The 107,670-nt window shown below is 43.1% G+C and overlaps 3 protein-coding genes and 1 long non-coding RNA gene across 8 annotated transcripts; 3 read left to right on the forward strand and 1 right to left on the reverse strand.

Moving 5' to 3' along the window:
• Window positions 1–24,225: 24,225 nt before the first annotated feature.
• PTPDC1 (protein tyrosine phosphatase domain containing 1) lies at window positions 24,226–57,674 on the forward strand. 4 transcript variants are annotated; one of them, XM_081176359.1, is made up of 10 exons: window positions 24,226–24,439; window positions 43,258–43,350; window positions 46,212–46,383; window positions 47,177–47,257; window positions 47,446–47,564; window positions 48,245–48,382; window positions 49,421–50,565; window positions 52,686–52,871; window positions 54,443–54,553; window positions 56,899–57,674. In XM_081176359.1, exons 2-10 carry the CDS (start codon window positions 43,266–43,268, stop codon window positions 57,013–57,015), a joined length of 2,154 nt encoding a protein of 717 aa, XP_081032485.1. In that variant the 5' UTR covers window positions 24,226–24,439; window positions 43,258–43,265; the 3' UTR covers window positions 57,016–57,674. The 4 variants fall into 4 exon arrangements, with proteins under 4 accessions (XP_081032485.1, XP_081032484.1, XP_081032483.1 ...); XM_081176358.1 differs by lacking the exon at window positions 24,226–24,439 and adding an exon at window positions 29,655–29,712; XM_081176357.1 differs by lacking the exon at window positions 24,226–24,439 and adding an exon at window positions 35,429–35,639.
• Window positions 57,675–61,112: 3,438 nt separating this feature from the next.
• On the forward strand, window positions 61,113–66,756 carry LOC308580296 (tripartite motif-containing protein 54-like). Of its 2 annotated transcripts, XM_081181615.1 has the most exons (4): window positions 61,115–61,339; window positions 62,712–62,870; window positions 63,446–63,616; window positions 65,980–66,756. In XM_081181615.1, exons 1-4 carry the CDS (start codon window positions 61,166–61,168, stop codon window positions 66,589–66,591), a joined length of 1,116 nt encoding a protein of 371 aa, XP_081037741.1. In that variant the 5' UTR covers window positions 61,115–61,165; the 3' UTR covers window positions 66,592–66,756. The 2 variants fall into 2 exon arrangements, with proteins under 2 accessions (XP_081037742.1, XP_081037741.1); XM_081181616.1 differs by lacking the exon at window positions 62,712–62,870 and having other exon boundaries at window positions 61,113–61,339.
• A 9,097-nt stretch (window positions 66,757–75,853) lies between these two features.
• Window positions 75,854–85,030, forward strand: LOC308577212. The gene is made up of 4 exons (XR_014003522.1): window positions 75,854–78,932; window positions 80,440–80,707; window positions 82,268–82,361; window positions 83,082–85,030. It is a non-coding gene; the product is annotated as an uncharacterized lncRNA (long non-coding RNA).
• Window positions 85,031–85,839: 809 nt separating this feature from the next.
• On the reverse strand, window positions 85,840–94,748 carry FBXW12 (F-box and WD repeat domain containing 12). The gene is made up of 10 exons (XM_081176886.1): window positions 94,518–94,748; window positions 93,348–93,385; window positions 92,300–92,460; window positions 91,246–91,367; window positions 89,748–89,957; window positions 89,337–89,498; window positions 88,308–88,515; window positions 87,081–87,262; window positions 86,843–86,970; window positions 85,840–86,144 (listed from the first exon to the last, which is right to left on the reverse strand). The coding sequence occupies exons 1-10, from the start codon at window positions 94,608–94,610 to the stop codon at window positions 86,051–86,053; spliced, it is 1,398 nt and encodes a 465-aa protein (XP_081033012.1). The 5' UTR covers window positions 94,611–94,748; the 3' UTR covers window positions 85,840–86,050.
• Between the last annotated feature and the right edge of the window lie 12,922 nt (window positions 94,749–107,670).

The raw sequence follows: 107,670 nt of genomic DNA on the forward strand, positions 1-107,670 counted from the left end.
GTGGCGAGCTGATGCTGGGAGGCGCCGCGTCCAGCCTCCGCCTCTTCCCCTGCGCCCTCCAGAACTTGGCGCCCCGGCGCCCCACACCACTAGCCTCTATGGGTAAGACACCCCTACAAACTGTATAGAAATTTATCCATGTATGCAACTACAGAGGGAAGAATGTTATTTGCCCAAAAGTTCTGCTGAAAGAAGAATGGATACAAAAACTTATGGACTACTGTATGCAGAAAGGGCAAAACTTACTGGAAAAATAAGAAATCAATGAACTTTTTATAAAAGAATGGAAATGATTTATTGAATATTTACAAACAAACTGCAAACAGATAAGAACCTTATTGTAATAGCCTGCAGTTTTATAAGAGTATACATTTAAAGTAGATGAGTAGATGATTAACTTGGAATATGTAGAATATATATATACATATGTATATATGTGTGTGTGTATATATATATATATATATATATATATATATATATATATATATATGAAGCGCAGAAAGAGGGGAAAGGAAGTCGAGTTCTGAAATGTTAAAATGATTGTAAAATTATTGAAATTTATAAAATTGAATATCATTAAAAAATTTAAAGAGCCCTGAATCCAAGGACAAATCCATTGAATCCAGTGAGTCTGTGAGGGGCCCCTCGGGGAAGGGACCTACCTAGCTCCGTAGGCAAAGTGGCTGATCTGCATGTACCAGGTTCAATCTCTGGCATCTACAGCTAGGGAGATTCCTGCCTGAAATTCTGGAGAGCAGCTGCCTGTCAGAGTAGGCAGTAGTGAGCTAGGTGCACCCATGGACAGCTTCCTATGGTCCTAAACACACTTCCTAGGGAGTGGATCTCTGTGGAACTTGCCAGTCGGGAAGAGCAGCATTCAAAAATTAGGTCCCGTCCCCCCCACACTGAGACTTTTATACATAGCATCAACTACGCCGAGGCTGGGATATTACAGCTAAAAGAAGATCTGTATAATTGGGCAAACAGTGGAAGTAAATTGCGAACACTCGATTGCATGCCTATCCTCTTCATCAGTCAGGAATAATCACCAGCCTGCTGGTTTCGTACCAGCAGCAATTTTAACCTTCCCTTTGCCCTGTCTAAGCTCATGCACACACCATCTCCTATGCTCTGCTGCTAATGGAGGCGGACGGCCAGCCAAGAGTTCCAGATATTCCACCCAAACTGGCTCCAACCACCAACCTCAGTCATTCAAAACTGTGGTTTTAACCACACTTTAGCCACTCTTGTCAGTACACACACACACACACACACACACACACACACACACACTCTTCACATTCCAGTAAGCCTATGTAAGAGAGGGGGCTTCCCTTTTTTCCTCTCAGTGTTGATTGGACTGGGAGATTCCTCAGGCATATCATCTTAACTGTAGAATTCCAGATGTGTTCATCATTAGTCATCCTCAACCAGGAAGCTTGCCTGTCTTAATATCTCACCAAACCCAGGGATTTCCAACTGAAATGATTCCACAGCTACATAGTCTTCTTTTAAAGCCATTCAGAGTATATGAGCATGATGCCAACTAGGACAAGATAGGCCAGTGTGTACATGTAGAGAGATCATGGGGCCTCTCCCTGTTCCTCAGCCCCAAGCATCGTTTATTTGATCACCCCGTTCAATAGGAAAGAGCTGGTTTGTGAACTGCAGTGCCACCTTCTCTCTCTCTTCCTAGACAACCTGCCCCATATGCTGGCAACCTAGCAGTTTGAAAGCACGCCAGTGCAAGTAGATAAATAGGTATCGGTGCAGCGGGACAGTAAACGGCTTTTCCATGTGCTCTGGATTCCGTCACAGTGTTCTGTTGCACCAGAAGCGGTTTAGTCATGACAGCCACATGACCCGGAAAGCTGTCTGTGGACAAACGCTAGCTCCATCGGCCTGAAAGCGAGATGAGTGCCGCACCTCATAGTCACCTTTGACTGGACTTAACCATCTGGAGTTCTTTACCTATATGCTGACAACCACCTGGGTGAAACTGTTTCTGCGCAAATTCCTTCTTTTTTGCCATGATAGTTCATTAGACTTTTGCTATCCCCAGAAAGACTCGATAATAATATTTCTGGCAATCAGGACTTCCTCTGAGTTTGAGTTTAAATGCATAACCCAGGGGTCCCTTACACAGTGCTTGTGAGTGCCCCTAGGGCTCCCTTCCCTTGCTGAAATTAGGCTTGAAAGGAGCATTTGAGTGCCCCCAATAGATCAGATAGCCAACATAACTTCCCACGACAGTTTGAAAATGCATCTATGAGCCCCATAGCTTGGCAACCTCCAGTGTCACTTTTTTGTGGTTCCTAGGCTGAGTCAGCTTTGCAGCATGTGAACTGAGTAGGAGGAGACTGAGCATGTGCAGAAAGCCTTTTCTTCCCCAGGAGAAACCACAGCCACCCTTCCCATTATGAGGATAGGGGAAAGGGCAAGACCCTCTAGGATCAGATAGCCTGACTTCCAGGGATGGCACCTCTCTTTTTGGAGAAGCAGGGCATAGCTCCAAACTCTCCTGTCATCCACGAATCTTCTGCTTGCTAGTGGCAGAGCTGAATGTGCCACATTTAAGATCGTGACCAGCTGCACTACTAGGAAGCCATCCAAGAAGATTTCTTAAGAGAAGATAGTTTTGCTGCAGTAACTGCAGCAGCTGAAATGGATTTTTCCATCTCGGCACTGTGTGTGGCTTTTCTTCTTCTGATTATCAGGAATAGGAAGTATGAGAAAGAGAAGACCCTGTCAGCAAAGTGGCAGGCGTGGGTGGAGGAACTTGGAGCCTAAAGCTCCTGGAGACCCAGACAGCCAGAGCTTCTAGCATGGAATGGCTAGAAGGTGCAGGCAACAAGTAAAGGACATTTTGCTGTCTGAGGGGGAAGGACAAGATGGTGCTCTCCCCATTCCACATACAGATGAGGACTGGAACATAGGAAGCTGCCTTACACTGAGTTGGCCCATTGGCCCATGGAACACAGCCCTGTCCTTATCTTAGATTCATAGAATTGTAGAGTTTGTTCAATGTCTTTATAAATGACTCGGAAGAAGGAATTGAGGAGTTGTTCATCAAATCTGCAGATGACACCAAACTGGGAGGGGTAGCAAATGCCACAGAAGAAAGAATCAGAATTCAAAATGACCTTAACAGATTGGAGAACTGGGCGCAAGATAACAGAATGAATTTCTATAGGGACAAATGTAAGGTTCTGCACTTAGGCAGGAAGAACCAGATGCACAAACATAGAATGGGGACACCTGGCTTTTTCCAGTACATGTGAAAAGGATCTAGGGGTCTTGGTAGGCCACAAGCTTAACGTGAGTCAACAGTGTGATGCAGCAGTAAAAAGAAGAAGAAGTTAATGCTACTCTAGGCTGTATCAACAGAATTATAGTGTCCAGATCAAGGGAAGTAATAGTACCACTCTATTCTGCCTTAGGTCACACTTGGAATACTGTGTCCAATTCTGGGCACCACAATTTAAGAAGGATGTTGACAAGCTGGAACGTGTGCAGGCGAGGGTGACCAAGATTATCAAGGGTCTGGAAAGTAAGCCTTATGAGGAGCACTTGAAGGAGCTGGGTATGTTTAGCCTGAAAAAGGGGAAACTGAGAGGAGATATGATAGCCATCTTCAAATATCTCAAGCGCTGTCACATGGAGGAGGGAGCATGCTTGTTTTCTCCTGCTCTGGAGCGTAGGACTCGAACCAATGGCTTCAAGTTACAAGAAAGGAGATTCTGACTAAACATTTGGAAAAACTTTCTGACAGTAAGAGCTGTTCAGCAGTGAAACAGACTCCCACGAGGCGTGGTGGACTCTCCTTCCTTGGAGGTTTTTAAGCAGAGGTTGGATGGCCACTTGTCATGGATGCTTTAGCTGAGATTCCTGCATTGCAGGGGCTTGGACTAGATGACCATTGAGGTCCTGTCCAACTCTATGATTCTATGAAAGGACCCTGAGGATCATCTAGTCCAACTTCCTGCAATGCAGGAATGTGCAGCTGTCCCATATAAGGATCGAACCTGCAACCTTGGCATTATCAGCACCGTGCTGCAACCAACTAGGCTATTGCAGCTACTACACTACACTAAATATGAAAATATATGTAACTGGCTTGTAGCCAATGTTAGTCTTACCCAGAGCAGTTGAAAATGATGGAGGTGACTAACATAGTCCCATTACTTTCAATGGGTCTACTCCGAGTATAACTGAGTGGGAGACAACTCACTGTAATTAATTACGGAATCAACCGAAAACACACCCTGAAATGATTTGATTGAGGCCCTTTTATCTGGGTAACAGCTTCAAAAATATTACACGGGGGTAAACTGTACTAGCAACCTTACTATATGCTTGTGAAACATGGACTACTTATAAACGCCATCTCCAACTCCTCGAAAGATTCCATCAATGGTGTCTCCATTTTACACATCACTTGGGAAGACAGGCGAACTAATATCAGTGTACCAGAAGAAGCAAAGATCACCAGGGTTGAAGCAATGATTCTTCAACATCAGCTTTGTTGGACTGGTCATGTTGTGCAGATGCCTGATTATCGTCTTCCAAAGCAACTACTCTATTCCGAACTTAAAAATGGAAAGTGTAATGCTTTTTAAACAAAAGAGGTTTAAAGACTGTCTCAAGGCAAATCTTTAAAAATGTAGTATAAACACTGACAGCTGGGAAACACTGGCCTGCGAGCGCTCCAGTTGGAGAACAGCCTTTACCAAAGGTGTCATGGGCTTTGAAGACGCTCGAACTCAGGATGCAGAGGGGAGAAACGTGCTAAGAGTGGATTTGCTTGGCAAATCCACACCGTGATCAACCCCTGCCCGGAAACCAATGTCCCCACTGTGGAAGGATGTGTGGATCCAGAATTGGCCTCCACAGTCACTTACAGACTCGTTGTTAAAACCGTGTTTATGGAAGACAATCTTACTCGGCTACGAGTGATCACCAAAGAAGTAGTACCATACTATAAAGTATGCAATCTGATGGCTGAATGAACTTCTAATCCTATACATGCCTGCTCAGAAGTTCAACAGGACGGACTAGGGCATTGTTGTACCTTAGTTTGTTGAGTACAAGGAATACAAAGGAAGCCTCATTGGGGATTGGCAGCAGAAGCCTATGTGGGATAGTTAGGAAGCGAAAACAAACACGGAAGCTTCAAGGTCAGGTGCAGGGGGGGGCACAGTTGTGATATGTCACTCAAAGCGTACCCTTTGCTTCAGGCTGATGCTTGCAGCAATCACATTAGCCCTCCACTTCCTCAGCATTTGTTGTGGTTTCATCATGCCAGTTTCAATATAGGGGGAGTGTACATGTGGCTTTAGAGGTGATTGCAGGATCTCTGCATGGCAATTTGTTCTTGAAAAAGATTAAGTTGCATACACACGTTGCATCCAAGTTGAACAATTGAAACAGGTTATTTTTCTTGGTGCAGAATCTGGCTGACCTTGGGGTTTTGTGTTTTCAGGAGTCTACCCAGCACTGTCTAGAACAGGGATTCTCAAATTTGTTGCAGTGATGCAGCCCTTTCCTTTAATATTTTGCAGCAAAATATTTTTAAGTGCTTTTAAAAAAAATGCTTACTGCTTATGATACTAAATAACATAAAGCTGATCTTTTAAAAGCTTGCCTTTACAGATCAGTTTTGTTCTGAATTTAACAATGTTACACACCATTTATTTAATGAGAATTATTAATGAAATGTTAGAGTGGGGGACGGAGTCAATTATTGAGCAAGGGAGAACCAGTCAGAACAACTTTTAAAAGCAGCAACCTTGAGACTTTGAAAAACCTAGCTGTCAAGCTCCTGATCTTCTCCTTTGTTTTGCTTTGTTTGTCATCCTTAAGGGGCTGGCCCTGATCAGAGAGAGTTCTTCTCTCTGTGTTGTTAAAGGAACAGCAGATTTCATCCTTCTGCTCAATGGAAGGTGCAAAGAGAGGATGAGGGACCTCCATGACCAGTTCTTGAGCTGCACATTTAACCCAGTGGTTAAATGCAGACAGGACAGCATTGCTTTCCTAAAAAAAAGTCCCACAAGCCAGAACAGCCATGCTGACTGGCACTGATGGGAGCTGCTGTCAAAGAAAGGCTCAAGGTCAAGAAAGGTTCTCTTAGACCATCAGACCCATCTGCTGATCTCTCCCCATATGCTTGAGTTGCAGCAACACATAGGACTGTTTGACTTAGGTTAAATTCCTGCCTTGACAGCAACCAGCTGGATCTGCCAGTGGTCTGACCCTGAACACCTCACCTGCCATTATTTCTGTGGGATGTGCATTCAGAACTTGTAGCCCTGGGTTGCATGGCTTGAGTTCCGCTTGCCCCCTTTAAGGGTAAGGCCCAGTATGTTGCTTCTTATGTCATATAATGGGTTCCCTGGGTGGGACAGGACCAGGACTAGCTTCTTCCTGTTAACCTCCAGATGCTTGTATTTGGTGAAGACCTTCATGCCTTGCAAGGGACACAGCCTCTTGCCTCTCCCTCTGCAGCAGAGTAACTGCAAGGGGGAGATCAGCTGCTCTGATTTCTACCTTCCTTGCTGGTTACTGCACTCAAACTTTTGGGAAAGGCACGGAGCATGTGAAATCATGCTCTCATTCGTACAAAGCACCAGAGCTGTTGACGGCATAATTTGGGCCTGAGTAATACGCAGCATTTCATGGCTGAGTGAAATTTCGTCAGCTCCGAAACATGTGGCCCTCTTCCCCAAATGATTTTTCTGCAAGCACCTGGCCATCTCAGGCAGTTGCAACATGAGGCTATCTTTGAAAACGTGCAGTGAGATCACGTAATTGGCATGCCATGTGAGCTACATCCGACTGCACTCTGATCCTGTGATTTCCTCTCCAATTAAAATGGATCACCTTTTCACCACCATCTTCCTTTCCAGACACTCCAAATAAAGACGGCTCAGTTCCTTCTACAGATTTCCATAGCTGTAAAAAGTCCAGAACCACCCACGTCTAAAAGCCTTTGCTGCATCAACATTTGATTCTACTTTTGCTTTTCTGCCTCGTTCTCAGGGCACTTTAGAATTTCTATAAAATTTTGTGTGTGTGTACGTGTTGTTTAATTTATCATTGCAAGGCATTCATGGGTAGTGTAAATATCTTTCTTTCATGTTAACTGTTATCTGGCACCCTGCAGCCTCCCCAGCTGCTTGTGCTTTCTGGTCTGAACAAGTCCTATAAGAAGGAGCAACTTTGTGATACCTCCTCCTGGGCTTTGATGGATGTGAGGTCACCCAGGAAGGCTGCAGCCTGCAGACCACCAGTAAAACAATTTGCAAAATGAAAGAAATTCACACACACCATTTCTGCCAAAAATAGAACAAGTGCAACAAAGCTATACTAATGATGTAAACCAATTAACCCTCTTGTGGTGGAGGGACAATCATGCAAGGTAATAAGCTCTTGTCCTTGAACACTGCAGTCACTCACCTCATGTGCGTGGATATTTCCTGACATACATATTTCTCATGGAACCAAAGTCAACGCCCATTACTGGATTTATGCACAGGTCACTGAAGGCACATAAAAGTTCCATAGAACATACTAAAATACACAATAACCTGAGATTATTTCAGATTCAAGGAAAGCTATTGATATGATGGGAGAATATTGTTTGTGTCATAGGAAATATAAACAGTAGCTTCACTAATTGTTTATTTTGCCTCGTGCAAGAAATTATAGCCATTATAAGCTAGCATGGTGGAGGTGGAATGCCCTCTGTCTACATAAATCATAATACAAATTTGATGTTAGTATAATGTGCTGCCTTTGTTCAGATAAAATATTTAGAAAAAACCCTGAAATTTTGAATGAATGGGACTGCTGTTTGGCTATTACATTATGAACCTCATTTGCAGGTAATTCAAAAGATTGGCTGGAACAAGTAGTCACAGCAGTGTTGCTATTAAATTGATCAGTACAGTCATATTCATATCAGATTCCATGTTGCAGGAGCATTTAGGGATTACTCTCAATCTCTGATCACAGAACAGGTTCACAATCTGAGGGTGGAGATGTTCACCTACTCCCCATGAGCTGCATTTTCTCATGAGCAATTACTTATTGCTCGCTCACATGCAGTTTGTATCCTTTTCTGCAAAATAAATAAATAAATAAGTTTTTAAAATTTATTTTTTGCACATCTACAGTGCTGGCTAGCAACAGGTTTCTTACGCAGCCACTTGGAGGTGGAAGTAAAATGATGGTGGGCCAATTCCTCATCCCCTGAAACAGCCCATGAGCAAATTCTGTTGGGAAGAAACCACAACACAGTGGTAGAATATATATTTTACAGCTAAAAGTTCCCCCCTTTACTCCCCATAATCTCCAGTTAAAAAGATTAGGTCACTAGTGATGGGACAAATGTCTGTCAAAGACAGTCTAGCTGGTCTAGACCAGTGTTGTTCAACCCTGGATCCCTAGATGTTCTTGGACTGCAAGTCCCTTCATCTCCAGCCATCTTAGCTAATGGTCAGGGACAATGGGAATTGTAGTGTACCAACATCTGGGCACCCAAGGCTGAAGAACACTGAGACAAGTAGTCTGATCTGGTATAATGCTTCCCGTATTGTGTTGTTGCAGATTTTTCACCTATAGATAGGCAACTGGGGAAGGGGTGGGAGAAAGTTCCTTTTTGGTGTTAGGCTCTGGCCCAGGGGAAAATCCGTTCCTGACCTTTAGTCTCTAACCATCTCCCAGCCTGTCCCTCAAAGCTGCTCTCCAACCCACTGGACAAAGCATTACCACTGGAGGAAGAAGAGGAGTGTGGGGGGAGTGCACCGTCCCCGGCAGCAAAATCCCGATGGGGTGCCATCGTGGCTGCCCCCCCCCCATGCTGGGTGCCACGTCCCCAGGAAGCGCACCAGCCCCACCCCCGCTTGCTCTCCGCCCCCCGGTGCCAGAGCATGAAGCTCCACCACTGGGCATTACCTGCCTAAGAGGTCATTAAAACACTACTTAAAGCAGAATTCAAGAATGATCTAACCTAATTATAAAGCGACTGGAGCTGTAGCGGCCGAAGGGGCAGTTCCATGGGAGTAAGCCCTACTGAACACGGTGGAGCTTTCTTCCCAGGAAGCATGCATAAGATTGTGTGTCCCAACAGAGTGAACAAGTCCAATTGCTTTCAGTCACAACTAACTTCAGCTGAATAGGAAGAAATGTATTGCAAATCAGCGTACTCACTTGCCTGGGATTAAGTTCAATTAAGTTCATTGAGTTCAATAGAGATGTACTTCTCCTGAATAGCATGCATATAATCTCACTGTCACTGTTAGATATAATGAATGAACAAAAGAATATCAAATCCTAGGTTGCTGGGAAGACACATATCTCTTACATGGCTCACCTCCTCTACCCAGATGTAGGGAGCCTTAATGTGGTTAGGAAAGAAAGAAAGAAAGAAAGAAAGAAAGAAAGAAAGAAAGAAAGAAAGAAAGAAAGAAAGAAAGAAAGAACAGATGCTTAGAAGCACATTTCCCCAGGCTACTTGCAGAAAGATCTTTATTTGGAATAGCAGCCACCAAGCTGCAACTGGGAAGCTTATAAGTGTGACGTGATGGAGATAAACTCTTACCCCAATAGTTTCGGACCAGGCTGTGTGGATGACCAGCTGCCTCATCTTCTGGGTGCCACACATTCTGAGGTCAAGTGGGTGGTGACAAGAGGCAGGATTTCTTACTGGTGGTGTCCTCATTATAGACTGCTCCCCCAGAACACGCCTGCCTGGTGCTGACCTTATTAAGTGCAAGGTGCAGTATGAGAGTGGTGTGGCAAAATAACAAAACAGCTTTCTGTTTCTGTTATTAGTATGTGCACGCCTAGGACCAATGAACCAAAGCACTCAGGGTTAGCGGAAATAGCATCAGGCTTTTTCCATAGGCAATACTGTCCTCTGCTGGCTTTGATACGCTTTAGCACTCAAAGAATTACAAAGACTTTTGCTTAGTTATGGAAGTGCTTGCAAGTGATACCGATACTGCCTTCCACACATTTCTTTATGTATAGTTTTCCAGTCTCTTTACGTCAGGAATATTTAAAATGTATTGCTATGCTTATTTATTTGTTGACATATTTATATAGAGAATTCTCAGACTGCGCCCCTGAAATGCCTTAAACTGGGCCCAATTCAGCCAAACTTTACACTTGGATATCAGTGATTTCCTTATTGTGAGGAATGGATGAAGGCAATGGTATTTTTGTATTTTTTTACAGCGGGAATTTGGAACAAATAACTATTCTAAATTGTGTGAAACTGTGATTTGCCACGAGACTTTGGGTTAGAACAATCCTATTCACATCTACTCAGAAGTAAGTACCATTGAATTCAAAGGTCAGGAAAGATCATCTGACCTTTCTGTAGATGCTCTCTCCAGCATCCAGTTTGAAGCAAGGAAATCTGCGTGTGAATGTGTGCTAAGTGATTTAGATTATGTGAATAGAGCTGCCACCGGCTGCCGCAATGTGGATGTGCAACGTCGCACAAACATGCCTGCATGTAGTGCATGTGACAACACACACACTACGTGCAGGCGTGTGCATGGGACGTCACATGCCCATGTTGTGGCGGTGGCAGTGGCGGAGGAACCCTCTCTGGCACCCGGGGCGGGATGCCAAGGGGCAGGGAGAACCGCCCGGTGGTGCACACTCAACATCCGTACGGAGTGTGCATGTGTGGCAGCCCACACACTCCGTACGGGATGCCGCTCGCGCAGTGTCCGTATGGGCTGCTGCGTGTGCATGCTGCTCATACGGGCATCCATATGGGCTGCCGCTTGCCCGGGGCAGGACGCCAAGGGGTGGGGCGAACCGCCCGGTGGCGCACATGTGGCATCCATATGGACTGCGCATGTGCGGCATCCCACACAGAGTGTGCACTTGCAGCATCCCATACGGAGTGTGCATGCGCGGCAGTCCGTACGGACACCCCTATGGACAGCGCGTGAGAGCGGCAGCCCTTACGGACTGCACATGTGTGCCATCCCGTACAGAGTGTGCACGTGTGGCAGTCCATACGGACACCCATATGGACGGCCCGTGAGAGCAGCAGCCCGTACTGAGTGCACATGTGCGGCATCCCATACAGAGTGCGCACGCGCAGCAGCCCTTACGGACGCCTGTATGGATGGTGTATGAGAGCGGCAGCCCGTATGGAGACTGTGCGAATGGCGCCCATACTGACTGTGCGTGCCCTCGGCTGCTCTACAGCTGGGGGGAGGCAGGGGCCATCTTGTCACCTCCCCAAGAGTGGCACCCGGGGCAGACCGCCCCCTCCACCCCCACTTCGTATGCCCCTGGGCGGTGGGCACCCACAATCCTGAGGGACTGTGATCATCTGCAAGGGATTCCCGTGCAGTGGGTTTAATGTTGCCAGTCTTTATATCACATTTGCAGACATCTTTGTAATGCAGAGTTGGTCCGCCTGAAGCCAGCTTCCCATCCCTGGGGATCCTGACATCTTCCATTTCGTGTATATGACCAAGCCAGCATAAATGTCACGGAGACAGAAGTGTGAACATGCTGGAAATGTGGGCTTGGGATGAGACTCTGTCAGCAATGGCAACCACACACTTGAGGTGGTAGACAATTTTGTCAGCCTGGACTCCACCATAACCAGCAACCTCTCTGTCGATGCTGAGCTGGACAAGCATTTTGGCAAGGCAGCTAAGGCAATGGCTTGCCTCTCCAAAAGGGTATGGGAGACTGTGATGCTAACTTCCAAAACCAACAGGCTTGCATGTTGAGTGTACTACTTTATGGAAGTGGCGGGATTTCCTTTCCCAAAAGAACATACCCCAATTACCTTGCTTCTTCTATTTATTTTGTTCATACATAGATGTAAGGAAGGCATATATGGTATCTAACATTTTATCTCCCTTAGCTGCCTGGGATAAATCATGTGCAATCAGACACAGAAATGCCAAGGTGCATCTGTGAAGCCTTTCAGGTTGCACTAGAGAAATAACAACTGTGGCCAGAAGAGGGCTACAGAACACAGTGGAATGGCAAAGGGAACACCTCGGGTGTACCTCAGGTTAAGAACTTAATTTGTTCCGGAGGTCCGTTCTTAACCTGAAACTGTACTTAACCTGAACCACTTTAGCTAATGGGACCTCCTGCTACCACCACACCACCACCGCATGATTTCTGTTCTCATCCTGAAGCAAAGTTCTTAACCCAAGGTACTATTTATGGGTTAGAGGAGTCTGTAACCTGAAGCGTCTGTAACCTGAAGCATCTGTAACCCGAGGTACCACTGTAGACTGTTCCCACACACCTCCTCCTGTTCCATTAAAAGCATCCAGGATTCAACATTACTGTATTCACAAAGTGCCCCAGTATGGACCAAACCTAACTAATCCACAGACTTAGACAGGCTGCTCTTCTTTATTTCTTTATTTTGAACAAAAATATAAATTGCTTCCATTTAAGAATCTCTACAAGAATAATATATAATAATTATCATGGATTAAGTCAGTTAAAATATAAAAGTAAAAATACATAACTAACCTATGAATAGGCTCGCTAGAAATAATAATAATAATAATAATAATAATAATAATAATAATAATAATAATAATAATAATAATACCCCGCCCATCTGGCTGGGCAGCTCCCAACAGAATATTAAAAACATGATAAAACATCAAACATTAAAAACTTCCCTCAGATACCTTCTAAATGTCAGCTAGTTGCTTATTTTCTTGACATCTGATGGGAAGGTGTTCCACAGGGTGGATGCCACTACCGAGAAGGCCCTCTGCCTGGTTCCCTGTAACCTCACTTCTCACAGGGAGGGAATCACCAGAAGGCCTTCGGCGCTAGACTTCAGTGTCCGGACTGAACAATGGGGACGGAGATGCTCCTTCAGGTATGCAGGACTGAGGCCGTTTAGGGCTTTAAAGTAAGGTTACCAGATTTTTTTTCAATGAATCCAGCTTCAATGGATTTTGTCAGGGGACTGATTTGTAAATCCAGGGACTGTCCCTGGGAAATGGGGACACCTGGTAACCTTACTTTAAAAGTCAGCACCAACACTTTGAATTTCAGTAGACATCTAAAACAATATATTGGGGGCACCTGCCTAAAATATCCAGAATAATATTTTTAAAACAGCTTTTTGATTGTTGCAATGGTTTGTCCACCTTCTCCTCCATGCACTGCATTGCTCCATCAGACAAAAACAGTATTTATATCATTCCATTTTTCCCTCTCCCAGGGCATGCTATTCCAACACACATTCATACTTGTGCAAGAGAGAATGAATGACACCGACTCCAGGGGAGCTTTGGTGCTGAGCAGGAGATTTGAACCTGGGTTTCCCCAGTCTGGGACGTGGGTGGCGCTGTGGGTTAAACCACAGAGCCTAGGATTTGCTGATCGGAAGGTCGGCAGTTCGAATCCCTGCAACAGGGTGAGCTGTTGTTCGGTTCCTGCTCCTGCCCACCTAGCAGTTCGAAAGCACAAAGTGCAAGTAGATAAATAGGTACCGCTCCAGCAGGAAGGTAAACGGTGTTTCCGTGTGCTGCTCTGGTTTGCCATGCTGGCCTCAGGACCCGGAAACTGTCTGTGGACAAACGCCAGCTCCCTCGGCCAATAAAGCGAGATGAGCGCTGCAACCCCAGAGTCAGTCACGACTGGACCTAGTGGTCCCTTTACCTTTACCTTCCCCCAGTCTAGATCAAGTAGCATGATCTAGCACCACAGCACCACAGTGGTATAAGTCCACACCCACACCATACATTGATACCATATTAAAGGTTGCTTGTAGGAAATCATGGGAACTGTCATTTCTTATGGATGCTGGGAATTGTAGCTCTGTGAGGTCAATACCCTATACCTGATTACCTGAGAGTGAGCCCTATTGAACCCAGTAGGGATTACTTCTGAGTTGGCATACAGAGGTTTGTGCTGTGAAGATCCCTCCGGATGAGAGCCAGAAATCCCAGTTGGGACAGCCAGGTGAATGAGTGCCTGAATCTCTGTGGAGAAGAGGATATTTCTGTAGCTTTTCACGTGTGGCAGATAATGTATGTATTTTCATGTTTTGTGGTGTTTAATGTGCCTGTTTTGGTTTTAAGATATTCCATGAGACTAGTTGCCTTGGGGAAAACAGGAGTTAAGTGAAAATGTAACTACTTGGGAGTGAGACAGTTCTGGGCAGTCTTGGCAAGCGTTGCCAGGGGAGTCAGAAGTTTGGGCTGTGGGGGAGAGAAAATGGAAAACTAACACAAAAGCCTCAAGGCCAGGTGCAGGAGAAATGATAGTCTTGCAATGGTATTATATGCTGGGGGAAAGTCATTCCCCCCCTCATTTATAGTAAAAGCTGCTTTAACAAAGGCTTTGAAATGCTCTTTCTAGAGTGCAAATGTGGAGTGTGGCTCTTCTATCTTTCCCACATCATTTGGCATCATGCACCACATATGCAATCTGCACCAGCTGACATGCCCACTTTCTACACAAACTGTTAAGAGGTGCAGGGGCCCTGTCCTTTTTCACCTTGGCCCCCTTCCTCAGGGAAACTGCACACTCATGCAGAGCTGTATGGCACTCAGGTAAACACAGTTTAGTGTTGACTTTGGTTAAAAATAATTTGGGATGACATTTAAGCAAATGTGCAAGTGGCCTTTGTAGACACAATGGCTTCACGCAGCTACCCACCTCCGGAAAGCATGCTGAGTGATAACATAATTAACTGTTGACAGTGTTGCCTTGCAACATGAAATCAAGTGCAGCAACTGAAGCTTCAAAGTGATAGACTGGTTTGGCATCTCCCTTTGGAAGTACAACATCGGTGGAACAAGATGTTTTCAAATCACAGTGCCTGGCTCTTTGTCGTTCTCTGTATCTGTAGTTCTGCATCTCTTCCAGCTGTTTTTCACAGGAAATCTCCTAGAACCTACCATAACGAGTTGGCAGTCTCATTCTGAATGTTGTCCCTGAGATGAGAACAAACTACACATGGCATTAAATGTGCTCCCCAGCACTTTCCCTACATTTGGGGAACTCAGATGAATTTTGTGTCTCAGTTTTAATGACAGATTCTAACCCAATGATCACAGGGACTAAATCCAAGTTCCACAGTGCAGCCATCAGAAATAGGCCATAAATATTAAAGAAAAGATAAGCTGTCAGTTAAAATTGTCTGTAACTTTAACTATTTTTTTATAGATTTTGTACTACTCTCATTTATTCTCACGTGTGCATGTATGTACATCATGTTTCTTTTCTTGTTTGATATGGTTGTCTTGTTAACCCTACACTGTTTTTGGTGTTCATGGCCTGAAAACCAAAGAAACCAAACTTGAATTAAACATAAGGGACCCCTGACCATTAGGTCCAATCGTGACCGACTCTGGGGTTGCGGCGCTCACCTCGCTTTACTGGCCAAGGGAGCCAGCGTACAGCTTCCGGGTCATGTGGCCAGCATGACTAAGCTGCTTCTGGCTAACCAGAGCAGCGCACAGAAACACCGTTTACCTTCCTGCTGGAGCGGTACCTATTTATCTACTTGCACTTTTATGTGCTTTCGAACTGCTAGGTGGGCAGGAGTAGGGACCGAGCAACAGGAGCTCACCCCGTCATGGGGATTCGAACCGCCGACCTTCTGATCGGCAAGTCCTAGGCTCTGTGGTTTAACCCACAGCGCCACCCGCATCCCATTGAATTAAACATCATGCCACTCAAACATTTGATCTTCCTCTCTGCCTCCAAAACATATAGGCAGTGGTGGAGGAAGAGAGGTGAGGGGCAGTCTGCCCCGGGTGACATCTCTAGGGGGGTGCCAACCCCGGGAGTGGCGGCACGAGCCACCGCCATTGCACCACCACAGCCATGTGCGGAGGATCCCTCCACAGTCCATACTTTACCTCCTGAGCTAGAGCAGCCAATGGTGCTCTCCCCGGCCTGGCCCAATCAAGGTGCATAGTACAGTAGTTCATGGCTAGCCAAGTTATTTTTGCTCCTGAGACAGAAAATTCCATCAGGGTCTCCATGGGAGTTAAAATGCAACAATGTTAAATTCATTCTCCTGCCCTTTTATGAGACTCAAAATCAGCTGCTTGAGGTGGCTACCTCATTCTGCCTAATGGTAGGACCAGCCCTGTGTGGTAGGAGAGAGGGGTTACTGAACACATGCTGGTTTGGGTGGCAACCACACACCTAATGTAACACCATTTTGACATGATTTAGGCTCTACATCCAGGTTTCGTGCATATGAAGTTATTGCCTAGTCTAAGGAGATCCAAGGGGTTGCATCACAAGGCTGAGCTAGCTTCTGTTCTTTCTTTCTTTTTAAAAAAACACAGCTCAGGTGTATGGAGAAAGATGCCATTGCAGCCGTACAAATGGTGGCAGTGCCTATACCTTTGTGCAGCCCAGCTCATGCTGATACTTCTTTATGTGCTGCTGTACCCAAGAGAAAATAAATGCTCAGCTTGCCTATGTGAACCAACCTAAAGTCTCCATAGCTGGACAGGAGGCACAATAGCTGGCCCATATAAGAGGAAGGAAAGTTTCTGTTGTGAGAAGAAAATAGGAAACATCAAGAGTTATGGGACTGGGCAATGCAGGCAGGAGAAAACGCCCGGAATGGATTGACAGCTTTTGCCTGCACCTGTCTCTGGAAGTGGCAGGGGGATGATTGGCAGGACTGGTGCTTCCAGAAACAGGTGCAGACAGAAGCTCCATCCTTTTTCTTCTGCTTGCATCTCTTTCTTCAGTTTCTCTCTGTGGCGATCACACAGGGTCCCCGGACGTTTCACCGTCTTTTGATCCCTGTGCCACCACTTGATTTCTCGCTGCCACCACCCAGGCCCTACCTGGTACAATACTGAGTCCAGTCAGGGTAAATTGGAACATAAACTTCTGTTTATTTATTGCAGTTTAACAAGCATGTGGTTTCATAAACGGTATCGGTCAATTACAATCATAGGGTGTCTATCCAGACCTATAACTTCCGCTACCTGCTCTCACTCACTAAACCACCTCTCAGATATTTACTTGTCTTCCTAGCTCCTAACTGTTCCTGACTCAGCTTATTTTGCTACACTAACTCAACCTACCCACAGACTCTATCCCAATTCACGACCACTCCAACCAACCACCCAACTCCCAACGAACTCCCCTTTCGCCCCTCCCAGAGCTGGTTTTATAGTCCCCCTGACTCCACCCCCCCAGGTTCTGATTGGGTAACTTGTTTAACTATTTCACCTCCAGCACTCTCCTATGTTTACGTCACACTCTCCTCTTGCCTTTCGCCTTTGTCTCTTCCCCATTGCTGATTCCCTATGGGTCATGGCAGCTGAGAAAGTCAGGTACTCTGTACTCTTTCCTGTCTCCACAATCCGTTTTTGATTTTTAAACATTAGGGTGTGCCTTGACACACACCAAATACCCTGTGTACACTCCCATAATGATAAAGAAGATAGCATGATATTATTAAAACATTGTGACGCTATAGATGGTTTGGTTCTCATGAAAGCATTTTTTTTTTTACTTGCAACAATGGTTGATTTGGCCTCAGGGGGTTAAAATATCAAGTGCTGTGAGTTTACATAATGTTCACTCATAAGCAGATTTATCCAAACCTTTGGATTGCAGTTCATAAATGGTAATATAGCACCAGTTTGTTTCTTTGCATTCAGCTTTAAAAATAAATAAATCAGCAATTGCTGAAAAGGTAAAAATGAATCTGATGTGACCAAACAAAGGAAGGGGGAGTGGTTGGGGATTATTCATTCACAGAACAGAGTATATGATTATTTTAAGTAAGAAGAGTGTGGTACTTTGTGGTAGAATCCTACAATATTACAGAAATATTTATTACACAGTTTCTGTAGGAATGGCAGATCATAATCAGCCAGTGTTGCTGCCCATCATAGGCTGTGCCTTGCTGTAACGGCTGACTAGCCTTCTTTTGTTCCGTTCTCAGTTCTGTCACAAACAAGACAGTTATTGTATAATGTGTGATGCATCTATGTAAACAGGGTAAGCGAGAGGCCTCTAGTGAGAAGCAATGTTGTCTCTGGAAAGGCTCTATTCACTTAGGTAAAGAGCAGAGATACATAACTATTGCTAGTGATAAACAGAATTAAAGGAGAAACAGCCAGAGAAGGATGTAAATAATGTTCATAACAGAGCCAGAATGAATTGTGTGTTGACATCTGGAATTAAAATGCTGGCAGGAACTTAACTAAATACTGAATCCCTGCTGGAGGAGCACAATTTACCCTGGATATAGTCACACCAAGACTCTGGTGCGTGCTTTGGGAAAATAAGAAAGCCACATTTATTGTAGGAAATACATGCTTGATAGGAAAGACCCATCTAACTAAGGTGGAAATGCAATGAGCCATGCTTACTCAGCAGGAAAGACAGAAGGAAGATGTCTCCTCTCCCAATATGAGGATGAAGATGTAGGAAGTGAGATCAGTAACCCTAAGGATATAAGGTGGAATCTACACACTTATAAAAAACGCTGTGAAAATGCTTTTTGTTAAAAAAAAAAGTTTTGAAAAAATACATTGAATTTGGCATAGCTCACCGTCTCCATCTAGTGTCACATTTGTATATAGAACTTTACAACACATTTATTTATTTTTTTATAAAAATTTTTATTGGTTTTTCAAATTTTATGAGGACATAACACACACATAAAAGACAAAGACAAGAACACGTAAAATTTCAAAAATCTTACTTTCTTAACCTTGGTCGTTGACTTCCCCCCACCCCCCTTCATGCATCCCAATTCCCATAATTCTGTCAGCAAGTTATTATTTTCTCTCCTTACCATGTTAATATTACATCTTTTCTAAAAAATTAAGTTCTTTCCTAAGTTGGACTCAAAATCTCTTCCATCGATTTCCCATTTTTTATAAAACATGAATCATATTGACTAAACCCAAAAGTCATAAGTGTTTTTGAAATTCTGTTTCCCCCCCCTCCCATCCCCGGTTTCCGTCCCTTCCCAAATATATGTCCAAAATAACAGTTCTTAGCCTGGATTCCTCACGTCCGAGGCCTTCAAATCTCTTTCAGTCCCTCTCCGCCGGTTTTGTTGGTGATCCTTCATGTTGGTCTTCGGATCTCGAAGGAGTTCTATCCCAATCAAGCCAGGTTTTCTTCCCACAAAAGCACTTAGAACCAACTGCTGCAAAATTTCCACCAATCCTTCATATTCAGAATCAGAATAAGAATAAAAATGAGAGTAAGAATGAAAATGGAGGCCCCAGTCATATTTCTTCTTTCTTTTAAAATCTTGAATTCCAGGGGCCTCCTCCTTCATCTTTCGGATCTTTTGCAGATTTGTAATCCACATAATCCAAGGGTCTTCTTGTTTATAAACCATTTGTGTAGGCTTCTGATTTGTGCTTTCCATCTGTACTTTCTCCTTTGCTTGTTTAGTCTCGTTTCCTTCTTGCGTTATCTCTTTCCGTTCAGCTGCAGATTTTTTCTCACTCAAATCCTCCATACTTTCAGCAGAGCTGCTTATTCCAGAAGTCAAGGTCATGAGCTGTTTATTCATAGCAAGACTCTGCTCTTGTAAAATTCCCACAAGGTAAAACGTTTTTTCTATTTCAGCTAGTAAGTTTCCATCCACAGCCATTGTAATGTCTCAGAATTCCCCCTAGGGGGAATCTAGTTACTTAGTGATCTTTTCCCAACAATCCTTTACCTCGTTGTTTATATCTTTGTTTCCAAACACTTTAGTTAAATTATATCACATTTAGTCCAGAGAGATCTTAAGTAACAAACTTTTTCACTTTATATCGCCCGTTTGACAGCTTTTGACAGCTGTCAAACTCCTTTCCTCTTCAGCAGGCTCAAAGACAGGACGCTCCCGGGCCCGGGAGAGGGGGTTGCATACGGCAAAAGAAAAGCTTCTAAAAAAACACTCTTACACTCCAGCTCCACACTTCTTTTATCCAATCGTGAAAGTTAATGTCTTTTTAACTCACCCCAAAAGGGTAGGCTCTCCAACTTAGTTTTTCCTGCTATTGCTTTAAATCGTCTGCAGGAGGGGGGGTGCGGACTTCCCTTTGACACATCCCCCGGTCGTACCAAATTCGCGGATAAGTATTTTAAAGTCCGGATTCTGATCTACTCACGGGTTGCTTCTTTTTTGGGTCCGAATTTAAGGAAAAAAGTCAGCGCTCTTCAGCCATGGCACACGGCTTCGCTCCGCTGGGATAGCGGTCTACTCCCAGCACCACGCCACTCTCCGTACCCTCTCCGCAGCCTTTAAAAAGGCTCTTCATGGGTCGGGGGGGCGCTTAAGGTGCCCACCGAGTCACCAGGTCCGCAGGCATTCGCGCCTGCGGTTTTTAAGGGTCTCCGCGTCGCCGTCGCGGCAAGACCCGTCCCCAGCGGAGCCGATTCCCTCCGGAGCTCGGAGGGAATCCGCCATTAGCTGTTCGCGCCAACCCGGAAGTCTAGAACTTTACAACACATTTAAACCGTTTTATTTGCAGCTGTATAGCTGAGTCTAGCATCTGATAGGAGGCCAGCACTGGTTAGCTCAGAAATGACAGGTTGGCAGGCTTTACTTATAGGAGCATCTTAAAAAGTGATGCCTGCAATCTTAAGTGGCCCATCCCATTTAATCTCCTCAAATCTTGCCAGCCTCATCCTGCTACATTTGTAGACCCAGCACAAACTTCACAGAACTAGGTAGAACTTAATGGGATATCTGGGGATAGTTGCTGGAGAAACTTCCCACTCTTTGTCATGAGATTCACCAAGTGTTAAACACAAAAGTGAGGAAATAATGTGCTGTCTTCAGCTCTGCAGTCCCCCTGGGCAACACATCTATGGAAATCTAGGGAGTGAAAAGCATTTGGGGGGAGTCATTTGGATTGTAGAAGTGGCTGGGAGGGGAAAAGATTCCCCCTCTGCTTCTGAGCTCCAAATTGTTCCTTCTGATGCATCTCTGTCTGTCTGTCTGTCTGTCTGTCTGTCTCTGTCGGGCTTAAGATAACATAAGAAAATGAGCAGCACTCCCCCAGTTGTGTTTCCCAGCAACTGGCATTCAGAGGCATAATGGACACCCTCACTTAAGTAGGGTGCTGGGTAACATGGTTGCCATAGGAACCATCTCCTAGGGGCCATGGGGACTTTGGGTCCCACAATAAACTATTTTAGGGGGCCAGGCCCCCACAAAGTTGATGGGCATTTCCATTCAAATAGTGTGTGTGCACTGCATCATGTGATCGATCATGTGGGGCAGGGCTCACCTGGGCGCCCACAATATTTTATTCAAGTGGGCAGCCCTGATAATTGCTTTTTTAGGTGTATTATTAGATAAATCTCACCCTCCATTCCCACAGCAGAGGTTCCCAATTAACTCTTTGCAGTAGCCTTTATGTTTATCCAGCAGCAAAGTATTAGTTAGGTGGAGGGGAACCTGTGACTGCTTAATCGTCACCCAGAGTAAGGATGAGACGCTTTTAGAACAAAACAAGAATTTTGTTTATGTTCAAAGAGATTATTGTTTAGTGAGAAGTTTTTTTAACTTTGTTTCTTTTTTTAAAAAAAAACACTCTTTACAGAGATATTTAGGATATTCCTTAACTTCATGCTTTAAAAGATTATTTCTAGGATGACTACTGCCTTGCACTACCTGTAAAACACTCCCAGTACCTTCTAGAGCCCTAAACTTCCCCAGGTAGTTAGAACTTTGCCCACAGACAATCCCTATCTTTAACAGAGAGCCAATTTGCTGTCCCCACTGAGAAATAATCCTTATTTGAGTCTGCTCAGATAGCAATGCAAGCCTTCTGTCCACCCAGACAGAATGTTCCTATCTCTAATCCCAGATCCCTGTCTAACTCACAATCTCTGCCTGTGCTCTCTCAGGTAGCCCCTATCTGAGGAAACTTAAATTCTGTTTCCTGATTGCCCAATGGACTGGCCAGCTCCCACTGGTTGGTGGGTCACCAGGAAGCAGTCAGGTCCTCTCCATCCACAAATGCCTCTGACATTGAGGTGGAACACAGGTATCAGTATCCTTGCTGATAGCCATTGATAGCCTTATCCTCCATAAATTTGTCTAACCCTCTTTGAAATCCACTCAATTTAGTGCCCATTACTGCATCTGGTGAGAGTGAATTCACACAGCCCACCATTAAATGAAGCAAAAGAACCCTCTGATCCTATCTACTGACCACATATGCCACCAACGGCTGTTATCAGCAGGGGAAGATCAGGTGGGCCTGAACTGGGTATAAATAACCAACACTTCTTTTTGCTTAGATCTGGCCTTCAACTGCTCTCCTTCTTTTGCCTTTCCCCTTCCTTTCTGTGTCTTTGTAAGCCTGATGACAGTGCTTTGTATCTCTCTCTCCCTGTTAATCTTGGGATATGATAATAGTCTGAAAAGTGGGGTTCAGAATAAATAGCTGCAAAAACACAGTTGGAACCCGGCAGGAAGAGGCAGCTTAGAGGTCAATTTGGAGTGAAGTGTTAGGGGAGGATTGGAATGAATTTAATACCCCAGCTGATTCTCCATTCCTGAAGCGGTAAGGAAAAGAAAATACATTTGGGTTTGTTACACATATTGGCAGATACTGTTTAGGCCATAAATTGACCCAAGAGACAGAGTACCGGCTCGCAAACCCTAACTTTAACTGATGGAATAAAGAAAGCAGTGTTCTTTCTTCATCTCTTGTGTTGACTTGCACTGTAGAAGAACAATGGAGCAATTCAGTATTCCAGCAACATTTTGTATCCCTAGATGACCTTAAAGCTTGGCATAGTACAATGGGACCCTATTCTCTCCCTTCCCTTTTGACCTGCTTGCTACTGGGCTGAGGACAACAATAAAGTCTCCCAGAAGGAAAAAAACTTGTAATTCTTTGGCATATTTATTGGGGCTATTGGGTTTCTTTCTCTTTTCTTGACTCAGGGAATTTCAACATCAGATTTATTATTAGAGTTGATAATAAAGAATAAATAAATAAAAATTATATACCACTTATTGTACTAAAACCTCCAAGCAAAAAATTCCAAACACACCACACATTAAATATATCAGTAATAGACAGTTAAATCAGATACTTAAAACATTCAAAAACAATTAAACTCAACCATAAGCAAAATAAGAATTTATATAAAATATTTGTATACTGCTATATCATAAAATATATCTAAGCTGTTTACAGCAGTAAAAACATAAAATCAATAGTCTGCAAACACCCAGTGTTCTTTAATGTTCCTGCAAATGGCAAATGAACTAGGATGAAAACTGATTTGCATACACAAATTTTCAGGGAGATTAAACACATTAGTTCCTTACTGAGCTTTCTGATTTGCCACATAATTATATGACATTGCATCAAGCAAATTTGTACCCCACACTCCCCAGTCCATTTTCTCATCACTTTCATTATTGCAAAAAGGTCCGATTTTTGCGTGTGGTGAAGGAAGCACGTTTTCACACAATGATAAATCAACTTTTAATAGCACAACCTGAGTTTATATACACACAAACACATATAATTTTTTTTTTTTTTTAAAGGTTATACAAGATTCTGCAAAATGTTATGAAACAGGATCTGGTGACAATATATGTAGTTTGTATACAAATACTGACAGAAAGGGAAACTAAATGAACCATAGGTATGTGAATGCATGGAAGGTAGCGACTAGAACTGCATTTTGATGGCAGAAAGTGGATCTGTTGCACAGGAATGCCAAGCCTCATGGAGCCTCGATGCTGTGGGATATCCAGCCTATAATGATGGTGATGATGTTGATAATGGTGAGAGCTGTTTTGACAGTGGAACGGACTCCATCGGAAAATGGTGGACTCTCCATCCTTGGAGGTTTTTAAGCAGAGGTTGGATGGCCACCTGTCATAATGCTTCAGTTGAGATGCCTATATTGCAGGGGGTTGGACTAGATGACCCTCGGAGGTCCCTTCCAAATTCTTTGATTCTAAGGGCAACGGGGCCCAGTTTAAACTTACGAGCGCTCTTACTTTTTGCCGTGAAGCTACAAAGCCCCACTGGACGAAGCGGGAGACGGTCAACCAAACCCCAACAGCCCGCCCCCGTGCCTTTTCCCCTCCAACAAAGCACGGGCGGCCAGCACCTGGCGCTGAAGGAAAGGCCTCCCTCCGCCCCTCCCTCCCCGGTTTCGTTTTTCCCGCCGGCCTGTCACCATGGCAACAAGCCCAAGCTAGGCCTGGCCTGGCGGGCCGCGCAGGCGCACCCGCGGCGCTTTTTTTGTTCGGAGGCCACTCCTCTTGGCTTCGCCTCGCCTTTTCAAGAAGCCGCCGCCTGGAAGGCGGGACGGGCCCTCCCAGCCCTCGGGCCTTCCCCAATGCCGGCCGGGCCCGGCGCGGAGAGGAGGTCCGGGAGCGCCGGATGGGGGCTTTCTCCGCCCCGCCGCCGCCTCAGAAGCCGACCGTGACGAGGTGGGTTCGCTTCCGCCGCTTCGCAGGATATGCTCCCGCGGCGTCTGCCCTCCCCCCCCACCGGAGGGGGGCGGCTCCCCGAGGGCTACGAGGCGAGGCTCTCCCTAGCCAGCCTCGCAGCTCCCCCGGTGCTGCTTCCTCGGTTTTCGGAGCCCTGAGTTGCACCCCCCCACACACACACCTATAAGCTTTTCTCCCGCCCCACAGACGGCTTCCTCCGCTGCCCCTATGCGCTTCTCAGGTGGCCGTCAGGGATGCTGCTGTGTGGGTCACTCACACGCTGGCTGGCCACCTGCCATGGATGCTCGAGTTGAGATTCCTGCATTGCAGGGGGTTGGACTAGATGACCCTGGGGGTTCCCTTTCAAACTCTACGATGCTTATGATTCCATGACCCACCCGCTCATCTTCCAGGCTGCTTCCCCACATAGGTAGGGTTTACCTTTAGTTCCTAGGCAGCGTCTCACTCCAAACAGGGGAGCCCTCGCCCCTTCAGTGATATGGTCAAAAAAGCTTGGGGTGTGTGTGGGGGGAACAAACCCAAACTAAATCGGGAAATCTGGAGACAAGAGGATGAGGGTTCCTCTCCTTCTGAAGAGGCACGTGGCTGCTTGGACTCATGCACTTTGGCAATCGGGTGCTTCAGACTTTTTGTGTTGTTTCAGAGAATTGGCCACCAGATGACAGTGGAAAGATAGAAGCTGTGGAAAGCAAAAACCTTTTCAGACAACTTGGCACTACTAAAATACTGTCTCCTGTCTGATCTGAAGGTACTTTGTCACCTGCCTTTGTCAAGATGCAAAGGATGCAACTTGCATTAAATCCATTTAGTGTGGATAACCTAGGTATTTAGGGGATGTTTTCTACAGACAAATAAAAATGCTGTGATGAAATGATAGGAGGGGGTACCTTTTTGTATTACTTGCAAAAATATCCAAGCACTGAATATGCAGTGCACTCTAAGGCAGGGGTGGGGAACCTTTTTGAGCATGAGGGTTCCCTACCCTCATGGGTGAGGCTCTTGTGCTGGTAATGGGCAGAGTAACAAATATAAATTTACCTTTCTGCAGTAGACTAGTTTATTCACATAAAAACATGCAGTTCTAAGAATTTTGTTGGAGTAGAAAACCTATAACTGCCTTGAAAAAAAAACCTGATAATTACTGTTTCTTTAAACTTTAACACCTATGCATTTCTAGAGAATCCAAGATAAATGTTATGGGTGATATCCAACTAAGTCATACTCAAAATAGACCTATTGAAATTAATGGACTTGATTAATTTCAGTCTACTCGGAGGCCATGTACAATGTAGCCTTTGCGAATCACAGGGCTCATTTTCTCACAGTGTTCCTTTATACATAGTGGTTTGCAATTGTACACACCTTCCTGTGATAGTGTCATCTAAAATGACAGCTCCTATCTGTGTTGTCTGTACATGCTTTCAAACTAGTGTGCAAACTATTCCCTTCCCCTCATTTGGTATTTCCACAGACTTTAGAAAGAGAGGGTCTGGAAACTGGTATATTGATGTACAGATGATATATATTGGTACTATACAGAGGCGGCTAATAGTGGCCACTAATGAAAAACAATGGGTTGGATTCAATGAAGTAGCCCTGCTCAGAGTAGCCCTAATGAAATTAATCGACCTAACTTAGTCAATATTCATTAATTTCAGTGGTTCTCATCTGCACTTAAGTTATTTGTCAGCAGGACAGAGAGAAGGACCTCTCTAGAAGATCTCAGTGCCTAGACAGGCTTGCAAGGAACAAGATGGTCCTCCAGGTGGCTGTTGAGAAGCCCCTGGTCATACTTGGGAGTTATTTCTTACATGCTAGCAATTGAAAGTCATCTAAAAGCTATAGACAACTCTTTGTGTTTGTGGTTTTTCATCAGCTCTGATAATTTAACTATTTTTTTCCAGTTTATGAAGGAAATGGGCTTAGGTAAGGGAATTGATTCAAACAAGATCAGTTTTTACTTTTGCGTATTTGACAGCTCACAGCTTTACTGGCAGTGTCAAAAGCCTGATTTTATTTGTATCTCACTAATGGCTATGGGAAGTGTGTTCTGCTTAAGTTAAAGCTTTTCCTTTACATGTTCACTGATTATACTTGTGCTTTTAAAAACAACTTGCATCTGCCCAATTCTGCCAGTAATTTTTCCTGTAGTCTAGCAGAAGCTTTTTAACTTCAGAACCAATCGCACTAACATTAGACATATTAAAAGTCCCATGATTTCAGTGGGAGATAAGCATACATTTTGTTCTCATGTTGAGATAAATTAGATTTAGAAATGCTTAATCTGGTTAGAATTGTACCACTGTTTGACAATTTTAACGATGAGTTACCATGGCCTCCCAATTGGGTTAGTGACTGCACTGGTGGGATTTAGCAGCACTGAAGTATTGTGCTTACTCAAATAAGTAGCTATGACCTAAGACACAGGGAGTACACATCTTGGGTAAGCATATGCGGTGTTATTACATAATAACTTTTCTTCTTGAATCCTTTGCTCTGGAAAAAAACATGTTTTCCATTCGTTGATATTTGTGTTTGTGCTTGTGGTATTAGAGCTCTTGAGGCTAAATGTTGTGCTTACTTAACCTAGTTTTGTTTGACAGAGCTATTAGAAAATAAATAAAAAGTGAGTGTTTTCACATATACATTGTTTTTACTAATTAATAACAAAAATTAGTTATCTGGTTTTGGTTTCTGCCTTGATTTTTTTTTTTTACTGTTATTCACATAATAACAGCAATAAAACTGATTAGCTTCCTAGCTGATTATGTGGAGCTAATTATTTTTTTCTTCTGCACTGTTCCCTTGACTCTTGGTGCTTAGAAAGAACTTATTGTTTCTAGCAAGCTTTCATCCCAGTTAGTAAAAGTTGGGCCCCATGCCTGTGGGATAATTAATCCCAGGGTGATATATACAAGCAATATATATAAGGTGATACATACAATTGCTTTTGAAGCAATTTTCTTTCCCTTCTTTCTCTTATCAACAGTTTCTGTAAAGTCCTTTATGGTAGCAAGGGAATATCTAAACAAGTGACGCAATGCTTCAAATTTCAGAATTGGCTGGATGCAGCCAAAGTTCTGAAGTGCATTGTTAGCTCTCTCTTTTTAATCCATTTTTTAAAAAGTTGCAAAATGCAGAACTGAAGAATAAAAGAAAAAATTGAAAGAAAAAGAAAGAAAAAAAGAGAGACTGATATTTGATCACTATCCTGTTTAGGTATAAGTGTAATATATGCAATGACCCAATAATTTCAGTTGTTTATAATCCCAGTGTCTTTGCTGGCCGGTCAAATATAAGCATTTAGCTGACACACTATTTTCCAGGCTTATTTGCTGTTCAGGCTTAGGTCTTGGGCAGGAGTTTTCTTGCTTGCATAAAACGAATAGATACCTCCTCCTAAAGTTCTGTGAATATACGTTACTGTATTCCAAAGAGAGTAGGCTAGGGTGAATACAGTGGCAACTATGTGCTGTATCAGCTGTAGAAAAGGAGCAGCCGGAAGGTCAAATAAAACAGTGCAGTAAAGTTCACTTCTGTAGTGTGTAGAAGAGTCACAATTTCAGCCAGTGTGTTGTAGGAGTTCAGACTAGGACTGGGGAGACGCAAGTTAAAATCCCCACTGTGCCATTAAGCTCTTTCTGAGTTGCTTTGAGCCAACCACTAGCTTATTTTACTGCCTAGTGCAGCAGACACTAATAAAAAGACAATTAACAACAAAATAAAAACATATTTAAAACATGCATCGTCTTGGACCATCTTGGTCTAAAACTTGGACCATCTTGGCTGTGAGTCCGGGAAAACCCGCTCCATGCCTTGCAGGCCCTTTTTCACCTGGCCTGGGAGAGCAGGGCCCTGACTGATTCCAGCTACAAAACCTGAGGCTATCGGGCTGGGGGGTTTAGGGAGTTTTGTTGGTTTTTTCAGCTATTGCTGTTAATTATTTGTATCTTTATTTTAGATCTTATGATTTACGTGGAAATTGTTTGATTTTGTTGTGTATTTTTTTATTTAGTGTTTATGACTACTTTATTATGTTGTAATTATTTATTTTTTCCACTTTGTAAGCTGTCTTGAGCATGGGTTGAACTATGGAAAGACGGCATGCAAATAAAATTATGTATGTATGTGTGCAGACATTTCTGTTTTCTGAGGCTAATTTGGCTAATACCTGCTCTGTGTTTTATCTGCTGCCTTATATTACTGGTGACGTTTTGGTTTTATTGTATATTTTACTGCTTTATTTCTTATACCACCCAGGAATGTATTGAATAAAGGGCGGTATACAAATGTTTTTAAAATAGAAGAGAATGAATGAATGAATTTACCAAAGGGATGCCTTACAAACTTGCCTTATCAGATGCTGGCAGCTGCAGTTTTTAAAAACAAAACAAAACAAAATACCAGCCTGTTATTTAAGCAGCTGCCTAGTAGCCATGAGGTGAGTGAGTGGGTTAGTGAAAAAGGAAGGACCCTTTTTTATGCCCAACAGACTGCTAGAAGAGGGTCTGAGCTCTCCATCGCTCCTGTGCCAGCCCCCAACAGGCAAGTAACATTTATAGGGATATATACAAGGTTGCTTTTACCATGCTCAGCCTAGTTAACTTAGCTTTATCTTCCAAATTCTGTGTTTAAAAGTCACAGGAAGAAGCAAAACAGTCTAGAGAGGTAGTACGAAAACATAATCTGTTTTAACATAAATATTATATTGTCAATATTAGAGTGTGAAACTATAATCACTGTTCCAAAGTGGTAAACTTCATTTACCTCTTAAGAATAAAGGGGTGCTTTCTAGATAAGAAAGGCATTCTTATTTCAAAATGGTTAACTTCATTTTCCTTTTCATTATTAACTTTTAATATAAGTGTTCATCAAGAAATGCTTGTTGGATACCTAAAATTACTGAATTAAGGTGTGTATCTTAACTGGCAGTTTTGAATTAATTAACTTCAAAAATAACAAGGAAGAATACTGCATTGCAATGGCTTTGTAATATAGGCCAGGCCCAAGAAAGCAGTATTTGGGATAATTATCTACATAGCACATTTAGTGTTCCGCATGTAGGTTGAAGAGAAAGTAGGCTGCTACTGGCTCCTCCCAGATTACCATTTACAAATCCAATTAACAACAGCAGAAACTGCAGCACCCAGCAGAACCCTTCTGTATTTCTACACTGTGCTGTTCTTGTGATTGGTCAAAACTGGTAGTAATGAAAGGATCAACTATTACCAATTCTTTTTACTGGGTTACAGGTAAGGCTACCAAGCTGCAATTACGGTGAATGATCTGCTTGTAAAATAGGAGGTTAACATTAATTCTGGGCATTTGACATGTTCAGATACAAGAGAACTGTAAGCATAGAGGACAGTTCTAAAACAAGTTTTATGATAAAGCTATTTAATACATTTAATCATAGAACATAATGATTCTAATTTCCATGTAAAACTGGAAAAGGTGGGAAATGTCAGCTTTTTTTGTTTGTTTTTGAAGCAGTTAATGTATTCAGTTTTCCACACTCTTTTGTTACAGTTTTCTGTGTTAATTACTGGCTGGAAGCTTGTTCAAGATACTGTAAAATATTTGAAAATTGTTACGTTGCGTCCTACCATAATGATACTGACAGTGGATTACTTACTGCTAATTAATTTCTGTCATTTAGCATTCAAGTTCTTGCCGTTAATACATGGCAGTTTGAAACACTGAACTATCATAGAACACCACGTATCACCAATTAAATTGCATGTCTTTATTCCTTTTGTCTGCATTTGGTGCATATAAGCAGCCCTGGCTCTACCTAAACATGGTGCTTACTGATTAAGTGAAAATCAGTTGTGACTAAAACAGATGGTGAATGGTTTTTCAGCAAATCAAAGACAATTTTCAACTTTTCTTCTGGTCCTTGTCTTACACATAGTGATTATTTTTCTGCCACCATCTCACATGATTAACCTAGATATTTAGTCTTGTACCTTGTCTTTCATCTTAGGACAGGGATTGTACTGTGGCTGGAATGTTCCTTTTTTTAAAAAAAGTTGGGTACATAAGCTTCAAGAATTGTAGTTTATGTACTTCCAGTTTTGTAATTGTGAGACTGAGGGGCTATAGCTGTGTATATAGAGCTTGGGCACAATGGTTCTTTTGCTGACCCTCACCTCAATACACCAATATTTCTGCTCTAGAAATGGATTTCTCTGACAGATGTGGCACAACAACTATTAGCAAGCCAAGAAAAGGACTCAGGAAGTTCACGTTCCATTTACGTGTGTCCTAGTGACCTTTTGGCCAGTATTGAGCCAGCTATGATTCTTAAGCTCACTTTAACAGCTGGCAGGCAGCGTTGCAAGCGTGCACCTTTGGCACTTGCCTTATTTAAATTGCTGTTGCTATAGATGTATCACCATCTGTTCTTTCCATCAGTTGCAGCTGTATTAGCTAATATCTTTTCAGCGAATCTCTCTGGCAGCAGAGTACTGTGTCCCCCTAAAACTCTTTCCTTTGGAAGGCCCTCCAGAGCAACTTGAGAGACTTCTGCCAGAGGGAAAAAATAAGTTGCTGGGGTGAGAAAAGGCACCCATGGACTCTGGCACTGGCTTCCCATTGCCTGCAGCAATGGTTTGAGGCAGTCCTGGCAAGATGCCTTATGGTGACTTCCTCCTTCTGCTGCCATGGCTTTGCTTCTCCCCATTTGCCATTGTTTCAGTGTAACTGCCCTTTCCTGCTCTGCTTGTCTACCCAACTGCTTGCTTGGTGAATGGAGCAGCTGACCACACTTTTCTCTAGGAAAGCGGTAGTAGCCGTCTGGGTGCTCCGCTACCTAATGGAAAATGGCGCTGGCAGGAAGTCAGAAAACAACTCTTTTATGTGATCACATAATGCATAAGTTCCTTTCCCACTTCCTGTTGGTACCATTTGTGAAACAGATGACAAGTAGTCAGTTGCTCAGGATGCAATATCAGTAAAACCACTATCTGAAGCTGTGCAGCTGGATTTTAAATTGCATTCCTTGGAACTTCATCTCTTCCAAGCAGTGGTTCTCCTGAGATATTTAACAAAAGCATAGCAAGACCAAAGGTCCATCTGGTCTAGCATCCTGTTGCTACAGTGATGGACCAGATGCCTATGGAAACCTGCAAGCAGGTTAAGAGCCCCATAGCACTCTTCCCATTTGTGTCTTCCTTTATTTTACTCAATACAGTATGCACACACACAAAATAAACAAATATCGCATTATTCTCTGAACTGTCCTGAGACCTCCGGGTATAGGGAGGTATATAAATTCAATAAATAATAAATAACATCATTTTACATAAACTTAGAGCATTAATGGTCAGTATAGGCTCTCTACAGACATGTTTGTGAAATTAGTGGGAGAGATTTGCTATCAACTTCCCTTACGTAAGAAAAGAAGGGACCAGGTTTCATCATTATAACACCTTTTGCTACCCTTCTAAGCCCAGTTAATCGCTCTGAAATAGCCACATTCCAGATATTTTTGAATCAAACTTCAAGGGGTAGCTCAGCCTGGAATTTCCAAAAATACGCTATCACCAAATGTGCAGCCGTCAGGAAAAAGAAAATTAGATCTTTATGTTGAATAGTGAGATCAGAATCTAGATTTAATGAGAGCAGAGCTAAAGCTAGATTTGGCGAGAGAGGTGTAGCAATTTTAGAAATGATACCGAAGACCTTTGTCCAAAATGTGTGGACAAATTTACATTCCCACCAAGCATGAAAATATGTTTTCCTATTCCCACATCCCCTCCCACAAAGAGGGGATAAGGATTTGTTGATTTTTGCTACGCGAACCAGAGTCCAATGCCACCTGAGGACGACCTTCAAAGAAGCTTCTTGAAGGTGAGATGAAATGGTTCTTAAAGCTGGGGTCCTCCATATGCCTTCCGACTCATTATCATTGATTTCTTTGCCTATTTCAGTCTCTCATACTACGTGCAAACCTTTTTCATTCCCAATGTAATATTCCATGAGCACACCATAAATCAATGAAACCACACCTTTCATATCACAGTGGGATTCAATACACCTTGTTTCAAATGTCCTAAGAGAACAAATTCCTTCCAGTAGCACCTTAAAGACCAACTAAGTTAGTTCTTGGTATGAGCTTTCGTGTGCATGCACACTTCTTCAGATACACTGAAACAGAAGTTGCCAGTTTTCTGAAATTCCTTTGTAGTAAAACAGCTACTTTGAGATCTTGTATAGAATGTCCTGGGAGATTGAAGTGTTCTCCTACTGGTTTCTCTGTTCTGTGATTCTTGATGTCAGATTTATGTCCGTTTATTCTTTGGCGTAAGGTTTGGCCTGTTTGTCCAATATAGAGAGCTGAAGGACACTGTTGGCATTTGATGGCATACACAATGTTAGACGATGAGCAATTAAATAGTCCCGAGATGGTATGTGTGATGTTGTTGGGGCCAGTAATGGTGTTGTCCGGGTGTATGTGGCAGCAAAGTTGGCATCTGGGTTTATTGCAGGCTCTGGTGCCAGTGTCTGTGTTAAGTCTGGTTGTAGTATTATTGTGGGTTAGGAGTTGTTTAAGATTGGGTGGCTGTCTGTAGGCAATGAAAGGTCTTCCTCCCAGAGCTTGAGAAAGAGAACTGTCATTGTCCAGGAGAGGTTGTAGATCTCTGATGATGCGTTGTACTGTTTTAACTTGGGAGCTGTATGTGATGACTAGAGGTGTTCTGTTATTTTCTTTTTTGGGTCTGTCTTGCAGCAAGTTCTCTCTGGGTATCAGTCTGGCTCTGTTGATCTGTTGTCTAACTTCATCTGCTGGGTATTTTAGTTCTGAGAAGGTTTGCTGTAGATCTCTTAGGTGAGAGTCTCTGTCTGTAGAATTGGAACAGATGCGGCTGTAACGTAGTGCCTGGCTATATACAATGGACTGTTTGGTATGTTTGGGATGGTAGCTAGAGGCATGTAGATATGTTTGTCGGTCAGTTGGTTTGCGGTATAAGGTGGTGTCTATGCGCCCATCCTGTATTTTTATAGTAGTGTCCAAAAAATGTATTTCTTACATAGATTGATACATTGTAAGGTTGATTGTGGGGTGAAAATCATTAAATTTCTGGTGAAAGGTGTCCAGGGTCTGTTGACCATGTGTCCAGATGATAAAAATATCGTCAATGTATCGCAGGTACAAGAGAGGTTTGAGTGGGTAGGAGTTCAGGAAACGTTGTTCTAAATCTGCCATGAAGATGTTGGCATACTGTGGGGCCATGCGGGTGCCCATTGCTGTGCCGCTGATCTGAAGGAACAGGTCATCACCGAATTTGAAGTTGTTGTGGGTAAGGACAAATTGGCAGAGTTTGGTGGCAAGGTCCGCTGTGGTTTTATCTGATATGGTGTTCCTTATAGCTTGTAAACCATCGTTGTGTGGGATGTTGGTATACAGAGATTCCACATCCATAGTAGCAAGTATAGTATTGTTGGGAAGATTATTTAAAGATTGTATTTTCCTCAGAAAATCTGTGGTGTCACGTACATAGCTGGGAGCATTGATGGCATATGGTTTCAGAACAGAGTCCATATAACCGGAGACACCCACTGTAACAGTGCCGATACCTGAAATGATGGGGCGTCCTGGATTTCCTGGTTTGTGTATTTTGGGTAGAAGATAGAAAGTTCCTGGTCGAGGTTCTGTTGGTGTGTTGGTGAGGATCTGTTCTTGGATGTGTGGGGGTAGCTCCTTAACAATCTTGTTTAGTTCTTTCTTGTATTCTTGTGTGGGGTCTGAGTCCAATTTTGTGTAAAAGGCGGTATTGGAAAGTTGTTTGTGAGCCTCCTGAATGTAGTCAGTACATTCTGAAGAAGTGTGTAGTCACTGTAGTCAGTGTATCTGAAGAAGTGTGCATGCACACGAAAGCTCATACCAAGAACTAACTTAGTTGGTCTTTAAGGTGCTACTGGAAGGAATTTTTTTATTTTGACTATGGCAGACCAACACGGCTACCTATCTACAATAAGAGAACAAACAACTGCAAATGAACAATATTGGAGAATCTGGAGCCAGTTGGGGTGCAGATCATTTAGATTTTCCTTTAACCTTTCTTTACCTATTGCTTTGCCTTTATAGAGTGAGTATAAGCCTCTGTTTTTCCATTCTTTGTGTGCCAATATTTATCTTATTGATAAATGGCAGATAAATTTATCTGCCTTGATAAAAGGCAGGATGGTCTAGAAAGGGAGTTACCGTAATGGCGACGTTCCAGAGGCCAACATTTTCCTTTGATTTTTCCATGTCAATATTGTAGTTTTTTAAAAGGGATTCAATTCCCTTTATCACCGAATCTAATAATTTTAAGAAGGGAAGTGCTCAGAATGCTGGCATGGCTGGAGCAAGTTCAATATGGACCCAGGGATCTTCTGTTTGGTCCCAATCAGTGGGATTAATGATTTCATTTGAAATGCCACTTTATCTACAACATGCTGTTACATGTGTAGAGTTTGTGTGTTCTTCACACATGACCCTAAAACATGCTTTGAGAGATGGGGACTTTTATAATAATTTAAGAATAATTTATTATTTATACTCTGCCAATCTGGCTGAGTTTCCCCAGCCACTCTGGGCGGCTCCCAATCGAGTGTTAAAAACAATACAGCATTAAATATTAAAAACTTCCCTAAACAGGGTTGCCTTCAGATGTCTTTTAAAAATAGGATAGCTGCTTATTTCCTTGACATCTGATGGGAGGGCATTCCACAGGGCGGGCGCCACTACCGAGAAGGCCCTCTGTCTGGTTCTCTGTAACCTTTTGCAGGAGTCACAACTGAGTGCCGTTCAAAAGATCTGTTTGAACAGTTCATTCATACCACACTTTGGATGCTAAAGAGAAGCATCCATTTATTATATAAAAAAACAAAAGAAATAACGGTGCAGCATAAATATAAAATCACAGGTGTTTTTGAACGAGTGTCTTAACACATCCATACTCTAAAGAAATGAGCGGCCCTAATCTACAATAGAAGTAAAGCAGTGGACCAAGTGCCCGACTCAGTAAATGGCAGCTCCCTGTGTTACTTGTTCTTCTATATGCTTGGGTTATTATCTGTTTGATAATGCTTTCTGCTATTTTACCAGGAACAGCCTGTCATTTCCTGGATCTTCCCTGGATCCCTTTTAAAAAAAATGGTTCTATATTGGCCACTTTCCAATCCCCAGGTATGGAAGCTGATCTTAGGGACGTGTTACTTTAAGAACTCTGAGGATTTGTTCATTTTTAATTTATTGGTAAGGTGAGAACTGCTTACCACTGTTTGCTTCAGTTCAGGCACAAGAATCTGGCCTACGTTTTCTGCAGTGAAAACAGATGCAAAGAATTCAACCAGTTTCTGATTTTAGAAGTCTGGAACTGAAAGTGAAAGTAAATAGCTGTGACTATGGACTGGCCAGTACAGTTAAGCACACTTTAAGCCCATTGAAATCAGTCAGCTTAAGCAGGCTTAACTCTGTGCTGGACTGTAGCCGGTGAGACTTGCATCCTATGATATGACTTGTATGATAAGGCTGCACAGTTTCGTTGCCTAGCTATATTAACAGCAAGGATACTCCTGCTTAGTGCTAACAAATAAAATGTATAAAATAGATATTTGGAGAGTTAACTAAATTATATGGGTATTAATGGTAAGACAACAAAAATGGATTTTGTGAGTTCTTGCAGTAATAAAGGAGAGCCTTGGAGGGTAAATACCCACCATTTATTACGCAGTGGTGGGAAGACCTTCATACCCTTGCTACCTATTTGGATGGCTTATATTGAGCTATATGTGTAAACTAAGATGGGTGTATTGAAAGTTATTGTATTGTTTTCCTTTTATTTCCTTTTAATAATTTTTCAATAAAAAAGCAAAAGGAATTACTTTCTTGTGTTTTAAATAGTATCCCATGTGACCTATTTTGATTTCTAAGATTGTGTGTAAGCATTTTTTTATACTGTCTATATGAATCACTGAGAGTAAGTCGAGGTGTGTAGACTTGACCCAACCATGGATGAGTAAAAAAAGAAAGAGGTAATGTGATTTATTTATTGTTTTATTTTCTTACATTTATTTCCGACCTTCCTTCCATCATGCAACCCAAAATAAAGTGTGTGTGGTTTTGAGGTAGTCTCTTAACCAGGCACTGCCTAAACTCAGTCCTGTGTGGCTTCAGCAAGGTGCCATACCATACCCTGAGAACATCATGATTCTTGTCTGTTATATAACATCTCTATTATCATTACCCAAAATGTTAGATAGATGGATACGGATTGATACATTGTGGATTTATAATTTGTTGAGATAATCAGTAGGTAACTGAAAATAAATTCAGTAATTTTTCACCAGTTCCATTTTTGGAGGGTAAATTCTGACTCAGATGCCTTTTGCCTGCTAACTAGCACTCTCCTTGTGCGCCAATCCAGCCAGGTGCTCCATGCTTGTGGAAGCAGACTTCTGTGTTGTGCATCCCTCGTAAGATAGAGTTGTCAGCAGCTGGACTGAGGAGGAATGGTGGGGATCGCCCCCTCCCCGAACCTTCCCAAGAACAGGAGGACAGTATAGATTTATAACAGTGTTTTGCAGAAGGTCATAGTTCAGAGACTGCAGAGGGGAGAAGCTGAGAAATAATGGGAGAGGAACAGCAGGAAGAGGAGCACCAGGGGAGAGACAGCTGACAGACTCAGTGTCTTTAGAAATATTCCTGCCCCCCTCCCCCGGGACCAGGCAGGCATTGAGAGTAGTAGAACAGAAAGCTCAGAGGCAGAAAACTCAGATCAGCCGACGCAGGGATGATGCAGAATAGAAGAGATTGAGGGGATGTGACTTTACTTGGAGTAACGCCATTATCTAAGAGAAACTGCTTTTCTTCGTCTCTCTGTGAATATTGAATAAAATATTTGGTAAGAACTCTTCTTATTTATCTGCTTCTTGGCTGCCACCGTGGGAGGGATTTGATTTCCTGAAGCCTGACAAGAATTGTGCTTGTGGCAGAGGAATTCAAACCCCAGCCAGGCAGGGGTGGGAGATGATGCAGTGGCATAACCACCACAGCATCCACAGCTGCACTGCTCATGTTGACCCAGGTGGAAGGCAGGGTAGGCAAAAGCCTGCTCTGGACAACACCAATCTGGAGTTGGCATAGTCACTGGGCCTGGTGCTGTTGGGTGAGGGCGGTGGGGCTGGTTGGGGATCCAGGAAAGCCCATACCAGTTCAGCCCCATCCCTGGAGCTTTCCATGGGCTACTGCCAGTGGGAAGTCTGCCAGACATCAGAGCAGCGGCTGGAATGTGGAGCAGGGAGCAGTGCAATAATCCTGGGCTAGGTGGAGGGAGACCTCCACTCCATCCACATGCATTCTAACCCAGCAGATCATGGTTTTGGATTGCATTTGCAACCTGCCCAGTCTAACAGCAGAGCAATGTATGTAGCCCTTTCAAATAACCACAATTCTACTGATCAGGTCAATGGGTTGTTGAAAGTTCCCTCTTTCCGTGCTTAACAGCACATCAGTGGAACTTCGTCTATAAAGGCACAATTTGGCTGCTCCTTGCAGATTCTGTTGGATCAGAGAACTGGGACACGTGTGGACCTGCTTTGATTGAAATAAATAGAGCAAGGTTACAGCCTTGGTAAAATACGGCAATCTCTCAATTTATAAAGACTGAAGCGGAGTTTCCATTAAGCAATTGAGTCTTGAATTTTGATTTCTGACTCTTTGCTCTTTCAAAAAATACTCTCAAAATTGTTCATTATATGGATGAGGGATAAAGAAGGAAGTGCTATCAGTAAAGAAGTAGGATTAGAACAGTTGGCCACTTGTGCCCCTGCTCAGAGACTCTTGCCTTAATATATAGGAACCTCTCAGCATCATTTGCCACAGAAGCAGGGGTAATCTAGGATTTAACACATAACCTCTTTAATTATAGAAGTGAATCATTAGTTTAGCCCAACAGCCTATGCAAAACCAGGAAATTATCTGGCTAGGCATTAAAGTTTAAGACCAATTGTTAAAAACAAAACAAGGAGTAGTGAGTTCATTATGTTGTGATGAAGTAATAAGAGCAATACCAGTGCTGTAATCTTTATCTTGTTTGGATAACTTCAAGAATGATGAAAGTAATCTGAAGACTGTAGATTGTCCAAGAGGGAGAACAGCCACCCGATACAAATTCTGTCAATTAATATGTCCCATTAATTAGTTCCAAGGAAGAGAGCAGCATGTTAGTGAAATGTTTGCTGAATGGTAGCTAGACACAAGCAGTGGAATAATGTTCTATTACAAACCATTTGATAGTGTGCTGTTTCTTAAGAATAGCACAATAGGTGCCCTGACCATAAGTGATGTGTTTGTTCATGAGGTAAATAGGTAATGCATATATGTATTTGTATGCTTTATTTCCATTACATGTGTTAAATCAACAATGTGGGGAGGGTGTGGTTCAAAGTGAGGTGACACGTTTCTATTTAACCATGCTCCCGAGATTAATGTTTCTTAACTGTCATGGCAATGGAGGTGCATGTTGCATGGATAAATGTAGTTGATCTGATTAGTCCAATAACCTGACTATCTAGAGCCATGTGGCTTTATTAGCTCTGCAGGAGAATTAGGAACATGGCCTGAAATAACATGGAACATTGTTGTCTAATTATTCAATACCTTCCAAAATTATTTACATAAATACGTAATGAAACATTTGTTGATGCAAGCCTTTCGTTGGTAAATATAAATAATAGCTGTTTATACACTTTCTGTTCAAGAAAAAAAAGACTTTTTGTAACATAAAAATATATATATACTTCATTTTATAATAATAAATAAATGGCAACTTTCATTGATACCTTCCTGGCCGCCCCAAGAAAACCATCACTCCTCCATTTCTGAGACTGGGCTGGCACAGTCCATTTTCCAGCCACTGTATGACGTTCATAGAATTGTAGTGTTGGAAGACACCCCAAGGGCCACCTAGTCCAACCCCATGTAATCCCCAAATCTCAACTAAAGCATCTATGACAGATGGCCATCCACCCTCTTCTTAAAAACCTCCACTGAAGGAGAGTCCACCACCTCTTGTGGGAATCTGTTCAACTGTCAAACAGCTCTTACTGTCAGAAAGTTCTTCCCGATGTTTAGTCAGAATCTCCTTCCTTGTAACTTAAATCCATTTGTTCAGGTGGGAGAAATCAAGCCTGCTCCATCTTCCATGTGGCAGCCCCTTACATATCTCCTCTCAGTCTCTCCTTTTCCAGACTAATACCCAGCTCCTTCAATGGCTCCTCATAAGTCTTGGTTTACATTGTCTTATGCAGAGTCAGGCTATTGGTTTTTCTAGCTGTATTCTGACTAGCAGTGGCTTCCCAGGATCTCCTGCACAAGCCTTTCCCATCATCGTGTACCTGGCCATTTAGGTATTCAAAACAAGAGCTACCTGGACACTAAGCTGTATGTCCCCCACTTCGGTCTTCCCTTGTCTTGCCCTGTAGTAGAGGCTGTTAAGTTAGTGTTATTGTGTTATCCCAGGATATTTTGCTGCATGAAGCTGAGTCCAAATGGTGCCTCTCCTATTAGGGCTAACACTTTGCAAAGTCTTTCTACACCATTCAGGCACTGGTTCCTGCCTGGATCTTTGACTTGCCACAGTGCTGTCTGAGATAGGTTACTTCACCTTTCTGCATAACACGGCCTGCCCCTGAGCCTTCATGTTCTCCATCTAAATAAATAAAAAATACCCCTCTCAGACTTTACTACCCATCAGGGTTTTTTGATAACACATGTATTATATTTCAGCTATGCGTGTTTGAAGGAATGTAGCATCTTTGACAACTGTTAGTGAGGATGAAACACCTTTATATATAGATAATAACTGAGCAATGCTACAAGAGGGGGGGAGTTGTGTTTCCTGACAATTTTTGATGTGGATATGCAAGTGAAGTTCTAAAGAGCTCTTGTTTTCCATTGTGATTAGTCATCGCACTTTCCTTTCTCATATAAATGCAGAGGTTGAGCATTACTCATAGTACAGAAATTGGAACTGGCTTGACAGTAAATACACCGTGCTCTCTCTCTCTATATATATTTTAACCAAAACTTTGTAGGTTTCTGGAAGCCGTTAAATAGCATTGTCGGTATAAAAGAAAATGCATATTTAGGAGTGAGAGTAGAAGAAAATAAATCCAAATTTCTGTAAATCTTATTTATTTATCCCCTGCATTTCCAAATTGGCAAACGATACATAGGCCTAGTTTGCATGGCCCGGTATGTCTCCTTTTACATAATGGGGCCACACAGATGTGCAGGCTGCTGGAAGGGAGCTCATAGAAACTTTGCTCCCCCCCATCCTTTTTCTTTGCATAATTTTTTTATTATTTCACAAACAAAAAAGAATTATAGAAATAAACAAATATCCATCACCTCCTAGCAACTAAAAAAGAAAGGAAAAACAACAACAACAACCCATTAAACAGTGCTCACAATGCGTTTAACATAAAAGTGACTTTTTTTCTATAAAACTGACTTCCCTTCTACTCCTTGCTTCTATTTCTCATCAATTATTCACTGCCATATTATAACATGTTTTGGTTTTGATATTATTTATTCTATCCTCGGTTTTCCATCAAACTTAAAACTCCTGCTGAAGTTATTCAAATGCTGCTACAGACTTCAAACTGTCGTTACTATTTTTCAGATAAATTTTAAAAACTTCCCATTTTGAGATAAATACTTCCTTTGATTTATTTTTTATTCTATCTGATAAGTTATCTATTTCTGCATATTCAATCATTTTTTCTGAATTCACTCTGATCTAGAAGGGACTTTGTTGCTTTTCTAATTTGTCGCAATGAGTATTCTTGCTGCAACGGTAGCATAAGGAAAATGTTCCTTTGCTTTTTTTAGGGATATCCAAATCTGTGATTCCCAGTAGGTAAGCCTCTGGTTTTTTGCTGAAAGATATTTTAAACATTTTCCCCCAGTCCTTTTTCCACCTAGCCATGCTGAGACTGTAGCGAGTTGTCTGAACCAGGGTTTTTGGTTTATCTCTCTCCTAACCATGAGTTGCCGTCAAGAAGAAACCATAGTTTGGCTTAATGTGTTGTGCAAATCAGGCCAATGTAAAATGTGTAATTATCATTCCAACCCATTAAAGAACAAACATACTAAAACTCTTTAATCATATGTGTATTTTTTTCATGGAACTAGTTGTCAGCACTAAGAAATGCACATTAAATACTATTCTGGGTACTTCTACTGATTTTATGCTTTTTTAATCACATGTTCATCCTTCCTTTCCTCCAGAGGAGCTTTCAAGTGCCTCTTGTTTGTTCTCACATGTATGTAAACGTGACAGAGCAGCTCTTAAAGAGAGCCTGCAAACTTGTGGCAATATAATGTGACTCTTTCAGTAGAGAGCAATTGACTGTGTTCTCTGCTGTGGGAAAAGCTTCCGTGTGCAAATCCTCTGGGGATGTGATGTTTCAGGTGACAGGACCTTTTTTAGATGCATCCAGATCAGATCTAAAATTGGCATAAAATTTGCCTTCTTAAGAGACTTTATTATGCCTTACCATATTTAATTTGGAATCACAGCTCAGACCTCACACTTTCTGAACTAGCACAGAAGTGCTTCTTAAGAGTTTAAGAAGGGACAGAGTGGTCATCTACTGCATTAAATTCATTGGCAGTAGATTCAGGACTGAGAAAGTACTTCTTCCCTTAACGCAATTCATTTACGTGGTTTCACACAGCAGTTTCCACACATTGCACCATCTTCTGCTTATAGTATTGATATGAGTTTGTAGGTGCCATACACCCATAATCATGTTGTTGTTTAGTCGTTTAGTTGTGTCTGACTCTTTGTGACCCCATGGACCAGAGCACGCCAGGCACTCCTGTCTTCCACTGCCTCCCGCAGTTTGGTCAAACTCATGCTGGTAGCTTCGAGAACACTGTCCAACCATCTCGTCCTCTGCCGTCCCCTTCTCCTTGTGCCCTCCATCAGGGTCTTTTCCAGGGAGTCTTCTCTTCTCAGGTCGCCAAAGTATTGGAGCCTCAGCTTCAGGATCTGTCCTTCCAGTGAGCACTCAGGGCTGGTTTCCTTAAGAATGAATAGGTCTGATCTTCTTGCAGTCCATGGGAATCTCAAGAGTCTCCTCCAGCACCATAATTCAAAAGCATCAATTCTTCAGCGATGAGCCTTCTTTATGGTCCAGCTCTCACTTCTGTACATCACTACTGGACCCATAATCATAGCAAGTGTTAAAAGCTAATCAAGCCAGGCTAGCTTCCTGACGAGGTAACCGCCTGGGTGATGGGTCATTAAGAGAACAAAGAAAAGAGTCCTCTGTGCCAGATGTCAAATGGGTGGGGCCCCTCATCCAGTGCTTAGACAGTTGGAAGGACAAAGCCTGAGCCTTTGAAGGGAGAGTTGGCTGGGATGTGACCTAGAGGAAAAAGAAGCAGGCTGGAAAATCAAAAGAGAAAGTCATGGCTGATTTCTGCTGGCATCCAAGGCTGTGGGACCAAGAGCCTTTTGGGGTGTTGATGCTGTGAACCCCTCCTTCGTAGGTTCAGGTTATGTATGTGTGTTTAAATAAACCTTGTGTCATAAAGCCACCAGTCTCTGCTGTGCCTCACTCCAAAGGAAACACTGATCCTGGGTAAGCGCCTGGTCCCCCTGGAATCCTGCACTGCTCAGAGATTGGGGTGGTGTGCAACAGTACGTTCTGCCTTGGCTTTCCTCCTCTGGCTATTTTTGAAGATATGCAACAAACCACAACTAAGGCTACTGTGGCAAATGTTTCAACAGGTACTGCGATGGCTGCAGGAGTCCTGTTGGAAAATGAATTACCCTACTGTTCTCTGGTATCAAGCAGTGCATATCTTGCAACCATGAGTTCAGGTAAGTGGGCTTTTTTTTGGGGGGGGAGCTATTTTTAGTAAATTAAAATGTGGCATAAAACAATGAAAAAACTCCAGGCTATTCTTGCAAATTGTGATGTTGAAAACCAGATATCGCCCAGCCCTAGTCCCACACCCACACATAATTTGGATTTGTATATAAGGAGCAACATTGGTCTTTCCCATAGATGTTCCTGTTTGTGTTTTCCCTGCTTTTAAATTTGTTGATTCTAATCTGTTGAACCTGTTAAAAAAAAAAAAAACCCCTGCCCAAGAATTGTGTAAAAGTACACAGTCAAGCAATTGTAAATTTGCTTCTGCAGTTTTCTGGTTTGGTGCAAGTTTAGAGATATAGATATTACCCAGTGGAAGAGGTTCCCCCTGTTTCTCCTCCAATACACTTCGTAGGAGGGACTAGAGTGGAAAATCAGCAGCTGCCCCAGAAGCAGTGCTGGAATAATAGCAGAATGTAACAGAGGGATGATATTGACAAGGCAGGATAACAAATGACCATTGTCATGACTTGTAATTCTGATTCATCATTTTGGCAGAGTGCTTTTAAGGTCAGTAAATTAAGAAAACAAAAGTTGCAGAATGTGATTAGGTCTTTTTTCTCATGTCCGAATCTCATGTTCCTAATTGTCCAAAAAAATAATAATGATCGGAGACCTGGGATGAGAACTCTCCCCACCTTGCAACTACAGGGAGCTACTTTGGATAGCACTGTGCTCACTATTTGCTGTTGATTCAGCAATATCATGCCAGGTTCTGGGCACCACTAAATCTTACAATTAAATGTTTTACTTTTTTTTTTAACGAGCGAGAGGTTGTTTTGATTCTGTGGAGAAGTCTGTACCTTTTGGGTTTCTTCATTTATTGTTTCACCTGATTTCTGTTCCTTCAAAAAGGATGGGCAGAGGGAGAAATGACATAAGTACGAGCTCCTGAGGATTGGGCACCAGTATGACTGCTCCAGGTTATGCATGACTTCCTACACATGGCTGTGCTGAGAGGGCCATTTGGGTTGGGAAATGTATAAACTGGGGTGTAGACAAAAAGGAAGTTGAAAGCTATGTAAACCAGTTGGCACAGCTACAAGATTTCCAGTAACTCCATTTGTGAAGTAGTCCAACACCTTTTAAAGTGAATTAAAAGACTTGTCCTGTTTTGCCATTAAATTATAGTTAAGACCCTCAGTTGGACTGAAAGAATATGAGTGACTTCTAGCGGTTTCTGGTGGAAATTTAGGGTATATTCACAGAAATTCTCTGGTGGTGCTATGTGCTGTGACAGGCATGTACTTAAGAGTGCAATTTGTTGTGTATCTGCTTATGCATTGGGAATTCGCGGTGTAGAAATTCCTGCTGGAGACTAAGCAAATGAATAAATCCATTTTTGGATTGCTGACATATTCTTTGATAAGTGCTCCCAGGACCACTTTGGATTGCTTTGTTGTTGTTCATACTATGAGGAATTATTTTATCCCTCATCTGTTTCCTTCACCCTTCAAGTAGTATCTATACATTCTTTTACAGATCTCATAAAATAGCAAGATAAATTTTTTTTAAAGAGTAGTGTGGCTTTTTATTCCTGCTGATAAAATACTTTACAGATCTTAATGTTTCTTTAGAAAGCTTTATTTCTACACTAGCATTAAAATTAAAAGGCATGATAGTTATTTTGCTGGGGAAATGAGTGTGTTATATAATTTCTCTCCAAGAAAAGGTTAATTCCCCTTTTCATCCTTTTACATAAGGCTCTCCACGCACTTCTGATTTTCATCTTCCAATCCGGCATGGGATGTTCGTTGACACCTTAGTCACGATTTCTTGAATTGTATTAATTTCTGAGGGTGTTTTTTTTAATAAAAAGATAAAGCAGCCTCTTCTTGTCCAGGCTGTTGAGGTATGTACTTCCAATTCCAGAAACCTTTCCTGTTCATAGTAAACTATTTGGGAGTCCTGCTCCAGTTTGGAATGATCTGCTTCAAGTGATTCTAATCCTCATCGGCAGTGGAACAGTTTGTCCCACACAGAATCAATGTATATAGAATTCAGCTGCCAAAAGGGTAGCTGCCACTAGTGAGTTCATTGTTGGTTTCTATGGAGACAGAGCAGCCTATCCTGAACAGCTATTAGATCATACAGAAAGATGCATGTCTCTGTGCAAGTTCAGTACTGAGCAAGTCAGACTTCTCATTCAGTTTGACTTCCTACAGCATTTCTAAACTGCTCCAAGTAGTGGGTGACCATGCAAGGCTCACCCAGAAGACGCTTGACAGTGAATATTTTTAGCAACTTTTTTCAGGGCCGGAGACATTCTTCCTCTGATCCTCTTCTCCGCATACTCCAAAGGCGACGGAGCTCTGTTGTAGAGGTCCTCTCGACTTCTACGCATAGAGTTATGGTGGCCATTTCCTCTGTAAGCCCCGAGGAGCTAAATGCTGCTTTCCATGAGAAAAAAAGTAAAGTATTGGCAGTTTCCTTTATATAAACTGGACTTGGGTTTTATGGCAATGTGTCTAATCTTGTTCTCATAACTAATCATAGATGAAGTTCTTGACTCTTTACTTATCAGTTTATACCATCATAAAAGCTTAATGTTATTTTTCAGGCAATTTAGTTGAGAAAAAAGCATATGCTGCTTCTAGATAATGACTGACAATTACTTTATTCAGGTGCTGCTACATACAAAGACCCTTGAGAGGGAAATGTTAAGACAGAAACCAGTTTTCAGTAAATGTTTTAATGATCCTGATTGCTTTGCCTGCTTTGAAATATATACTGCATACATTCGTTTTTATATGATTCACAAAAGTTGTATGATGAAATATTTTACTTGGTCTTGCCTTTTGTGTTGCAGGAAGGTCTAGGCGTCCGACTGCAAAATACACAAAAGTTGGAGAACGCCTTCGCCATGTCATTCCTGGTCATATGCAGTGTTCTATGGCATGCGGTGGTCGTGCTTGCAAATATGAAAATCCAACTCGGTGGAGTGACCAAGAACAGGCTGTGAAAGGGCTTTACTCTTCCTGGTAATGTGAAGCAATTAGCTTCTACTAGAGTTCTAAAAATCTTGCTTTTAAATGTCAAAGGTTAACCCAGAGTTACTTGTGAGCAAGTCCCATTGAATTCAATTGAGCTTCTGAGTAAACAAGTTTAGAATCAGGCTCCAGAGTCAGCGAAAGAGAAGTAGTTTTATATAGATTTAGATACTTTATGTTTTAGATGTGCAGACCAGCTTAAATACAGTGCTAGTAATCATATTTTACATGCACTACATATGTGGAACAGGTAAGGTTCCTTTTGAATTCTGTGTCTTTGACTTATGCTCAAAATATGTATGTTAAAATTCTATTGGTAGCATTTGCTTTTGCTTTTTGAAGCATGGTTTTAATTTGAGAATTTTTTTTACCACAAACCATATCTTAATTTAATTGAAATTTTAGTATTGAATAGTAAGATTTAGATGTAATGATAGCATTCCCAAGCACTAGAGTGCTATTTTATAAAGCTGTTAAAAGAACATTTTAAAAAAATGTATAGTTATTTTGTGCATGGATAGAATCTGAATATTCTAGAATCTGAATATTCTAGAATAGAATCTGAATATTCTGTGCTATCTACATTCTTATTACAGTATCTTGCACCATAATGTAATTTTGTTACGTAACGTTTTTCAGCTAGAGATAATAGACATTAAATGGTTTAAAAGCACATAGTTATCTAAGGTGGCATGGTTTGTTATTATAAAATTACAGCTGAACACCAGCTAGGAAGTATTTTAACCCATAACTGCTCACTTCTTCTCTTCCTGCTCCTTTCCAGGATAACAGATAACATTTTAGCCATGTCTCGACCATCAACAGAACTTATTGAAAAATATAATATTATCGAGCAGTTTCAAAGGTAAAAGAAATAGACTGGTAATGAATTATTGCAGTTCTTACAGCTGTAAAGCTGACCTATTATTTCTTTTCTGCGTTGGTTTGAAACTGTTCATAACAATTCTGAAGTAAGAAGGAACGTTGGTGGGGATATTGATTGTGGAAAAGCATGCACAGCTCAATAATGTGCCTTCTTTTTCTTTGCCTAAGATGTGGCATAAAAACAGTAATTAACCTTCAGCGTCCTGGAGAACACGCTAGCTGCGGGAATCCACTGGAACAAGAGAGTGGTTTCACCTACCTTCCTGAAGCTTTCATGGAGGCGGGAAGTAAGTTTGCTCCTGCTGTTGTTCCTTGTTAATTATAAAGTGTGGTGCTTACAGGCTGTTTCTGCCACCTACTTCTTGGTGGCAGCTAGCTGAGAAATGTTTGCCAAAGAAAATAACTTGCACCTAATGAGAAAGTTGAAGAAATACACAGCTCCACTATGGAGCATTATAGATACGAGATCTCATAAGCAGCCATAAAATAAGCAGCTGAGAATGGATAGCTGTGTTTAGTATCTGCAGCTGTGCATTTCGCACATTGGCAAAGCAATAGATTTGCATGTGGATTTTATTGCCTCCGCTGCAATCGAAAGACTTTCCCTTCCAACGAAAAGACACTGTTGCTCATTTCGGTAAGATTGACAGCTGCTAAGAAAGTGGGGATTCTGTTACTTCCCAAAACATTATGTTACATTATGCACACACACACACACACACAGAGCAAAATCCTTACTTGTTACAGGTTTGATATGCCATGTTTTGTGTGAAATGCCTTGACCAATTTGCAATGTGGCATTTGCAGTTCTCATAAGACGACATACTAAAATGGAGGAAGACAAATACAGGCTAAAAATTCTGAAAAGCTTTCTTAAAACAGATCCTAATATTTTTGTTGCAATATAAATACAATGAGCTGTGTATGGTCTTTTGATAATAATGATGTTCTAAACTGTTTTTTCTAGTTTATTTTTATAACTTTGGATGGAAGGATTATGGTGTGGCTTCTCTCACTACTATCCTCGATATGGTAAAAGTGATGACTTTTGCCTTACAGGAAGGGAGAGTAGCTATTCATTGTCATGCAGGACTTGGCAGAACAGGTAAAAATGCTCAACTATAAATTCACTGAGAATGTATTGTTATAAAATGCAAAATAATGATAATTTAGATTCCTTGATTCCTTTGTTGATTCCTTAATGAAGTCTGTTCTGATAGAAATGCAAGCACAACGCCCTCATTGTTTCAAAGGCTGCATGCATGCATTTTTCACAATTTTCTTCTCAGATGTGCCACACAACTCCCAAACTGGTCTTTGTGTTCAAAGGATTTGGCATGAGAGCTTTTGTAAAGGGGAAATCGGAGGTGGGGATAGCATTTCTAGAGGCGCTTGCTGTTTAAGAAGCTTTTGTACCATATCCATGAAGTGCCTTTTCAACACCATCCCACTTTCCATGCTCATACTTAAAAAACCCTACTTAATTCTTTTCCAAAGTATCCCTCAGGCATAAGTGTATTCATCTAGCCCTTTTTGTAAAAAACCCAAAATGTGGTAACAGGAACAAGGCCACTCCTTCCTTCCCCTTATAGGCACCAATGCCTTGTAATTTTTGCAGATATTTTGCTTTTATTATTGTTAAGAACTGCTTTCTCATTCCTCTAAATCAGGGGAAGCACTGCTAGAAAAGCTCAGTATGTGCCTTCCCTGACCTCCATTCATCCGCTAGTAAAGACCTATTGGTTTCCAAAACAATTTCCCAATTTTTTCATCTCCCGTTTTGGGTGATGATGTAATCCTTAAGACAATTTGTTGCCGCCTACTCAGTGTAGATGTTTCAAGGTTGAAGATGTTTCAATAATTTTTTGTTCTGGAAGCTGTTCTATGTTTCTATAGCAAGTAAATGTGCAATTCTTTATATAAATAAACAAGTATGGTGCAGTGGGGGGAAAATAATCTGGAAGAGCTCCTACAAGGCAGAATTGATTTTCATAACTGGCGGCAGCTTCAGCTAGCCTGCTCTATTGGAAGGAACATGAACCTGCATCCGTACACTCTGTGCTATTTTGATAATTACATTTTTGTTTTCACCTAACAAATTTAACATTTCCTCCTTCTTTTTTGTCCTTTACTTACCTTCCAGGTGTTTTAATAGCTTGTTACTTGGTTTTTGCCACACGAATGACAGCAGACCAAGCAATCCTTTTTGTCAGGGCGAAAAGGCCTAACTCTATCCAAACCAGAGGACAGCTGTTGTGTGTACGGGAGTTTTCCCAGTTCTTGATTCCTCTCAGGAATGTTTTTGCATCCTGTGAACCCAAAGCACACGCCGTCACTCTTTCCCAGTACCTGATCCGGCAGCGGCATTTGCTCCACGGTTATGAGAGCAGGAACCTCAAGTATGTGCCAAAGCTTATTCATCTGGTTTGCAAATTGCTCTTGGACTTGGCTGAAAACCGGCACGTGATAGAGGAACTTGTGGACCTTCCAGACCTGTCCGCTGAGATTGAAGAGACTGTTTCTCAGCTAGCTTCCACGCAGCTTGATAAAGAGCTGACAAGGCAAGACAGTAGTGCTTCAGAGCCGTTTTCTCTCTCGGGAGCCAATCCTCTTCATCCCAATGAACATGAATGTGATCCTCTTTGGAAGAGGAGGAACGTTGATTGCCTTCAGCCTCTGGCTCGTGCAAAAAGGCGCCTGAGCTACAGCGACTCAGATTTGAGAAGAGCGGTGTTTGTCTGTGAGCAAGGAGAGACCCCCTGGTCGGTGCCTGTGCAAATGCCACTCTGCAGCAAAACAAACCCGCCGAACAATTGCCAGACTCTCAAGGTTGATTTAACCCAAGAACTCTTAATCCGTAGTACATTTACTTTCTCGTGTCAGGACAGGACACCTTTAGATGGAAAAGAAGCTAATTCTCCATTTTTCCATAAAAGCAGGTATCCCGGAGAAGTGCAGCGTAGCCAAACCTTTTCTTCGGGCCTTTCGAGTGATCGGAAGGAAGAGGAGGCGGAGGAAGACGAAGAAGAGCTAAAAGCACTAAACTATAATTGTGGCAGAAAAGCTAATAGCTATGGCAAAAAAATGTGGTCCTCTGAGGACTCGGACGCTTCGAAAGCAGAGCATGAGATCCGCAATATTCGGGATCTCTGTGAATCCATCCCCCATATCGTTGTGCAGTCAGAACTAACTCTGGAGGCACGAAGAACGTTGGCAGCCAAGGCCCTGGCAGATGTGAATGAGTTTATGGGATCAGAAGAAAAAGAGAAAAAAGTGGAGATGTGGCAGGTATTTTCATTTTGTAAATGTTGCACATGTGTGTAGTTCAGGAGAGCACCTCCGGGAAGTGGGGGGGGGGAGGTGGGAATCCTATAACATCTTTGCTTTCAGAGAGCATAAAGTCATACCAGTAAAGGCCATTCTTCCTACTGAAGCTTATGCTATCAAAAATATAAAGCTATATATAGAGAGCCAGTGTGGTGTAGTGGTTAAGAGCGGTAGTCTCGTAATCTGGGCAACCGGGTTCGCATCTCCGCTCCTCCACATGCAGCTGCTGGGTGACCTTGGGCCAGTCACACTTCTTTGAAGTCTCTCAGCCCCACTCACTTCACAGAGTGTTTGCTGTGGGGGAGGAAGGGAAAGGAGAATGTCAGCCGCTTTGAGACTCCTTCAGGTAGTGATAAAGCGGGATATCAAATCCAAACTCTTCTTCTATAAAGAGAACATACTCAGGGGTGCTTACTATGCCCTACTTCATGCCCTTCAATGATAAGACGCTGTAGCCACTATCTTTGTTGTATTTGCTTAATCTAGGGACAATCAGGTGTTCTTGTTGTACACATGCAATTAACGTGCAAAGCTGGGCTCTAGAACCAGGCTTATGGCATCTGTAAAAAGACTACTGCTCCTCATTCAGTTGCGGCAAAGTGAGTACTTCATCAAACTGGTGCACACTCCCCTTCAGTGCTCCTTCATAATACTTGAGCACATATTTTGAGGAACATGGGGGTCAGCTCTTTACCAAAACACAGCCTGAAACCAAAATGGGCATGCAAGTGCAAAAGGTTTTAAGCAGTGACAAACCCTTCAATTTTTGTATGAATGTAATGCAGTCTAAGGGCAAACCTCCTGCTTATGAGTCAGCACAGGATCCTAAACTCTCTGCTTACATTAAATCCTAAAACAAGAGGAAGGCATTTGTAAGAAAGACTCCGTTTGAAGCAGCAGGTGCTTTAACACATACCTCCCGGCCATTCCCCGCTTGCAGTTGTCCTGGGCAGTGAGGTAGGGACTTGAAGGCCAGTCGTGGGCCTGTTGCCCACCAGCACAACCACTCTGCATGGGGTACCCAAGAAGGTAGGGACGTGGGTGGCGCTGTGGTCTAAACCAATGAGCCTAGGGCTTGCCGATCGGAAGGTCGGCGGTTCGATTCCCTGCGACAGGGTGAGCTCCTGTTGCTTGGTCCCAGCTCCTGCCAACCTAGCAGTTCAAAAGCACGTCAAAGTGCAAGTAGATAAATAGGTACTGCTCTGGTGGGGGAAGGTAAACAGCGTTTCCGTGCACTGCTCTGGTTTCGCTAGAAGCGGCTGAGTCATGCTGGCCACATGACCCAGAAAAACTGTCTGCAGACAAACGTCGGCTCCCTCGGCCAGTAAAGCGAGATGAGAGCCGCAACCCCAGAGTCGTTTGCAACTGGACTTAACTGTCAGGGGCCCTTTACCTTTTACCCAAGAAGGTCCAGGGCACTGTGCCCTGGTCTTACATGACTTGTCTCATCCAGGTCAAGGAAGCCTACTAAGAATACATTAGCTGAAGGGGGCCCAGATCCTGGAACTGGCACCACAAATGCATCCAGGCGTGTTGAATCTGTTTGCTTCTAAACTGAACTCAAAAAGTGGAAGGCTTTGGGGAAAGTAGTTTGACGGTCCCCAACAAATGCTCTCTGCCCCATATCCCCATCATCTTCTCTCTCTCTCTCTCTCTCTCTCTCTCTCTCTCTCTCTCTCTCACACACACACACACACACACACACACACACAAAGAGAGTGTGTACATAAGCTGCCTGAAGGCATTATTTTCCATAAAGTTGTAAAAGCGTGGAGAAAGAGAGCAGGTCTGCCTCTGCTGCTCCTGTCCCATTCCCAACAACCCCCCTCCCTGAAGACCACGGTCACATAGAGTGCTAAATCACAAATGGAACAAATGCTCTTCAGACATTTCATCCCCCATGCATGTATGGCAGGCAGGGATTTGGGAATGGGACAAAATTGGGGGATGGCACAACCTTGCCTACTTCCTCTGTGTGATTATACCAAAAGGGGTCTGTTTATAGAATTCTACCCTAACGTTACTAAAGCAAAGACAATTTATAGAAAGTTGACAAGGATTTCTTTCTTTTTTATCTTTAGAAAGAACTGAATTCTCAGAATGGAGCCTGGGATAGGATATGCGGAGAGGCAGATCCTTTTATCCTCAGTAGTTTGATGTGGTCCTGGATAGAGCAACTTAAAGAACCTCTTCTAACCAAAAATGATGTAGATGTGTTAGCAAAAAACAACGTAGACCCTCAAGAAGCACTTAAATTATTAGACAAGGTAAGCATTTAATGTATTAAGGCAATTATATACCACTTTTCAGAAAGACCTCACAAAGCATTTTGCATAAGATGACACAAATGCGGCATACACATCTCCTTGCCTTTGGTTGCTTCCAGACGTCATGATTTATTTGCACATAGTTTGAAGGGAGTTTGTGATGTCAGCTATTTATTGAGCATTCATTCTAATTTGTTTGTTCAGAGGTTATACAGTGTTGCATAAATAGTTACCCTATACTTCCCCAGTGCATTTCCCTGTCACTTTCCTTATCACAAAAAGTACAGCTTAACAAATGTACATTCACTAAGGCCTCTTCCTTCATGGTACTTGTATCTGTCCCTACGTTTCTGCATACCCTTTTTCATATTATCCTAATGTGGGTTCCTTGGTTATTTATCTTTTGCATGACCCTTAAGAGTAATGTTTGCATTCCCCCCCCCCCCGTGTATGTCTATACTACTATGAAAATATGTCCACCCTTCATTTTGCCTCCTATACCATGTCACTCTCTGCCTTTAAACATGTTCATGTTCCCCTTTTACTAATAGCTTTTCCTTTCTTTTCTTGGTAACTTATAATGGCTAGGTGGGAGAGCCCTATAAGTGCATGCTGTATTTCATATCACTTACCTTTTTTTTGCTACCGATCTAGAGGTCTTATAAGAACTATTTTTTGTCCAGTCTACTGGGTGGCAAATGTTAGTGGGGCAGTATTTAAGAGAAATGTTCTTTTCCATGTATGCTAGTCACCTGTGCTCGGAATTTGTAAATTTTTGATGGGAAACCTTTTTGTTTGTTGCATTTGAATACATAATTCAAGTGGACATAATTTACTGAGTAGCCTATATTCAGGGCTTGATTAAGATCCTTAGTGGCCCTAAGCACTTAAGAGAGTTTGGTGCCCCCATATATATGTCAAATTCAAAATATAAACCGCAGTAAACCATAAAATAAAATTTTATTTTTCAAAATGAAATGGAACTTACAGTAGGATGGAAAATAATGTTTAGTTTTCTATATTTGTATAAATAATGTTTATTTTTTTTCAGGTGGTAAATCTGGCAATGGGAATTTTCTGTGGTGCCCCCCTTCCCTTGGTGCCCTAAGCATACGCTTATTTTGCTTTATGGTTAATCCAGCCCTGCCTACATTTGCTATGAGTGAATACTGTTGATAAATGCCACTGACTTTAACAGGCTTAAAGGGGAGGAGCACCTCTGGCTCTGCAGATGTTCCTGGACTACAGTTTCCATCATCTCTGATCATTGGCCATGCTGGTTAGGGCTGATAGGAACTGGAATCCAGCATCCTCCAAAGGGCCACAGATTCTCCACCCTTTTATAGAGGACATTTTGTGCTTATGCAGAAGAGGGCATTTCAGCAGGTGTGGTTTGCTCTTTCACTAGTGGAAATCACAAAGGTGATTGTGAAGGAAAGAGTTCACACTCTCTTTATAGAATCGTATAGCTTCAAGCATGCCAAATGCTGTTGGATTGTGGTCGGTATCTCCTCCACGTTGGTGTCTTTAAAATATTTCCTACCTAACAATGTCTTTCCGCTCCCCATCAGGGAAAATATCACACTATACTGTGCATTTTAAACTGCGTGGTGCAATTGCAGACCATACCAATGTACGTGGAGGACCTTCTCCTTGATCGTGCCATTAAAGCATTTACAAAGGCAAGTGGAATGTGAAATTGTGATCTTTTGTAACTCATAGACTAGCCTAGAACGCTGACCATAATTAACCTGATGGTAAACTATTTCAAACATTGCATTTCATGGAAAGAATCTGAACCAAATGTACTGTACACTGGAGCCAATTAATGTGTGGGTGCACACCTACGGAGGGCTATAGAATTCTAGTGTCAATCAGTGTCCACATGGAGCTTGCTTGCTTGCTAGGGGTGGGCACTACAAAACAAGATTTGTTTTGGACCTTGATCTGGCGATTTGGAAAGCAAACTGATTCAGCTCCGACTGCTTCAGAAGCCACCCACTTGGCCTCTGCTCCCAATTACAACCTTGCTTGGGGGGGGGGGAATGAAGCTCTGTGTCTCCCTATGCTTTGAGAGATTGGTTCTTCAACACCTTAGGACATGTTTTCCACCAGATTTTGATGAACACCAGTTCGCTTATAGGAGAAATAGGTCAACAGATGATGCCACAGCCACAGCTTTTCACCTTGCAGCGAGTCATCTGGAGAGACCAGGGAATTATGTCAGAATGCTGTTTACAGTGGTACCTTGGGTTACATATGCTTCAGGTTACATACACTTCAGGTTACAGACTCCGCTAACCCAGAAATAGTGCTTCAGGTTAAGAACTTTGCTTCAGGATGAGAACAGAAATCGTGCTCCGGCGGCACAGCAGCAGCGGGAGGCCCCATTAGCTAAAGTGGTGCTTCACGTTAAGAACAGTTTCAGGTTAAGTACGGACCTCCAGAACTAATTAAGTACTTAACCTGAGGTACCACTGTACTGATTATAGCTCGGCTTTTAATACCATCCTTCCGGACATTCTTATTAAAAAGCTGATGGACCTGGACCTTTCCCCTACCATCTGTGATTGGATTAAATACTTTCTGAGGGATCACACACAAATAGTGAGGATTGGGCCTGTTACATCTACCTCTCTGAAGCTCAGCACTGGCACCCCACAGGGATGTGTGCTGAGTCCCTACCTGTACTCGTTGTATACATATGACTGTATTTCATCTGATCCATCCACTGAAATTATTAAGTTTGCAGATGATACCACCATAATAGGTCTAATTACAGGTGGAGATGAATTAGCGTATAGGGAGGAGGTTCAGAAAGTCTCCACATGGTGCCTAAAGAACACCTTGCACCTAATTTTTAATCTTTGTTGGAAGCCGCCCAGAGGGGCTGGGGAAACCCAGCCAGATAGGTGGGGTACAAATAATAAATTATTATTATTATTAAATATCAGCAAGACAAAGGAGATGGTGTTGGATTTTCGGAGGAAGAGAGGGGAACTAGCCCTGTTGTATATCGGGGGGGGGGGGCTGTGTGGAGAGAGTCTCTTCCTTTAAATTCCTGGGAGTTTACCTTGAAGACCTCACTTGGAAAATCAATACAACCCAGGTGGTTAGGAAGGCCCAACAGAGACTCCATTTCCTCAGGGTCTTGCGAAAGAACAATGTCAAACAAAAATTGATGATCTCCTTTTACCAGGCCACAGTAGAAAGTGTCCTTTCATACTGTATTACAGTGCGGTATGCTGGTTTGACAGCCACAGTCCCTACAGAGGGTGGTGAACACAGCACATGATATCATGGGCTGTCCCCGGAGTTTGCTAAATGACATTGCGGGAGACCGCTGCCTCAGGAAAGTGAGGAAAATTCTTAGGGACGACTCACACCCTGGCCAGCACCACTTTAATCTCCTACCTTCGGGCAGGAGATACAGAAGTACAGTCAGCCACACCAACAGGTTAAAGAACAGTTTTTATCCGTGGGCTGTTGGGCTGCTGAATGGAAAAAAATAGTGGTGCGATTGACTTCCGACAAGCACACAGAGCGCGGACAAGACTGAGTGTATGGGGGGGGGGCTTGTTTAATTTCACTGCACACAGGTGGTATAGTGAAAATAAAGGTTATTTATTTATTTATTCCCTCCCTCACTATTATGGGAGCAGTCAGGGCGGGGGGAGAGACAACCGCAGATGTAATAATTTACTTTTTGACAAAACTGCATCCATAGCAGTTCACAATAGATTTGAACAGCTAATTTTGCAAGCACTGTTCTCTATTTAGCTCCTGCTACTCCATTTTATAAACTACATCTAATAGCCATTGTAGTTCAAGTGGTAAACTTCAGATATTATTCTAGTACTAGGTAAAATGAGACACTCTGAATTTCTATATGCAGGATTCTATATGTAGGATTTATATTTCAATTTCTGTAGACACCATTGTGTTTTGAATTAGACAGTACTGTCTTTCGATAAAGCCCGATATGTATGTGTTATAATTTTATTAACATTAAGTTTGCTTCCGGCAGGTGAGTTCTGATTCGGAAGGTGGCTTGGACATTTACAGCATTCTGAAGAATATTTTTAAACAGATATTGGAACACCAAAGACAATACTCCAGAGACCAAACAGAAACCCTCTTTTGATGTTTACATGCTAAGCTAGTTTTCTGCAGCTTTCCAAGACTATCTTTCCTGGACTACCATCCATTGTTATATTTTGTATTCCTTGGTTCATGTTAACTAGTAACGTTGGTTATTAAATAACCACAACTAATTCTATCTGGCTCTGTACATAAGTTAATATTTAATGAGTTGCCATTTTGTGTCTGTACTGTGGCATTTTGTATTTAATTTATTGATTTTAGAAAGTTTATCATTAATAAGCTATTTTTTCATACTGAGCTATTGCCATAATTTCAGTGCCATGATACGCAATGGTTTATTCCGTTAAAATGTTTGCATATTAACACTAAGTATACAAGATGAAGTTTACGACAATGGTATTACATTTTATTTTGTGGTGAGTAAACATTGGCTTCTATTAATGACTGTTGTACAAATGTACAGCTATTCCTCTGTAATGCCAAAACAAACATGTAGGGGGAAATAGAAACGTGACGTGCAGCACCAAGATAGGCAATCAATTGCTCATAGATCCTTTTTAGAAAATTGAGAATTTTGACTTTATAACACCATATAAATTTATAATTCTCACATTTGTCGGGAAAACTGAAATGTGAGACCTGTATTATAGTGTCATGGAGATAAATAAAAAAGAAAGTTATTGTTTTAAAGTCTCTTCATTTCCTACATAGATTATTGACTGGGGAGGTGGTGAGTGTTGCTGGTGACTCTTAAGAAAAAAAATTGTATGTTGTGAACATACAAATCAAATCAATCAATCAATCAATCCAGAGCCTTAAAACTGGATTATTCCAAAACATCTCGTTCAGACCTTGCTGAGGCAGAATAAGATACGGACAGTTTTAGTTGTCTTCCTAGGGTTAGATTGCTGCTTGAGATTTTGAGAAGTTCTGACACCTTTACTTAAAAGAAATATTGTTTAACAGAAGATGGATATTAACATGGACTAAAAGTTTTAAATACAGCATTTTTCGCTCTATAACACGCACCCGACCATAACACGCACATAGTTTTTAGAGGAGGAAAATCCGTAGGCATGCCACCCGTAGGCATTCCCTTCATAACACGCACAATTTCCCCTTACTTTTTAGGAGGATAAAAGTGAGTGTTATGGTGCAAAAAATATGGTAATTTTTTTTAATGATACCAGCAGATGGAAAATCAGAATTTTTCTTTTTGCATCTTTGTCTAATGCTTCTCTCTTTCTTTCTCTCTCTCCCTCTCCTTTTGATTGTCCCATTCCGTTTTCTGTTTCCCGTCTTCATTTCTCTTCTTTTTCTTTCTTTGGAGTCCACTGTTTGGGGGGTGGTAGATGGTTGATGGAGGACCCTGGGGAAGAGACAGGAAAAGGTTGGTGTCCCAGTATGAGAAGCTGGGATGAGAAAGGAAAGATCCCAGGTGAGAGCTGGGAGGAGCTACTGTCCTCTGAGGGTAGTAAGGACTAAGAATTACTTTTAAGAGAAGACCCTATTCTACTTATTCAACCCCCCTCTGGTTTTTTTGTAGTTGTAATTTGACTATATTGTTGGGAGAAATGAATAGATTTTTTTAAAAAAGGAGATCATTTTGAGAAGCTTTTAAAACTTCCACTTGTGTTTCCATGCTATTTTACTTGGCGGTGGGGGTGTTGCTGCTGCAGTGGAATTTGCTTACCATGAAAAATCATGTGAGAAGGGTCAGCAGGCAGAGATTAAAATGGAGAGAATATTATCATGCCTGGTGTGTTCTTACGTATCTAAATTTACCAATCAGGAACTCAAGAGCTCAAGCACAACTGTCCTATTTGGCTGATGAAATAGCAAACAGACCCTATGGCTATGATATCCATTGCTATGATATCCATCCAGAGCAATCACTAGTGGTGAGGTGGGATTCGGTAGTCTCTGCTTGCTGTGGATCGGAAGAAGTCAATTAACTGAAGCAGTCAATTACCTCATAAGCAAATTGTATTTTTTCAACTCTTGGCTACGGTGTGTGATTCTATGCCTTGCTAGACGGGGGTGGGGGGGCAGGAGTTATATCTTCCCCTGGCTGGGAGGAAATGCAGATCTTCAATTCACCACCACCACTATTATTATGATCATCATCATATTCTACAAACATCAATTCTAAGTTTCTCTGCTGTAAATAAATCTAGTGACAAAAACAAACCCCTGTGTTGCAATACAGAATAATCTGCTAATGGCTAATGAATATAGTAAATGTGTTATTACTAGTAGTAGAATGTCATCCAAAATGAAATGAATTGCTGGCGGGGAATTGCTGGTTAGCTACACTGGTTAGTGAGTTCTGATCCACAAGTATTACATTTACCTGTATGGATATTCTATCGGAAACTGTTTGCTGACGAAGATTCATCTTTGAAACAGTTGATTCAATCCGGATATACTGTCTTGGATATCATCCATTGAAAGGCGTTGTGGTGTTCCCCACCAGCAATTCATTTCATTGACTACTTGGTTATGGACTGATATATATATTATTTTGATGTTGCTGAATTGTAAATTTTGGGCGACATTCTACTACTAATAATGGCACATTTACTATATTCATTAGCCACGTGTTGCGGCTGTATTTGAGCAGGAAACAAATCTAGAACAGCAACTCCTGTCAGAGGCAATGTGGTAGTGCTTTTACCAGACAAAAACAGCACTGAATCTAACCCTTCATCTGTCAGCAGGCCCACTGCTGCTTTGGAAAGAGGGTCAGGTGGGGGTCAGGTGGGATTGCTATCAGAAATTATTGTCAATGGCTCAAACCCAGTCAACCCAATGCTTTCATTGCTGACACAATAGCTTGCTTCATTTTTCATAATTCCTCATAGCTATCCCACCTGACCCCCACAGTGTACCAGGATCTGTAGTCCTTTACAGTATTTCTTACTGAAATTATGCTAAACGTCCTGGAAATATAAAAAAATTCCTTCCAGTAGCACCTTAAAGACCAACTAAGTTAGTTCTTGGTATGAGCTTTCGTGTGCATGCACACTTCTTCAGATACTGTGTTGACACTTTCAGACAATAGTGCAACAGTCAAAAGCTGCTTTTCAAAGTCAGTTTCAGGCCCACAGCGATGGTCAACGCCACATGATGAATATAAGCCAATCTCGTTCTTTTAAGTTAATTTCTGTCCTGGAAATATATTAAACTTGTAACATCACTACTGCACCAGAAGAATATGAATATTGAGACAGCATTTAAATGGATTGGGAGGCATTTGCAAGAAATGTGAAATAATCGTTTTCAGCACTTTTGTTGAAGAATATGAATCTGCTGAACATGAAGCACCATCAGAACGACTTTGTTAATTCCCACAGAGGTTTTCTGAAAGTATTGTTAACAGTGATGCCATTAATTTTGAAAGAAGTAGTGAGAATGAACCTTAGTGAGAAGGCCTTAGAACAGTGTTATTGACCGTTGCACTCACGAATTGGAAAACAGATTCAGGGAGAGACAATTCTGTTATAATACCAGCTTGCAAGCATTTGCTCCAGTATGGGAATGAGGACAATTTGAACCATTATCTGAAATATTGAAACATTAGCCAGACAATTGCAAAAAGCTAGGAAACTTAAAACCCGAGCTTGAGTTGGCAAAACTCCTTATTAAAGAAATATATTTGGTACGATCTGCGAATGAGCTCGCAAAACACGAACTGCATTTCTGGGACTTGGTCTTTTGGTCAAGACTGTGTTGGCACTTTCAAACAATAGTGCAACAGTCAAATGCTGCTTTTCAAAGTCAGTTTCAGGCCCACAGCAATGGTCAACGCCACATGATGAATATAAGCCAATCTTGTTCTTTTAAGTTAATAAATTAAATCGGAAAACTAAGGGTTATAGTCAGTGAAGTCCTACTCCAAGTAGACCCATTGGAACGAATGAACCTAAGTCCTGTCCATTAATTTTAATAGCTTTACTATTGGATGCAACCATAAATACTGAGAATTTTGTGTTTCCATGGTTTGGCAATGACAGACCACAATTCTCAAAGGTCTTCTGCAAAAGTGTGAAACCGTTGAGTTTATGTTGCTATGGAGCTGCTGTGACATGCCTCTGGAAAGGCCTTCAGTGCCATTCTAGAACTTAAATGAGAATGCTGCTGGAAGAGAAGGCAAGTTGAGGCTCCGTTCTTTTGAGCGCAGCCATGTCATGGAGGCATTAGCACAGGTGCTTTCATGTTCGGTGTGCTTAGAGTTGTTCACTCCCCCCGTGCTGGTCCTATCCTGCGCTCACAATTTCTGCAAGAAGTGCCTGGAGAAGATCCTCATCAGCCAGAACTGTAGCCATGTCAATGGACAGTTCTCCTGCCCAATGTGCAGAAAAGTAAGTTAGAGAGAGCTTTGTTTTGCCCTCTGCAATCTGCTTACAGATTGCCCTCTCCGATAGTACGAGTGGGTTTCCGACTGCCCATATTCATGCTACAAGATGAACGGCGAAATATTAAAGCAGAAGCCGGCAGTTAGAGGTATAGAAAGTGGGCAGACGTATAGAGCAATAGCACTGTCGCAAGAAACATACTGCCTCTGCAGATAGCGACATTCCTCATGTAGCAGTTCTAGAGCTGCAGTGTAAACTTTGTGCAAGCTCACAGGGATCTGTATGACTTTTTCATTCCTAACGGGTTGTGTCCCCTGCAGTGCTCAGGCAAGGGGGATTCCATGCGCCTCTCCACCTCACTTCGGCCCCCTGCATGCCTTGTGGGAGCAGGAATCAGAGAGTATTGGGCATGAGAAGCTTTTTGTGGTAACAGCAAGAGCCACAGCAGGGGACAGGGGACCCCCCTTGGGCATATGCTGCAGTGGATACATCCCAATATATACAGATTGCATGTACAAAATATATAACCACAGGCAAAAAAGGACCAGAAATAGAATCACATTTATCTCCCCACTTTGCATGCCCAACAAGCTTGTTTTAACTACAGTGGTACCTCTAGTTAAGAACTTAAATTGTTCCGGAGGCCCGTTCTTAACCTGAAACCTTTATTAACCTGAGGTACCCCTTTAGCTAATGGGGCCTCCTGCTGCCGCTGCGCCGCTGGTGCGAGATTTCTGTTCTCATTCTGAGGTAAAGTTCTTAACCCAAGGTACTACTTCTGGGTTAGCAGAGTCTGTAACCCAAACTGTTTGTAACCCGAGGTGTTTGTAACCTGAGGTACCACTGTAATACATACACCGATGGCTACATTTTAACATTACATTATAAAAATCTATAGTTCAAATAGTCTATTTGAAAAAGACCACATTTCATGACAAACTGGAATTGCTTTTCATTGGCCTAGTTGAGAGTGTGTCATTACTCCCCACCTTGTTCCCGATCACGCCATAAAATATTTTGTGTAGCCGCTCCTGTAAAGATGGAACTTCACTTGGTTTTCCTGTGTTTTGCAATTTCTATTATTGCTCCCGCTTTCTTGTAGATCAGGAGTTTATCTCTATTACCTTTAAATTGGCCTCTCCAATCATTTATAAGGAACATTTTAGCTCACAAGAATTAGGAACCCAGAAGGATACACATACAGTAGTACTAAAAAGAAACTGATGTGCATATCACACAGTTGCAGCATTTAATGTACTTTCACATTATGCCAATCGATAGAAAATCCGGGTACAGAACAATTATGTCATTTCCCCACATTAAACCTTCAAAGCAAAATATTACAGGATGTATTTGTATGATTTCATCTCACTTTCAGATCATACACTTGAGAGGGAGAGGAATCATTGGCTTGCCAAGAAATATTCTGGTGGAGAGTATTTTGGAAAAATATAAGTATGAGCTTGAAAATGTACATGCCAAAGAACAAGACCATTTGTCCCAAATATGTGAAGAACACGGAGAGCGTATGAATTTGGTATGATTCCACCACTCTTCCCCCCCCCTATTCTTTCATGAAACTAACTTAACTGCAGTGCTTTACTTTATTTTCAGTTGTTAATTTGTAATATGCATTAACTGCTAAACATTGCAAAATACCACACCAGTGTATAACAATAACAACACATCAGATAAAAAGAGAAAAGCAATTCTCTAAAGAGAAATCTGATGCTGGCTGATTAAAAGGCACATTTACTTCAGGGCAAACTCAGGACATTCTGCTGTTCAAACATGGAAGGTCATTTGTGCTTTAAAAATAATAATAAGCATCTTCCTGCAGCAAGATTAGAGGGTATAATTCAGTGAGTACTAGACTGGTGCAAGAGTAAATGAAAATAAAACATGAGTCTTTTTAATTTTAACAACAGAAACAGAAGAAAGCTCCATTAAGTTCAGTAGGACTTATTCCCAGGTTAGTATGTAAGGATTGCAGCCTAAGATACAGTTAGCTGACAGCTCTGAGGCATTGTCTTATTTAGAAGCTTAAAAAGTGGTGTAAATTTTTTGTTGTGCTGGAAAATGACATGACATATGTTGCCCATTCTCATCTAGGTATGCCTGACTGATGATAAGCCGATATGCGCCATCTGCAAACTCTTTGGAGAGCATGAGTCCCACAATGTAGCAAAACTATCTGAAGTTTACTCAGAGAGGAAAATGAGATTGATCAAAGATTTAGATTGGGTAAACCAACAATCTGAACGTGCTGAACAAACTAAGAAGGTGCAGTAAAAGAAGCTTGATATTTTTTAAAAAAATCTCACCTGCATTAACAAAAACAATTTTTAATTTTCATGCTGAGTGATTTTTTCCCCTTTTACATTTCCAACAAGGCAATAATAATTTGATAGTCTTTCTGGTTTGGCCCTGACTTATAGGACTTTCAGTGTTAGCTATAGCTAGTATGCTATTTGTTCTTTTCCAAAAAGTCACACTTTTAACGCCTCTGAATGGATACTCGTCACAGATACCAGGTTAACAAGTTAATTTTAGTGTGCTGGGTAAAATTGTCCTGACTATTTATAAGAACAGATTTTAATCTGTCCATAAGAGAGAAGTTACCTTCAAAGACATCACATGTAGTAGTCTACCCAGAGTATAGGTAAATGTGGCCAAGATTTCTCTAAGGCCAGAAGTAGGTTATTGGCCTAAGTTGATGGAAAGCTATGGCTGCCACCTGGCCATTTAGAGCAATGACCAGAACTAACACCACCCCTGTGAATTTGATCCTAATTGGGGTTGGGTGTGTTGTCATATTCACATAGTGCTCCTTTTGTGTCTGGACTGAGATTCACTTGTAGCCCTCACCCAGTCCAGTGCTGACCTATTTTTGGAACTCCCAGTGCCTCATCCATGTCCACTGAATACTGGCCATTGAAAGATCTTGGCAACACCATTTAGTGGCCGAGCTTGCTAGTTTTTTGTCTCCCCTCTCCAACCTCTCTGTGTCATGTCTTTTTAGTCTGTAGGCCTGGGGGCAGAGACTGTGCTATTCTGTTTTTCAAAATTGATATGCAATCTGCTCTGGAAACTTTTCCAGCTGAAGAGTGAGGGAAACATCTTTTGAATGAAAGAATGAATGAAATTGACTACAACACTTCAGATTAGTTAGGAGAGGAGGAACTGGTGAAACTGGATGTGGAAGAAACTGGGTGTTTGTTTGTGAAACTACGAACAATTTGATTACATGACCATATTGTTCTAGTACTAGAGGCAGTGTACATTACCACATTTGTGGTTTACTTTGGGCCAGAAAAGTGATGTTTCCCCCCTTTTCGGATACAGTGTCGTAGCGCCTTCATTAAAAGCCATTTATTTGGAGTTTTGTTATGGCAAAATATCAACCCATGAGAAAGGTAATTGCTTTGCTGCTGCCCCCTTACCTCAGACCACCCCATGCGAGAGAAGCAAAACAGCAGTATCTGCAAAGCTAGGAGGAGGCTCGAAGCAAAAACCAAACCAAACTGGCAAGGCAGCAATGTCACTGCCAGGCAACACCTTGGGGACATAGAAGTCAACTCATTGAGTGTTACAGGGGAAGGGGATAAATAAAAGCTCTTGGACACTTGGACAGCTGTCAGGAAGCACAACCCAAGTCCCTTTCTGGATTTTCTTGGGACTGGATATGAATAGGGATTGGTGGGTGAGGCATACCCGCCTGCATCCATCTCACTGGCCCAGCCCTGCGAGTCCAGGGATTCTTCCTGTTGTTGTTGTTTAGTCGTTTAGTCGTGTCCGACTCTTCGTGACCTCATGGACCAGAGCACGCCAGGCACTCCTGTCTTCCACTGCCTCCCGCAGTTTGGTCAAACTCATGCTGGTAGCTTCGAGAACACTGTCCAACCATCTCGTCCTCTGTCGTCCCCTTCTCCTTGTGCCCTCCATCTTTCCCAACATCAGGGTCTTTTCCAGGGCGTCTTCTCTTCTCATGAGGTGGCCAAAGTATTGGAGCCTCAGCTTCATGATCTGTCCTTCCAGTGAGCACTCAGGGCTGATTTCCTTAAGAATGGAGAGGTTTGATCTTCTTGCAGTCCATGGGACTCTCAAGAGTCTCCTCCAAACACCAGGATTCTTCCTAGAAGGCAGCAAAACACACTTCTTCTCTTCATCTTCTCTGACTATTCTGGTCTTTGAGTTAGAGGACAATAACAGCGGCATAAAGTTAAGATTTCTCAAATATTGGGAACTTTTCCTTCTCCTTTTGTGAAGATGTTATACATTTTCTGTCACCATATGCCATTCCCATATATGGGCAACCACATAGGCAGACTGCACGAAATCACAGTTGACTGTAGGTGGCTAGAGAGTACAACTTCTAAGCTAACTCGTGATTGTTTTGTTAAAGAACAGCATGCTGCCTTTTCAGTAGCAGAATTTGAGTGCAGTCTTTTAGAGACTCATAGATGCCTCTAGAAAAGATTATGCTATTATATCCTCTATATAAGCCAAAAGGCTTTCTTTGCAATGTATCTGGGGATTTCCATTTACCAATAATTGCTTTGAATAATGAAGCTGAAGTAGTTTTAAAAATGTTTAAATTGTACTTTCTGGGCATTACTAAGAAATTCTATATCATACTTCAACAGGAAATTGAAATGCTGATCAATGAACTTACGGATACTGCTGCTGAAGTCAAGGTTGTTATCGATGCCACTGGAGCAGGCTTACTGAAAGGGATCCGACGGAGAATGACTGAACTCAAAGCAATATTAGGCAAAGAGTATTCTATGAAAGTAGAAAACCTTCAGCAGCTGGCAAATAAGATTGAAGTCCCAAGAAACCTTTATCAAGAAATGAAAACTCTCTTGGAACAGCATTCAAATTCAGTGCATTTTCTCCAAGAGGATAAAATACTCAGAAGCAAGATAGAGAAACTTGAAAAAGGAAATTCCTTATACCCAAACAAAAAAGATTATCATATTTCCGTTGGGCAATATTTTAAAGATTTGATCAGAGCCACCCATATCAACAACTATGTCTCCTCTAATTCCGATGAAACACCTACAAGGTCAGATGAGCTCCCTGATGTGTTCAGACCAGAATGTCCCACATTTTCTTTTTCTGATGAAATGTCTAATGAGTCCTTCTACGAAAAATTAATGGATTTTTTCCAAAAAGCAAACGAAACAAAGCAAGATCTTAATCAAAATGTCTCCCATAGGGATAACAATAGTACACCAAATAGGAATGACATCTAATTGGAAACAGAATCAACATCAAGGCAAGCCATGGAATGGGTAAAGCTTTAGAAACAAGACCTCCAAGAGCAAAATAATTTATTAAAAAAAGAAACAGAAACAAATGTTCTTCTAATCGATTTTCACTACTCATTAGCAAATAAAATATTTATAGATGCAACCGCATGGCATAGCATTTGACACATATTGTGTTGGGCCCTGCTAATTAATCATCATCACCCTTACATAATTATTTGAAAGTTTGAAAAAAAAGGTCACTGGTAAAATTCAAGAGAAGGATACCACAATGCTTAAATTATGGCTACAGGATTGTACTTTTAATATTGCTGTCATCTGGCCTCACTAGTTAATTTATAGACTAATTTTTAGAAACCCAAACTCTCTACAACTCCAGTTTACTTTGCTTAGAAGAACCTTTCATAGCCAGGACTATGACCTTAAAGCTTCTAGAAAACTGATTTTGACAGATAAATTTGAGTAAAGAGAATTCATTTCACATATGCTTTAGGACATTTCCACACAAGACCCAGTGTGATCTTAACATGGAATGCAAAGTGGAAGAGATGTTCAAAATTAAAATATACGTTTGGGTCAGGATAGACTTTTTATTCTCACCACAAAGTGATTAAATACTCATCATTAGCAGCAACTGTAGAATGCCAGATAAAATCAACTCCAAAAGAAATAGACAAGTCAGTCATATGCTGCAACATCATAGCCACACGACATTTTCAGCATTTCAACATTTGCTGCCAATCTCCATTTGGGTGATCTGAGGCAACAAAATGGTTTTCTGTTAGTCAGTTTAGGTCTTCAGTGAGACAGACGTAGTGATTTACTGGTGAAGGGGTTAAGTTGTGGGTTGACATAGCAGACGACACAGCGATTTCTCCAAAGCAGCTCTTTATTTTGTAAGCTAGAACAGAACTAAGCTGAGGAGCTCAGTCAGCCTGCTTATATAGAGCTCCAGAACAATGTAACTGTTGCCATTTTCTAAAACTATCCAATCACTGAACGTCACTTTTCGATCCTTCATTTGCATAACTATCTACACTATCCCCCTGCTGGCCCAGGGTGAGAACTTCAGTACATTAACACCCCTCCCCACCGAGATAAGGCGTTTAGTTACAGTCGTAATGGTTTCCTTATATACAGCACTACACGTAATGGTTCAATTAGGCACAAAGGCATATCGGTTACATTTCCCATACTTAGACCAACAGTGATACATGTCCAACAACATAGTCCTTTAAATAAGTTGGGTGCTTGGAAACTCTGCCAGACCGCCGGGGACTGGTAGCCAAGTCCGGGGGGCCACACAATTCTTGCTGAGCCTGTGGTGCGACCCTAGGTGGCGTTGAAACTAAATCCCCTGGATCCGCTGCTGTGGGTGGAGCCTCCGCAAGTGGAGTGGTCTGAGCCTGTGGTAAGTCTGGCAGACCCTCTGAAGCGGCTTGGTTCGGCTCCACGCCGGCAGTTTGCGAGGGAGGTATAGGTGGAGCCTCGCCATCTGTAAGTGTCTCTTCTGGAGCCACGAGCGCAGTTGGGGGCACCACGGTAGTGTCCAAGCCCCCAACCCTGCGCCTAAGCTGGTCTATGTGCCGGTGCCACAAGCGTCCGTTTTCAAGTGCCACCTGGTACGAGTGAGGTCCAGTGACTCCCACTACTGTGGCTGGCACCCAAGGAATGTCCCCCATATAGTTCCGGGCAAAGACCTGGTTTCCTGGAACAAATGACCGTGGTGCGTTGGCACAGCCTGGGGGTTCGGCCACGGCAAAGTCCGGGTGCAGCCGGTCGAGCGGTGACCTGAAGCGGCGGCCCATAAGCAGTTCAGACTCCGCCCTGTGGCCGCATGAGGGGTGATGTGTTGCACGAACAAGTATTCGGCAACCTGCTCGTGCCAGTCTCCCCGGTCCAGGCGCGCCAGTGCCTCTTTTGCCGAGCGCACCATTCTCTCCGCTTGCCCGTTGCTGGATGGATGAAATGGTGCCGTTAGGGCATGGCGGATGCCCAGTCCCAAAAGATACCGCTCAAAAGTGCCTGACATGAACTGTGGTCCGTTGTCAGAGACAAGGACATCAGGACACCCATGTGTCGCAAACAGGCCTCGCAGCACCCGGATGACGGCCTCGGTAGTAGTGGAGGGCATCGGGGCCACCTCCAGCCATTTGGAATAGGCGTCCATCACTACCATAAAGGTCCGGCCGTGAAAGGGGCCGGCCAGATCGATGTGCACCCTCGACCAGGGTGTCTTTGGCGTCTCCCAGGTGTGTCCCTTAGCTGCCGGTGGTGCAGGCCTCGATTCTTGACATGCTTGACAGGCAGACACCCAGGCAGTGATGGCATTGTCCATGTTAGGCCACTGGACGTAACACCGAGCCAACGCCTTCATTTTGACAATTCCCGGGTGACCAACGTGCAGAGCCTCCAGGACGTGTTGACGGAGTCTTTGGGGAATCACGACACGGTCTCCCCACAGCAGACAGCCGCGATGAGCCGAGAGTTCATGTTGTCTGGTTGCGAAGGGCTGGAACTCCGATGCGAAAGGCCCTTGTGGCCACCCCCTCCACACCCAGTTGAGCACACGGCTGATGGTGCGATCCTGGGCAGATGCGGAGGCCACAGTGGCAGCCGATACAGGCGCTGCCGGAATATCCTCAATCAGGAGGAGCGATGAAGCTGAAGCCGGGTCTTCCACAAACACTGGAAGAGGGCAACGGCTGAGGGCGTCGGCATGGCCCATCGATTTCCCCGGGCGATGGACGAGCCGGTAGTGGTAGGCAGCCAGGAAAACAGTCCATCGCAGCATGCATGGTGAGAGGACCGGTGGAGTTGGACGATCACCGGCGAGGAGGCCCAGGAGCGGCTTGTGGTCAGTGATGAGGTCAAAAGTCCTGCCATAGAGGTATTCATGGAACCTCTTCACTCCAGCCACAAGTGCCAGTGCCTCCTTGTCAAGCTGGCTGTAATTCCGTTCCGTCGGAGATAGCGTCCTGGAAAAGTAGTTGAGCGGTGCTTCTCTTCCATCTGGAAAACGGTGACTAAGGACAGCGCCGATGCCAAAAGGTTGGAGGCAAGGACCAGCGGCCTTTATTCACTGTACTGTACCAGCACACTGTCCGATGAAAGGAGAGCCTTGACCACGTTGAAGGCCGCGGTCTCCCGATGACCCCAGGACCAAGGCGTCTTTGTGCTGAGGAGTCGGTGAAGAGGCTCAGCCACCGTGGCTTTGTGGGGCAGGAACATGTTATAAAAGTTCAGCAGCCCCAGGAATGTCTGCAACTCCGTCTTGTTCTTTGGGATGGGGGCCTGCTGGATAGCACGGATCTTGGATGTGGTTGGGTGAAGGCCGGAGGCGTCGATAAGATAGCCCAGGAACTCTACCTGTGGAACGGCGATCTGGCACTTTTCCCTCTTTACCTTGAGCCCGGCCTCTTGGAATCTGGTCAGCACGGCACAGAGGTGCTCGAACAGCTGCTGGTGTGAGTCTGCGGACACCAAGACATCATCAAAATATGGTACCACGCCCGGAAGCCCTTGCAGGAGACGCTCCATAAGGCTTTGGAAGATGCCAGGAGCCACACTCACCCCAAACTGCAACCGACGGCAACGGAATGCCCCTCGGTGGGTGACGATCGTCTGGGCTTCATCAGTGGCATCATTGACGGGCAGTTGTTGATAGGCTTGGGCAAGGTCCAGCTTAGCGAAGACCTTACCCTCACCCAGGGAATGCAGCAGGTGTTAGACAACAGGAACCGGATAAGCCTGCTGCTGAAGTGCCTTGTTGATCGTGCACTTGTAGTCAGCACAGATTCTCACCGACTCGTCTGGCTTGACAGGTGTGACGGGGGTTTCCCACTTGGCGTGGTCAACCGGCTCCAAAACTCCTTGGGCGATCAGCTTGTCCAGTTGTTCGTCTACCTTAGCCTTGAGAGCAAAGGGAACCTGGCGTGGCTTTAGCTTGATGGGGGCGACTTGTGGATCAAGGCTAAGGGAGATGGGCGTACCTGTATATTGCCCCAAAGTGCCGTCAAAAACCTCGGCAAAGTCTTTGACCAGACCCTCAGTCTCTGCGTTAGAGATGCAGTTGATGTCAGTGACTTCCAGGCTGAGGGCATCAAACCAGTCTAGCTCTAGGAGGCTTGGCCACTGACCTTCGACCACCACCAGCCGGAGCAGGCCTGAAAAATCCTTGAAGGCGATTCGGAACCGGCCAACGCCTACCACGGGAATGTCGTTTCCCTGGTAGTCTCTCAGGTGTACGCGGTGAGAGTCGAGTTGCCTTTTGGATAATCTGGGTACCAGTCTTTTGATGGTGCTCCAAGACACGATGGACAGGGCAGACCCAGTGTCGATCTCCATGTCACATGGAGCTCCTTCAATGAGCACCGTGACGTTCAGCTTGCGTCGCGTAGGCGAGTCGGTTTGGCCAATCGTGGTTCCAGACGGGCAGCGGCAGTTGGTGAGAGCGAAACAGCTTTCCTTGGCAGACTGGAGTGAAGACTTGGACTTGCGAGTCGGTGAGGGGGGGGTGTCCAACGGAGCCGATCGGCAGACCTTAGCGATGTGGCCTCTTCTGGAACACTTCCGACAGATGGCGACTCTGAATCGACACTTGGCACGGGAATGGTTGCCTCCGCAGCTGGCACATTCCGGTTGGCCCTTGGACTTCTGTTGGAACTTCCTGCGCTCCCGCTTTGTCTGGTGCACGTCATCGTCTTCACTGGAGGATGCCTCATCACTGCTGGCCTCTTTGTGATGCACTGGAACTGGCTTCCTAGCAAGACGCAGGCTGCTGGACTTGCGGATCTCCTGGGTTCAGCAGCTTCTGAGGCCACAGCCTCCTCAATGGCTTTCTGTAGCGTGAGGTCTGGCTTGGCGAGGAGACGCTGTTGCAGATGGATGTCCCGGATCCCGCAGACGATTCGATCCATCAGGGCATCATCTCAGTCTCAGAACTCGCAGTGCATTGCAGCCTGTCTGAGGGCAGTTGTGTAGTTGTTGATTGACTCCCCCTCTGCCTGGTTCCGGTGGTAAAACGCATGGCGGGCAGCAATCTTGGACGGCTTTGGCGCGTAGTGGTTGCGGAGCTCCTCTTGGAGTCGAACCGAGCGAGGTAGGAGTCCCATGATTCAGAGGCTGGCGCAAACGGCGGTAGAGGCACAAGTGAAGCCATGATTCTGATGCCGGCGTGAAGGGCGATGGATGAACACAGTGCTCTAGCCAGAACAGTCAGCTCTGAATTGGTTCTGTCCAGTGATTTCACTCAGTGATTTCGCTCTGTGATTCAGCTCAGTGATTCAGCTCAGTTCAGAGGATGGCCGCATCTGGCTGTGCTCTGATGTCCATTGATCCCGCCTTCGTCGCCAGTGTTAAGTTGTGGGTTGACATAGCAGACGACACAGCGATTTCTCCAAAGCAGCTCTTTATTTTGTAAGCTGGAACAGAACTAAGCTGAGGAGCTCAGTCAGCCTGCTTATATAGAGCTCCAGAACAATGTAACTGTTGCCATTTTCTAAAACTATCCAATCACTGAATGTCACTTTTCGATCCTTCATTTGCATACAAAACTATCCAATCACTGAACGTCACTTTTCTATCCTTCATTTTCATAACTATCTACAGTATCCCCCTGCTGGCCCAGGGTGAGAACTTCAGTACATAACAGAATGGAACATTGAAATTGTAGTGAGCCAACTCATTATTGTTTCAAGCATACGGCGCCAAGGTTTTCGGGTGCAAATGACACATTTTGAGGCATAGCCGCAGTCACAAAAATGTCACTGATGGTTATTCTTACAGACGTCCTGTATTTCACAAAATGAAACCACAATTTGAAAAACTGAAGTATTTCTGAGTATTGTATGAAAAACACTTGGTCTTAGTTCTTTCTTAACCGCAGCGTAATAATTTTCGGGGGGGAGAGGGGACTGTTTTTGTGTGTGCACAATTGTGCACATCAGATATAGCGTATATATTTCGTAAATCAAGCTTTGTTTTATTTGTGCCTTCAAGACCTGGGTCTGCTTTTCAAATACATGAATGCTGCAGACATCCATAAATTAATTTTCCATTTAAAATGCAATTTATATTTTCTAGATTACTACTTGCATGCATCTCAAAACTAGAAGTTATGGTTTATATGCAAGTGTGTTATTCATGAAAAATATGCTGGTCATGATAAGACACAACTCTTATTTCCAAAGTGTGGCAGACTGAATGGAAGTTACTATTGACAGTAAACCTGATCTTTTAGCGAGCATTTTATACTTAAAGCTGAAAAACCTAGTTATAGAGACTTCCGGGTTGGCACCTCTGGCAATGGCGGATTTCCTCCGATCAGGAGGAACCCGCTCCGTGGAAAACAGGGTCTGAACTGCCACGGTGAGGTGGAGACCCATCAAAAACCACAGGCGGGAGAAGCCTGTGGACGTGGGATTTGGCTGGCACTCGCCAGGGGAAACCCTGTTTTGGGGATCCGGAGCAACGTGGGGTGAGTGGCGCAGTGCTTTGAATCGACTGCTTCTTTCACGGAGTGAAGCCGCATTGCTGTTGCCGGAGAGCGCTGACTTTTTCCTGTGGACAATTGGATTTCAAACAACTGCCCGTGAGTAGAATGGAAAATTGGACTGTGAACATTTTTTAATTAGGCACCGAAAGTGGGAAGGTCTAAACAGGAAGTCCGCCTTCCGTTTTTTGTAGATAGATTGAAGCAAAGACACGGCAAGCTAGAGTTCAGAAAGTCGTTTGTAAAGGACTAAATTTTCATCATTTGAAATTACTGAACCCCCCTTGGAAGCAGGAGAAGAGGGGGGAACCTTTTTTTAGACTGTTTAAACCTGCAGAAGAGAGAGTAAAGAAAGGTGATTTTCCACCGTCTTGAACCTGGGAGCGGGGTGTCAAGACAGACATTTTGGAGAAGTTCATTGACTATGGACAAACGTTTTTGACAGATAGTTAAAAGAATAGAAACATATTGATTCCATTGTTCCCTTTCACTTTTAAAAGGAACAAAATATTGACAAAATATCTGAAAAAGGAAAACTAAATCTGCCTTTTTAAAAAAAAAAAGAAGAGAAAAAAAGACGGATACAAATAGAAATTGCTTCCCCTAGAGGGAGCTTGTGAAACTGTTTTTAAAGTCGAACTGGGGAGTTTTGCAGCTGTAAAAGATTAAAGATCGTGGGACCAGACTTCGACCTTGAACAAGAATGTGCTCAGAGGCTTTGGTGCTTGCCTTTTGCAAGACAAGTGCTTTATTGGAACAGTTACATGAGAAAATGGATTTGATGACAGCTGCGATAGGAAATTTTGGACAGGCAGTGGGTACCTATATAGAACCCACTGAGGAATTAATCCAGGAATGCGCTTTGACAGATGAGATGAGGAAGGAGGCTGTTGCTGGACCTCGGGTGGCAGAGATGGAGGGAGCTGTGGAACATGAGTCGTTGGACTTGATGAATGAACCTGGAAAGAGTCAGACTTGGAGAGATGGAGTTCTGCTTGGCTTGGAGATGGGGGGCTGGATGGACCCCCCTATGCAGAGATGTTTTGACTTTTCAAGTCTGGCTTTAGTCCGGGGGGAGCTCGGAGCTGTGGGGGCCCCTAATTTTGGAGGGGCCTTGAAACATGCCTTTAAATATCACATGGATTTCAGTGTTGACTATGGAAAAGGGGCTGACTTGTCGAGAAGGGACAAAAATATTGTCAAGTTGGAGTCTCCCAGAGTAAAAGGAGCAGAAGACAAAGTAAAGTACAGGTATAAACATGAAGAAGACCTGCGGAAGGGACATGGAAAAGACCTAAGAGCCTCGGATATAAGGTCACCAGGTTGATGGACTAGATGGATGGAACAGAAAGGACTGACAAACCCCGAGACCAGGAGAAGAGACGATGGATGAAGATTGGAAGAAAGTTTTAAAAATTTATTTAGAAAAGTATCGTAAAATTAATGAGTATTAGAAAAATATTGGAATGAAATTATGTGGCTTTAGCAGAAATGTTAAAAAGAATTATGTAAGAATGTGTTATGGTTAAAAGAATTTGGTATAAGTAAGATTTAAGTTTTAAGTTTTAGGGATTTTTATGGTAAGATAAGGTTAAAATAGATTAAGGTAATTTAATGACAGAATACTGCGAAAGATGGAAAGGATTTGCTGAGATAATTAACAACTAGAATACAAAAAAGGGAGGTGTGAGGAGGTCGATGAAGTAAGTTAATGAAAGTTAAGGATTTGGGAATATTGGATTTGTTTTTAAATTTGTTGTATATTTTTGTTTTTTGATTGTGTTGCATTGTGTGTTTTGTTTTTCCTTTTTGATTTTGGTTTCTATTGATTTGTATTGTTTAATTGTTACTTTTATCTACTGTTGTCTTTCTTTTTCTCTTTTTCTTATTTTTTCCTTCTTTTTTTCTTTGTAATTTTAAAATTTTCAATAAATATCATTTTTTTAAAAAAATGAAAAGCCTAGTTATAAATCCTACCTTATCTATGGCAATGGACACATCATTGGCTTGGTTCTTAATATACCTTCTATGAATGTAACACAGTACATGTTCACAGAACAGGACTTTCCCCTTCTGCCCCTTACTGTTGCAGCCCCCTGCAGCGCCCTGCCCCAATTCCTCCCCAACCAGATCCTGGGGATCCAAGCCATTCTTCCACTTCCATTCTCCGCCCTCTACAACAGAGTACTGATCTACTTCACTAGACTGCTGTAAGGCTGAAAGATCTATGGATTGCAAGAAGAGAAATGGAAAAATATCAAAATTACAGAGATGTTTAGGTAGCAGTAGTGTGGCCTGGGGCATGAAAATACTGGATTGAGAGGATAAAAATGATATAGGGTTTCTTCCTTTTTGAAAAATAATCCTTGGTCCTCTATGTGTAAAGTGATCACATGAGAGATTATTACAAACATTGCTGCAACCGCTGCAAAACAACTGTAAAGTGCTTGTTAAGCAATTAGTCATAACAGTGGCAAGTATCCATATATATATATATATATATATATATATATATATAGAGAGAGAGAGAGAGAGAGAGAGAGAGAGAGAGAGAGAGAGAGAGAGTGAGTGAGTGTAGCCTAGGTTTTGGACAATCCACTCTGCCAGAACAGCAGATTCCATGTTTTAATCTGTGTTCTGCTGTGTTAGTACAGTATTTAGTCTGCTGTTTGATAAAAACGAACCAAGCAGTTTTAAAAACAACTTATTTCAAATATTTATTTTTAAATTACTGACAGTTTAAATTACTGACAGTTTAGTAAATTAAATTATATGAGCAACTATATTTTAGAACGAAAGCATTACAACGGCAGATTATGACTGGGCAAGGTGCAGAACAATGGTGTATATACAACAGAAATAGAGGTTCTATTAATTCAACAGTGACTAATTGTCACTCCTTGTTGAGTCAGCTTCCATTCATCTATTGATAGGTTCAAACTAATATATTCAGTGAACAAAAATATTCCACTTCAAAAATATACTGTTACCTGTTACTCTACTAATAATTTTTTTCTCTAGTTCAGCATGTGATATGGCAACAGGAAACCATTTTCCTATTGTACCAATTTTTCACCAATGCTATAATTTCATAGCCAAAAGATAATTTGGCTTATACTATCAGCAAAATTTACTAACGTGAAGTAAAATGATATTGCTTAGTATATAAAGCATTATCTCTTCTCATTCTGGCAATTGAGTTTACAGGGGCATTTATTTCATCTTAAATATATATCTCCAAAATTAGGCGCAAAAGAGAATATTTCTGCCTGTAGGTGTTCATAGTTCTTATTAGGGTAAGGTTCAAGTTTCAAGTCTGAATCAGAGTCATTCAGCTAAAATGACCAGCACATAGCTGTCAACTTTTCCCTTTTCTTGCGAGGAATCCTATTTGGAATAAGGGAATTTCCCTTAAAAAAAGGGAAACATTGACAGCTATGGACCAGAAGCTCATCACATCTAACCCAATTGATCCAAGGCATGATCCTTAATGAACAAGCTCTTCTCTACATGCATGCATAATACATGCAGCTACACACCTCTTCAGCAATATGGGACTCATGCTCCCTCTTGTGATAGAAAACAGAACTGAAGTTGCATTACCTTGCTTTCCAACAATTCAGAGTACTGTAGTTTGGCCCACTCCTGCACTGACACAGCAGTTCATATAATGAAATGGTCCCAGCAGGGACACAAGTGTGGCTTACGCATTTGAACCAGTCCAGAGTCTCACCCAAGGCACAAGAATGAGGGTAACAATTTGTATTAAATTATCTCAGGAGCTGGTATGGTTAGGTAGCCATACTCCTTGCTCTTTGGTTAACTGATTTAGATGATTGCCCAACTACTTGATCTGAGGAGGCAGACCTCACACCTACTGTGGATCACAGAGCCCTCATACTAGTTTTGTTCTCTTTTGCCTTGTATGCTACCCCTGGGAGCTATTTCAGAGAAGTTCGTTTTGCCTGCTGATTCTTGCATCTATCCTCAAGGGTTGAGGCTATTAAGTGTAGGTTAAAAGATGCTGAGAATAGTAAATCATCCTGAAGTTCTCAGTGTTTACATAAGTGGCCTTTTTAATGTCTTTTTCTTGTCTGGTCCATGTCTTGGCCTGAGCTCAAATCCAGTCCTAGTCCTAAACTAAATCCTGCTGTCAATCCAATGTTTTCTGTTCCCGATTCTATATTCTTGTTTTCTGCAATTCTCAGCAACACTGTTCTCTCAGCAATTCTACAGTAGTGAGCCAACACCTTATAATCAATAACTGAAAATGCCACAGAACTGCTGGTAAGATTGATGGGGCACACTGAGCTTCACACAGAAATGACAGGTGCAGTTCAGCTCTCCATAACCAGATAAAAAAGCCAGGCTGCAAGGTTTCACTTTAACAACATTAACTTAAAGTAAGGCAGAGGGAAAACGGAATTTAATATATGGGGTGGAGGAGTGCACTTTACAGAAAAAGGGGAAGGAGGTAAATCAAGGAAGCCCAACCACAATAGTTTGTGTTCCCTCATGTGAACTTCTGCTTCCTTGGCCACAACATGTGCTAAAGCAATTTTGGTATTTCATGAGGTTGCAGTCAAAATCCCATATTCTGAGAAGTGAGCTTGGAACTAAGAAATAATGTTGGTTTATTTTGCCCTTAACCGTTGCATGAAGTAGAGCACTGGCAGATAGCATGAAATATAAAGCACAAAAGTCATGCGGTTCGAGGATGGGAAGAGCACCAACTTTTAGACTAACCGTGAGAATTGAGCCCATAAATATGGTACACTCTGCATATGCAGAGTGTCTTTACAATCTCCGAATTTGCCATGTATTAGGTAAGCTGTAGGTGGTGCTGTATATCTTTTAAATACCAGGTGCAAAGAATGGACACAACAGAAATCCTCCTCAAAATGTATCACGTACGAAAGTGCAAAGTATTCTCTGCTGATTCTTCTCCTGCAATACACTGGCAGAGCTGGCACCCTCCCCACCCCTTGCCATTGCCTTACAGATTAGGCAAGTGGGAGAGAGTTTATCCTTAGGCAAGTTGCAACAGAAGAGATGGGGAAACCAGACGCTGTTGGCCTGCAACCCTCATCACCTCTGACCATTTAGATTCCTCACTGACGGCAGCCTAAGCATCTTGCACTACCCGAAAGGCTAACAAATTTAAAGCTGCATCTCTTCACGGCACTTCTGAGGAAACATGCACAGGGTCGTGTCTATTAACGATGCCCTGCTCAAGGCTCCACGAGACTCCTCGGCTGCTTCTAACTCCTCCTCAGCACAGCCGGCTGCCAGCAGCCTTTGTCAGTGAGACCAAAGCCGCGGCAGCTATCAATTCTGGCGCCTGCAGACTTGAGAGGAAGGTGGGCGGGTTTTAGCAGAGGACGCAGAGAGGACGGCGAGGAGGCAGTACGTGACTCCCCGGCCAGTCCTCGTTCCCTCCGAGTGGGCAAAGCCGAGGGCGCTCTCCCATTAGGAGAGGGCGGAGCCGGGGCCAAGGAATTTGAGCACCAACCAGGTAGGGTAGGCTGACACAGGAGCCCGCACTCCTCCAATCAGAAGACACGATCTTGCACTAGGGCGGGGACACGGGCTGCGTGCTCCAATAACAGCGAGCAAGCGTGGGTGACGGACTGGTCACGCTCCTTCCCTTAATTCGGCACACGCCGCGGGGGCGGAGTTTTTCCATTCTTCCGAGGTGGGGGGGGGCGGCGTCATCAGTCTTTTTTCCCGTGATCCACTGCGGGGAAAGGCGGTAGCGCTGCTGCAGGAGCAGCACCATCGACGGCGGTTCTTCCATCCGGGTCTTGGGTGGCGCTGGGTCATCCTTCTGCAGGTACCGGTGTGTGTGTGAGAGAGAGATGGGGGAATAAGGGAGGGAGCGCTGAGGGAAGAAGCAGCAGCGGTCCTTCCACTGAGGGAGCCGGCGCTGTTCCCGTGCGCGCGGGAGAGGGAAGAGCCCCTCAGGTTACCCCCGAGTTCCCGGCTATGGAGGAGCGGGGCAGAACCTCCGCTTTCCCTCTTCGCGTTCCAGTCACAGATCCTCTCCGCCTCCTCCTTCCCCGTCAGCTTCTCTAGCCCGCTTCCCCGCTCTCTTCCATTCTCTCTCCCCCTCCGCCCCTCCCATTGTCGCCGCGCCTTCCCTGACAAACGTGAGGCTCCGGGAAACCCCGCCCACTAAGCGACCGCCGATTGGCTGCTCGGCGGTCACCCTCCGTTGCTGTTGGCCAAGGGCGCTTGGCTTGTACGTGTCGCGTCACTTCCCGTAGCAAGTTCGCGGTGGGCAAGAGAGAGAGAGAGAGAGAGAGAGAGACCTTGGCTTGTGTGAGGGCGGGATGGAAGGGAAGAGAGAAAGTGGGTGGGGCGCGAGGTGATGCTGCGGCGGGGACTCCCGAGTAAGATGGGGGAAAGCCCCGCCCCGTCTCTCTCCCTCTCGGCACCCCTTTTTCCCGCCTACTGCCGGCCGAAAACCGTCGCTTCTTCCTTCTCGCGCTCATCCTCCTGCGCCCCCCCCTCGCCGCTTCAACGTTCCCTCCCTCCCTCCCATTGGCTGGAACGTTGGGCCCCGAGAGCCCCTGGGCGAAGAAAGGCCTGCGAGGCGGGCGCCCTCCCCCCCCCCGGGCATTCTACGGTGGACGGGAGGGAGGCAGGCAGGGGAGGAGGAGCAGGAGGTGGGCTGTTTCTTGGCAAGCGGCTCCCTTACCACGAGGCGCGCCGCCTCTCCTTCCCGCGCGTTCTCCTCTCTCCCTTGTGCCTGGCATCGCAGGCTAAGGGCAAGGATCGTGCGCCCACCGGTCTAGGGCCTCAGTAGGTCTTCCCTCGGCATCAAATGCCCCTTCTGAGACTGGCAGCAGGGCGGGACTGCGGGGTGGTCTCCTGCATGTCCTTGGGGGCTGGAAGGCTGCATTAACTTTGTATGCGTATGTATGTATGTTAACTTTGGAAATCGGGGAAGGTGAGTGGCTTTCCCATGCTGTGGCCACTGACTTTTTGTTTTACCACCGAGTTGCTGGTGGTTAGGAGGGAGAAAGGGTAGGACGGTTTTGGAAGGTGGCACCTCTGGCACAGCTTAATCCTCAAATTCCCAATTTTAGATGGTGGCTTATGGCAGTTTTTAGAGCTACATGTTCCAAAGCTTCAGGCCTCTTTACGATATGGGGCGGATGTGTTTTGCCCCTTGCAATTCTGCTTCTGGGCTGCGTTCCTTGTTATATCCCGTTTGTGGGTAGGTAGAAAGGTTGCAAAGCGACTCATTTGCTTTCTCTGGCAAAACATCAATTGCATTGGTAGGAAAATATGACCATATAGATTGACAGTCTGTAATAATATCTGCTTCTTTACAGTTGAGGAAGGACAAACATTAGCCTCAGATGTGGTGGCTGGACTTGGCATTGAAGATGATAAAGGAAAGTACTTGGAAACAGTTTTATGGGGTTTGTAAATCCTTGGGGGTAGTTGGCTTGTTAAGCAGTTTGCTGAACTTCTCCAGCTGTCTGGTGTGTGGGAAAGTGGGAAGACAGAAAGCACAGAGTTTCAGAAGAAGGGAAGGAAGCTCAGAGATGATAGACTTCAGGAAACAACTGCCTTCTGGGATACTTGAATAAACATACTGTAGATTGTTAGAAGCAATTTATTTCTTTAGAATTTGATATATATTTAGTTGATAAAATTGTTATTACCAAATTACATTTCATTGATGGACATTAATCAGTTGAAAGTGTAATCTGTGCTTAACGTTAGGTCAGATAAAATTGAGTTTATGAATGGCATTGATAAACAGTATAGAGGAGCTAGTGATATATCTTTTATATACTTGATGCATTTTGTAGTACAGTCCTCCACCAACCTGATGTTCTCCATGTGTTCCAACTGTAACAGCTATAACTCATTGTCCCTGACTAATGATTGTGCTGTTTGGGGGCAATGTGCATTGAGAGTCCAAAAAATCTTGAAGGACACTGGGCTGGGGAAGGCTGCTGTAGTGCTACACTGCAGTAAAATTTGGATTTTGCTAAGATGCAAGTGCTGATCTATGTAAACATAATAAAATTGGCTTTGATGCTGGAGACGTTCATTCAGTTTTAGAACTTGCAAAACTGAATATAGGGTGCTTGAGACAATTCCATCTCTGACTAAGCAGGGTTGGAACTGACAAGAAGCTAAACAGAAGACTGGAGAATAAAGTTTGTATAGCAGCTTTCACAGTAGTGGTTGGATCATTAAATTATGTGTGTTTCAAGAAATAATAAACTAGTGCAAAGCAGGGTAAAACTTTGCAAGGCAAACTAGGGCCAAATGGTTACTTTTCATTTTAACGTGAATTAATTAATGTGAGTTGGGTTTGGTCCAGACTTTGGGCATCTGCCTGAGAACTCGTAGATTATGACACCAGTGCTGCATCCACTGTTTCTCCCAGCCTGGTTCTTACTGCTGTTACATTTCTTGGAGAAACACATTAGGGTATTGTGGGAAATCTAAATGGTGAGTGTTTCACAGCCACTTTAGATTATTCCACTGCTTCTGCCAGTAAACCTGTTTTGGGTGTGTTTCCATTGGTATACTTCCCCCATCATCTTCCCAGGGCATGTGGGGGTGGCAGGAGGCTTTTTTTAGGTCTTAGCAGATCAGTGCCTCTTCTCATCTGCCATGTGAACACTCCCTCATTTTCCTTTCTGCCTTTAGAGTACTGACAGTGGAGGCCTAATACTGATAGTCCTCTCCATAACAGCTAGGATGGGACTTTTATTCTGGGAATGGGCCTCCCTCTCCACCTGCAGAGGGAGACCTGAAAATTTTTATTGCTATCCACACAAAAATACAGAATTGCTTTAAAATATTTTAGGTACTATTATTTGAGTCATCATCAAGGCCCAGTGCTTTGGTTTCTGTGCATGTCTAATGAGAACAATTTAAGAAAATGCACAAGAAATTGTAGATGTTTTAATTAAAAGCAGTTGTTCAGTAAGGAGATGTGACTGAATCATACTGTAAAATAATCATTTTAAAAGTCAATTTAACTGCATATGATAAAAGATTCCAATTATTTTTGTTCTGAGTACTACTTATATGGAGTATGCTTTTAGAGATTTAAATATTGCTGTGATATAATGCTCCAGAAATTTTAAAATTTTATTTTAAAATGTATGTTATATTTCCTTGCTTTGAGGATAGTGGGTTGCCTCTGTTTCTTCTGTGAATAGGAGAACTCCTTACATTAATGCAAGGGATGAATATCCAGAGAAGGCTCCCAAAGAAGAAAGAGGAGGTAATTTTTGTTGAGTCTTTGTAACCTCGCACCACCTCTTCCACTGTTCCAGAAGCTCTCTGAAAACCAGAATTTCAGAGAGGAGAAGGAATAGTAAAAAATCATCTTACCCCTCATCTTCCAGTGAGTGTATCTTGTGGATAGAGTTCCACTAATGGGAACTCTGGATTCAAGCCATTATAACTAATAAACCCCCCCACAAATAAGATAGCGACATCATTCTATTCTCAGCAGTAAAGAGAAATTAAACCAAATTATACCTTCTTTTTGTGCTGGTATGATTCAGCCATTAGAAAAATGTGGGATGATATTTCCTAATAGCTTATCCCTGACTACATTGAACAGAAAGTTTCCTCTGAAGTCCTCCTTGGTATGTCATGAAGAGCTTCATATAGCAATCAGATTTTTTTTAATATTCAAAAGCTGACTACATTATAGAGATTTTTAGCTTCTTCCAGTAAAGGAGTAGGAATGTTCTTGAGTTCCAAAAATAGGAAACTAAAAAAAAAAACCCCACAACTTGTTGCATTTAATTACATTCCAAAATTCACTTGTCAAATTCTTTTGAGTATAGGCAGTATTGATTTCTGAACTGCATCTTCCTTTAGAATAAGCTGGAGGATTGATTTCCTGCACTACTTGTGTAATATTATGACACCATATAGTTGAAGTTTATATTTTTTGGGAGGGTTTTTCATTAACCTTTCTTCCTCCTTTCAGGTTTGAGTGGGGAACAGGAAGAAGAATATTGTATTGTAGTTCCTTTGCTTGAACATTTGCAGTCTACTGAATGCTGCTATCCAGAGAAGTGTCTACGGTTTAACCATTCTTTTATCCATCAGCTATTTGTTGTGTGTTAAAAAGTATTGAAATGACTTGGCCTATTATAAGCATTCAGGTAAACTTGTTCTTTTTAAGAACATAATCAACATACCTTAAGTGAAGATACCTGCGCTGTGGGATGAGGTAGTAGGTTGTATAGTTTTTAGGGTCATACCCACCACTGGGAGATAACTATACAGTCTACTGTCTTTCCTAAAGAGGCAGACAATCATCAATGATATCTGTATGGCTTCGTTACTGGCTATACGATTACAACTGGGAGGCTGTAATGATGGCTCACCGGACACATTTGTCAAGGAAATGTGGACTCAAAGAGTTGGATCCTGAGGAACATGAGTGGAAAGAAGCTTGTGGAAAGGGACTTCTATCATCTCCTCACCATCTGTTCCTTCTTAGAGTCAGGGGGCCTCCTGAAAGGTGTGAACTGTGTGGGGAGCAGACCTGAATTGGCCAGAGGTACCTTGTGCAAAGTGTGCCTTTATCCAATGATGATGTTTTCCCTTCTCTGAGCCAGGGCCAATAGGCAAAGTTGAGGCATCCTCCTCAGGAGGCAGCCCCCACCTCATTCTCCCAAGCTAGTCTGCTGCCCTGGGCAAAATAGAGGAAACGGTTCTGAAGTAAGATGTGCCTGCCAGTCCAGCTGGATCTTTATATGAAATGGAACTGTATCATTTGTTTAGGGCAGCAAATTGTATTGGGCTGGCCCACTGGTACCCTATTCCGCACTGTTTAGGATATCCTTCCAGAGAGGCTTTTTGTGAAGCGCAGGTGAGAGGAGATGGAGATGTCCCCATCTGCAAGTAAGTCTCAGGATCCAGTCCATGGGCAGGTAGAGTCAGAACAAATTAACTGGAAATAGAACCCTTCTAAATATATTTCTCTTATCAGGTTGAGGTAGTAGATTGTATAGTTGTAGGGCAGTTATTTTGCCCTCTTCAGGAGATAACTATACAATCTATTGCCTTCCTTGAGGAGTAAAAATTCTGCAGTGTTTTTGCTGAGTTTACCAGCAACCTTGGTGGGACCTCTCTTAATGTAAAATAAATGCAATGATTTGCACAGATGATCTGTAACTAAATGCAACTCTATTTTTCAGCATTAATTTGATCATTTCAGGAATCTGCATCTTGAAAATATGTGCCACTTGGTTTGATCTGAGTTGGATTAAAAAAAACAAGTGTTTTGTTTAAGTTTAATTGGGAGGATATTAAGTATGTATACTATTAATGATATAACAAAGGACTAACAGTGAATGGCTTTGTACTTACGTAGCAAGTGGTTCACCTTCTATAGTAATTGAACACATACCATTGTGATACAGCATCTTGCCTTATGTTGTATAAAGTTTGTCTTTCACTACAGCTAATCTTTTTCTTTTCTTTTTTGAAGGATTGCTGAAGAAGTGGTGGGTTCCTAGGAAGAGGTAGTAGGTTGCATAGTTTTAGGGCAGTGGTTTTGCCCGCAAGGAGTTAACTATACAACCTGCTGCCTTTCTTAGGGCTTTAATATTACAACAGGATGATATTGGCTCAGTTTTAAATCTTCCTTCACTAGGTTGTGGTTTAAGGTTTGGAATACTTGCTAGAAAAGTTTTGTTCACTGAGCAAGCCAAAAAATATGGGGAAACCTTGAGCTACCTTTTAGCCTACAGAATGTATCTTTGGCTTCTTGCTAAGAGAATTCTATGGTACAAAGTATTCTATCCAAACTGAGTAGAAAAGAAAATGGTGTAATGGTTTAAACTCTCAAGGCTCCGAAGTGTCATATGTTTAAGAAGTACTTAAGAAAGTAAACTAGGCTGCTCAATAAACGGCTTTGTGGTGGTACATTCTGTTTCCTGTTTTATGTTGCCTTTCTCCAACACCCCAGTAGATAAAACTGTAAAATGAGATTTTAATGAACAGTGTTGATTATCTAACTGTAGTGTTCACATGTGTCCAATTTTTCAGCATGGCATTTTGGCAAGAGTCTGTAATTCTCCTTGAAGCAGCTGCTCCATATAAGCTGTGCTGCTCTTGCTAGGGCCTTAAATTGGTTGCGTGGTCCTACCCCCACATTTAGGAGTTCTCACATGTCTGCATTGTTTAGCTGTGAAACCAACTTTGAATGAGGCTTTTGTCCAATGCTGCACCTATGGAGTTTTGCTCAGGCAACTGGAGTTCCCTTGCTCTCCTGCTGCACTCTCACAATCTCATCTGGAGCAGATTGAGAGTGTACAAGCACTTTGGTATTTCAAATTTTAGCAGTGCCCTGTGCCAGGCCAAAATTTGGCGCCCCACCTCTAGCCTTCTGTTCTGCTCAATTCACTACTTCATAGTTGCGGTGCCCCTCTAGGCGCCCTTAATCTGCCTCTGATTCAAGGGGGCTGGAGGGAAACGTTCAGTTTTGCAGAGCAGCAGTGTTGGATATGATCTTGAGTGCTTTATCTTAGAAACTGAACTGAGGTGTACACTATGGTAGATTGGACCCATGTTACTTCCCCCCGCAAAAAAACTTCAGAAAATATTTACTAATCTGCTCCATTGTACACTCACATTATATCTTGCCATTTAATAAAATTACTGCCTTTTTCCAGACAGATGGAATTTCATGAAAGTCGTGTATTTTTAAAGAGCAAGGAAAAAGATAACTGACAACCACTTCAATAGTTTATTGTTGATCTAAAAACATCAAAGCTTGGATTTCACTGCATGCTTTTGTTTTCAAGTGGCATGAAATGTTATAAATCATACTGACATTTTGTCTCTAGATTACACATGGGCTGCATCATGTGATGATTTCACTTTAGAGTTAATTGACAGGCAAACAAAACTAACACGACTGTAAAATGAGAGAAACATTAAGTCTTACAAGTTAAAGGAGTATGCTCTTAAGATGTCTCCATTTCCAGCCACCACACCAACAATGCTCACATCATCACAAGCCACACTTCTAAAGCCACTAGAAGAGGAAAAAATATATAGCTCACAGTACTTGGCACAATCTAGTACTTACATTTAACTACTTTGACATATTGAAACAAACTCGTTCTGTTTTAGTATGAGAAGTTAAACTGCAGGTTTTTGAGATTTTGCAGTGGGTTTTTTATGTTGCCCTGCTAAGCATAGCCCCAGTTTTGCCCTGTTTCAAAGCTGAGTTACTACAATATTTTTGAACCTGAGTAGTAGGTTAGTTCTGTGTTCATTACAACAGAGTTGGTTTATCCCTTGGCTGTAAGCTTCACTGCTTGCAAAGATTAATTTGGGGGATGAGGAAAGCCATGGATGACACAGGCAAAAAACAGTGTACATAGCTTTATCTACCCCTCATGGTCCTAAATGGGGGAAAGGGGATGTTGAATGGGACTTCGTGTCAAGGGGTCCAGTCATAAGGGAAAGCAAAGCAATCCCCAGAGCCTTTGTATAATTCACATATCACTGTCTTTAAACCCTGGCCCATAGCTCCTATGATCTAGTATCACTAGACTGATTTTCAGAAAACAGTTGAACTGAAGTCTTCCATATAAATACAGTTCAAACTAGCATTTGGGGTCACAGATGTGCTTTTATTATCAAATCTGCCTTTAATATAGATGCATTTAGTAAGAAAGTGATAGGTGCTCTGATCTTACTCCAATTTGCAAAATGTTTCAAACTTACTTTGACCATCTGTGGGATCCTCCTAGTAAGTGGTAGCGACCGTTCAGCAAAGATGATTTGTTGTCATTTTTCCAGGAGTACACACGAAGTGAGAGGTCCAGGGATGATGTGACAACATGAAAAGGATCCTGGTTGTGGGTGGGTAGATGCAAATTAAAGCCTTTTAGTTAAAGAATATTTAGTGTACAGAACAGAAATAAATAAATAATAGTAGCAGTAAGTAATAGTAACTATATACCACCCAGATGGATGTAATAGAATTGTGGTGATCTTTGAAAGCCATTAATTCAGTTCCTGACAGAGTGTATAGTTTCAGCTCTGGTCCAGTTGCTAAAAGAATAGTTTGTTTGCCAAATCCTTTCATAATCGTCTCTCCAATCCGTAGTTGTGCTGCTAATGTGAAGTCTGCAACCTGTCGAGCTTTTGCATAAAAACAATTTTAGCATTGAAATGTCTGCTCTGTTTACTGTGAAGAGTACTGCAACAGTGCTCACCAGTATATTAGTCAGGTCACGATTCTCTGAATTTTGAGCTACATATTGTGTATCAAGAACGTTGTGCTGATTCAGACCCAAGCTAGCAGTTCTGTCTATTGTGCTGCTATGGACAGGAATGAAAACAGATAGGGAACACTAATTAAGAAAACAAGTTGCCTAAAGAAATAAATTTGTCAATTGGGTATTATCTGCTGAGCTTGACAAAACACCACTACAGTGGTGCCTCGCAAGACGAAAAGAATTCGTTCCGCGAGTCTTTTCTTCTTGCGATGTTTTTCGTCTTGCGAGGCACGGTCCGTCACAACTGCGCCTCTTCAAGCGGCTTTTTTAAAAAAGCGCAAGACGTTTTCGTCTTGCGAAGCAAGCCCATAGGGAAATTCGTCTAGCGAAGCAACGCAAAAACGGAAAACCCTTTCGTCTAGCGAGTTTTTCGTCTTGCGGGGCACCACTGTATATAAAATTAGGGACATAGGAAGGCCATTGGTCTGTGTAGTTCAGTGTCGTCAACACTGGCTGGCAGCATTTCTCCAGATTTTCAGGCAGGTGTCTCTGCCAAACCTATGTGGAGAAGTTAGAGACTGAACCTGGACCTTCTACTTCCTACTACAGCACATGCTCTAGTCCTGAACTGTCCTTTCCCATGCATTTTGTTATTCAGCTCTGACACAGTGCAGCCAAGTCCCTGCTTTTATGGCTTACCATGCACAGAAAGACAAAACTGAAATCCCTTCCATGTCTATTCAGAAATAAGCCCCATTGAATTTAGTGAGCTTATTTGCACGTAAGTGGGTTGGAATTGCAACCAACATTTCAAAACAAATATTCTGTTCCTCTTCACCTATACAAGAAAGGTCCACCTGACAATTCATTTCCTTTTCAATAGCAATTCAGTTCAGGGTGTTTTCTGGATTGCTGCTGAATAAAAGGATAAATTACTTTCTGCTAGACAACAGTTTGAAGAAACTTACCTGTAATACTCATTTTATATTTAGACTTCTTCTCCATGTGTATATCTAAGCTCACAATGTGAAAATTCATCTCTTCATTATGCAGCACAGCTACTCTTGCGGGTTCTGCTGGTAACCAGCAGGTGTCAAGGCACTGACCTCTGATCGGAAGAGGACTAGATAACACTTCATCATCTACAAAATTAGTTGCAGAATGTGTATAAACCACCTGTTACATATACAAAAACAAGCATTAACACACAATAGCTGGGATCCAAAGAGCTGCTTATGGTATACTTGGATAGCCCAAGTGAGGATTTTCACTTTGAATTTTATGCAAAAAAATATTTTGAACTTTGAATTACAGAGCTTCATGGCACATCACAAATGGTGTTTGATACTTCCTTCAGGGTTGCATCCCTACAGGCCCTCCAAGTGTCTTGCCACAGGGTTGTGAGGGAGAATGACTTAGCCATTGTGGATCAAGTCATGCAAGGTTCAGCCTCTCCCACTCCCCATATCTCTGGAGAGGCAGGAAGGGGAAGCTCTGTTAATGGGACATTTTTCTTTTGCCCAAGTAAAGATTGCTCGTTATGTGGCATGGAGATTTGAGTGGAATTTTGTTGACAACAATTGCAAGTTTATGAGAAAAAAAGAAGCCACAAAATAGTGGTAACTTTGCTAGGACCAACTAAATGCCACAACACAGTGAGCAAGTTTTCAAGCTCTCCAGAACTCTTTAGGCTAGATGGGAAGCCTAAAGAGGGGGAGGGAAGGACACAAATACTAGGCAAAGTGTTGACACACCAAAGTAGTTTACAGTTTGTAACAGTCTTAAGTCTAAAGATGATGGGTTAAATCCAAAATTGCAGTCAGCGTTACAGGTTGTTGAAATAGCCATGTGGAATGGGAGGAAATCAAGACTGCAGCATGCAGGGAAGGAGGAATTTAACCCTTTCTCCTGCACCACAATCCCAACTGAATCCCCACCACAACCCTGAAGTTGACGTTAGTCTCAACAAATGCTCAAATGCTGCAGCATAACAGTACCTTTGGTGGTAAAGCATTATCTGTAGGGCGAGCAACTATCCATAGACCATCGGGTGAACAAAGCAATGAATCTATGCCACAGTTTTGGAACAGTTGTGTGGATGAAATTTGGCTTAAATCGGCAGCTGCTAACGTATAGAGTTTACCTCCTCCGGTGCCTACCTAAACCAATGAAGGAAGCACAGAAAATATAGTTAATGATTCCTTCGCAGCGACATGCAAAAAATTCAACTGTGGATTACCAATTTCTGTTGAGTCACCGATTGCTGGATTTCTTGCAAAAACAAAGGAATAGCTCTGATCCAGCCCTGAGCTGCAGCAACTTTAAAAACTACTATTCCATATTTTTAAGCAGGCTTTCGGCAAGCTAACAGGAAGTTTGTTTCAAACTGTCAGTCATGCTGCACTTACCGTTAAGAATGGCTTGCCTTTTATTGTGTAGGCAAGCACAGAGCATGATGCGGATGATACTGAAAACGTTGCAAGCTCTTCCCCTGTCTCTCCATGCCAGAGTTTGATTATCCCATGACAGTCTATTGTAGCCACCAATTTATCTGACGGAAACGTGGCAATGTTTTGCAGTCCATTTTCCTGCTGGGGACTTGACCAAATCTGTGTACCCTGTTTAAAAAACACAAAATGGTGCCATTCGTGCCTCACTTATTTCCAATTCTCTATTATCTTCAGACCATTTCATTTAACACATCTGTGTTATGCATGGCATGCAGTCCTAACCCCATTCACCCAAGACTAAGGCTAGATATGCTTCAAACCTTTAAAGCACACACCCCCACCTGAGAATTCTGGGAATTGTAGTTTACTTCTACAGACCCATACTTCCAAGCACCCTTAAACTCAACTCTCAGGATCCTGTGTGTGTGGAGCAGGGGGTACTTTAATAGTCTGGTGTGTATGTTGCCTAAGACCCAACTATACTGATTTCTCTGATGGTGTATTTTCAAGTATGTTCTATACGCCAACTTTTTTCGGTGTGGAGTCGGTAAGAAAAAAAGGAAACGAACACATGCTATAGAAAAGTTTGCGTATTTGTTGCTTTCTTTCATCTTTACCTTGTTGAAACATGTTCACTTGATTTATTTGCACATCAGAACATAATGACTCAGTCTCCTTCATTGTATTTCAAAGTCCTGATCTGCAGCCAAAAATATTCTAACAGAATTCATTTCAAATAAATGGATGCTTCCTTTGTATCAGACTTTTGTCCTCCATATTGCCATCAGCGTCATGCCAACAGCCTTTAAAAAAATGTGCCATGTCAGTTTCTGGAATTTTAATTTTCTTCCTTTCTACTTTCATTGGGCTGCACCAAGCTTTGTCCTCCTGTGAACAGAAAGGATTCTTCCAGGAAAGGGGCTGAGATTCAGCAGAGGCTCCCACTGGAGGACAGGAAGTTGCCATTTTCAACCATACTCCTCCCGCCTCCTGGACTCCTAGAAGTCATGGGCATAGCCAGGGGGTACAAGTAATCAAGGAAATAAATAGAAATATTTAACTAAATGACCAATTGTGTCGCAGAAGACTCGATTCTGCCCCCTTAAAATAAACCCTAGCTACGTCCATGCTAGAAATGCTTTTCCTGACTGCAGGATCCCTTTAAGCCCTTTCTCCAGGAGGATAATCCCTTTTCCACCCATCTCTTTTTAAATATCTCAAAGCCACACTACTTTAAAACAGCAAAGTACTTTAAAACAGCCTTGAAAGATGGCAGATAAATGTCTACCTAAACAAACCAACAAAAACAAACAATTTGAGTTGTCTGGGCGTTCCTTCCTTTTCCTCTTTGAAGTAATTCTGAATATAAGTGTGATCACCCCTTGACACCAATCAGAAATATTTTCCTTTCTTTTTAAAATCCACCATTCATCTTTCACACATTCTTTTCTCCTACCTCTTGGACGTTCCATGCCCTGACTGTGCCATCAGAAGAAGTGGTACACACAACAGACTTGACATTTCCTGTTGCAAATGTGTGCTCGTTCTCTGATAGGTAAGCCATATCAGTTATCGTTCCTATAACAACATGAACAGATTTTTTAAAAAAAATTAGCATAGTTTCATTATGAAAACAACCATCAATCTGGTGGGTTTTCTGATACTGCAGATGCGTGGCATATTATAAATCTGCAATAAACACTCAACATAATTTTATTTAAAATCTTATAAACACACACATACATGCATGTATATCTCTATACCACTGTTTTTTTTAAGAAAAAACCCTCAAAGCATGCATTAAATATATACTCCAAAGCTGTAAAAAAATATAAAACAATGCAATATATAATAAAAGCAACATAAAACAAGATCATTAAAATTCAGTATAGTTTCTACAATTTACAGCAAACGGTATCAATTGACAAATATCAGAATCTAGAAATGACTGGATGAACAAAAAGGACTTCAGTATATGCCAAAAATGTCAACAACGTTGCCTAATCTTCAATTACAAAAATGTTCAGGCACATGCAATATACCAAACAGAAACATCAGTCTATCACATAACTCTAAAATAGCACCCTGAGAATAAAATGTACTATTCAAATGCAATATTCAATTTATTTCTCCCCAAATAAAAATGAAAGACAAGCTGCATATAATAATTATTTTAGTATACCATCATTCCATCCAGTCATATATTTTCATAACTCTGCTTCATTAAACTCAAGTATTTCCGATTTCAGCAGTGAAAAGGGATTTATTTTAAATACTTGCTCCATATGCACATCACAAAGAGGGACCATGTTTTTCGTCCAAATCTTCCCCTCACCCATTTCACCTCCTCTGTCAAATTGGTAAGTTTAGGCATCATTACTGCATATCAAACCTTTTTTACCCACTCCATTATGGTAGTTATTTTCAATGAATATAAAAATAAGTAGAGAGGGAGTGATATGTATTTCCTGTTCCAGGAAATTATGAGTTTTATACCACACTTAGCCTACCTGTATGTCCTCTCATAGCTTTACATGTGTAGTCAACTGAAGGCCGTCCAGATATCTTTTTATGCTCAAGATTAGAGCGGTGGAGATAGTACTTTTTCCATGTCTGCATTCCTGGGATCACTGAGATATTGCAGAAGGCCCATCGTCTTAGACACATATTTCTATAAATTTAAAGAGTGGCAGATTTATCTTGAAATTTTAAAATCCTTCCTCCAGAGCAGTTTCAATGAATGAGGCAGAAATGATTGACAACCATCATCTGCCGTCATTAGATAAAAAGCAATTGGCTACAAAGTCTTCAGCTGGATTTCATTCATTTACATATTTTTACAATGTACGGCATTGTAAAAATCTGCTCCTTCCTCCCCATCGCCTCTCATCTAAAATTCTGATTCCAGCCTTCCTCATTTTGAGCTTTCCTACATCCTCTTTCTCCTCAATACTGAATTCTGCTACCAAATAATTTAACCCTTTCATATCTAGCACAAACTCTTGTCTGCAAGTTTAATGCACTGGCAGAGAACCTCAGGTGGGGGGTCAAATGCAGCCCTCCAAGCCTCCCCAGACCCACCCACCCCTCTCCCCAAGCCCAAGCCCTCACTGACCCTTCTATGTATCTTGTCCTTCCTCCTCCCAACCCATGTTTTCTGTAGCTATGTACACACTATACATTTAAAGCACATTTTAAGCATATCCCCATCCCAAGAATCATGGCTGTAGCTTTGGGAGGGGCAAGCTAGAGTTTCCAAGATTGAGGAGTGTGTGTGTGTATGTGTGCTTTGAATGTGCATTAAATGCATGGTGTGTATTAATCATCATTCTCAGCTGTAACAAAGTTCCTCACATCCACTGCTTGCCACCCTTGTTTTGACTTTCCTCCAGACCTCTTTCTGTCTTCTAGCCATGTCCATTGGTTCACCAGAGGGGACTATGTTGTCCTTATCGAACTCTGCTGAGTTCCATGTTCGCGAATGGTGCTGTGTTCTCAGTAATAAGTAAACTGAATGCACCAAACCCAAATATTAAAATAGATAAGAAGTGTACTAACCTCCAAAGAGAAGAGGTCTCTGCAGCTTCATTCCATGTCTAAAACGGGAAAGCAGGACAGGTTTTAGAGGCAGTTCTTCAAGATTCAGGGGACTGAGTCACATAGTGGAGTCACTTGAGCACAGTGCTTGCAGTTTCATTTATTCATTCAGCCAGTCTGTTATTTGTCTTACCTCAAAGTCCCAGGCTGACTTACAATAAAAGTAATAAAATACCCAACACACCACAGTAACAAGCAATAAATATAAAACAGAGCAATGAGGCTTACTGGGCATCACATTCCAGCCTTAGGCACGTCTTACTTCCAAGTACTAAGTTGGACATTTAAGCGTTTGTACACCCCCCCCAAAAAAAAGTTCTGCTTTAAGCAATCATAAAAGTGATATTCATTCAGCAGGTGAAGTTTTTCCTGTCATGCAAATACAATGATGGGGGAAACTTTTGTCAGCTTAACGTCTGCTTGTCACACAGAGGCCCCGAAGCATCGCTTGGGAAGGTTGCAATCCTAGAAGCTTCCCATTAGCATCTGCAGAAACAGAAGCGCCAGAAGGACCATCGCTTGGATCAGTGGCTTTCGCTCTTACTGGCTGCATTGCCAGCACTGCAGAAACATCGAGGGTGGGGCCGGCTTGAAAACAGAAAGCAAAGAGTTTCCAGGAAGCGCGCAGGCGCACGCGCCTGTCTTGTTCGGGGGATTTCCACATTGGCCGGGGATACTGTTGCGCGCTTTGCTGAATCCAGTGTGTTGCTGCAGGATCTTCTCCCCCCTTTTAATGACTACTGTGTCACGACGCTGGACGGGGACGTGCTGTCAGAATGGGACGTCCGGAATCCGAATCTCGCCCTCTTAAGTTCGCTCGTTAATAAAAGCAAAGGGGGGCGGGGCGGGCAAAATTGTACAAGGGGAAGAAGAAGAAGCTGGGGAGAGAAGGGTTGCAGTGATTTGGGACGTCATACATCCATTAAAACAGGAAGATCGCGCTCCAAGTATTTGAAGAGGTCGAGAGAAACCTGGAGCAAGCGCGCCTGCTACTGGCGCATTTGGCTTGGAGAGGTTCGTTATGGGGAGCCCTCTTCCCCACTTCCCGTGATCGAAGTGGAGAAAGATGTTCTCTCCACCCGTGGCACACGGGCGAATTTGGGGGCACTTGCAACCGGCGCTGCAACGCACCTTATTCACTTGGGCTGCTCTGAGTAGATCCGGTGGCTCCAGGTATGAGAACAGGTGGATGATGCAGTCCAGGGTCAGCGTCTCAGCGCTCATCTTCCCTCCGAGATCCTCCGCCACGCACAAGCGGAGTCCGGACGCTCCTCTTCCCACCCCGCCCCTGTCCGGTCAGCCTGGTAGCGAAGGCGGGGCGAGGGCGTCACGTTCCGTAGCTGCTGGCCTGGCGGCTGCTTGTCACTACTTAAAAGCAAGCAGGTCTCAAACGCTGCTTCGCTGTTTTTGTCCCTGATCAAGAGGCATTTGTTGATTCTGGGCAATAGAACCCCTGGCATCCGCGCGCACGTCAAGGAAGCAAGCATCAGTTTTTTTAAAATCCTTGGAATTTATTGTATAGTGAACGTGCAATGTTAATACTGGAGGAGCTTTATCTCCTATATATACACGAGGCCAGCAAGCCCAACGGGCAGGGATAATGGGAATTGTAGCCCAACATTATCTCAGGGTCCCTATGTCTGCTCTACACACTTCTCTGGGAATAAAGCCAATTTTTAAAAAGTGGGACTGTACATCTCATAGAACTCAGAAGCTCCCAGTCTTTTCTAGATCGCGTTGGATCAACTTCCTCTGAATGGTTAATTGGAAGCAAGTCTCACTCTGCAGGGGAGAGACTATACAATTCACTGTAACTGCCTCGCACAATAATAAAAAAGCTTGAACTTACGTTGGTAATTTAAACCAATCAGAGATAAATATGTTGATGTGTTCGTTCAGAGGGTTTTACATTCGTAGACATTCTCTGTTCCAGGTATCTTCAACCTTTTCAGACCTAGGTACTATTTTTAACCCAAACATGCATTTGGGGACTTTATTTCTTAATCTTTTACCACGTGTTTGCTCTTGTGGCGATCCACCTTGGATCAGGCCGCAGCCCACTAGTGGGCCCCGCCCCAGCAGCTGAAGACGATCGCTCTACACACTATGGAGAACATCATTGTTTGAGACTCTGTCCTGCCACCTGATGCCCCCAAATCTGCCTGATGCAGCACACATTACGTTCTTCTATACAGCTACTACGGCGGTAAACAAAAGGCATGAGATACAATTAATGATGGCCAAAATACCGCATTGCAGGGGTTGGATCAGATGAGCTCTTTGGGATCGTTTCCAACTCTACGATTCTAATACAACAAAGCACCACCATAAAGGACCAAGAAGCAGCTTAGAACCAGCACGGGAGATTCAGCGATCATCTGAACTCTGGGCAATGTCCCGAGTAAGCAAGCGGGATCACCCCGCCTCCCCTGCGCTCTTTCGCCCCGCGCGCAGAGAAGCTTGCGAACTGCACCCGGGAACCGGAAGCATCGCAACACAAGCATTGAGGCGGCGCCTCTGCATTTGCGCCTCTCCCAGGCAAACAAGTGATTAGCGTCTCTTTCGACTTCTCGAGTCACCGAGGCCCGACGAGCATTCGCCGTGTTCGCAGAGCATCATGGGAAGTGTAGTTCACCGAGATGTTGGGATCCTACATATGGAATTAAACATTTAGAGCCTTGAGTGTTTGCTTGGGTGCTTCGACGACCTGATCCCCTTTCTCGGTAGCTTTCAGAGCTAGGTGCCAGTAAGCTATTTTAATATAAGGCATCCCTGGCAATGGAGTTACACATGGAACAATTTTGCATCCCCACCTAGAACTGACACGTGCCAGTGATTTTTTTGTACGGCTCTATATTTAATTACAGGAAAGAGCCATTATCTTTTTCCTGAATGGCACGCAATCCGCTAACTTTGGCTACAAATTGACGAGAAAAGTAACCCCCCCCCCGTCCTGTTTGGACCCGGAGGTGGGACACCACACGTGTGTGTAAATTGCTTAGTGGTGGGTCGTTTCAGAGTCACAGATGCTGGACCTTGTCCTTTTTGTCAAACTCCACATTGGAGAACAGTTTAATATTATAAAAGTTATAATTAACTATCGATTTTTTTTTAAGGTTGCAATATAACCCCGCTCACTAGGGAATAAATTTGACTGAACTTAGTGAGAATTACTTCTGAGTAAACACATGTATGATTGCCCTGTAAAGTATGCAACCCTATTCACTGTATTAAAGGCTATAACATTAAAACCTGTGTTATTTTTTCCCTTTCTGTAGTGATATGTGATGGAAACAGGAACAGAATCAAGGTCTTTTATTGCACTTAGTCATCCTCTTTGTCCGTGTAAGTTTTATTTGAGCTATATTTTTTCAAAGTCTTGAAGGTGTGTCTCAGTCTGAATGTTTTGGGGGGCGGGAATCTGAAAGTTCTTGGCATCCCAGCATAAAGTTTCCTTAAATAACTGCAACTCTCTGGAAGTACCTTAGTGCTTATTGTGCATTTCTAAGCCAGTGCTAGACAATAATAAATGAGGCAAATTACATGCCAGGATGTGTTAGTGATAACTGTTTTCCACTAGAGACAGAAACAGTGAAATTTTCCAGCACAACAGCAGTACTATTTTCCCCTCTCCTCCCTCAGTGAGACAACAGTAAACTCTGCCTGGCACAGACGATCAGCTGCGCCCCTGAGAATATTCACTGAATCTGATAACATCCTATTAGTAGCACTTGCAATGACCTAGCAGCTGAAGTGGGGGAGGTTCACCTAGGGAGGTCTAAGCATTTCACTTAATCTTTTCTTGTCTCTGTGTCCAAAAGGAAATCACATGTGTGGCATGAGCCTGACCCAGAAATTATTGCTGGGTGTAGGATATTTTGTGCAAATAAGGAAGGGCAGGGTCTGTAAGATGAATCACCAAAACAGCCATTATCCTGAGGAAAAACCTTTTGTGGGTGGATTTACGGTGATAAGTGCCCTTACAAGGTAACATTGTGATCTGTCAACTCCCTTGAACTGCTGGAAAGCCAAAATTCATGTGCTACTGTAGATATTAATGGGAGGGTATTTAAAAGTAGAGCAGTTCTCTGGAAGCCCTCATAATTCATATAAAGTTAAGAAGTGATTGCTGCTTGGAATTGTGTACAGAAAGCTAAAAGAGTATTTTTAGGACCTTGCACAGAGCAAAAATAAATAAGAGAGGCACTTGCTATAATGGCAGGAAATAAGCTATTACCAGTATTTAACTTTTGGCAAGGCAAAGCTGTTGAGAATTCCTGAATGTGCATGATGGTCTTAGATAAGGTCGAATCTCAAGGATGATTTCTCTTCCACCTGCCCCCGCTGAAAGCATGCGTAGGGGAGTCTTAGGAGTGAAGTAACTTAACAACCAAACACTTGCATTTCAAGTTCTTTAAGGCCAAGTCAGGATTTCAAAGCTGAGGCATGCAATAACTGGGACATAGGCTGGCAGCATTTTGTTGTTGCTTCCCCCCTTTCTACCGTATTAGATAAAATAACAAATATTGCAATTTATGTGTACCCCCAACAGCATTACAATAATAATGTAAGAACCAGTTGTGAATATAACAAATACAAAGTAAAAGTCCAACAGAATTAGTCAACTGTAGCTACCATTAATGCAATGATTAATATGAGTAAGATAAGGTAAGACAGGAGGATATATCAGGGTATTACAGCAATTCTCATAATTTTCATTAAAAATACTGTGTCGAGTCTTGAAAATTAAATTTCATCCACAAGAATGTAATTTAATTTATCTTGTGCTATGTTATTCCAAGAGACGTCATTTTTCTTTCCAGTGCAGTTATTGTCCTGTTGTCTGCCTTCTCCCAGCTTTGTCAGAAAAGGAACAACAGAAATAAGAGGCTAAGCATCTCCAAATTTTTGTATGCTTAAATGCTGATCCTGCTAGGGTTTAGGTCAGCATTTAGGCATACCAAAATTTGAAACTCTGTACTGCTTGTTTCTGGTCTTGTCCTAGGCATAGATGTCAAAATGGGCTATCCTAGCCAGTCACCTGCTTTGGCTTTCATGATGAAGTCAGATGAACAGCTATTACAGTGGTACCTCGGGTTAAGTACTTAATTGGTTCCAGAGGTCCGTTCTTAACCTGAAACTGTTCTTAACCTGAAGCACCACTTTAGCTAATGGGGCCTCCTGCTGCTGCCGCGCCGCCAGAGCACGATTTCTGTTCTCATCCTGAAGCAAAGTCCTTAACCCGAGGTACTATTTCTGGGTTAGCGGAGTCTGTAACCTGAAGTGTATGTAACCTGAAGCGTATGTAACCCAAGGTACCACTGTATATCAGTGCAAATGCTTGCGTCTTAAAATCCTTCTAACTATTATCTCCCTTTAAATGCAGGGCATTGTCAGGAGGTAGGTGCATTTTTTGCCGCAATGAAGTGCCTTGAAAAATCAAATCAATAAAGGCCTCCAGAAGCCCTTGTCGGAGGCTGTCCTCTTTAGATTCTTTCCTGGTTTCCTTCCAATCAACTTCCCCTGGATGAGTAATTTTGTTGTGTCCATTGTGATGTGTCTGGATCATTCAGTGACTTGTGCAGAGATTGTGGCAGAATTACCTGCCCTTAGCGGGGTTGCACCCATAAATGATTCATGCAGGAGCACTGTGAGTAGATTCCTCAGGCATGAGGTAGAAAAGCTTTATTTATTATGATTTAAGAGAAAACTGCCTCTGTGAGAGACAGTGTGAGGTAGGGGTTAGGCACAGAAAGATTCAGATTCATATCCCTATTCAGCTATACTGACTGTCACCAGACTGACTTCCTTCCTCCTGGTTTACCTCATGGGATTGTTCAGATTCTAAGAGGGGTGGAAGAAACATATGGGCCACCTTAAACTTCTTGGAAGAAGGGCAGGATATATAAATTGGTTAAGCAGCCGAAAGCTGAGGGCAGGAATACATGGACAGTTTTCTGAATGGAAGGTTGTAGAATGTGGAGTCCTCCCTGGCCCCAGAATCAGTATTGGGACCTGTTCATAAATGATCTAGAGTTAGGGGTGAGTGGTAAAGTGGTTAAGTTTGTACTATGGTATCTTTTGCTATTTATTTTTAGAGTCACTTTAACAGGTTGGTTATTCGAGACATCCAGCACATCATAAATACACACACTCCAAATTTCAGATTATCAACATGGTAAAACTCAGGCCAGTTAAAACAGCTATTATACTATCAATCTCAGTAGAAATAAAAAAGTTACCCATTATAAAAATGGTGCTCTAAAAACAATACTAGTAATAGTAATAGTTTCCAGAGGATAGCTATGCTTACAGAATGTCTTAGAAGGTTGAAATGTTCTCCCAACTTGCTTTTGAACATTACTGTTTCTGGTGCCAGAATTGTACATCCATTTTATTCTTTTAGGTAAGGACTGACCTGCTTCTCCTATGCAGAATGCAGGAAGGGAATGCTGGCAGATGATTGCATGAACGGCATTGGAAGGTGATCAGGTGAATAAAAGCCTGATGTTGCCCAAAGCACTTAATATACGTAAGAACATAAGAAGAGTCTGCAGATTCAGACATATTCCACCCTGCCCCTGCCCCTCTGCCACATGACCCTGCAGGAGAGCGAGTAGCCAAATGTGTTGATCCGGCCCTGATGTTGTCTAGCCTGTTTGCAAACAAATCAGAGCGAGCGCTCATGAAATAGCCGTAATCTAGCTTCCCTGAAAACAAATCAGGACTAATGCTCAGTAAACATGCTGTTGAGAAGTGCCTTAAGTAGTATCCCCTCCTCAGTGAGAGATGGATTCCAGAGCAAACACTATAGTTTGGTTTGGGCGGGTGTGGTAATGTAAACCTGAAATCTTTGCAAGCAAAAGCCCAGATTGTTCTTGAGATGCATGGGAAAAAGCAACCTAATTTAAAGTGATCAGAGGAGGAATAAATAAATTGAAACACTAGCCCCCAAGTCTCCTCATTCATCCTATTCCCTTTCCCCTTTGTTCCTTTCATTTCCTTTCTCTAAATATTCCAATTTCTTCAGACTTTTTGGTGTCTGCCCAGGATGTGTCTTTGCTGTAAAGAAGTATTGCATAGGCTTCATGAGAAGCTTTTCCTGTGTAATATGTTTCACAGGCATAGTTTCACTGACATGAAGGAAAGCTCTCCAATGTTGAAGTTAGAGGCTGTCCGCCAGTATTTTGCTGTTTGACAGTCTTGACACGAGACATCAAAATGTGACACCTTTGTATCCTGATAACTGGTTAACCTTCCTTGCTTTCTCTGAACTTAAAATGTTTTCTGAACCACAAAGGGGACATGCCAGTACTTGGTCTATTTTCTAAATATGGCATTAAACTTGACAGCGTTCACAATGATAGGTGTGATGCCTTTCCTTTCATTTACTCCTAAATTATAGTTTGGAAATATGCCTTTTGCAAACAGATGCAAACTAAGTGTCTACACAAGTCACACTTGGCATAAACAAAAATTAGCTTCATAGCTTTGTCCAGAATTTCCAAGACACACATACTTCGATGACTCAGCAAGACTTGCTTCCATTAAAGCAAGATGCTCATTTACTTTACATCATGGCATAAGCGTTCAATTATACAAAAATACAGAGTGCTCCTTTTATACCAGACATACGGATAAAAACTTATTTTGATTGTCTCTAGTGGCTGGTAGAGCTAGATCACTTAGAACTCAACTGCATGTGCATCTTTGTACCATATGTCCAAATATTTGGAAGAAAGAATTATATGGGAGCTGGATCATTGGCCCGGGCCAACAATTTTTCATGGATGAACATCAGCTTATTGGGTGATATCCAAAGATGTCTGCCTACTTGCACAACATGATTTCTGGTTTCACTTCTCCTCTCTCCAATCTCCCATGCACCCTCTCCAAAATCAGTGCCAAAGTGTTGTGGGACCTTCCGGAGCGGATTTTTTTTGGGGGGGAGGAGGGTGAAGAGGAAGCAGAAGCCTTGTTATGCCAGCAAACACCAACTCATGTTATATTAGATCTCCCATTTTTATTTGCTACACTTATGCCCACTTTTCCTTTTTTTAAAAATGTCCAAAGCAGCTAGCAACAATAACACAAATTTAATGCGACAATATCTCTAAGGATTAAATTGTAGTAAGTGTGAACATGTGTGAAGACTTTTGGAATATTTTTTTTCTGCAAAAAGTATTTACCGTACATATACTGCACTATTTGGAATAAGTTTTACAAAACGCTCCCCTTTCTTCTATGGTCTTGTGGCAATTTACTTTCTATATCAGGCTGGGATCCTAGCAGTCAGCTCATCTCATTCCCCCTGGCCCATGTTTCGCAGGTGGGTGCAGCCACTCACTTGTCAGTCACCTGACATCACAATGACATCAGATGACCAGTTTTTGCCTGGGTAGGTTGAACTTATAGCAGTGCAGGTTAAAGGACAGCAATCTGCAAGCCCCAGCAATCAGCTGATCACCGGACCCTGCAAGACACCATGCACCCAACACCATAAGACCCAACACCAGGTGTTGGGCAGGCGGCTGTGGCACGACCAGATTGGCCTCATGCGCTGATTAGACCCACAGGCCAGTTTTCCCATCGCTGGTTTACAGTTAGGCCTTTCAAGATACATTTCTGATCAGCTTCCCTCCTGTCACACTCTGAATTACTGACCTTTCCCACTTTTCTCTTCCTTCTATCCTGCAATGAGGAAAGTTTGGCTTGACCTAGTCTCTTCAGAGCTATGTTACAGAGACATTAACAGACCTGTAATATTTTTTTTAAAATAAAAGAATGATTTTTAATTTCAAGTAACAAAACATATCCATACAAGGAAGAGACCCATCAGATTTGTTCTTCTCATTTGCATTTCAAAAATCTCAAAACCGGACTGGCGTTCTTCGGAAAGCACACAGGCACTTATGCAGATCACGATGCCGCTTCCCTGAGTTTTGGTTCTTGCATTTTGCTGGTATAGAATCAAATATGGAATTGAATCTCTGTTTGAAAGTATGTAATTTGGGTTTAGATAGGTGTTAGTGGTGAAAGGGTTCAAACACTGATATCTTCTCAAATCCTGCCATTGAAAAGACTTCCAAGGGTGGCTGTTAAGGAGGTGTTTTGACAACAAAACAGAGCAGCTATGATTAGCTTGATAAAAGGGAGGGCTATTGATGGCACGTATGTCTAGGATCTAGTTACAAAATGGGCTTTTAACATTTGAATTCAAATTGCGAGAGGCTAGCGTTCCTGAAGCCTTGTTTTGGGAGGGGGGGGGGAGGTTGGTGTTGTTGCTATTGCTTGAGTAACCCTTTATACATATGAAAAATGAGACATTAATAACCCTGACCAGAGCCAACCATTGTGTGTGGAGGCATTGTGTAAGTTTCCTTGCTTCGTGCTACCAGTGGATTTGAATCTTGACACTGAAAGCAAAACTGACTCTCAGTGAAAGTGGAGCGGCAGACCGTCCCTTGCAGGCTAGTTTTCCGGTTCTGAAGTGGACTTTGCGGAGACCTCTTTTGTATCTTCCAATATATAACTCATAATTAAACCGCATCATTCGATGCTGACCTAACCGGGCACTAAACTGTTGCCCAGCCTTGCTGCAAAGACAACCCTGATAGACAATTAACAATAGGAATACAAATGTGGAAACAAATGACAAATGGCTTTTTGGGTGTAGCTTCAGCCTGCTATCTTTGTTCAGGAGAAGATTGCTGCTGCTAAATAAAGAGATGGAAAGGCAGCCTTCTCCGGTTAGCATCTGGTGAGAATGAATATCTCACATTGGGAAGAAACTGTTGCTCTCCTTTGCAGCCCATCTGCTTTTTAAGACGAATAAACATATGGGAGGGCAAAACAAATGAATTGCCCTGGTGTTCTACATTGCTGACTCCACACACCACTTCTTTCAGTGGTCTTGAGCAAAATTTCCTAACAACCTGATCTTCAAAATTTTCTCTCAGCAAATGCCCCCCCCCGCGCCATAAATAGGTACAAGACCACCACCACGTCAGGGATGGGGAGCATATGGTCATTTGGAGGCTGCTGGGCTCCAACTCCCATCAGCCCCAGTCAGCGGGGCTCCCAGGATAATGGGAGTTGTAGTCTGGCAGCATCTTAAGGGCCACAGGTTCCCCAGCTGAGTTTTAAGTCCTTGTGATTTCCATGGGTTAAATAGGTGTTCAAATTTACCTCACTGATATATGTTTAACTTTGAACGGGATCAGATACAGTGAGATTTGCACCACTGTAAGAACCTGAAGCCTCTGACACTATGACGGAGTGGCCACCAAGACTATATAGCACAAGTCCCGAAAGACCTACATTGGCTCCCAGTACATTTCCGAGCACAATTCAAAATGTTGGTGCTGACCTTTAACGCCCTAAATGGCCTCGGCCCAGTACACCTGAAGGAGCGTCTCCACCCCCATCATTCAGCCTGGACACTGAGGTCCAGCTCTGAGGGCCTTCTGGCGGTTCCCTCGCTGCGAGAAGTGAGGTTATAGGGAACCAGGCAGAGGGCTTTCTCGGTAGTGGCGCCCACCCTGTGGAACACCTTCCCATCAGATATCGAGGAAATAAATAAATCTGACTTTTAGAAGACATCTGAAGGCAGCCCTGTTTAGGGAAGTTTTTAGTGTTTTTAGTCCTCTGTTGGGAGCTGCCCAGAGTGGTTGGGGAAACCCAGCCAGATGGGCGGGGTATAGATAATAAATGATGATGTGTGGTGTAGGGGTTAAGAGTGGTAGACTCGTAATCTGGGGAACCGGGTTTGCGTCTCCGCTCCTCCACATGCAGCTGCTGGGTGACCTTGGGCTAGTCACACTTCTCTGAAGTCTCTCAGCCTCACTCACCTCACAAAGTGTTTGTTGTGGGGGAGGAAGGGAAAGGAGAATGTCAGCCGCTTTGAGACTCCTGCGGGTAGTGATAAAGTGGGATATCAAATCCAAACTCTTCTTCTTCTGATGATGGTGATGATGACTCCATCCTCTTCCACTGTTATATGTTCCGGATTATGATTCTAAGTCGTTATTAGATTTCCAGATATTGGGGCCTTGGGCAATACTGACCAGGAAGTTCTCTGGTGCAAGTGCCCTTGAAATGAACACATGCTTCTGGAAGGCCGTAGCTCACCGGCAAAGCTTTGTGCTCAAGTCCAGCTTGCAGGCTTCCCATCAGCACCTGGGCGGCGGCTGTGTGAACTAGAGGGGCCAGTGGCATGAATTTACAGGGCTTGTCTTAGGTTTGTATGCATGTTTAATTCAGGTAGGGCTGAAAAAGAAGACTCTTGTCTGGAACCTTGGAAAAACACTAGTGGTTATGAGAACATTGAGCTAGAAGATGGGCCAATGATTCTACTCAGTATAAAGCAGTTTCCTTTGAGGGTGCCATTTGAATTCCAAAACGCTTTGTGTCCTCCTAATTCTCTCTTGAATCCTTTCCAACAAGGCAACATCCTTTTTGGACTATGATGCCCAGAGATGAACACATAACTCAAAGCGGGATTCCCACCCCCCTTCTCCACGGTGCTAAGCAGAGCAGTGCTACAACCTCCCAAGAGCGGAGTCGTCAGGGCAAGACTCTGGGGCAGGCGCACAGAGCCCCATTCACAGACTGAGCAGGAAGGCCCCGAAATGCAGCAGGCCTGCCTTACTACATCTGGAACTAAGTGGCGTAATACTACCACCTAAAGAGCCCCCTCCAAAGACCATTAAGTCCAGAGTCTAAAATTACCTTATTGCATCGCTGCTTCGCAGGCTGTGGAAACAACCCTTCCATTGATGCAACCTAAAATGGTGGCTCCATTAGCTTTTTGGACCGCAAGATCACGTTTTACTTCATTATCCAGCCGGACCTCCCCCTCCCAGCACTGCTATCTAGCCTAGTATTTCCCATCTTATATTTAAGCATTTTCTGCCCTTGTCTTAAGCAGACTATCTTCCCTCCGGTTACTTTTCTGCTGCCTTCTGTGTAAACTACAGCTGTTAAAAATCCACTTCAAGTGAGCTTTTAACTGGGGGTGGGGAGAGGGAGAGGAAGGACAACAGCCAGATGGATGGAGGATAATTAATAAATTATTATTATTATTACTACTACTGCTATCTAGTTTACCTTTCTATTAACCATGGCTCGAAACAGACAATTAAATGTTTCCCAAAACAAGCACAAAACCCCCCAAACCTAGTCAGAGTTCTACGTGCTAAGGGTTTATAATTCGAGGCATGAGCTCATCCAACCAACCAATCCACCCTCTTTTCTATGATGACGGCGTTCACCCAAAGGTCAATTCGACCATTATTAGTTCATCCCCCGTTTACTGCCGTGGATCTCGCCTACCACTAGATGGCGCATTGACAAAGAAAACAGAGCAAACTTTCGGGCGCCTGATCTGTCCCTTCCTGGACTACCTGGCCAGTTTTTGTTTTGTTTTAATCCCACGTGGGGTTTCTCTTCGGTGGCGGAAGCCGTGATCGTCCCGCACCTCACACTCTCCGGCAAAATTTGGGGTTTGGATTGTCGCCTGAAACAAATTTGTATTGGGAGAGGGGGAGGGGGTAGAATAAATTCATACCCTCCCGCGCGCATAAGATATATAAATATGTATTGGACAGCGTTTAATGCACGTGGGACGAGCGGGTCGTGGTCGCCCACTGTCCCCCTCCGAAGGAGGTGGCTCCTTTCCGAGGAGACGGGAGCGCGGGGCGGGGCGGGCGGGGGACCGACCTGCCGTTTCATAAGCCTCCTGTTTTGGAATGTGGATTTCTACTGTAGTAAACAGCTCGTATTGCCCTCGAGGGATACAGCACCGCGCTCGGGCGTTTTGTCAGATCAGTGGAATTAAAAGTATTTGCAAATTGCTTTTCTACTCATAACTCTGTCAAATGTGCTAAGTGATATTTCGGATCACCTGTTTGTGCAGGGCACATGAGACAACAGCAGCAGCGCTCTTTTTTTCATGCCTTTTACGTTTATTATGATTGTTCTTGTATCACCGGCACCATCACGATGATGGTTATTATTGAAACCCAAAGCTGCGGCTGCTGCGCCGTTTCCAGCACCGCCACCACACCCCTGCTGTTATCATTGGACGAGTCCTCCCTTGTGCGAGTGTGATAAGGGGATCATAATAAACCCGTCAACCCACCCGCGGCCCCCCAGCAGTGTCAAGTCCCGCTGTTAGGATCACACAAAAGCCCTCTGCAACAAAGCTGGCGTGTGTGTAAGGGGGGAATCCCACGAGGCAGGTGCTCAAGGCACCAACTTGGCGAAGGCTGCCAGGCCATGGGTGGGGGGCAAGGCAGAGGGGCAAGATCCAGGTTGGAGGAGGAGGAGAGATCCCGCAGCACATGGAAACCAGAGGAGAATGTGCCCTCGCTCGGAATCGTCTCTCCCTCCAGACCTTCGCTCGGCACTTTCTCCCGACTGGGAAGGGGAGAGGTGGAGGATGAAACAACCAAGCAACTTAAAAGCACCCAGCAACAATCCCCCCCCCCGCTTGCCTCCCCCGGGCCTTGCCACACACAACGCCCCCCCCCCTCCTTGAAGCTGCAGGGCACCTGCCTGAGCACGGGGTGAGCAGCTCGGCCTCCCCCGCCCCTCTTTCGTCCCGGAATAAATCGATCCAAAAGAAGTGGCGGCGCGAGCGGGGAGGGGCGCGGGGTGGAAGGCAAGCCAAGCATATAGGCAAAAGTGGCGAGGCAACAATGGTCTTTTTCTTTCGGGGGCTGCTGTCTGAGAGTCTAGCCTCGCCGTCAATAGCGGCCGATAGGATCTAAATTGTCCTGGGCTCGAGGCTTTCGCTACTGGTGCTGAACAAAACAGAGATCTATTTCCTCGGCAGCCTCTTGCTGCCCCTGCCGCCGATGGAGCGTCCCCTCCCTTCTCGGTATCCCGTTTAGCTGGGAGATGTTCCTCCTGCTGGGGCGGAGAGGCGAGGGTGGTGGCTTCTGCGTCTGGGGCAGTCGGCTCATCCCGAGGCAGACACAAAACAAACACGCCGGGGGGGGGGGGCTGGATGGAAGGGTAGGCACCTCAGAAAACCCCTCTGGAGACTAAGAGGGGAATCAGCTGAATAGCTCAGTTGGCTAGAGCGTGGCACTGATAACACTGGGGCTGCAGGTTCGATCCCCGCAAGGGACAGTTGCATATTCCTGCGTTGCAGGGGGTTGGACTAGATGATCCTCAGGGTCCCTTCCAACTCGGTGATTCTGTGAGTCTTATTTAGGGATCGGTATGTCAAGCACCTGTCAGACCCAAGGGCAACGTAGGCTCCGACCCTGCCCCCTCC

The sequence above is a fragment of the Podarcis bocagei genome, assembly GCF_964188305.1.
Source record: "Podarcis bocagei genome assembly, chromosome: 2".
Classification (NCBI taxonomy): Eukaryota; Metazoa; Chordata; class Lepidosauria; order Squamata; family Lacertidae; genus Podarcis; species Podarcis bocagei.

Excerpts from the sequence above, each read along its gene's own strand:
- FBXW12 (XM_081176886.1), bottom strand. The coding sequence starts at position 94,610 with ATGAGCGCTGAGACGCTGACCCTGGACTGCATCATCCACCTGTTCTCA. Across the intron at positions 91,368-92,299 it reads AGCTATGAGAGGACATACAG|GAACGATAACTGATATGGCT; the intron begins GTAGGCTAAGTG and ends ATGTTGTTATAG. Across the intron at positions 89,958-91,245 it reads GGGCATGGAACGTCCAAGAG|GGTACACAGATTTGGTCAAG; the intron begins GTAGGAGAAAAG and ends TTTTTTAAACAG.
- LOC308580296 (XM_081181615.1), top strand. The coding sequence starts at position 61,166 with ATGGAGGCATTAGCACAGGTGCTTTCATGTTCGGTGTGCTTAGAGTTG. Across the intron at positions 61,340-62,711 it reads CCTGCCCAATGTGCAGAAAA|ATCATACACTTGAGAGGGAG; the intron begins GTAAGTTAGAGA and ends TCTCACTTTCAG. Across the intron at positions 62,871-63,445 it reads ACGGAGAGCGTATGAATTTG|GTATGCCTGACTGATGATAA; the intron begins GTATGATTCCAC and ends ATTCTCATCTAG.
- PTPDC1 (XM_081176356.1), top strand. The coding sequence starts at position 45,600 with ATGCAAGGCTCACCCAGAAGACGCTTGACAGTGAATATTTTTAGCAAC. Across the intron at positions 47,258-47,445 it reads ATTATCGAGCAGTTTCAAAG|ATGTGGCATAAAAACAGTAA; the intron begins GTAAAAGAAATA and ends TCTTTGCCTAAG. Across the intron at positions 54,554-56,898 it reads CCATTAAAGCATTTACAAAG|GTGAGTTCTGATTCGGAAGG; the intron begins GCAAGTGGAATG and ends TGCTTCCGGCAG.